Source organism: Solea solea, chromosome 5, assembly GCF_958295425.1.
Source record: "Solea solea chromosome 5, fSolSol10.1, whole genome shotgun sequence".
In the NCBI taxonomy this organism is placed as follows: Eukaryota; Metazoa; Chordata; class Actinopteri; order Pleuronectiformes; family Soleidae; genus Solea; species Solea solea.
In genome coordinates this window covers 716,773-859,261 of record NC_081138.1, presented here as the reverse complement: position 1 = coordinate 859,261, position 142,489 = coordinate 716,773, and the positions used below count along the sequence as shown (strand labels likewise).

Below are 142,489 nucleotides of genomic sequence, written 5' to 3'. Positions count from 1 at the left end.
AACAAGCTTTTTTCTGACTGCTCGTCTGAACCTGATTTTAAATATAACTGCACTTGTAAATACATCCGCCCACTATCATAATGAGTGACTACAAAGCTAAGAATGGAAAGAAGAAACACTTCTCGTCTGTGTTTCATACCAGGATAACATGGACTGTCCAAACCAGAACCAGTGTCACTCAAATCAAGTCCAGATTCACTTTGAGAAACATTCCTTCAGAGTGAAAATCCTGCATAATGACAGACAAAAGCAAACACCACACACATTCATCACAGCAAGTCACTGTCAGCTGTAAATGAGGACACCGACAGTTAAATGACTCGACAACGTTCCACATGTTCACAACTTCTGGAGTCACAATTTATGTCCAAACGGATCAAATGTGGGAATCGTTAAAGAAATAGTTCATAAAAGTAAGTGAAGGGTCTTTGCAGCTCCCGGCATTCACAGGGAAAAGGTCATCAACAAGTGTAGAAAACCACTTCTGTCTGGGAACCAAACCTTTTCCCAGAGCTCGCACCGAACCACAGCACAAAAGGCCGAGAGCAAGAGGTTTTCAGTGTAGTAGAGTCTAGTAAAACAAACCCATGACCCAGAGCTGGGACCAAAGCGGGACGCCCCGGCTGACATTTGTCTTGGCATGAACAGCGAGTGCTGACGTTAAGTGCAGATCGACCACTGACATCAGGAGAGTGGGAACAGAGTGGCCTCTGGGTATTTGTCGAGATTCTGACTCATGAGAAGAACATTCACTGCATCATCACAGTCTGTGATTTTCTGTGGTGCTGAACGAGTTAATGATGATACTTATTCTGTTTACGTCAGCAAATATTGTGATTTATATAATGATATACTGCTATTGTGCTTTTGTTGTTCACTTAATCCTTTAATTACATGAACTCTTAGAACACAGACAACTTCGGCTGCTTCTTTCCATCACTATGTTAAAACATACAGAGGTTATAAGAATGTGAAATACAGAGGGAATTATATCTTATAATATCTCTTTATAGACACACCTGAGCAAAAACTACTCAAAATGTTTAAAATCTGATTGAATTTGTGAAATGTATAAATATGTCACAGTTCAAAATTCACTTTTCATTTTTATGAACAAAAAGAAAAGAAAAACAATCTATTTTGTGACTTCTGCACAATTATTGCCACTTTATATCCCGACTTAAAATGTGATATAAAATGAATCATAACCTTGACTCAACAACACATAAGACATTTTTAAAGCCTGAATATGTGACCTATAAACACACACCCACCCAGGACGTCCATATAAGGAGTTGTGTATTATTCTGCGGCACAGATTATAGTATATTATTGTCTTATTTACAGTGATCACTTCTATTAGTAAACTGTGCTTTATATGAGACAAAGAGAAACTACAAATACAAATCAGACGCAGGAGCAGAATAAAGCCGACACACAAAGAGTCGAATGTAAAAACTAAGTGATGTTAAATTTAGACTCATCCTGATCCATTAGCTTTGAAGAGCACTTATTCATCACTGCAGAGCTCACTCATGTATCATGTAACGTGATAATGTCACTCAAACTTTTTTATTACACAAAGTATTGTTCTTTTTATGTTTGATTTTGTTTTATGTATGATTTTATAACTTGCAGAGCTCGTGAGAGGTTAATTAAGTTTAAAGACTAAGATTTCTGAGACAACACTCGGAGTAAAGTCTTACCAACACTGCAGGCGTCGCAGTGGGATGAACTAAGGCTTTGCTGCTGCAGTCAGCTGATAATGAATCTCAGGTGCACAGGTGAGGTGGTTCAAATTAGGAGTCTGAAAGTCACAGACAGAGAGAGAGAGAGAGAGAGTCACAGTTCCATGATTTTCTTCATGACCACAGATCCACACTGTCCATTATTTTTGTCCCCCTGCAAAAACACAGTGGAGTGATCGAGGTTTAACTGGATCATTCAGTCCATATCTGGAGTGGAAACTTCAGAGTTTATCATCACATTTTAAATAATAACATGGACCTCCGTGTGCCCTCTGCACAACATTAGATCTCAACACTGTCTGTTTTGGTAAAGCAACCTGGGTCACAATTCAAAATTTAGCCTGCTTCAGCAAGTGTGATGAATGCATTCCATCTGTGCGCTGCACTGCGCTGTGACCCGTCATTAATGGCCAAGGCATTCAATTGAGATTAGTAGTTACAGGTAGATAATCTGCTTTTCTCAGAACTGGGAAAGGTCAAATGGTTTCCATACCTGGTGGAGCCAGATCTACTGTAGCTCCTCATTTTTATCTTTGTCATCTACTCTTGAAAATAGACAAAAGATGTTAGAGGGAGATTTACGACGTCTAGTCTGCGACGTGTGACTCTCAGAGTGGGAGGTGGAGGTGGTGGAGGAGGAGGAGGTTACATAACATGAAGGAAAACAGTATAACTCATTAGGTTTAGTGACAAGATACTGTAGCAACACCTGGAAACAATGACGTTTTATACATGACACACTGTTACTTTATACACTTATGTCTTCATTTATCAACAACGCCGTTCTAAACCATCATTTTACACTCACTGCTCGCTTTAGTGTTTCTGCTGCTCTCTCTCTCTCTCTCTGTCAGCTGGAATTAGGAAGAAAAAGGACACATGGTAGGAAAAATATCATCTTCCTCTAAATTAAATTAAAATAGAATAAATAAAGCACTTACTTTCCTCTCTCTGCCACAGCGTTTCACCTCACTGTGCAGGTTTTTCTTGCATTAGCTCCTGACATCAGTCTTATAGGATTTATTTTCTGATTAATGTTCAGGATATCAGGGACTTTTTCTATGTTTCCAACATTTATTCAGCACCAAAATGCCACCACTGCTAAATTATTGAGCATCACAGTCCTGCTTGACCCCGCCTTTCACCCTATGTGAGCTGGGATTGGCACCAGCGCCCGCCTCAACCCTCATGTGGAGGATAAAGTGGTAGAAGATGAATGAGTGAGAAGCTTCACTATGGGTTTTTGTGCAGTTATATCAGCAGTTTGTGGCAAAGCTGCCAAGAAATTCACATAATCATTGGTATCAATGTGCCTCATGATTATCTTGTAAAACTTGTAAAGGACAAAAAGCTGCAAAGAAAAAGAAAATAATAATTAAATGATTATTATTTGGCCATTAAATTTGAGAGGATTTTGTTTTAAAGACTAGTGTCCACACCGTCGTGGCATCAGTGTGAACTCTGACACAACAACAGCACTGCTGAAAAAGAATTCTAGCAGAAACTAAATTGTTTCACATTCAAATCATGCAGCGCTGCTGCTGCTGCTTCTGCTGCTGCTGCTGCTGCTGCACCCTGCTGCTGCTGCTGCTGCTGCTGCTGCTGCACCCTGCCTCGCTTCTATACTCAGTGTAAATGTTTATGCATTACTGTTGTGATCATGGCTGTCAGGACGTTAGACTGATTGGATAAACTTGGAGCCCATAGAAGGCCGGGGCCACTTCCTTCTAAACTCTCAGAGTTGTGGAGTGAAGGTAGTTTATTCCACGTGTTCAGCAGCAGGCGCCACAAACACTGATGACTTCTCAGACCTGATGGGATCACTCAGGAGGGATGTAAGGGTGTGGTCGGACGTTGACGGGGTTAGGGTCAGATTAATGTTTTTATTGTTGTTTGTTAAAACAAACATTTTGTGTCACAAATACTGTTATGGCAATATCATGATGGAATATTGTTACATAAAAATTCAGATTTTTGAACTGAAACACGATTAACTCGGTGGTGACATCATCCCCGGTCACAACGACCGACCTCTGATGTAAATGGAACGCACCATTAATAGCAGGTCTGAAAGGGGTGATTTTTCCCGTCCGAGCAAAGTGCTGACAAACTCTTCTGCTGCTCTGGGTTCTTATGATCAGCCGGTGGAACAATCACTGGTGGAGGACGCACAGAAGAAGCAGCCAACCATTAACATGTGATTAAGTGTTTGATGCTAAGAGAACAAACGCCGCCGTGAGCTGCTCTTTGTCTTAACGTCTGCCACAAGGTTCCCTATATTTAGCCCATTTTCCTTATGCAACAATGTTTCACTGTTTCATGAACTCATCATTTGCTTAATACCGGACTAATGGGAAGAAGATGGAAGAGGAGTGAGGGACATGAATCATTCAGTTGTTGTGAAAAGCAAGAGAGGGAAAAACGGGAGTTTCCCTACTTCTTCTTCTGCTGACAGAGGGATGGAGTGATCGTGTTCTTACATAAATACAGTTTTATGCATTTAAAGTCTTCAGTACTTCAAATACTGTAGTATTACACAAGTTTACATTTAGAAGTAAAGTATGTAAAATATGCAATTATGAACAGATATGCTATCAGTAGACGTTATTTAACTGTGCATTGGCTCAGATATCAGATGGAACTGTGGTCATTTGTGATCTTCAGGGATTTTGAAACCGTTGTTTTCCTGACTTTCATCATCGTGCCACTGCAAAGTTCACACTTGTGGTTTGTTGTGAAATCTTGTTGTGAAACAGTTGATTCCGACATCTATGAGATGCCACAAGTTTCTATCACTGGTGATAAGACTTTTGTCCAGGACAGTTTTTCTGCAGTAGTTAGTTATAGTTGTATAATTTATATTATAACACACGATGGTCACCAACAGTAACCTGACAAAGCCCAGCACGCTTTCTTCTCTTCTTATCACTGGATATCTTATCTTTTCTCTCTATTCATAGTCCTACTCTTTGATAAAACACTTACGTTTATTCCTTTTAGCGTGAGCTGCAGTTTATTTTGGTGCCAATTAGAAAACGGCAGTTTACTAACACACAGGACAAACTTCTGTCATTGTGAGTTTGTTAATGTAATTAAATCTGTAGCCACTCACAGGACTCTTAAACTTTAAAACTCTTCAACTTTAAAACTCTTCAACTTTAAAACTCTTCAACTTTAAACCAATAGTGAACAATGTCAATAGCACAGAGTCCAACATCAATGATCTGATTATAAAAACCTGCAGTAAACAACATCTGTCCAAATATGAGCGAGGGAGAGAAGTTTCTATTGGAAGTGAGTTTGAATTTGAAAGTCAGAGTTGATCCAGAACAGCAGTCACCTCACAGAAACACTTAAGACTGACTTTCCCTTAACCATCATCCATATAAATATTTCATCCGTGAATAGAGTGAGAAAAAGCCAGCATCTTTAAAACAACATGGATTCTTGTTTAAACCACAGAACCATGTGCCTGCTGAGAGAAGCATGTGTGCATATGTTTGATCACCGCGCTCTGGAACTCGACCCAGAACACACATGCGTCACAATGGAGAAGGAAAAAACGGTCAGATCACTCTGGTCTTATCTTATTGTGGTCCAATATGTGGCGCCTGTAGAGCAATCTGGGCATCGGAGCTTGAACTGTTCCCGTTCACGGTGGTTCCTCGTCATCTCTGTGACAAACAGCCTTTGTTCTCTCGCTCGGGGTTAGTCGTCTTCTGAGGGAAGTCAGTCAGTGATTCATGAAGACAAAAACAAACAGAGGGACCATGAACAACAATGGAAAAATCCCCACAGACAGAACAATTACAAGTGCAGGTTAATCCACTGTGATCATCATCATCATGTGAGAGAATCTGTCCCGACAGAAGACGACGGCTCTAAGTATCTCACTTCTTGCTCTCAATGCCAAACACATTCCAAACGCTGCCGTATAAACGACGACGACGACTTTGGTCAAGGCCAAAAACTCTTGTGATGGACAAGCAGGTTTGACACAACCTGTCATAACAATTCCAACACCCGTTCATCTCTTTTGGAGGATGCTCTCTAAAATGTACAAATCCCACTGCCAGACACAAACTGGCTTCACACCATGAGCTGCTCTGTGAGGCCTCTCAGCTCACTGACCAAGATTCTGCCTGGAGGTCTTTTCTGGAGGATATGACCTCTGTCAAGAAGAAGCTCGCATGCTACCGTCCAAACCCCCCATTAATAAAATTCCCAATATTAAATTGTGGTAATAATCCAGTTCACAGAGCCACACACACACACACGGCTCTCACTTTACAACCACCCACCACTGCACACGAGCACAGCGCAGGCCTCAGAGAGGGTTCACGCTGGAACAACGTCTCCATGACTTCATTCACTTTTTCACAAATCCACTTCAGCACATTCAGTTCAGTCTCAGTCAGAAACTACAGAGTCACACACTCAGGATACAGGAACAGCTCTGTGATGAAACCACTATTTACAGTGTACTTCTCGTCACATGATTATGATTGTGATGATTAAAGCTGTAAAACCTGATGAAACCTGAAGCGCTGATAGAGAAATCACCAGCCACTATTTTAGAATCAGATATTTTTGCACTATGCACATTTTCATCATTGCTAACTGGTTTATTTTGTCACATTCTGGTATTTGTATATTTATTTTAACATTAAATTCCTCTTCTCTTGCTGTATTTATCAGCAGCACTAGGTATTTACAACATGTACAGTAGTTCAGTGACAAAAGTCCATCAAACAAATGCCTGCTAACGTGTTAGTTAATAAATCACTGAAGATCAGACAAATGTCACAACATTAATTAACATCATCTTTACATCTTATAGCTGGTCCCATCAGTATTTTTAAGTGTCGACAGTTTGCCATGATATTCCGTCTTTGTCTCCTTCAGGATGAATTCTGATCGTTATTTGACCGTTTGATCGTTATGTGTCAGGCTGAACAAACACTGCACTGGAAATCCCGACTCAGACTCAGTTTAAAGAGAAAAACACCTTCTAAACAACAGTTTTGTAACAAAACAAAAAGACAACAGCGGTCAAAGGTCTGCGATAACTGAACTGAAACAAGGACGAGGACACTTACACGTCTGCAGGAAACATGCACAGGTGAAGGGATGAACAGGTGGAACACATCAGGGCGGGGCAGCTAATCACAGAGGAAGCAGTCACTGAAACAAGTTATTATTTCAAAATAAAACAGGAAACAGAACATAAGCCTACTCTGGATGCTACAGTGTGTTCTTATGTTCATATTTTATTTGTGTCCGTTATTCTTATATTTACATGTATATACATGTAAATACTGTTTCTTTTTTTAGCGCGCTGCCGCCTGCTGTGACCTTTCTGTCTTTGGTTTCATTGAACAGTGAAAACTCTCTGCAAGCACATCTGAGGACAAGGAAACTAAGTGAGTGTTTTTCTTCCAACAGTCGGAGGATTTACGGTGCGAGTACAAAGTTTGAGTAAAATAGTCATCACACACGTCTGCTGCAGCTGTTTATCAGCACAATGGTCCAAACTCAACATCTGCCTCTGATAAACCCACTGGATCCATGTCTCTGCTCGTCCTTTCACCACGAGGTTAAAGGACATTTTGAATCTGTCAAGTGACAAATGACAACTTCGCTCACGAGTGTGAAACGTTTAATTACGAGGAGATGACGTTTTAGTTTCTTAGCTTCTTGTAAAGCCTTTAAGGATTGGCACTTTATGTCCAGTATGTGGTCAGTGAATGAACGCGATTGCTTCAGTTTATTGTTCCACTTCACTTGGCATGAGTTTGACCACAAGACGCAGAGCCAGTTCATATTCTTCCAAAGATAATGGGCCGATCCTGGGTGGCCTGGGTCTGACTTTCATTCATAATGCATGACACAAAGCTTTCAGTCTGATAAAGCTCTGGTCAAAGTGCATTTAATGAAGGAGCAGTTCTTTTCATACATGCTCAGTCGAGAACTCCAATTCTCTACCACGTTATCCTCCACATGAGGGCTGCATGGCGGCCGGAGGCGATCCCAGCTGACGTAGCGTGGGAGGCGGAGTCACACCGTGGACAGAGAGAAGCCATGCATACGCGAGGAGATGAGAACATGCAAGCTGCTCACATACCCACAGTCCACAATAACCCGGGGTTAAAGCAGCCTATGCTAGATTACAGTAGAAATGAGTGTAAGAATGGGGTTTCAGCTGTAAATGAAGTGACTTCATTCTTGAAATAACACAAAGACTTTTATTACTTCAACCATGAAATGTCAAACCATGGATCAATGTATGAAACTTACTAAAGTAGTTGATTGACTTGAAGCTCATTTCAAGAACATTCCAGGTTAAACACATGTTCCTGTTCCTGTTTATAAATATATCAGTGAGTGAATATGCTGTGTAAATACGGGCTATAGTCTGGCCTAGTCTGGCCTAGGACAGGTTATTCCCCAGGTTTATTCTGGTCTGTTACACCAGGATCTGAACTGGTGACCTTCTTTCTGTGAGGCAACAATGCTAGTCACTGCATCACCATCTCACCCGACCCTCCATTTACATGTTGTTATTGTTAAATGATTTTCCATGAAATCCCAGCCTCACGTAGGTAAGATTAAAGATTAAAGATTAAAAAACGTCTTTTCCTGGTCAGTTAAACTGTATTAACTGTATTAACTGTATTAACCTCTGGTTTATCTAAACAGAGCATTGTGCAAACCTGACGAGTAAATGAATCATCATCATTGTCTCCCATTTGTAAAGTTCCGTGCACTTTATTTACATGAAAAACATCATTTAAATTTGAATGAAGCAAAAACAATGTTCTGTTTTACATATAAAACATACTTTATTTTCAAATTGTGCCAAATACATAGACCCCACCCCCGCACCTGTATAAAAACAATACAAACCAACGAGACAACTGAAATAAATTCACACATTTGAGTTAATATCTTACTGCTTAGTGGAAAACTAAATATCAGACTATTTACATTTCCCTTAAAAACCGTTCCCTTATAGAAAAGACTGTAGCGCAGCAAAAGGACTGAGGTAGAATAAAGAGATAAAGTCAATTCAAATTGTCATGGAAACCTAGAGTCACATGGTTTAATGTGTCTGGCCTTTAAATTGATATCCTTCATTTCTGTGAGGGATGATAACGATGCTAAAATACAATATAATAAATCATATCAAATCCTGCTGAATGCTCTGCACATGTAACTGCTGCAGTAGCTGATGCTTTCATACACATGTATGTGTGTTTCACGTGTCCTGATCTGTGTCCTGAACTCACAATTCAGACTAAGATTTACTCTCATGGTCCAAATGTTCGGGAGCATGAAAGCAAACGTCGTGCAGGTGACAAAGAACTGAAAATATCTGAATTCATCTCACTTTAGACGACGAGAATCCATTCTTTGCCATTTTAGTTGGAATTCCTAAATGAATTGAATTTATTGTTTGTACTCTTGGAAAAGAGATTTAAATCTGAATTTACCTGCTTAAATAAAGGTTAAATAAAGAGAGGGAAAAAAGAGGAAGGCAATAAAATAAAAAATAAATCAGAACGTAGCATTTAAGTGTTAATATATGGTACTCCATTTTTAAAACAAACAAAATATCATATATTCTGTACACGATGATTAAATACAGTGTGACCAGTATACATTCCTGTGTACGAAAACCAACGTATATTTGTAATAAGAATGAATGTAAACATAGTACTTTACTCTACACGTCCAGCACCAGCTGTTCAATCCTAACATATACAATATTCTGTATTCACACATTAAGCCTAAGAAATATCCATATCTGGAGTTAATGACTTTTACTACTGTTTGATAACTAAGAGAAAATGTGCTGCTTGATGTGTTGGGACGTTGTGTTTCCACTGAACAACAGACAGAGATGAACAGCCTTCATTTCCAACCTGTGGACACTTCCTGCTCTTCAGGAGCAGCAGAGGTGACCGAGGTGAGACGTCTCACTCTCTCACTCTCTCTCTCACTCCCTCACTGCAAACACTCGGAAGGAGCCGCCCTCCGTGTTCCCCTTACTGCAAACAGACGATAAAGAAAACAATAATCAATAATCAATAATCAATAATCAATCATCACAGGAGCGGCGTTTTAAAGGAGAGATGATGGGTTATCTTGATTTTTAATCCACAGTCTGATTCATCCAAGAAAGAATTTCTGATCACGATTGTCCTGAAATTATAATTATAATTATAATTATTTTATAATCAAAAATCATTACAATCATGACTTTATTGTGATGTTAACGTTTTTATAGCCTGAATATGTTGTTGTTATGTTTATGTTGCACAATATTGTCCCGTCTTTACTTTTCTGTCAAACTGCACAGCTCCGTCATGCTCACATCTGCCTCCAGAGCCACACACGACGATCATGTGACGTGATATCATGTCACATGATGTCATGTGACGTGATATGATGTCACATGATATGATGTCACATGATATGATGTCACATGATATCATGTCACATGATGTCAGAGGCAGCGATGACCAAAGTCAACTTTAATTGTAAAAACTGCTCGCGCTCAAATAAAAACATCTTTGTAAAATATTGAAACTATTGTCTGAGCTTCAGAAAAAAAGAAAAAGCAGAAATAAAGTCAGTGACTCACTGTGGAAGAATGAATGGATTACTCTGTAATGAGTTCATTCATTCATTCATTCATGGACAGACCTTGAAGCTCTGCCATGATCAATAACGGTGATAGGCCGCAGTTTGATTGGTATCAGATCACAGATAATTGCACTGACGGCGTTTCCACCCTCGGGTAAGTGGATAGTCTGTGATTACTCGGCCGCCCTGCCATGATGCTGGCACACTCAGCACTCAGCACTCTGACCTCTGAGTGGGGCCTTCACGGCTCTGCATTACAAGTCACAGAATCCCACTCGCAGTGTTTCTGTCCACTCAGCACTCTGCACGCTCAGTTGAAATGCCTGCGTTAAGAAAGCACTGATCCCACGTGTGGCCCGTCCACACATCAGACCACACCATTACTCTCACAGCCTCACATGACAGCAGCGCTCGCCACAAACACATGCACGGAGGTTACAGCAGGAATCACTCCAGCTGAGGCGTGTGAATGAAACGCACCTTTCTCTGCTATTTTCACACACACTTTGTTTTATTCTTAGTCCGTATTTATTAAGAAAGTCCTGATCGTATGATACAGAGTCTCGCTCTGGTGTTTGTCTGATAAAAGAGCGACAACACGATTTTACTAAGTGATCACTGTCTATAAAATAAACACAACACACTCTTATTGTGTGTGAACACAGAGAGAATCACACAAATAAAGTCACAGCTGAGTTAAGATCAGAGACAGACCATCGTCAGTCTGTCAGATTGTCTCTGATGTTACTGGTGACTTACAGCAGCACACACACACACACACACACACACACACACACTCTGTGTAAACATGGTTGTTCTCTTTCCTTTCTGTGATAAGTAAGTGCACCTTTCAGACTGGATGCCATTTTTCAGGACGCCGACGTAGTTCTTTCTCTTGTCCAAAGGCAGAACGTCCACTAAACCACCGTCTGGGCCGATGACCCCCGCATGGATGGCTGCTTTACAGATGCTGGAGCTCTGTGACGAGGCGGCGACACAAGACAACCAAGAATTACAACGAGACTTTGTCATCTTTACACACACAAGCTTTCTTTCCTCTTGGCAAATGGAAATATTAATATATCATAACAGAAATACGTCCATTATTACTCACAGTCACAGTCTGATCATAAACTCTTATCAACAGTCTGGAGTGAACTGACTCATCTGTGGTCTGAACACAAATCACACACTGACGGTTTACGGCTTATCAGAGTGTGACGTCACATGTGAGTAAACGTGGGAAAGGTCACGAGCCACGTTCAGACACCGAGGGACACGGAGACTTCACAGACACACAGAGTCTGAAGAGCTCATGGATGTAAAGATCAGCACAGAAGCAGCGTGAGGTCACATCCTGTGTGAACGTCATTACTCACATCTGTGTAGATGTTGTTCCCAACGACAGGCGACCAGTAAGACGGCTGAGACTTACAGTTGGTGGGACAGAACATTCTGAGGATGAAACGACAGCATTTAGTCACTTTAACAGTCGTTCAGACGTTTTACTGTCAAACTATGAATGGACTCAATGACCGACGTCAGACGGCACCTCGGACAGTGTGAGTTTGGCTTTTTGAAGGCGCAGATTTCAGCCACTGTGGTGTAACAGTCAGCCGTCACTTCTGTTCAGAGACAGAGGAAAAGAAAACCTGTTCATGATGACGGATCTTCACACAATCACCATTCAGAGGTTTATCCACAGAGAGCACGTCACTCACCCTCCACTCTGGTCATCACAAAGGCATTTCCAGGTTTGTATTTACTGTAAAAGACGTCAGAGCAGTGAACGTGTGAATGACTGATGAATGAATGACTGAGTGACTCCGTCAGTGAGATGATCTCATGAAATCACTGCGTACCTGAGCGACTCGACGCCGTTCTTTGTGCCTCTGACAAAAAAGGGCAACTTGTCCACTCGCGTGACGTCGACCAGGCCGCCGCTGTTGTCAGTCACTCCTAAATGAATCGCCGCTCGGCAAATGCTCGATTGCTGAAACAACAACAATTGCAGTGAATTGGTGTAAATATTCATTTAGAATTGAAAGAATTTAAAAAGTCAGACTCACCACATCATAAAAGAGACTTCCCCACACTCTTCCTTTCTTATTCAGACAGTTGGCTGGACAGTGATACCTGCAGTCAGAGGACACGAGTGAGAGGAAAGCACATTATCATAATCCTGACGTTCATGGCTATAATCTGACCTGCTGCACGTCGCTCCTCTGCACGTGTCTCGCAGTCTGGTCTCACACTTTATGCTTTGAGCTGCAAGAGAAAGTGAAAATCAGAGATTGACACAAAGGAAGCGTGAGGTTATTCTCAATCTCTCCTGTCGGCACCTAAGTAGTTGTTGCTTGGAGACTTTGAAGACGGAGTCTTTGGTGTGGACGGCTTGGACGCTGGTTTCTTTGGAGCCGAGGGTTTGGGTTTAGGAGGCGGTTTGGTGGTGGTGCGGGGCGGGAGTGGAACCTGCGGCTTCTCCACCTCGTTCATGTCCTCGGTCTCTGAGCGCGGAGACTCTGCAGCTGCACACAGATCAGAGAGTCATATATATATATATCATATGTCACATATTTGAATAAAGAACACGCGTGTTCTCACCTTTGTAACACAGATTATTCTGACATCCTCCTCCATAGCTGGGAGGGCACTGAGAACAAGGGCGCCCATGTTGGTACGGGGCCTCTCCGATCCAGTTTCCCCTGCAGAGTAGAGCACAATGAGACACCTTGACTCTGCTGGAAATGCTGCATCATCATCATCATCATCATCATCGTCGTCGTCAGGCATCACTGTAATGACTTCAGCAGCACTCTCTGCTCATAGTCACTCTCCTAAAGAGTCATTAGGCGAAACACTCCTCGCTCTGCTCTTGTTTTTCTTTCCCTGAGCTTCTTTATTATTGTTCTATTCTGACTTCTGGAAGGAAGTTAAAGGCCCAGTGTTACAGAAAACCTCTGGAACTTCGTATACATCTGTATACGACAGGCGTCTGTCTCCAGAGAGCAAACGTGGAACACACAGGAACACACAGGAACACACAGGAACACACAGGAACACTGATCTTACTTTGGAGAGTAGTTGCACACGAGGTAAACGGAGTTCTCCCAGATTTCCCCCCACACGCTCATCCTTGGACACACGTGCACGGCACAGCCCACTCGGTTAGTGGTCGCCCAGACCAGCTGTAAATGCAGGAGAAGAGAACATAACCAGTGTTAGCAGTTCATCAGCTTCAGTCACTTATGTCTGTTATTATGCCCCAGTCACATGCACTTCATTTGTAAAGATAGTTTGTCCTCTGTGATGCAATCCTGATCATTTTAAACATCCAAGTGGAAAATCTTTTCACAGAGGTCAGTGGAAAGCTGCGACTGCTGCGGTGTTACAGATGAATGATGAGCCATTAGACGGCGAATACAACACAACATGTTCCATAAATCCTCCTGACTTTCCTCCCAAACTCTCCCTCCTCAGGAATGTCCATCTTTTTCCTGCTGCAGCTTTGGAAGCAGTGAGTCAGCACTTTGACTTTGTGCTGAGTGTCATGTTTCTGTGAGGAGGCCGTCAGAGGGAGTGACCGTCAGATCACAGATATGATGATGACGCTCATATCTGGCACTGTCCGCTCGCTGCACAATCCAGGTCAAGCAGGGAGGGATGTCTGGAAATGACGACCAGACGGCAGAAGGCAGTGGGAGGAGTCACAGTGTTTCTGTAAACTCAGCGCAGCAGCGACAAAGTAAAGTCTAGAGGAGATTGTTGCCATCTCACCCACTGAGATATTTGCTTTCCATTGATTTGACTTTTTTCATCTTGTCTTTCTGCCGTCATACTTTCTTCTTTTCCATCACTTACACATAATGTTCTGTACGTGTGTGTGTGTGTGTGTGTGTGTGTCATGTGACGCCTCAGCTTTTTAAAACACTGCCCGTAAATACTGTGAAAGATCATCCGAGGAAGTACAGCACGTGTAACTCTGGGTGTTATTTTTATTATATATATATATATATATATATATATATACACACATATATATATATATACATATATTATATTTAGCACAGATGTGTCTAAACACCAGTGCAGTGATTTAAATTTGATTACCCACAATGCAACCTGACTACTAAAACCTCCATGGAAGAGTCTCATCAGTTCCTCATAACCGCTTTCACCTGATCCTGGTTCTGGTCTTACCTGGGTGTAATGTGTGCACATGGGTCCAGAGCAGCGTTCTGGACACCAGGGGTTGCACTCGTGGGGGTAAGGGTAAGTGTAGTCTTTCACCTCGTCATACCAGGCCTGCACGTGATAGGCGGGGGAGCGGTATCTGTGGGGGCCACGGACAGACAGACAGACGGTCAGACAGACAGACGGTCAGACAGACAGACACTAGGCTCAGTCACAGATCACATCAACAATGTTGTTTTAAATGTGCTTTATAAATAAATTGGATCAGAGTGTGAAACTGAGCTGGCACACATCACACCATCAGTCTGTTACGCTCCATAACAGAGGGAATCAAATCAGGTTTAACCCAAAAATAAGAATCAAAGCAAATCCAAACACAGTCCCACAGCCTCACACATCAGCTGTAGCTTCTACTATAAACATCTCTTTTTATGGTATTGTAAAGTGCTGAGTTTGTTGGCACAGGAAGAAAAGAAGGGGATGGAGGGATGGAGGAGAGAGGAGAGGAGAGAGGAGAGAGGACGAGAATTGTGTTTAATACAACATTTATACCTTTAGTTTCTTTTATCACAACACGTCACAATTGTTGTAACACACTGATTAATATATGAACAAATGACTCACTAATGCTTAACATTAGTTATAATAACCTTTCTAAGGTTTGGTCAAATAATGATCAGACAAAATGTCAAATATCATTTTAGACAGTTGATGATGAGCAGCTGTAAGAATCCTCTCTGGTCATCACGGCTGAACAGACGCCAGGATTTATGAACTCACACGTTTGATGGACCTTTGTCATTTACAACTGTATTAATATCAAATAAAGAGGAAGAAAACCAACTAAAGGGACTGTATAATATACTATAATATATAATAACAGAGAAAGCAGCAACAAATGAAGAGTGAGAGAGTTATTTGAAAGGATGCTGTAGTTTACATGATGCACCTCATTCCTTTATTATGGTGGATTCATACCCACGTGTGAAGGTCCAGAGTGTCTGTGTGTGTGTGTGTGTGTGTGTGTGAGTGCAGCTCACCTGCCCCAGTGAACCCCCAGGTTTTGTCCAATAGACATGAGCAGGTCCTGTGGTCCATGGTCCCACTGACACTGCTCTCCCCAGTGAGTGGCTGAGCGCTCCAGCTCATCATCCCACACCTGCACACATGAAGCACAAACACAAGAATAACTGACTGACTTTAATCCACTCACCTGCTGAGTCCACAACAACATAATCCTGTCATCATCTACATCATGTTCTCACTCAGTAGATCACAAACCACAACCTGCTCGAGGCCTCGGCCACTTCCTTCCTTCCTTCCTTCCTTGCTTGCTTGCTTCCTTGTACGACATTAACCTGAGACAGTGTCACTGCAGTGGAGCAGCTGGCGTTTGGCCTTGATCCACTACAAACCTCCAGCAATCACAGCTGAATTATCCACATTTCCTGAGTAGGTTTCTTCACAGTGGTGAAGAAGAGGAGACTGGAAAGAGGAGGAGACACCTGACTCCGTCCACGGAGAGGACGCTGTGAGTGGAAGCAGGACTGTGCACAGCGCGGCCCCTTCAAGCACTTTCCCTCAGTAAATTTCCAGCCTTTTGGTGGTCGCTAAAACATGTGCACACAGACACCACTGTAACCCAAACACACACACACACACACACACACACACACACACACACACACACACGCTGCCTGCTCCATGGAATTTCAGAGAGTAAATGTACAGAGACTTTCCTCCCGGGCTAGAACGTGACTTCAGAGACTCACTGGTCACCATTGCTTCTCTTTGTGGACTTTGAGGTTTTCAGTAACGTTGTGTGTCTCAACAATAATCCCTCTCCATAAGTTTCCCTCTGCGGCCTCCTCTGACCCAGGCATCCCTCACTCTCCTGTGTGTTTGCAGGTAGAACAGACTCAGCATTATTATTACCACAGCACAGCAGACTGGCAGCCGCTCGCCACCATGACTGCATGTTTCCAGCTGAGAGAAAAGGTACTTTTTATTAGAGCAATTCCAATTTTCTAGGAACAATAAAACCTTAAAAGCTAATTGCCAGCCTCATGTCACAGCTCAGTGTTGCTGACACGTTCAAACTCAGTTCTTTGGAAGGTAAAGCGAAACAAATGAGGTCAGAAACTAAGAATAACAACAAAACAACAACAACAACAACAGGTGAGTGTCTCACCATGTACTCCATGTTTGAGGCAGTGGGGTAGACGCCCCCTCTCAACTTGTTGTGCAGCTGCAGGATCTCGTCGCGGTCTGACCAGCGAATGGCTCGTCGGGTCCTGTTGCCAGGTGACCTGCTGCTGCTGCTGCTGCTGCTGCTGCTGCTGCTGCTGATGCTGCTGATGCTGCTGCTGCTTTCTGCTTCCTCCTCGTAGCGGCTCAGCAGCTGCCTCAGCTCTTTGGAGTCAGGCAGGAAGAGGGACGTCGAGTCCCTGATGCACAACAGCAAGAGGGAGACGACGTGGAGCCAGGTCATGGCAGTGAGGCTCATTCTGTGTCTGCTGTCTGCTCGGACTGTGGAGTGTGTGTGTGTGTGTGTGTGTGTGTGTGTGTGTGTGTGCGTGCTGCTCCTCAAAGCTGGAGACACAACCTGCTGAGAGGAAATATTTCATGAGTGTTTCTCCACAGTGCAGAACAGTGACAGAGTTCACTCACTGAAGAGAAAACTCACACACAACGTTATCAGATGAATACATGAGTGAAAACATGCAGGTGTGTGTGTGTGTGTGTGTGTGTGTTTACTCCTGAACCAGTAGAACAGGGGACTTGGGCGTCGTTAAACACACACACAAAGAGGGGACTCCCCGTTGAACAGGGTACATTTTCAGGTCCCCACTTTGTCATGCTTTAAATCAACCTGAAATCATGTCTATTTTTTAATATTAAGCAAAGTGGGGACTTGGAAGTGTGTGAGTGTTAAAGCCCATGCTCAGCAGCACTCCTGCTGGCTGGAGCAGGGATTTTAACACCTCATTCACACTCGTCGTTTCTTAACTGTCCCCTCTTTGCAAGTTGTTCAAAAAAACTTAAAAAGCCCATTTGAAGTAATAATATGGTAAAAGACCCTTAAAGAAAATGTTCTATGCTGTTGTTTTTGTTTAAAAATGACCAGAAACCCAAGTCCCCTGTAAGTGAGTAAAGAATGACAGTCCCCTGTTAGCCTGCTAAACGTGTATGTGTGTGTGTGTGTGTGGAGGTTTAATGAAAACACTTGGCTCCACATCAGCTGATGTCCCTGAGAAATGACTCTGTGATGTAAAGACGTGGTACTAACATTATTCTGTGACATCAGAATATTATCATCCTCTGATCATCCACAGCTTTTTCTATACTGCAATGTTTTTTTGTGTCATAAAGATGAATTGTGACTCAATGACGTTCAGCTTTCAGGGAAACTTGAATCATCAGTCACAGCCTGACTGCAATGACTGACTTACTTTGAACTTGTTGCATCACAATAATGTCAAATATTCTAAGAATTACATCGTCTGTCTCTTTATTCTCATCTGCTGATTATTTTTGTAACCAAACCGTGGTGCGGGGGAACACGGAGGACGGAGACCAACTTTCTCTGTAAACACAACACTGCAGTTCTGACATATGATCCAAGCACTATTCTGTGACTGAGCTCCCGCTGCACAGAAACATGCAGGAGCAAGAACACCAACTGTGATAAAGACAGAGGAAGAAGAAGAAGAAAACCTAACCAAAGGCTGCTTGTGAACCTTGAATCCCTTCACCCCTTTCACTCTGGCTGAGAACACAGCTTGAGGTCTGGCACTGGTTCTGTGTCAACATGCTGATCCAGCTCTGCACTGGCACTGAGAGCCAGCGGGCAGCACATGCACCACACCCTGCTCCTCCTTTTTCACACTCAACCTCCACCAGCTCCATGTGTCTGGGCCCTTCTCATGCCGCTCATGAATGTTAGACCCGAGTGACAGACAGAGTACAAGTGTTGGACACACGTCCACATGAGTCCTCCTCTGCTCTGACCTCCTCTCCACCCCAACATCAGTATATATACATCATCATCATAATAACATTATTATTATTAAAGAATAAAAAATACAAATAAAAACATCTGACCTCAGAGACTCACAGTGAATGACAGTGTTTAATAAGTGGCATAAAGTGAAACATCACTGTTGTGTTTAGAGTCTAAAGTAAACTCTCATAAACTCATCAAAGTGTAATTGTTGCTCACCTGTCTCGTGTGCTGCTGTTGTGTGGGATGTGTCGTGTTCTTGCTCTGGATCACAGTGGATTATTCCCAGTCTTCTGCTGCTGCTACTGCTGCGTGTTGGCGCTGTTCCTGGAGCACAGAGGAACTGTGGAGCTCCTGTGCGGCTCACAGTGCCTTATATAGAGAAGGAGACCCCTCACGAGCAGGGGAAAAAATGACTGTCTCCCTCCTCACTCCCACACTCGCCAGCCTTCCTCAAGAAGGATATGTTCTTGGCAAAGCGCGCGCAGTGTGCGCGCAACGACGCGCAACGACGCGCAGCGCGGTGTCAGAGGGAAGAGTGCGTAAATCAGCGCGCGTGCACTGCAGCCAGCAACATCAGCATCTGTGAATCACTGCTGTCCACGTATATCCCAGACATGTGTCGTCACACGGTCAGACACCGTCACACACACACACACACACACACACACACACACACCGCACGGACTAAATCATTGTAGACAGCAGAAACAGAACCTGAACCAGGTGTTGTCTGACCCTAATCTTAACCTCACTAACCCTAACCACAGACACACGAGGACCAGGAAAAATACAAATAAACACAAATACACAAACCTGTGCTCAGCTTTTCTTCTCAGGACTCATTTAAAGTGTTATCCTGAACCATAACCATAACTAGTTCAAGCCTAACCCTAACTTAACCAAACCACAACTCAGATCTGTTGGTTTTGGTTTCCATTAGAACTACAAGGTCAGAAATGACACAAATGAAACATCAATGGTTTTGTGTTTTTGCTTTAATGTCTTGATCTTCAGTGTGTGACTGTGTCGTGTTTCCCTGCATGTGTGTGTCCACTGTGTGTCCACTGTGTGTCCACTGTGTGTCCATGTCTCAGTTCACATGAGAACACAGAACAAGTAAGCGGTGCTCTTTCAGAGTCCGGTGCCCTGACTGTGCCGTGACCCACATAGTTCACATTTCATTCAGCTTGATTTCAGATATTTCCAAGAGCGTGGTCACTCAGGGAGGAATGCCTCAGACAGAAGACTCTGCCACTTTGTGCCTTGCACTCAGTCAAAATACATGTTTAACAGGAAGTCTGGCCCATCATGCATCTGCATCCCACAGAGATGCTCGCGACACTGGCTGCGGTCGAGATCTCAACATTTCTGAGACAGAGGAGAAGCTCGGCGTGACTTCAGGACTCTATGTGAACATCTATGAAGGAATATGAAAAAGTAGGAAAAGTCCTGAGTCCTGAGCACAGCTGACAGGGAAACACATACATCAGCAGCTGTTTACTGACCATGAGTCAGTGATGTGTGTAAATCAGAAGCACCAGGACACCTGAACCACGTTGTTTCTTTTGAAATGACCCAGAATGGTCCTGAATGGGAATGAGAGGATTTTTCCAATTCCCATTTTTGGTGCCGATCCCATTTGTAATCACGTATCTCAGACGAGGGTTCTCTTCCCTCGCTCGGCTGCACTGACCCACAACTCACGCCAGGACAAGTGGAAACTTTGCATTAGCTTCAGCTGAAGACAACAAACTCAACGTTTCTGACATTATATAATCTCCAACAGGTGGAACACGAGGCCTCGTAAAGATTTGAGGGGGAATCACTCTCTCACACACTCACACACACACACACACACAGAGTGAGGCCTGGTTCATTTAGACAGGGGCTCGTGGAGGTTCCCTGAAGCTCTGGTTGCCATGTTTACTTTCCTTAGAAACTGCCGGTGAATCTGAACAACACAAACGAACGAACACAGCAGATGGTGCTCGGGGCTAATTACTGAGACAAACCTGACCACGACGTGATGGAAGGTCACAGGTCACAGGTCACAGGTCAGCCGAGTGTTAATGACCTGAAACATCATGAGCGACGTGTCGTTATTCATGAAAACCATTTACTGACGTCCTCCAATGCTACATTTGCTTCTTCATTCACTGATGCGGTTTTCTTTGTCACCAAATTCTGTCAAGTAAAAATCTTTAAAATAATAACAATAATAATGTAATAAATAATAATATCATTTCAGAAGTGGCAGCTGTGTCTGTGTCAGATGACTCTCACTAACGATGTCTTCTCACTCCTTAAATTAAATCTGATGGTTTGAGCATCAAAGCGTTGCAGTGATAAAATAGTTAATAATAAAGTTTAGACTTTTTTGTAATTCAAAATCACACAGAACATCTTTGACTGTGACGATTACACGTTTTCTCAAGTGTTGAGTATTTATTTTAGCTTTTCACGTTTCAGACTCGACAAGTTTTATTTAAGATAAATACTTTTTAGATTTTGGATCAAGGCAGAGAGAGTTTCCCAGTGTCAGTGTGAGTTCACTCCTCATCTCACAGATTTAAAAACTGATCCGTCATGAATCATCATGAAATCATGAATCGTGATTCAGATTTATACCAAAATCTATCCATTTCTTCCCGGGGCCATTAATCCAAATCCCTCTTTTTTGAGTTGTGCTGCTCACAGACAGACAGACAGACAGACAGGTTCATGGATGTAATCTGTAAACCAGATGAAATAATCCCATGTTACATTGTTGAATCTTGTAAATTGAAATACGATGATCGTGGTTTGAAGGATTGTAAGAACTGAACCTGGCACTGGTTTGATATCGAGTTGTGTTGTTTGTGGTCAGTTCCATGTTCGTCTTGTGCTCTTTAAAACAAAATGACTCTGTGCAGAGGTCAGAGGTCGAGCTGTGGGTGGAGCAGACGCACACACGTGAGAGGACTCAGTTTCACTGCAGCAGCAGCAGCAGCAGCAGCAGCAGCAGCGGCAGCGGCGGCGGCGGCGGCGGCGGCGGCGGCAGCAGCAGCATGTGGATCCAATTTGTTGCCCCGAGCAACACTCAAACACAGGTTTGTCCTTAATGTTAATTTGGTCCTAAACGCTTTGTTTAAATTACAAACACGTCCTAATCTCAGTGTGAGTGCAGCAGCTGTTATTTCAGACGCAGCTACATCATAATAATACGTCATAAAAATGACGTATTATTATGAAAAACAGTGTAAAGCTTTAAAGTGGCCCGTGAGGAAGCACGTGAGCAGCGTTCATTCTCCAAGTCTCTGAACTCCACCAGGTTCTCCCTCAGGTCTCTGGATTTGTCTGTGGACGCAGACCCGGGGTTTATTATGGTCTGTCGACAGCGACGACCAAAAGCACCCGATACACAAACTTAAAACTATTCAGTGACACCTCACACCTCCTCCAATTCATTTGAGTTGTTCTTTAATTCATCATTAGTCTATACATACACCAACCAGCCACGACAGTACAACCAGCTCTGTGTTTTAATGTTTGTGACTGATCAGTGAACACGTGACAGAAGCCTCTCATCGACTTTGTGAACATCTGTTTGTGTCCGAGGACTTGGAGCAAAGAAATGTCTTAAATATGAAAAATGATTCTTCTTGGTGTCATTCTGACGTTTTTACTTACAAACACTGATCAGTGACAACATTAAAACAGGTCACTGGTGATAATGCTATAACTGATCAATTTACATCACCAACTAAATGATGGAATAAGACACGAGTGCAGGCAAGTGAGTATAGTTGGTTTGTAAGCGAGTGTTTAAGTGTTTTTTCTTCTGCTGTAAAATAATAATAATAAAAAAACTTTAAACACAACGACAAGGAAAACACCATCATTATAAGTTTGTGAGTGAAGCTGCATTTCAGTGGACGGTGAAAACTGCAGCAAAGGAATAAATAAGGAAAACTAAAGGGCACAAAAACCTTCGTTGGCAGATTTGTCAGCGATGAGTCTGTTTCTCATTAAAACAAACCACCGCCGCCCTCAGACCACAGGAGAGGGAGATGACACACACACTACACATCGTATACGTCCACATACACAAACAAGAGAGCAATTAAGAGCGTGTGGTTCACCAACACTCTGCGGATTGTTGTGCACATTGTTCTGCAGACAGTCCACGGGCGAGAGAGACTCTGCGGATCAGGAGAAAGCCAAGCAGTCTTTTGACTTCATGAGCAAACTGCTTTTTGCACAATCCTTTATTTGAACAATAAACAAAATATAACGCTGGAAGATTCAAATGAAGAGACAGAGTAGACTGTTTTTAAGGTTCCCAGCAGACAATGACACTGAAGCATTTCACCAGCAGCACATCTCCTGACCAGCCACCACAGAGCTGCAGGCGTCTCCACATTCTTCAGGACACGAAAGAAAAACAAACGCAGCAATGACACAGTTTGTGCAGAGATGACGACAAAGCCAGCAGCACACATGTACGGTCACTTAACGTCGAAGATGAACGACGCGTGTGAAGTGAGAGGTGACAGAACATGGAAAAGGCAAAATAAAGAGACGGTGAAGTGAAGGGAAGGCAGAAGAGCCTCGAATGTTCGGCTTTGGTTTATCTGGGACAGGATTCGGAGTTTGAAACCACAGGAAAAGTCAATTACATCACATACAGGTTATATCACACAAGAATTGAATTTAGAAAAAGCAGAGACTGAAACAGTCTGGAACTAAAACTTAAATCCACTTGAGTGTTGGACGATCACGGTCTCACCTGCGCATGTTAATGAACAGGTGAGAGTGACCGAGTCTGCGTCGAACCAAATTCACTTTTGGGTCAAAATCCAGAAATACTTTTCAGCTTAGTGTTAACACTGAGGTCGTGGCACTGGTGGTTGTAATGAAATGAGTCTAAAGCAACAAAAAAAAACTAACAAACAAAACCAGTGAAAAGAGAAAATGACAAAATGGAAAATATCAAGCAAAGAACTGTATCAATTTTATTCATTGTTGTGCTTTAGCCTGTGTAATTTCTTTTCAAACACCAATTCAAATGCAAGCGTATTCTTCTGAAAGGAGCAAGAGCAAGGAGACATCCAATAAATGATCAATGACAAAAAGAAAAGAGACAACTTTTAGTAACTCAAACAAAAAAAAAAGAAAAGAAATCATTGTCATCAATGAAAGATCCAAAAATCAATATCTTCAACAAAAGCAAACACCATCTCTTTGTGTGCACGTGTCCAGGGTTTTTCTGCCGAGCAGAGCAGCACAGATGTCGTCCCCTCGTTTCCCCTCGACCAGGAAACGCTTTGCAACAAAAGAGTCAAAGACGAAGGTGTCGGGAACGCTCTCCTCGCTCTTCACACACACACACACACACACACACAAACCATTAGCTGCTGCTGTCTGATTAGGGTTAGACTCGAACACCGAGTGGGAAAAACACATGCTGAACCTAAGGCCGGCCCTGCTTCCTGCTGAGTCGGAGGTTAGAGGGGTGAAGTGGCTCAGAACTACACTGATAAGCCACCTTTACACAGGTGGAACCTTCAGACGAGAACAAAAACAACAGAAACCACAGAGAAGGAAATGTACAGAGTAAACGAGGGCAGGTTTTGCAGTGGAATCTGATTGGTTGCCATCTCTCCAGTGCAGGAACTGAGTCTAAAAACTAGTGCAGTCTTTCAGGATTCAAACAAGTTCTCAGTCAGCTAGATTTTAGATTTTTAGTTTTTGTTTTTTTGTGTTTTTTTTCCCAACATTTTAATCTAAATATTTGCAAAATATGCATTTGCCTGTCATTTCATCATCAATCAGTTTAAACTTTGTGCACAGAAGCTTATTTATTAAACCCTAAAGAGCATTAATAGATATATTTTTTGTAAGTCTTTCTAAACCTAAACCCAGATAACCATAACAAGGAACTCTCAGAGGAAGCTTTTCATTTCCCATCGTGTGAACCACCTTCCTTTTCCCCGTGTTTATGATGGCTCAAGTACCTCGATTTAAAAGCGTCGTAAAAGTGAGGAAATGGAGGAGGAGGAGGAGGACGAGGAGGAGGAGGAGGACTTGTTGGTGTTGGTGGCAGCGAAGAAGACAATCTGGCCTTGGAGAGAGAGGCTCATGATAATGCTGGTGCCGGAGCCTTTTTCAATGCACTCGGGCAAATTAAAATAGGCTTTTAAACTGCGGCAAATTCTTCAGGCCAACAGTTCTCCTTTATTTAAAGGCAAACACTGATTTTTTTCTAGGTCATTTCCTTAAAAAAGGTAATTCAAACAAGAAGAATTACCCAGCAGTCCACTTGCAGCCTCGAGTGAGTCCACTGTTTGCTATCTGAGCCAAGTTTCTGGGCCCAGTCAGGCGAGTCTCAGGTCCTAACGTGTAACTGAAGCTCAAGTTCAGTCTTTTCATCAGTCCTCCCTTTGCTGCTTTAGAAGAAAAACAAAAACGGAAAAGGAACAAAAAACCAAACAGCAGTGGTGCACGGAGAAGAGCGCAGTCACAGGGAAATCTCTGTGAACGCAGCTCGTTTCTCTTCCTCCAAAAAGAAAAAGAAGGCGAGGAAAGGGGGAGCTGGAAAAGCTGGTTCTCAGGAAAGCAGGGACAGAAGGAAGAAGAGGAAAATCTTGCATGAGGACAAGTTGGGCAGTGTTCCTGTTCGTTAGTTTGGTGTAAGTGTACTGTGTGTGTGTGTGTGTGTGTGTGTGTTTGTCAATATACTGGGGTACTGAGTGTGTGTGTGTGTGTTGTGTGTGTTGTGTGTCTACAGCAGGTCGATGCGGCGGTAGTACAGCAGGTAGGCAGTGCGCTCTGCAGTCTGCTTCACCACCTGGTACTGGTTGATGATCTTGACCGTCTGGTCGTCAATGCGCAGCCAGCCGTTCAGACCAATATGGAAGACATCCGTGGTGTAATGACCGCCTGTCGCACTGTTTCCATGGTGATAGACAACTAGGTGAGTTGAGAGACGGGGGAAAAAAACGGACATTAGAGAACTGTGGAATATTTGACTGTATTTCAATTATTACTCATCCATTACTTCAAAGATGGAAAACTAGTGTTTGGACTGATGAGTTTCACCCGCAACTAAAACGTCAATGCTACTACAACCACTCTACAAGTTCAGTTTAATCCAACAATCATGTTGTCTTTGAAACATTGTGCAGACATTGAAACACAACAACAAACACACCTGCAAAGAGCCTGTAAGTTCTTTGGCCTTTCAAAACTTTGCTCCGCACTCCAGAGGACAAGAGATCTGAAAGGAAAAATCCCAAATTATAATTAAACACAGAAATATGTTGTAACATGTTTTTGCTGCTGAGACGATGTTGTGTCTGTTATGAGTTCTGCAGAGTATTCAGTTTCAACAATAGAGCAGACGAGAATTTACAAGCTGGGAACGAAAATAAAGAGACATTTGACGACGACCTGCAAACTTAAACTTCATATAAACATCATAAGCATATGGAAAACACTATAACTATCACTATAACACTGTAATCTTTACTCTTCACAGACTGGAATTCTTCTATAGATGTTTCTATGATACGATACATTGATAATGATTATGTAACCTCAGTAATTCAGTGTGTAAAATGCTGACTACCATCTTCTCCACAGGACTCTGGAGATCATGGACCTTCTGCAGGTACGAGTCACACTAACAGCTTCCTACGTCCAGACTGATGGATTTATTTATCTACAGCTTAACTCAGAGACTCTGATCATGCACGTTTAATAATGTTGTCTCTAATCAAAGCCGGGGTCCATGTGACTGTACGACAATCTGGTGCACATGTGTTAAGTGAATAGTTCTGTCACGTTTGGTGACAACACAATAAAGACAGTTTTAATCAAAATGAGTTCTTGCTGCATGATTTACACACAGAGGAAATGAGGGCACTTGATGATGATGATGAAGGTACCAGTCAGAGTTTGGGGTTCATACCTTTGCTGATTTCCAGGTCAACGGGGTAATCGATGTTCTTGGTGAGTTTCTGGCAGCCTCCAGTCTTTTCAAACACAAATCTCTTCAGGTGAAGGACGAGCACGGGAGGCAGCTCTTCCAGAGTCACTCTCCGACTGATCTCAATCTGAAAAACAAACACAAAGTTTATTTCTAACTGTAAACTTGGGACAAAACCCAATAAAAGTTGTGTGGAGACAGGAAAGACCAGAACAAGAGGAATCACTTTGTTGGAAACTCAAACGCTTGCTGAATTATTTAAAGCAGCCACTTGTGAATCACTAACTTCTCTCCAGTGACAAAATAGGACCAAATAAACGGTCCCTAAAGGGATGAAGACGAGAACGGTACAGTCATAATAAAGAACACACTTCAAACATGCCCACTTAACAGCTGGAGAGCAGATGTTCCTGCACTGGTCGTTCTAAGTGTTTCCAGACGGACTTTTGAACTCAGATCCAAAGCAATAACATTTTTGAAAATAATAAATACTGACACAGAGAAATTAACACTTTAATTAACAAGACAAATAAACACTTTCATTTTGTAACGCAACTGTTTCTTAACTAAAGTGTCATAAGTGTGAAAGTGAACTTCTCGCTCACCTCCTGCTTAGTTTTAGAGGTGTAACCCTGGACCGACTCCCGTGCCACCAAAGTTTCCAGAGCCTCCTGCACAGTGCGGATCTTCTCTGACTGGATGTCGAGCTGCAGGGTGAAGAAAGGCTGCAGAGTGGCCGACTCTTTAGAGTTTTGTTGATAAACCACAGATCTGATGATAAAGGGATAAAAACACACAAACCCAGTTAGAAATCCCAAAGAATCAAGAAATACAAGTAAGGCATTGGGGACACGAGGACATCGATTACTGAGGCACACTGAATAAAACATTACAATATCTATGCAAATACCACGTATTTTATAATTCCGTCTGTAGATGCCACAGATTGAATGCATGACTCTGGAATTCTGAAATGATTCAACCTGTATATGTTTGAAAAAGACTTTTTTTTCTGGCTTTTTTGGAGAAAAATAATGTTCAAACTGTTAAGAAAGAAATAATTACTCTGACTAATACTCTAAGTATTACTGCCAGGAAGAGTGGGTACACAAAGACTGCTGGATTTCATTTCTCTCTGGTCACAAGCATCACTAGAAAAATAATCCTGTAAGACACTGTGTGACCAGTGCAGACCAGAGCTTCAGCAGCACAGGTTCTTAACTTTCATGTTTTTGTGAAACCTAAGATCTTTGCTTGTGGACGGGTGCCCCACATTTAGCTGTTGAGAATTCTGACCCCCACAGACCCACAGTGGTTGTTAGTCAGATGGACTCTGGGGTTTGGTAGAGAAGAGCTAAAGACGGCTGGTGGCAAACTGATTTTAATGACCACAAAGAGGGGATAAAATTAAACAGTGGAAACTACATAACCATCTCTCTCCATCATCTATCACATGTCAAGCATTTGAAGAAACTGAGCAGATATCTGCATATGTTTAATATCAACGCTGTCCAATATTAATAAAACAAAGTGGCAGGAACTTGAAGCTTCTCATAGAAAAGAAAGGCACAACCTTTTACAGAAATAGAAACCAAGTTTCAGCCTTGACTTGCAGTTTAAATGTGAGTGATAGCGAATAAAAGAGGACCAAACACACAGAACTGTGGTCGAAACAAAGATGAACACAGAATGAGAACTTCTAACAGAGACCCATTATTAAGATCATTTGACAGTGAATCCATTGCTTGCTCCAAGAGTCGTGTTTCAGTTTTAAGCTTGTGTGGTTTTCTGTGTCAAAAGACTTGAACTGATTAATAAAAAGATGCAGAATCTTGATTCTTGTCGAATGCACCCAGTAGTCCTTTCAAATGGATTACAACATTTCAGTGAATGGAAAGTTCAGGAAGATTTCCACAACTTCCAAATTTAGTCAAGTTAGAAAGATGCAACAAGCCAAGACATCAGGTCAGAAGAAACTGAACTATCCTTTGTGATAAAAGGAAAAGGGAAGGGAAAAGGGATTGCCATGCGACATTGGGATTAACCAATGTCGCATGGCAATTTGGAATAAAACCCATGACCATCGAGTAGATAAAATAACAGTCAGTCATCAAAACTCTAAAATAACAAATGATGGAGCCCAGAACACGACTTTCACTTTTTGGTAGTTCTCATTCTTTTCAATGGAAATGCAAAAATATTTCTGAGACGCATTTTAATCCTCCGTCAAAATACCTGATGTGACCACCAAAGATATCAGTGATGGGCGTGCGGACAAAGTCAGCTTGGCGCGTGATGGAAGTCTTGTTTCGGGGACCCACTTGCTCCCACTCATCCTCACTGCCCTCTTCGTCCTTATCAGCAACATCCTCCTCCACCGCTGCATGAGACTCAGGCCCATTGGGTGTTGAAGCTTCTGTTGAGCAAAAACAATACACCACTAAAGATAAGCACTTTAGAGATTGATTGATTAATTGATTTTGTTGTTTAACTTTAAAACTGTGGAAATATTTACTAAGAAAAGTGAATCTCCGACTTCAACACGAAAAACATTTGTTCTGATATCAGAAGTGATTCAAATGCTTACTCTCTTCCTGAGGTGAGATAAGTTTTTTCAATGCCAGCATCTCTTCGTGCAGTCCGTTGAGAGTGAAGCCAAGATACTCCTCTGCATCTTCCTGTCGGCCCTGAAAGCACAGCATCTGCACGTCAGTGCCAATTAAAAAACTTTCCAAAGAATGCCCACTGTCAACTTAAAACACTTGTGTGGACACATGAGTGTGGACACATGAGTGTGGACACACTGTCTTCCAGTGAGGTAAACACAGACAAGGAAGCATGTTTTCAAAGGGAGTGAATCTCATTAGAAGCAGTGAAGCGTTATCATTCATTCAAAGCATTAAAGCTGAATCAGAACACACTCAGCATGAGTCACACATGAAATGCCTGTTTCCCTGACAGGTGAGTTCAATTCCTAACATAAAGAACACTTTCTTCAAGCACCGTTTGTCCAAGAGGAAATGCATTCATGATGAGTGATCATGAGATGAATCAAAAGGAGGCAGAAACGCTTACCTTCTCAGAAAGACTTGACTTGATGAGAGTGAGGAGTTTGTAAATGTAAGTCGGTTCAAAGGGAACACCAGGCCGAATGTCTTTCACAACCTTATCACCGACAACTGTGGACACAGTTACACAGGTCACAACATGGGAGACGCTGACAGAACATTTATTTAGACACAAGCAATAGTAATAACCAAGAGTCAAATCACTTCATCATAATAAAATGCATTTTTTTATTTAAATAAATAAAAACTATGGCAGCTTACCTTGCTGTTTGGCCTTCGATGGCACTGGCATGTTGTTAAACTCATTCACCAGCCTCACACTGTTAGAAACACACACAAAAAATATGTCTAAGTACAAACACTTTAGATCTCACAATGTAATGCATTTTCCCCCAAGTTTGCAGAAATGCTACTTACAAGTTGTCGATCATGGGAGTGGAGGTGCATGATCTCTGCGTTTCATCGTGCAGAGGAATGGACTTCATCAGGTGATACATGGGAGGGCATGCGATCAGGGCCTGTAGGGTCTGAGTGTTTGTAGTCAGGGAGGAAAACACTGCACCACACTAAAAGCACATATTCTGTGTATGTGTGCAACTTCTGTTTTTATTTTCTCCTCTAAAAAATTGAAAAAAAACACACGTTCTAAGATGATGGAACTCCTGGACTAATGTGTGGCTTAAAACGATTAACTTATTAAATTCAATAACAGAAAGGAAAGATGTCATTTTTCAGTTAGGGGCTGTAACATGTAATATTATTACTCCAGGGATGCTTTTCTTAATTAATCACTGAAACGACAGTTTTGGAAAACTGGACCTGGACTATTCCTTCCTGCGGTCCAGGGTGCCGACTGAGGGCTGCAGCCATAACCACAAAAATGAAACATTTGCAATAGTAACAAGTCAACCATGGTGGACAGCAAGCAACTGTAACAACTGCATGTGATGGGAGGCTTCTTGTATTCAGACCTGTTCAAACAAAAGCTGGTGATCAGGGATAAAAGTTCACCGTTGTGAGCCGTTACCACACACTGCACTATCACACACTTAATCTCTAAAAATCCCATTTACAGCTTTAGTGCTACTCGGCTCGACTCTGCTTAGTTTGGGTATCAGGCATGTTGTTTTCCATGACTTCATCGTACCTCCTCAACATGGGCGGGGTCATCATAGCACGGCTGCACGAAACTGCAGTCACGCCATTTTACATGTGACACAAACGCACTGGGTCCTCTCATCAGCCACCAAACGCAGAAACACCTGCACCTCATCGATAGACCAGGGTGCATATCTGCAGACAGCAGCCATGTAAGCTCGCTGTAACGCTCTCACGCCTCTCCCAGTGACACAATACTTGATATCAGCTCAACTTGCTTGGAAAAAAAAGCAGCTATACCTAATGGAAAAGAAAAAAACTAAGTCGAGTAGCGCTAGAACTGCATAAATTAACATAGGAAATCACTGCAGCTTAAAGCAGAGAATTTGTTATTCTCATCATTCTCCGACATCAGACAAAGATAAAACACTATATTTCATAATACTCATGTCCGTCTTGAACTTCACTTGTGCGATTGGGACACGTGCACACATGGTGACAGAGTGAAAGGATACAGCATTGATATAGCACCAGTTTCCCTTGTTGATCAGTCCTCTCGGCTGCAAAGACACTGGTTTATGTATCAACTTCACATTCTCAATAAGTTCTGGGGATTCAAACAAACACAACATTATTTAACAAGTACAACAGTGAAACGTCAATACAGTGCAATTCTGCAGATTTTCAGTAAATTTGAACAGAAAACAAATGTTCCTCGTTCATTTCCTGCCTCTAATGACAACAGCACATGAGGTTGACGGAGTGAACGAGACTTTGCTGTACCACGCCTAGGAAGGGAGTCTGTCATTCAAAAACACAGCTCCCATGGTAACGTGGATATTTGTACATATGACAAGGGGAAAAAAAACACGTCAACAGCATCTTTTCTGCGGTTACCACAAGAACAATGACATGTATATATTAGACAAAAAATAGATACAATATAGCCTTTGGTACATAGCATATAAATAATTTGCAGAAGTAATTTACTTTGCCAGTTACTGACAAATGATAAATCCCCTCAGTTTAGACTGAAGCGACCAGTAATCCTATCCAGTAAACAGATCACATCCATAAATCTAGGTTTGTTGATAAACATGAATGCATTATTCTTTCTTGTAAAGCTAAATCTGAACCTATGTCTCACAAAAAACTGTTTTTAGTGACAATCTGACCTAATGGTACTTTTCAGCTGTCAAACTCATTGAATCATGCTCGTCAGATAAAAGTACAGCTTTCAGGTTCATAAGAAAGCTTAAGTGAAATGTTCCCTCTCAAATGGGAACAAATTGTATCAGTCAAATTAAAACTAGATGGAATGTGCTGGACATGTGCACATGTGACTGGAAGGCATTGAGTTTCAAATGGAAAGCAAACCAAAGTATTTGTGTAGAGAAATGAGACTTCTGGTCAGATCCCAAATGTGTACATATGCAGCATAAATTGGTTTGTCTAAATAAACAAATCTCAAATACTATAGACTACTTTTAAAAGTCAGAATGGAAACATGGTTCAGTGTGTCTCAGTACAGTAACCTTGTAATCTTGCATCTGTTTGCAAGTTCTTAAATAAATGAACCCCAAAGTGCTCTCACATTAAACTAAACGATTCTTGTAACTGATCCCTCGACATGTGTTGCCAATCCACAGTGGTTTGGCCTCAGTTTATTTTCTAAGCCAACCTGATCAATAAGATGTTTCTAGTATTCCCTTTCTCTTCTTTTACCCGAAATATTAGTTTCACTTAAGTCAACACTGAACACTGTCTTTTTCTTGGAGCTAAATTCCAGAATAGCCGCATTCAAGTAAAACTGCAGCAATAACACAGGTTAACCATCACATGTAAAAGTATCCAACCACAACATGAAATATGACTTATACATTTACATACTACACACGTCTTTAGAACAATCCCAGGACACACACGAGCGGATGATGTTTCTACAAGTTAATATGGATTTTTTTACCGAGTGAAAAAGAAACAAATCTATCTGCTGCAGCTTTGAGGAGAACGAGTATATAAAGTATTATCTGTCTACTTAGAATAGTGTTAGGTAATGAGAAAAAGGGAATTGCACAAATGTAACTTACTTACAGCTATTCTATATATGTAGCAGCACCATCTAGTGTCCATTGGTTGAATTTCAGGATCAAAAACATGTCTAAAATCATCCATGTGGCACAGTGCCATCGATTAACTTAAATACATACAGATGCATAAGATTGAGTGGGAAATTATTAAGTTACATCACTTATGACTTAGGAATAATTCACTCTATGGATACAAGAGGGAAAGATGCAACTGATCCACTGCCGCCAAGGCACGTAAGGTACGTAAATACAGCAGTGTAGCACATTCCTCAGGCAGCAAGTAACAGCATAAAACCAGTGTGATGGCTTCTGTTTTAACAACATATTCAATTAGCATATTAGCATTTAAATAATACCTGCAAGTTTAGGGGCCATGGGATCCTCTGATACATGGACAGGGCCCTCTCTGACCTCCCCGACTTTCTCGGGCTGCTCTGGTGTGGCAGGGACAGGAGCCACAACTTCTACAACATTTTTTACTTCCACAAAGGCCTGGGGGCCCCCGGGAAGAGGCTTAGAGTTGTGGAAGAGGCTGGCCCAGGACTTGGGGAGGTTGGCAGGAGGAGCAGCTGGAACCACAGGCGAATGGGCCTGGTCTCCAACTACTGGCTGGGCAGCAGAGTCTGGGGAGACCAGCTGAAGCTGCTCCCTGCTCTCACAGTCTTCTTTGTGTCCATCTGCACTAAGGAGAGTTTCAGGCTCTGCTAGCCCGTTGGCCACCCCACTGTCTGCTACCTCCCCTCCCTCCAGTTCAGTAGTCGTAATGGAAGTGGCAACAGGGGGGGTGGCCACAGCTGTTGAAGGAGGAAGAGGTGACTTTGAGCGGGGGCTGTGTGGAGTATCTGAAAGTTTGGGGCTTTGCGTAGCTAAGTGATCTGGCTGCTGATCTCCAGTCCGGGCTCCTTCCGTCATCCCTCTGCTTTGAGAGGAGGATGAACAGGAGGAATTTGTATTGTTGCCATCCGATAAAGAGGCAGCTCCACTTGTAAAGTCCAAAGAAGAATCATCAGGGCTATCACAAGTCCTCTGATTGGCAGTGGATGGGGGGGGAAACTTGGCTGCAATCACAGCAGCTGTTGATGATGCTGTGGAGACAGGTCCAGGGGTGGAAAGTTCAGCCCCTGTCAATCCCTTACTGTCCATATCCTCAGCACTGTTATGTGGGCCACCGAGTGCATGTCCGTTCACCAGTGCCGTTACAGCCGTCCCATCCATTGCACTGCTGCTGTTGCCAGTTGACGGGTCCAGGTAGTTATAATACCCCGGCGGTCGCTTTTTCTTTTTCTTCTTCTCACGTTGTCCCAGGCTACCAGGTCCGTCCATGTCCTGGCATGACTGGTGATTGTCCAGGGCCGAGGCCTCGGAGTCAGGGCCATCCAATGAGTTGAAGTGGGTGTCGTCTGGGTCATCAGATGCTGAAGGAAGTGTCTGTTGGGCTTTCTGGGCCGACTGGCAGCCCAGGATGAACTCTGGAGCCTGGGGATTGAGGGTGCTCGAAACCTTGTACAAAGGATCATTCACCCCAATAGGCTTGGAATCCATCACCTCATCAACACCAAACTCAATGCGTTGATAGTCTTCTGCTGCAGATAATAGGTCACAATTAGAAACAAGGTTATGTCTTTAAAAACAGCCTAAATTATACATAAGACAGTTTGTTTACTTTAATACAAGATCATTATTTCTCAACAAATATGCCACCATTCAATGGGAATCATGGGAACATGCAGACATAATAAAATAGTAATAATCTGGTCACATTGTGGGATTTTGCAGCTAGTTTTGGGTCTATACTGGGCTAACCCACATTCCTTCTGGGCTTATAAGTGCCCTCTGTGGGGTGATCATAAAAATGTAATATTTCCAGTGGGACAGAGGGGACAAGTTTGTCTTTGACATGCTTTTATGATAGTTTTTTATTTGCCAGACAAATAGCAGACAGCCATCAAATGACTAGACTTGAGAGCTGTGCCAGTCATGTTGGCTGTCCTGGATTTTTAAATCAGGATTCAAAATCATAAAACGATGGACTGATAATTGCACATTTATTCAAAGCATAAGAAAGAGGAATTTTAGTCTTAATGATATGCTATGCAGTGCACTATCTACAGAGTAACTGTATCGAGATTAGGGCTGTAAATAATAACTTACATAATCAACTATTCCGTCGATTATTTTCTTCATTAATGGAGTTATATATATATATGTTATATGTTATAGTTGTGTGTTTACGAAACCTGGAAATGATGACGTTCTCAAATGTCTTGTCTACAAACCAAAATGATTGAGGTTTAATGATTTCTTTGTTACATGGAGCAAAGAAACCAGAAAACATTCACATTTAAGCTGAAAAAACATTCAAACTGAATAATCAATTATCAAAATAGCTGACGATTAATTTAGCAATCCATTATTTCTATCTTAAATAAAGCAAATTGTATTTGTGCTTTTCTATATATTTGAATCTCTTCAATGTCAAATCAACATCTTGATTTTAGGAGAATGTAACTTCATTTGGGAAGAATGCTGAAAGGGACCCGTCTGGATACTTGCATAATCCACAGTGTATCAGGGACGCAATGTGCATCTGTATTTCAACACTACATCGTCATTCAATGTAGATCATCATCATCACATGACAAAGTTGTATAGCCATTTAAATTGTTAGGTACTGTGAAGCGAGAGTCGTAAAGTGAAAATAGTGAAAACACAAAACATTAGTGAGTAAGAGTAAATCAGAACAATCACCAAAGTCTTTGATTATGACACAGCAATCTGACCACGCAAACAGTAAACCCTGATGTTCTGAAAGGGTTAAAAAGGGCGTATGAAAACAGCAGTTACTTCCTCTACTGAGATTAGAAGATCATCTGTTAGTGTTACTGAAATCAAACTTCATGACTGTAAAATGCATTCTGCAGTAAACCCATAACAATAAAAGTCTCAATATGTATAGGTTAGCAATCACATGAAACAACACTATTGTGACTGTTATACGGAAATCAAATCAGATTTTAATTCAACTCAGAGCCCTGCAGTAGTGAAAATGCATTATATGCAAGAGAAGATAAGATACTTCGCAGTATCTTGAGCATGCAAAGCTCTAAAGATTATACCAACAGGCAAGAGAAAGAATATAGGCGCAAGGTTAAGAGAGCCACCAGTTCTTGATACCTGGATTTGAGTTTTACAGCAAACGTACAACAGCTAGTCAAGCCACAGGGTGTTCAGACACCTCAACTCACCGCAAACCTGCAGTCCCATAGACTCCATAATATAAGGTACAGCAGGAGTGCAGTAACTTCCTAAATAATCAATACAAATCAAGGTAAGGCAAATATCATTCTCAAATGAGTACAATTTCAATTAAAAGGTGGCTACTAAAACATGTTTCATTTGGTGGCTGAAAGGGGGTGAAAATAAAAATGATTGATTATCAAGTTGTAGTCAATATTTGCTGACATTTGTAGTATATGTAAAACAAACTGTAACTTCATCTATAAATGTATGAAAACACAATCACATAAAAAAATCTGCCTGCCAGGCAAGCTGGGTCAGCTCAGCCTGGACCCTAAGCAACCTGCTCTGAATAAGTACAAATACAATGTAAATTTAAAAGCAAGGTAACCAAAGGATCCTGACAGAACGTAGTGAATTTTGATGCTAATATGGTGGCATTTGGTGTTTATGAAATATACATACCAGAAGACTGACTGACGCATGGGACTTTGTCATTGAATGGAGGAAGCTGGGGGGGGGGAAAGGCAACATTAAAACTTACACATTATGGAATTACATTTTCATATTAGTCACTTACAAGCCATTACTTGGACAACAGTGGCAGCAAACAATTACATAAACTCATGTTAGTCACAGATAACAAATTACCTACTACAGTTTTTGAGAGTAGTAGTAGTAGTAGTAGTAGTAACACCTTGATAGCAATAATAAACCAATACAACCAAAAACCTAAAACATTACTGGTAACTGTATATTGGGGTGGGTCAAAATATCAATTTGGTGATATATCGTTTCCTGTCGTTTCCTGTTTCCCCAACTTGGGCAGAAGTTACCTGGACATAGAGTTGCATAGACTTTGTTCTCCATGTAGTGAATAAATAAAGAAATCCTGCATTTTTCATGGACATTTTTTTTCATTTAGTCAGACAGATATTGTTAAGTAAGTATTTCTATGTCATTGGCTTGGATTATACAGATTATCACAGATCCAAATCGTAATATTATTGGCATTATGTACCATGTATTGGATATCGTGTCTTGACGTACCCTGTGATTCCCAACCCTGATGTATATTGTGTAACACTCCACCCACATCATGTAAACACAGCTGGTACTGCTACATATAAACCTCCTTACCTCAACATAACATCGTGGAGTCACAAAAAACTGGTTGATCTCATCAGGGGTGAATTCCCCGAAGATGTACTGTAGGAAGAAAAAACAGAAAGGTTAAAAAAGGGACAAAATTGTATCATGACATCATGCATAAATCAAATAGGGCTGCAACTAATGATTAATGACCGATTAATGCATGATTTTTGTTTGGTACATAAAATGTTGAGACACACCAAAATGTATTAGTTTTAACATTTGTAATATGGAGCAAAAAAACACTCAAAACTGAGTCGATTATTAAAATATTTGATAATGAATTTACTACACTGTAGCCCGATTAAATAAACAAATAAGCATAGGTCCTCTTCAAACCTCTGCCTTGAATTATGCTTTCAGACAAATAGACAGTTGTGAATCCATCAACACACCGACCATTTTGACTTCATGCAGAGGTGATCTAGTAATAAAGTCATGGTATCAAAACCACTGTTGAACCGACATGTGTGGGACGTTTTAAATGACTCATCATAATCATCGCGCAGGATTCTGTATCGTTTATTGGCCCAAACACACTTGATATCTCATATCGGCAAAAAGTCCAATGTCGTGCATCCCTATTTAATAGCCATTATACAGCTATACCTCGGTTATGATTTTTATTGTCATATATTATATTAGCTGTAGTTGGGCTACACCTGACAGATGACCCTTTGAGCTTCAGATGGAACACTGCAATGTGAAACCCAAGTGTCCAAATGGACGTGAAAAACACAAAGCCACTGAGAAAAGGTGAACCAAGCTCACTAGCTCGACGTTAATCCTCTTAGTGTGATAAACAGTGGAACGTCAAAGGGGAGGGGCACAGAAAAAAGAAAGTGCAACTCAAGCATATGTAACTCTTTGCAAACAAGGCCCCACATTGCTGAAATGGCACCACAAGCAACAAACAGCCAGCCATAATCCAATGGCCTCAGGATCACTAATACAATCACAACAGAGAGAATGTCCCTTAGCTTCTTTCTGCAGGCATGCCATGCGTACCACACTAAGCTTCGTTTGGACTGAGGATTACAACAAATTAGCCATCTGTATGATTTCAACACACTTTATAGAGACTATGTTGGGCTGGAAAATGCGGCCAAAAAACTTATTACAAATAAAAAAAAAATCAAATCAATCAATAAAGACTAAAAGGTTGAAGAAGCCAGTTAATTGTTAACTATTATCTACTGAAACTCAAATGTCAGCAAGAAAGGTTTGTGTTACTTTATGAGCAGGTCAATTTGGCCCCACATGCAACCAAAAGTCTTATAATTTCATTGTGATATTTCACTGTATCGATTTTTCCCCCCAAAAACACATCTACTACACCTGAGCTTTCAGTGAATCTTTAGAGCTTTACTTAATACTTAATGTAATAACAGGTTAAATCTTTAACTATGGAGAAGTATGACAATGCAAGAAAGGAATTGCTGTCATTCAGGCTAGCCACTGGTGAAAGATGTTAACTTTACATTCCAATAGTGCCTGGGCAAATATTTCCTCACAAGCTGAACAGTTAAAATGGTGCAATTTCTGAAAGAATGCCAGTTATTTTCTGTCTATACAGTGGAAAGTTTGGTTATTAATTGATAGTTTAAACAAATAATATAATATTTCCCTGCAAAACATCCACACAATCCCTGTTAAGCATAAATATAACTTGATCTTTTAAATGGTTTTTAATTGTTTGACTGGTGGATCTACATACTGTAAGTGTTACGACAACTGAATGGGAAGTTCAGCTCATTTCATACATTAAACACTTGGATATTAAGATATCACAAATACAGTAAAATGGTGCAAATGCACATTAAATCAACACAATTTATAACAGGTATTGAATGTAATGAACACAGCCAATGTTAATGGTTAATTCTCAAACTTCTGGTTGACTGCATTCAAGGGGCGTAAATCCATTTTTGGCTGTAATACGCGTTCAAACTCTGCAAGGAAGTTCCCCTTTGCACTGCTTTATTAGTTTGAGTCCAGAGGAAAATACTACGGTTGCCATGTTCTAAATAGTAAGTTTCTTTATGCATTTTGAAAGTTTTCTAAAAAGGCATAAGCTTCAACATGTTCCCAATATGAGCAAAAAATGCTGCAGCAAATAATCAATAACCTAAATGCTGCTGAGGGCACTTCAGCATGAATGCAAATTAAACAAAGTCAGACAGCTACATGGTCAATCATTCACAACACGTTACTGTGTCATAATTTACTTTTAAAATTAAACCAAGGATAATGTCATTTATTTTGTTGTTTTTTAAAGCTCCTGCAATGACCTTGAATGTAAGGAAACGCCCCAACTATCATCTCAATTCATCATAATTACAACCACGTAGGTACAACTCAAATGTACTCTAACCAATACAGGATATCTTAGTAATACTTTCAGTGTTGTTTATAATTTTTTAAAGATACTATAATAAGGGAAAATGGTTGCAAAGCGGAAAGATTATATTAAAATATAAGATGAATGTTGCTGTCTGCAGTTGTATTTTGCCAATTGTTGGAATTAAATGACCATTCTGTATCAGCAGCTACTGATACAGACCAGTCCAGTATGACCCGTTTCACTAAATGCACACTTAAGAGAGTGAGTAGGACAGTGTATTGGCACCAGGGGGACTGATTGGCCTTGGTTCAGGTTCTATGTCTTTTTTTTTTAAAAACATGCTTTTGTGCAGAATTTGTTTAGCAAGAAAAGCAGTCGCCAACACCAAATGAAATACTTGATAGGAGTCCAAATCTGGTTGCCACAGGATATAAGGAAACTGTTACTTGGGAGTTCTGTCACTTGCTAAGTTTGGCAATTTACAAACCCTCGTGCCATGCCATTCATTCTGTCGCATTTAAACAGATTCTCACCGAAACCATGGCATTGTGGAAAGGACGAACAATTAAATATAGGTATGAACATGGGACATCATTGATAAGGAAAGAGCGGGGAAGAAGAGGAAGTGTGAAAGCATGCAGAATTCTGTCTTTGGTTTGCGTTTCTACGGCAATGTCCTCTGTCATTCACAATTTGAAGCCGATGAAGCATGTAAACGTCCATTTAACATGTTCCCTGTGTAGATGGAAGTCATAGGTTTAAATTCAAGTCATCCATAAACTAGAGACCTGACATGCCTCTCCATGCACAGTGAGACTTCACAACGGGCCTTCGCACATGACAGTTAACTCCCTCAGATATGGCGCTGAACTCGCTCCTTCACAAGCGGCTGTGTCACTCCGATAGCAACGATATAACCGCTCAGCTGCCCTGTAGCGTGTGAGCTCAACGCTGTTTCTAACAGAGACCATGTCGTGAAAAAAGCTTCGCTCTTAGCGAAGGCCTCCTGTCGCATTTCCATGTAGCTAAGTAGCTAGCGGGCTGACTGCAGTTGATCAGCACACCACCTGTGCACAGCACTGGTGCTAACAGCTAAACGAGCACCAACAAACGTCTCATCCAAGCAAACAATACACAAATGGTGTCACACAAACACACCGACGCGTCATCATCTCTCCCGAATGTACAGATTTCTTTTAAAAAACGACTAAATTGTTGTAAGTTGTGAAGATCTGCGCTGGTAGGAGAAGGCCTGTGTGAGCAGGTGGGCCACACACACACACACACACACACACACACGCAGCAGTTTTCATGCTTTCTTTCCTCTAAGAAATTGCACGAGACACGTGTGACATTTCACACCAAAGCGTGACTGCCTTGCGCTCCGTGTCATTTTCATGTGGTTTGTCTGAATCCGCGTGCCGTGTTCAGAGAAACTGTGGTAAATATTAGCACCGACTCATTTGAATGGAGAGACCTGGGCCCTGTTAGCTGCCGCCGCCGAGCCGCCGCGGTGGTGGTGGTGTTTCAATGGGGCTTAGGGGGGCATTAGCAAGCACTTTTCACTAGTTCCATTTTCAATGACACGACTGGAGTTACGCGCAACAACACGTGGCTGCTAACAATGCTACGCGAGCGAGACACGCGTGTAGGCCTGAACATGAGGAAACGTGGTGCGATCGTGACTCTGCGAATAAGAGCACGGCGCGTGCGGCTGGAGTTGTTTTGCAGGCTAACGTTAGCCAGCTAGCTACCTGGTTACTGTGAGCAGCCATGCTCCCGGTGAGGTGCTCTCTCTCCTCCGCTGGCAACACGAAAACTCTCCCGGGGAGGTGTTGTAGCTGTGAAATGACCGTTACAAACGGTGTCCTACTTCGACGCCATTGTCATTTTCCCAACGTTGTGGTGTCAGTCGTGCGTTTCGATCCATGTAATGCATCAGCACTTCATGCTGCTCGCGCCGCCGTCACCGCCATTTCTGTCTACTATCTTTCTCGCTTGCTAGCCGAGCCAGCGCGCGGTCGGTTGTAGAGGCAGCGTGAGCCCGAGGAATAACCAGCAACACTTCCGGCGCTTTGCTCTCCTCCCGGATTTCACAATAAAAGCCGGCCCTCTTTATGGACGGACGGACCTCTTTCATCTTTGCTCCAACAATCGAGCAAACGTCGAGTTGGACATTTATTTTGAAACGCGTACGCCTCACCGGAAAAGTTTAAATACATCTTTGCCGCGCGCTTCATGAGCGTGACCGCGTGAGCTGCGTACGTTCACGTCCGGGTTGAATCATAAATCACAGGTTTTTGATTTTGGAAGTCGAGCAATGACTGAGGCGAATGTTGTTTTTAATAAACGTGACGCTTCCGCAGTTCTTTAACAAACGGAAACGAGTGAATTTCATGTTGTGTGTTTGTATTATTTCATTAATATAAACTTCATGTGTATGTTGTCATAATTTGGTGGAAGTCAACGGTTACGGCACAGAGGCGAGTGGGCGTGGCACATCACAGGTGTGCGACGGGAGAAGGAAATAGGAAACAGGAAATAAAGAAGGTGGGCTGTTGTTGCTGCTTCCTCGACGTAAACGAAAACACGAACTCTCCGCTGACAGCGTCTAAAAGTAGGAACCCGTGTTGTATGTGTCGTATTCACGAGCTACTATTTACTACTATTTAAGTTTAATGCGTAAAAGCATTTGTGAAGATCGTGAATTGTGTGTAAAACGAACTGGAACAAAAATAATCAGTGCATCGGATCTCAGAAAAAGTAAAAAAAAATATATATATATCCAATATAGTCTCTAACAGACAGCATGCTGACTTGTTTTATTGCAGTTATGGGATGTTTTCAAATGTCTGGTTCCATCTCAGTGAAGCACAATTATCTTAAGTTGTTTAAAAGTCTGAAAGACTACACTGTAGTCAGTAGAAATTCAAGATTATGGTATTGTTATCCCAGTTATCAGTGTGTGAAGGTAGTGTATCTATGTGTTAGGTGTGTGAGTGTGTGTGTGTGTGTGTGGCTTTTGATTTTTCAAGTTTCAGAAACAATGTTAGATGTACAATATGAACTATTTTACATATGTACAAAAACTGTGTCATTCCTGGGCTGTTAGTTTTCAGGTTACTGTCTGTTTCTTCTTTTTGGAGGACATGTCCCACTGCCCTGCATGTTCTAGATGTTTCCCTGCTCTAAAACACCTGATTCAAATAAACAGGTCATTTCCAGGCTTTTTGGAGCTCTTATTTGGAGCAAAGTAAATCTCCACTGTAAAGAAACTGTCTTTGGACCTTTAGCAGCCATTACTCTTAAATCATGTACCATGCTGTTTGCTGTCCACAGTTGCAGAGAGATATAAGAATCTACTCTATTTATTAAGTCTGTAACTGGATTCATGTCCACAATGTTCTGTTGGCAGAAGATGCCAGAGAGGGGAAGACACCACCACAGGAGCGATGTGTACACGGAGAACAAGAGCAGAGATAGAGACAGAGACAGAGACAGAGACTATTCACCTCATGGAGGAGGCCGCGCTTCATATGACAGCGGAGGACGCGACCAGAGGCCGAGAGACATGGACACAAGAGGCTCTGCTGGTGACAGGAGGGACGTGACGAGTGCCTCTCACAGGGAGCCAGCTGCTTACAGAGACCACAGACATGAACATGAAGGACCCTCCAAACTGTAAGGAACTTTATAGTCTCTGTAAACGAGGCCCGGTGCTCACTGACCTCACGTCACAGAGCTTTGTGTCGTGTTTATTTGTTTTCTTTTGATGTAAAATGTTGAATTCTGTCTCTGTGTTGTTGTTCTAGGTCCAGAGAGACACCGGTGCACCACGCTGAGCAGGAGGACGAGTATTATGTGCAACAACACAGACAGGCTCTCTACAACCTGAGGTACATCTTAACAAGTAGAGGCAAGTATATTCAATTGTTAGCGTAAGATTGTCAGTGAACTTCTCGAAAGATCTAAATCATTTGAAAACATTGCTTGTTGGTATCACTTGTTATTGTCCTGGTGTCATAATGTAATGTTACCACATCACTATGGTATTTTCAAATGGGTTCATTTGGAGCAGACACGAGGCTTTAAATGATTATTTCCTCAATAAACTGATTAATAATTGAGTTCTGTATCACGGTGAAGTGATCCCATCAGACTTTTCCAGGTTCTTAAAACTTAAACTTAAATAGCTGTTACATTTAAACAATGCTGATTATCATCTAATAATCAGCTCCACACGACTCTCTCTGTGTGTGTGTGTGTGTGTTTACACCTGACATTCCCGTGCTGCACACAGGAAATGATTTGTTTCATGTCAAGAGAGCGAATACAGCAACTTATTGTTAGTAAAGTGAGACATCTGCAAAAGTCCACAACCCAAAGGCATCGGCAACATTTATGCAAAAGAACAGCACAAGTTTCTGCTGAATGATTGCGGCTCTACATCTCATGTCAGTGTTGTGTCGCAGGTCTGTGTCAGCTCATGGAGGTATTTGTGAACCTGCTGATCATCATCTGTGCCGGAGTGCCTTACAGCAACAACGGGGGTTACCGTGACCTGGCCAGCCTCGGCGGAATCTACTATTATCACTTTGGCGGAGCCAACGCGTTCACTGGAGCCGACGCAGACCGAGTGAAGGAGCTGGACCGGCTGTTCCATCAGCTCAAACGCCCACCGTACGTCTTCGCCATGGCCTGCGGGGGGGTTTTAATGATCTACGCCTTTGTCATGCTCGGCCTGGGGATTTTCCGCGTCCCTTACCGCTGCCCTCCCGTGCTGCTGGGTGAGGCTCTGCTGAACTTCCTGATCGGCCTGGGTTACATCCCCGCTCTGGCCTTCTACTTCATTAAGCTGCAGGAAACCTACAATAATCCCATCTGCACAGAGAGAGAGGAGATGTACAAGAGCAAAGGGCACAAGGGCTTCGAGTGTCGGGTGCACGGGGCGGACATCGCAGGAGGCCTCTTTGGGGCGACCGGGGTGTTTGTTTTCATCTTTGGTGCAGTGTTAGCCGTCAGAGCTTTCAGGTCAGTGCGCGACAGGAAGCAGCAAAGAACAAACGAGGACAATCATTTTTAGACTTTCTATGTCTATTGTTATTTTGTATTAACTCTTGTTTACTCTGATGAAAGAATTAACGTAGCATCTTGTTAAGTATATTTAAAGGGGCTATATGTAAGTTTAAAACAGGCACTTCAATCTACAGTAAATTGATCAAATATTAGTTTTCCTCTTCCCCCTCCTCCCTGGAGACTCGAGGTCACCGTGTAGTTTGGTAGTTTGAGGATTCAGTCCTGTACGAACCATGATGGATCTGTGAGGAGCTGCACCACAGAAACAGAACTGGTGCAGCACCTGGACCCGTCACCTGTCAGGTCTGAAGCCTGTCACATGACAGATAAGTGATTAACATACGGCCCCTTTAACCTTTATCCAAAGCTGCTTTTATACTCTTTTTATGCTTCAGTGCATTTTTTACATTAAATTTTGTTACATTTTTCCTCGTTGCCTCTCGTCTAGTTTACAGAACTGTTGACAGCGTCTTGCCTTGTGTAAATGTGTAGTGATACTAAACTACTCAATGTGGCATGTTATTATTCACACGACATACAGTATATTTGGAAATGTTATTGTTTTGTGCAATTGTTTTACGTTTCCTTTTAGAAAAGTTAAATCAGTTATTAGAAAAGTGACCTTGTCTGCGTTTCCCACACCAAAATGATGATGAATTCCATAGATCTTCATACAGTTTCTGCTGTTTTTAAAGGAAAAGTGTCACATTACCAGGGTGAAATGTATATTTGTTACGATGAGGATGATTTTTGGATTTGATGTTTTGTATTCAAAATTCTTATAGCCGTAAATATTAAAGTATTCTTCAAGTATAAATATCATTTGTTTTTCACATTATAATACAGATGTAATTCAAAATCCTACCAATAGATGGCATATACACTGTGCTCAAGAATGATCTCAGCATTGTGAAGTTTCCTCTGATTCACTCTCAGATTCAGAAACCAAGGAAAAAATACTTAGCTTTTTTTAAATTTAAGATTATTGACGAAACAAATGGTCAACATCATGTCATATACTGACCAGTGTCATTTTAATGATGTTTATTAGTATGAAATCATCATGAAATAGTGAGCAAAATGGACACTGGACAAAAAGAAAACTCACAGTAAAAAGTTTTATTGCTACTTGGCTAAAAATTAATTTGAAAACAGCTCGTCTGCTTAAAACTAACAATAGCAGCATTTTAAAATAAAAACGACCACTTTCCACTCTCAAAGGTCATGAGAGTGCAGGGCTCATGTTTAGTCCTGTTCCTAAATCATAATTCTTGTAAATAAAACCAAAACCTTAGCAGGAATCTGCATGCTAGAATAAGAATAGAATCAAATGATTAGATATGCTCCATTTTGTACAAATCAATCACATTTTGTGTGTTTTTATGCTGACTTACATTTAGGGCATGCGTTCAACAGTGAATACATTTATCATTTTTAAATAAAGGGACACTTTTCTTCAGAAACTCTGCAGTGGAGACGGAAATGAACACAATGAGGTACAAAAATAAAGCGCTTCAGCTTCTTCTTGGCATTGAGAAAGAAAAATATTCAAGCATTTCTAGAAAATAATGTACAGGGAAAAAAACGGTGAAATTAAACAATGGCTACTTTGGTCACATGATTAACAACCGTCAGTTTCATTCAGCGCACGCACACACGCACACTAACACACAAACACAGTCATGCATACGCTGACAACATGTGTGCACGTCGTTTTACATTCACACAAAGACATTTTTGCGACACTGTTGTCGTACACGGAGCTGAAGTTGTTGTGCAGAGAGGAAATGATGCTTTTACACTTCATCAATAATCAGCAGCTTATAAATGAAACACTGCAGCTGTCGCCTGTTCACACACACACACACACACTAACTGTCACAGCGCAGTGACACTGTGGGCCTGTGAAGAATTAAAGGGGATATTTCTGTGTGTGTGTGTGTGTGTGTGTCGCTCTGTATCTGTTGGCATATGTACATGCACACTGATTAGTACACGATTGGTCCAGGACAATAGAGTGAATGTCTACATCAGGGGTGTCAAACTCAAATGACCTGGGGGCCAATGAGCATCTAGTCTGGTCAAGCGGGGCCGACATAGATAATATGATGGATAATTGTGATTAAAATATGTCATTTCATGTTGAGTGTAATACATTTAATAAAGCAATGTCTTATTACTATTATAAAAATATTGCCGGCAAATACATTTAGTCTTATATTCTGTCTCTATTCCATCACCTCGCACAGTGGTGGGCGGGCCGCATGTAATCGATTGGAGGGCCACATGTGGCCCCCGGGCCACCAGTTTGACACATGTGGTCTAGAGCATAGCATCAGAAAATGACCAAAAACAAACAAAGTGTGCACGGCAGTAAATGCCTGAAATGACAAAACCACACTGAAAATGAGGATTAGAAAGACTCACACAGGAATAAAAAAGCAACACACACACACACACACACACACGATGCCACACATGAAGACACATCAGTGTGGATGTTCACACATATTCACACACGTGGGAAAACAGTTTGTGTTTCTGTGTTTACAGTTTGCATATTGGTTTATCTCCCAAACGTCTCAAACTTCTCCGCTCCACAAACTCATGTTATTATTCACAATCATTTGTCTTACAGCTCCTCTAGCTCCCCCTGTGGCCGCCTCATGCGCCTGCAGTGGTCAACAGTTTTTAAAGTGTTAAACATTAAAAAATAGCTGATCAATAAAGTGACTGAAAATCATTTACTTTTCTCATGATATGATAATTTGACTTTAAAAAAGCATAAAAAGGAAAATAAAATGATGCGATGTGATTTTGTTTTTCTCACATGTTCATTCATTCATTTATGCCTGAAAGTTATAATTCAGTTTAGAGCTGAAACAATTACTCGATTAATCGGTCTGAAGCTTTTTTCATGATTGTTTCAGCTTCTTAAATGTGAATATTTTCTTCCTTTCTTTGCTCCATAAAACAAAGAAATCATTAAAACTCAAAAGAAGACATTTGAAAACCTCGTTATTTCCAGGTTTGACAAACACTGATCAACATATTTTAACGTTTTATTGACCAAACGATGACTCGATTAATCATGAAAACCAGAGTTTAAAAACAAACAAACAAAAAACTGCTTTTTGTGACGCTGATGTTCAAAGACGTATTTATTAAAATGGGAAACATGAACAGAAAGTGACTGTGGCGTCACTTGATATTATCTTCATTTTAATGGCTATGTATTCTCAGACAGGAGGTGATCCATAACTCAAATATAGATAACTCTGAAAAGAACTATTTAGAAGTACAAAGTGCTTTTTTAACAGTGTTTGCTCCCTTCAAGAAAACAAGATCAACAAAAGCTCCAGACTCACACATCAGTTAAGGCTTCATCAGCGACGTCTCACTCACTCACTCACTCACTCACTCACTCACCCACTCACTCACTCACTCACGCCTGTGGAACAAAAATCAAAGACAGAGAGGTTTTTAACCTCAGTCCCAAACTGAGCACGAGGGGATGGAACATTTAAAAACACTGACGTTTTAAGGCTTAAAGGGAACACTGACGTGTGGAGCTGTTTGCATCAGCTGTGTGTGGAGCAAAAATAAACTGAAAGAATGACTTTTCTCTTTTGGCACAAGGTGGAGAAGTTCAGGGACGGACACGCCGAGTTCTCCGAGGCTGCTTCATGTTTAACTCAACACGTTATAACAAACTATTACTCATAGTTCTGCTGTGTGTGTGTAACCCAAGTTCTACACGGAGGATATAATATCAAATTTTACAAAGGCCTAATAATATCATTTGGGCTTGGAATCTGTTGATAATAAGAGAAAAATAACACACGTTAAATATCACAGGGTTGTGTGAGCAGTGCAGACTAAAACTAAGGTCAACAGGTCACTGCGTCTGCAGAGAGATGGACGTTTAAAATGGTAGCATGTTCAGATATTAACTCTGTAGTATACTGGCCTGTTTCTGCCGACTCAACTCCGCACGGCACGGCACAGTTGTCTCTACATACTCTTGTACCTGGTACCTGATCCTTTTTTTAGTACCTGCTCTGGTGAGGTTCCAAGTGAGCTGAGGCGATACTATCTACATCACTGGAAGAGTCGTCTGACACAAGAATCAAGCTGAACGATCTCCAACTGCAGATGAGTTAAAAAGACTTCACAATCCTAAAAACGTGGGTTCATCTCCAACAATTACCAGAGAAATGTCTTAAATCTCAATATTTAACAGAGGAGTCTGGCACTGACCGTGCCGTGCCGTGCCGTGCCATGCCGGGACCACAGTGGAAAAAGACCATAAGGACCAGTGATATGTCTGACCTCACCTCACCATGTTAGTACATTCATTTCATTGATTTTCCCTTTAGTTTCTTTGATATTGTCGTTCAATTTTATATATTTTATTTATATATATATGTATATATGTATATATATATATATATGTGTATATATATATATATAGGGTTTCTCTTTTTGAATGGTTGGTGTTTGGTTTGCCACAATATTGCGTTTTGTGCGGTTGAATATATTTTATAAGTCTTAAAAAATAAATAAAACTTTTATGATGTAGTATTTGTTTCGATGACTCGATGATCAGTAAAGCACAGATATGCTGTTATATTATATTATATCTGTCTTTGCTCTAAACGACAGCAGCTACGGCTGAATTCAATTATTATAGATGAAGATTCAAAAAAAATAAAGTATAACCACAATGTTTCTGCTTCACATGTAAATATAAATGTTTTAGTCTTATTTATGGGAAGAGGAGCTAAAGCTGTGTCAGTGCAAATACAACTAACAAGCTCACATCGCTAAATAAGTGTGTGTGTGTGTGTGTGTGTGTGTGTGTGTGTGTGTGTGTGTGTGTGTGTGAGGGGGGCGGGGCTCCAGGCTGGATCATAGGCACTTTTTCATGTTTCAGTCACAGGGCTTTTCTCCAGGACCTGAGAGACCACAGAGTTTTGACCTAACTGACCATCGTCACACACACACACACACACACATGCACACGCACACTCACACACACACACAGACAGACACACACACACACACACAGACACACTGCTCGACTTTCCAAGTAAAGGGAAATGTTGCTGACGCGTTTAAACTCATGAGGTTTCCTCGTTCAGGCCGGGTTGACTTTGCTCGATGATTTCCAGCCAATGGTCTTCACAGCATCGTGTCCCGAGTGGATCCTCAGACCACGCACACACACGGTTACTGTCGCGTGTCACGTCACTGACGTCACACGCGATTCCTCGTCCTCACAAAAACGTCTGAATGGCAACTTGAATTCCACACGTATGAGAAAAGAACGCTCTCTTCTTTCCTGGAATGGCACAACCACAGAAACACAGCTGCGTGCCACGCCCCCCCCTCTGCTGTGCCACGCCCCCTCTACAGCGCAGTGTCATACACTTCCTGCTGCAGAATGGGAGTCGGGCCCGGACCTGGAACCAGGTTTGAGGTGAACACAGGAGGGTGAGGATGATCCCACACAGGTGCTGATGAAGGTGCAGGACTCTGACCTCGGAGCTGCTCCCTCACCTCCTGCTCCAGACTTGGCGGAACAATCAGCTGATCTTCAGGGTCCTGCTGCGCTGGGGCCGTGAAGTAGCCGGACTTCTTCTTGGGAGCCTCCAGGGCCACTTCAATGAGGTTATGACTGTCTTCAGGAGCCACCACAGAACCGTTAGACAGCTTCTTTACAAACAGGCTGGACGTGGACGGAGACTTCTTCAGGTCAGCAATTTCCCTGCCACACACAGCCAGCAGGCAACCGTTAGTGGCCGAGACCACGACACTGTTCTGTCTGCGCATTCTACCGCTGCTGAAGTCCGAGCTTTGCTTCTCGCTGTCAAAGTCTCTGGAGCTCTCAGACGACGCCGAGCGCAGCTGGAAAGCACAGCAGTGAATGTCCACCTCCACCTCTAACCTGCTGCCATTGGAGATGACTCCCTCCAGTGGCGCTTCGTCGTCACTGTCCAAGCCGTTGTCAGACTGGTTACTGGAGAACGTGGCACAGGAGGGCTGACGCTGGAACAGACCCGGGTGAGTTCCTGCTCCAGCCGGGCCGGGAACCATGATCCCGCACAGTGTAGTAGCCGGGTGCAGACTGCAGCGTCTCTCTGGGCGAGGGGCGAGGCCGGACGACTGCTGCTCGTCTGACGCCGTGGACCCCGCCTCACTGCCCACCTCAGAGGCCGACGCCTCACTGTTGAACTCAGAGACGACGCCGCTGCTGGACGAGAGCGCGGCTGCGTCGCCGGGGCCTGGAGTCACGGTCACCGGCGCTGGGGCGGGAGGAGGAGCCCGCGGCTCGGGGGCGGAGACCACTGTGGGCTCACAGGTGCAGCTGTCCTCACCGACGTGCAGGGACACCACCACGGCGCCGATGTTGTCCTTGCAGCCGTAACTCTGGGCGAGCGTGCACAGCTTCTTGGCCGCGGCGCGTGGATCTCCCACGGCCTGCACGGTGCACACGGCCTCCTGGTAAGAGACCCATTCAAACAGCGCTCGGTTCCCCAGGATCAGAAACTCGTCCTGGAAACACAGAGGCTCCGTTTGCACCCAGGGCTTTGGAAGCACCCAGGGAGACAAGTAAGAGCAGCCCAGCAGGCGAGAGCAGCACGTCACTCCACTCACTTTGTTATCCTGCAGAGCACAAGTGACAACGGCAGATTAACAGTGGAGTTCACCTCTGAATATGTTACGACACCAAACACAGACGCTGTGTACGACCTCTGTGATGATGGCTTTACTCAGCTTCACTCTCTCCATCTCCTCGGTGCAGTTCTCCAGGCTGTAAACCTTGGACAGAGGAACCGGTCGGCCGTCCCGGCAAAGCACGGCCTGACACGTGCCCACGTTGGCCACGGTGAGGCTGAGGGATCCTCCGGGGTCCGACAGGTTACGATGGATGTAACACAGTAAGGCAGAAGCACCCAACTTCTGACCCGCCATGCCCAGTTTCCTGTTTCATTCAGAGATCAAGAAAAAAAGCTGCTGATCAACTCCTGAAAACACACACACACACACACATGCACACACACACACGCACACACACACGCGCACACACAGACACACACACAGACACAGACACACACACACACACAGACACAGACACACACACACACACACACACACACACACACAGACACACGCAGACACAGACACACACACAGACACACGCAGACACAGACACACACACACACACACACACGCACACACACACACACACAGACACACGCAGACACAGACACACACAGACAGACACACACACACAGACACAGACACACACAGGCTTGTCACAGCGTGTTGTTACCTGTGCGAGGTGAGGAAAGTGTTGCACATGTAGACGCGGTCGACACTCGAGTGCTGCAGCTCCTCACTCAGCACGTCTCCCATGGTGCACTGCAGCAGCCGAGGCACTTCCTCGTTGCGGTCACCGTCGAAGATTCCGTAACACGCCTCCACGCCGTCTCCAAAGTGGTCGACGGTCAGCACAGACACGCACAACCTGACAACACAAGCACGTTTACACAACTCAGAGTCTTACACACTGATCACACAGATGACCACGGAGCAGCTTTCAGATCAGTGACTCAGTGGCAGCAGCAGATGTTCACCAACACTTTCAGTCATTGTTTATAACGATGGACACAAACACCTGCTGACCAAAGACATTCAATCATCAAATATGACGCTGAGATCATGCGACACTGTAACAGTTTAATAATCAATCACAAAAGAACTCCAGTATCTGGATTGTTCACAGCCTGTTTGATCGTAGACATGAACATGAACAACATTATTATATAACATTAAAAACCACTGGTGCTCACTTGTTCCTCTGGCCGCTCATCTCAGAGTAGCCATGGTTCCATGGAGTGGAGACGCTCAGTGAGTCTCCAGCTGTGCTGGCAGACTTCTGGTCTAACTTCAGAGTGGTGATGTGACTACAGAAGGAAACAGGAAATATGAGTCAAGACAACAACACAATCTCAGACCATACTTGATGTCAGAGAGTTGATGTGTGTGTGTGTGTGTCACCTGAAGAGGTTGAGGGTTGTGTGCTCCAGCATCAGGCTGCTGTTGCCCGTCAGGTCCAGCTCCTGCAGAGTCGGAGGCAGAGAGTCCGGCAACTGGATCTCAGTCAGCTCATTACAGCTCAGATCAACGAGCTGCAAATGTATAAAGATGAAAAGATAAAAGCGGCTGAACATGCGCTCGTCACAGAGACAGTCGCAGAACAGGTCTGACCTTGATCTCAGGCAGGTTGAGGATTTCAGGGAAGACAGTGACGTGGTTGGAGTGTGCGATGAGGGTGTGCAGCCTCTTACAGCTGGACACCGTGGAGGGGATCGTCTTTAGTTTGTTGCCACTTAGATTGAGCTCCTCCAGCAGCTCCAGTTTACTCAGCTTACTACAAACATATCAACACGACACTCAGAATACTCAGAACACTCAGAATACAACAATCATCTAGAGCCTCACAGACACAGAGACACAGCGCTGATGCAAACCAAGGAAGATTTCACTGAGATGAGCTGAAGGACCAAACCTGGCCGGGAAGGAGAGCATTTGGTTGTAGGCGATGTGAAGGACGCGCAGGTTGTGGTGTCCAGCCAGCAGAGCACCACAGTTCTCGTTCAGGTTGTTCCCGCTCAGGTAGAGTTCCTGGAGTGTGCTGAGGCTCTCCTCTGATTGGCTACTTGGAGGAATACTTTCCAGGGAATTGGCTGAGACGTTCAAGGATTTTAGGCTGTGAAAGAATATAAATAATAACATGGTTAAGAACATCTCTGGTTCCATTGTGACATGTCATCATATACTGCACAGCTCCCACACTACATAGTTCTTTATATTTATATTTAGTGTTATTGATTGTTTATCAGTCTATTACAGAATCTACACGCAGAGACAACTGAAGAAAAATGGTTATGAGGAATATTCTGAGTCTCAATTTGAGCTTTTTCACTCACACATGCAAAACGAGAACATACAAACACTAATGAAAGGAAATGTCATCTACAGTGTTTAGTGGAGTGGAGATCATTTTCATCAAACGTCTGAGGTTCTGTTTATGTTTAACTGTGTAAAATGTAAAACCTCTGCTGCTGTTTCTTTAATATATATACTGTATATGTAATAGTGTCTTTCATTTTATGTTACTGTGGTCATCAATAAAAATGTAGAGTTATGATTTACAGTAGATGATTTAAGAGGATTTTACCTCTTTTTAATTCTCACGACAACAAAAAAGGTTAAAAACACCATTAATCAGCATTAATCTTCAACACTGGTGAACCTGCACGTGTACGAGAGGCAGTAATTACAGCTTCAGTGACACGTCAGTGTTTGTGGAAGTGAAATAAAGGCCAGTGTGCAACAATGTCACCACTGAACAACAAAAAACATCTCACAGGACGAGTATGTGAAGCTTCTGCTGACTGATCTTCAGTCATCAGTGTTGAGGTGAAGTGCACACAGCGGTTACTGCCGCGATGTCTCAGCATTAGAGACGCTAAAGTACATCTGAGGATTTGAGCTGCTAATGTGTGTTAAGTGATTTACCACACAGGAAATGGGAGCGTGAGCTGAGCTCCAGTTACGGTCTAGAACGCTCCATGATCGTGACCACAGTCCAAACACATGTACATGACATCGTTACTGCAGCGTCAACAACAACAACAACAACAACAACGACACAACATAACACAGAAGAAAGCAAACATAGAGAGGACGGTGTGTGAGGGACTCACTTTAAGGCTTTGTAGAAGAGACTCTCGGGGAGTTGGGTGAGTTTGTTGTGCTGGAGGTCCAGAGCTTCCAGAGGGACATGGTCCAGTAGGTCAGGCACTCTCTGCAAACAGTTGTTTCCTGCCAGCAGCTTTCTCAAACTCAAGCTGTTGAACAGCCTGTCAGAGGCCACATGAGATATTACAGCAAGGAAGAAAAGAACAGTGAAAGTGTCAGAGTTCACCTGACGACACTGATGCTGCACAAACACACCACAACAACAACAACAGCAGCAGCAGCAGATTCTGTTTCTTTCCTAAACCATGACTCAAGCACTAAATCATGTGTTACTGTAACCACAGAAGACAGGTAACACTTACACTATCAGCTGTTTTTCATCATCATCACACAAACTGCAGTAAAACAACATGACCATGTGTAACGTGACACCTCATCCTGGAAGCAGCTGTTCATAACATCATCATAATAATATATATATATATATATATATATATATATGTATATATATATATACATATAAATCATAATTACATAACAATAATAATAATATATACATCATAATTACATAATAATATATATATAAATCATAATTACATAACAATAATAATAATATATACATCATAATTACATAATAATATATATATATATAAATCATAATTACATAACAATAATAATAATACATACATCATAATTACATAATAATATATATAAATCACAATTACATAACAATAATAATAATATATAAATCATAATTACATAATAATAATAATAATAATGTATATAAATCATAATTACATAATAATAATATATATAAATCACAATTACATAATAATAATAATATATGTATAAATCATAATTACATAACAATAATATTAATGATATATAAATCATAATTGCATAACAATAACATGTAAATAAAGTCAGAAAAGGGCAATAACCTGGAGGGCAGCTCAGACAGGAGGTTGTGAGTTATGTCCAACATCTCAATTTTCCTGCAGTCACACACCCAGTCAGGAAGATACTCCAAAAGATTCCTGTCTCAACACACAGACGTGCACAGTCACACAAACTGTGTCCTTTTATCATTTCAACATGCTTTAACTTTAAAATCACACTAAAATAATAAAATAAAAGGCTAAACCGACATACTTCAAACGCTATCATCAAACATTTGTTCAAAAACAGGACAAATATGAGCCTTTAATTCTGTGTGAGACAAAGGTCAATAACAAGTAAATCCGGTCTGGATCAGGAAGTCAGAACGTTCCGTGACGTTCAGTCGACACTGAAAACTCTGCAGCTTCACAAACAAACAAACAAACAAACAAACAAACAACGGCTGCTTGTTATTTGCAGGCAGAACTCACTGGGACAGCTCCATGTGTGTCAGCTGGTTCGGGACCGGATAGACGTTGACTGTTGTCAGACCTGCGGGTGAATGAAAGGAGCAGTCAGTATGTGTGAGTGTGTGTGTGTGTGTGTGTGTGTGTGTGTGTGTGTGTGTGTGTGATCATGAGGGAGAACACACTGGTGATCACAGCATCTACAGCCGATGCTCTGACTGACTCACGGTTGCTACTGGCATGCAGCATGCGCAGAGTGAACCCGCTGAGCGTGAGCGCCCCCAGCTGGTTGCGCTGGCAGTGCAGAGTCTCCAGGTTACAGATGGAGCTCAGGTCCAGCGAGTGCAGGCAGTTGTCCCGTAAGTCCAGCTGCGTCAGCTGAGTCACCGCCTCCAGACTCTCACTCTTCACCCAGCGCAGTCCATTCAGTCTGGATGTGTCACAGAGCAGAGAGGGTTCATGAGGTTCTGGACTGGAGAGTCACAGATATTCTAAACACAAATCTCTTTCATTGTTTTTAACACGTTTGGACTTTAGTCTACGTCTTAAAACGGCTCGTCCACCATTAACGACGAGTAGAAAAGTCTGACAGTGAGTTTGTGACGGTGACTCTATGAGATCCAGACTCTCCTGGACCTCATTTCATCCTGTTAATAAACAACAACATGTGCTTTATGAGCGCTGCCAGCACACTAATTCACCACAGATGCACCTTGCCCTTACAAATCTATTCTACCACGGCCAAACCACAACCTCAGGCCACAGGTTCAATGATTAGCTGGCTAAGTTCCTTCCTTTGTGCCACAGCTGCTCCTCTGGAACACAAGGTTCAGTGAGAGTGTAGATGTGAGTGTGTATGAAAGCTTGGTTCTATAAATAAATGCTCAGTAAAAAGTAAAAAGGTAGAGCGTACACGAGCGGAGGAACAGCTGAGGTTCACGGACAACGATGTGGGACAAGATTTAAAAAACTCCAGCCAAACTTTAACATCCGTATGTCCTCAGTCAATCAGTCACAGTCCTAACGTGTCCTCAGATGCAATCACAGAAACCACATTCAGAGATGCTTTGAGACATTGTTGAGCTGCATGAACACAATCTGTCCTCAGGACGGATTAGAGAGCGGATCCTTCACACGACAAAGTGTTCATGTGTTCATTTATTAGCAGCCACAGTTTGTTTTATTTCTTGTTTTCAGAGTGAGGAGAGCTTTGATTCACATCTGTACAATCACTGGGCGGAGACTCGCAGATCTGATCACACACAGACACAGGAGACACATCAGGACACGTATGATCCGGTCATGAGGGCAGGTGTTATTATCAGCTCTGAATGAAGCTTCATACTGAACATGAGACACAGACGTTTGTTCCTCTCACCGCAGATCGATGTTCTTCACGTGGCTCATCCTGGCCAGAGAACACAGCTCCAGAGTCTCCACTCTGTTCCCAGCCATCGCCAGTTTGTCCACAGCACTCAGTCTCTCCAGCACCACAGGGACGTGAGAGAAGCTGTTGAAGGAGAGACCCAAACTGCTGAGCTGCGAGAGGACGCCCAGCTCCTCAGGCAGAGAGCTCAGGTGGTTTCCATCCAAACACAGAGTCTGCAGGCTGCAAGAGACAGTGTCAGTACACACAGTATATACACAGTATACACACAGTACACACAGTCAGTACGTGTGTGTGTGTGTGAGTGACACCTGTGAAGGTTGCCGGTCTGCAGTGGGACAGCGTGGATGTTGTTGCAGGAGAGGTTGAGCTCCGTCAGTGTGACGATCTCACACACACACTCAGGGAACACACCCAGACGGTTGTGAGACAGGTTGAGACTCTTCAGCTGAGAAAACCTGAACACAGAGAGGAGCATGATGACAGTGAACACACTCTCATCTCACTTTATTATTATAACACTAATAATAATAATCATCATCACTAGAGCTGAAACAATTCATCGATTATTAATCCATTCCTGATTGTTTCAGCTTCTTAAATGTGAATATTCTCTTCATTTCTTTGCTCTAAATAACAAAGAAATCATTAAAAGTGAATTATTTTGGTTTGTGGACAAAACAAAACAAGACATAATTTCCAGGTTTAATGAACGCTGATCAACATATTTATGGACCAAACGATTAATCGATTATGAAAATAATTGTTAGTTGCAGCTCTAATAATCACATGTTCCTGTCGTACAGAACAAGCTTCAGACAATAATGCAAATCAAATACTTCTGCTTTCACTGAGAGAATTCTACGCTGTTCTTTATGAAGACGTTCTAAAGTAAGTGAAAACAGGCAGCAGCAGCAGGAGCAGCAGCAGCAACAGCAGCAGCAGCAGCAGCAGCAGCAGAAGACAGAAGACAGCGTTCACATCAGGTGATCAGATGTGATGCATATGAACCTAAAGCTGCAGGACAAACTACAGACTGGTGAGTTTCATGTGTAGGTTGTTAAAACGTTAACATGTTCCATGTCACAAACATCCACCAAAGATGTAATTACTGATCAACTCTAGAGAAACAGTCACAGAGAACAAACCTCTGTCAGAGTCACTGCCCTGTCAGGCAAAGTTAACGTTAAATCATAAATCTAAAACCTTCATCTACAGCTCCATAAATGTTCATCACACTCTGTTCTTCACCTGTTCACACACACACACGCATGCACGCACGCACGCACGCACGCACGCACGCACACACACGCACACACACACACAGAGCGTGCACATGTGCACATGCCATATTCACTCTGTTCATATTGTGACTGTAAGGACTGAGTGAAGTGAATCACAAGCACAGACCGCTGCCTTTAATCCATCTTTGCTCTGAATGCACAGAGAGAGTAAATCTTCTTACTGAGCAGCACAACACGTTCTTACATCACAAATACCACACAACGCTAACCGCTAATGCTGCATGGATACAAGTGACTTGAGACGACATTCATGTGTGTGTGTGTGTGTGTGTGAAACCTGCTGTTTACACACCTTTAGCTGAAATGAGAGCGGATCAGAAGCAGAGTGACGGTTACATAAGAAACCTTTGAAAGAATCACGTCTCACTACGACACTGAGACGCTGGAGAGTTGATGATTATAAACTGTGTAAAGCTTCAAGTGAGAAAAATAGCTTTTCTGTGCCTGTACAAAGTTTATGTTATTTGTGAAATGCATTCATAAATACGACTTTGTGTCAGTTCAACCTGAATGTGTATCACACAGACGGACACACATGTTCTGTGCTCAGACAACACTTTGTCTCGTTGCTGTTAAACAACAACAACAACAACTGGATCAGCGTCTGTGTTACAGCTGATGTGCACATGTGCAGGACCCTGAGCCTTCAGTGACCACCTGAGAGTCTAAGAATAGATTTGAACATTTTACTCATTGATTTTAAAGCTTTAAAAGGTATATTTGTCGTCTTTTATTAACCATGAGCTGGGTCTACTTAAAACTCTTCACCGTGTGGTGTATGATTCAGTTTTATAGATTTGAACCATTTTAACATCTGCAGTGTTTGATCACTGCAAAGTGACAAAGTAACTGACACAAAAATAAAGTTATTATTATAGAACAGAAGAAAATACGTCTTTACTGTCCACCAAACTGTCTTTGTCTCACCACTTCATCACCAATATTATACTTATTTCAACTTATTGGTGCGTGCGTGCATGTGTGTGTTCATGTGTGTGTGCATGTGTGTGTGCGTGTATCCTCGGTTCTGGTTCTGGTTTAAAACTGTGTGGACATGTTGTTTGTAAGTGTCAGCAGACTCCTCTCATTCCTAAGACGAACAGCTGGATCACAACATCTTACTGACACTCGAGCCGTGGCAGTGTTGCGTGTGTGCCGCTCACAGACGACGTGTGCTCACCTGGGCAGGTTGAGCAGACCTCCAGGTCCCTGCACACTCATGAAGTTGTGTCGCAGGTTGAGGTGAGTGATGTCCTGGCAGTAGAACAGATACTCAGGAACGGCCTCCAGACTGTAGCAGGACAGATCCACCATGCTGACCGTCTGAGACACCACCTGCACACACACACACACACACACAGTAAAGTCTGACTCAGCATTTTCTATCCAACATCATCACATTTCCCACACACACGTTTACACAACAGTGGTATTTGTCTTTGCTCTTTCTGGAGTCACATGACAAACACTGATCTGTGTGTTTATATAAAACCTCATTCTTACTTCCTGTGAATGCTATTCTCCTTCTTCATCTTCTTCTTCATCACTGCATTAACAGCCTAAACAAATATAACCCACATCCCAAACAGTAACTGGAACCAGTTGATGCTAAACTTAAACTAGTTCCTCACAAATGAGGTTCTGCATTTTATAAGGACCAGGTTTTGGTCTCCATGAGGACTCCTGGTCTCACACACACACACTTAATGCGGTGTAGCATAAACAGTGAAATCCCAAATCCAGCAGAAACCTTCATCCGTCATGGTCCCCGGTCGCCATAGAAACCGTTTTGGTTGCCTCAGCTCCAGCTCAGTAATCCTGGTCCTGGTCTTAGCATAAATCTGCAAATGATTGAATTTTCTTTTTCATGTTTGCTTTTCCTTCCACATCTGACTGTACGCTGGCTCCGCCTCAGGGGGCGGGGACAAAGAAAGCCAAGCAGAAGAGAAACAATGATGATGATATTTCACTTTCATCATATTGTAATTTTGATATCAGTGCATTATTGTCCTACGCTGTTTAATCAGCACCAGATATTACAGCGTGTGTCTCTGTGGAGCCAATCACACCAACAGGTTCATTCTGTCTCACCCTCTCATCTCTGATGAAGACGAGCGACACACACACACACACACACACACACAGGCTCACCTTCGATGCCTGCCGGTGCCAGCGCTGGAAGTCTGTGAGCGTGTCAAAGTTGACAAAGTACGTCTGGGCCTGTGACCCGGCCGAGCTGAACATCAGACAGTGTTGTCTCCGCTTCACCTCCTCCACCTCGACACAGACACAGAGAGGGGATTATTATTATTATAATTATTATTATCATTATTATCATTATTATTATTATGATTACTATGATTATTATGATTATTATGATTATTATGATTATTATTATCATTACTACAGTGATCATGTAAGAAAGTAGTGAGATAATAAAACTGTTGACAGCAGCAGAGTCAAAGACAGTTGAACCAGAACAGAATCAGTTTAATTTTCCTCGTCGACACCTACGATGACCCACAATGCAACATGAGCAGTGGCTAACAGGAGGAGGAATAAAGTGCATATACTGTATGAGCGTACATCAGAGGTGTTTGCTGGTCTTTGAAACAAAGGAAGCTCATTCCAGGTCCAGTTAGTCATGAATTCTTCCCGGGTTTTGTGCTCCAGCAGAATTTCTCCACATGTATGAACAATATCATGCTTCAGTAGCAGCTAGAATCCAGAAAGACTTGTATTTATGATGAGAAGCATCTATGACGAGTATCTACTGACATGAAAACCCTCCATGGGCTCAGGGAAACAGCCTGTGTCCACGTTTATGTGGAGATGTTGTATCTACTGACATTTCCTAAAAATCTCAGCCCTGCCCGACAACAGCACGCAGATTATTTCAGATGAAATGTTATAGTTTACAGCCACAGATGCTTCCATTTTTGCCCTTTCTAACTCTATCCAGCTGTTGACCACATGTGTGTTGCTGCAGTTGAGTCTCATGGAGACAAACACTGAAGCCTCACCTTTCCCCCCACCAGGGGTAAGATGTGCAGCTTCCCCGTCAGGCTGTCTTTGACCGAGGCTACGATGAGACAAGTGCCGCACAGGATGACCTTACGCTCCGCCCACTTGTGCAGCTGCGTCTTTCCCTTCCTGACGCTGAACACGCCTTTCAGCAGCGTGCGCTCCTGCTGGTCGGGATTAACGGGATGCTCTGGAAGAGGAAGATGAAGATTACAGACATTGATCCAGTGCAGGAGAGCCACGCCCCCTCCTGTGATAAACACATTTATGTTCTTCACATATGCATCAGCATGATATCACATATCAGACAGAGCTGTTGACTCATTAGCATTAGCAGGAATTCTAGGAACTGGTGTGACATCAGCGCTCAGGACGGACACAGTCACATGACACAGTCACATGATCTCATCTTCTGTTCCCTGCACAGGAGACGTGACGGTGTGATAAGGAAGACGCTGTGTCCATCAAACGTCCTCTGAGACTTTGTCACTCATGTGTTTGTAAACAAAAATAAATCTTCATTCTCTGATCTGAGACAACGGGGACAAGGACTCTCTGTCCTCCATCCTAACCTGGTCCTAACCTGGTCCAAGTAGCAGAACCAGTCTTAACAGCAGGTCAAATAAACACAGAGGAGTTAGTGCCTCCACTTCCTGTTCTCACATGAAAAGAAGCCTCCACATGTTTTTCTTCACCAGGGAAACTGACAGTGAACAACAATCCGAGTGCTTCTCGCAACAAAGTGGCCAATCGATGTCAGAGCCTGATCCTTGTGAGTCTCCTCACTCACAAACACATTATTACACAGTCTCCTTATAAAGTGAAACTCCTGGAGACTGTGGAGGTTCAGTCCTTCACCAGCATCTCTGATACATGTCTACAAGAACTGTGTTATTAGAGAGTCTGTTTTAGTATGAATCACTCAGGCTGTGTGCAGGTCAGTGAGGTCAGTGCTAATGTCTCGTCCTCACCCAAGTCTGAACTTTAAGTCTGAACACGGCTCTTTAATGTGGCGAGGATCAGCTGAAATGTGCCCTGTCAGCTATAGACCCCACACACCCACACCCACACACACACACACACACACACGCACACACACGCACACACACGCACACACACACACACACACGCGTGCATGCATATGCAGCAACTGTGCAGGTGCAAGAGCGCTGAGTGTGAGAAAGACACAACATGAAAATGCAGGCAACCTGGAGTTCATGCATCAATTTAACTTGAAACCCTTTAAACATAAAAACAACTTGTAAAACAAACACCAAACCCTCAAGGTCTGTCGGGCTGTTACCAGTTACCATGGAAACAGGTTACACACTAACTCAAAGTCCAGTGTGAATAAGTAGACTTCCATAATGTCACCGGAAACCTCGAGCTACAAACAACCACATCTGTCCCATGGATGAGATAGAGTGTTGACCATCCTCAGGAGCTCCACGCTTCAGTGAAACGGCGTAAATGTTCTGAGAAGCGTTGTGGGAGGAGCTCAGAGAAGAACTTAGATCTCCAAAAATAACCACAGACTTTGACTGAGATGTTTTCTCTGTCTTTGAAAATCTCTGTGAGTAAAGAAACATTTCAAAATGCTTCGTTCACGGAAGAAAGGATGAGGAAAATCACATTTACCCCAAAATCTGGCAAACGTGCATCATTCAAAACGACTGCAGGGTGTTTTTTAAAATCTGTTCTCAGTCACAGATCAGATTATAATAAACACGTTATTCCCCGTGTCCCATAACTCCTGTTTACTGCTCAAGATTGCAGAGTGTTGTGTTAGCATGCAGGAAGGGGGTGTGGTCAGTGGAGGAGGAACCACAGTCGTGCACCCAGATGCCTCTCTCTGGTCTGCATTGACCTCTATTTTATTATTATAATAATAAGACCATTCTTAATTCTTAATTCTGAGATCAAATGTGACAACAACACAGATGAGGACACAAAACAATTCTGAATACAGACGACGATAAAAAAGAAGAAGAAGAAAATAGAGAATATCTTTCAGCGTGTGACTTGAAAACTGTCCACAAGTCTAGAGACGACACAGTCGGCAGAGACGAGGAAATCCTCACTAATATCTGCAGATTCTGTGGGAACTCAGATTAGAATATATATATATATATATATATATATATATATAATAATAATATATAATATATTTCACTCTTCTGATGACGTCTGCACCGTTTACCCTGTGAATCACTTATTTTACCCTTCAGCTAAGAAATGAAGATGTGCTCAGGGTGACTGGGATTTCAGATTCTGTTCTTTCAGGACATTGTTATGATTATAATTGTTATTATTATTATTATTATTATCATTATTATTGTTATTATTATTATAATTATACAAGTTCACCATCCATGAACGGCACAGGAAATCATTCCTGCCTGTGGCCATCAGACTTTACAACTCCCATCTATAGATGTATCTGGTTCATTTATTAATTATCACATTGATAATGTTTATCCTGTACACGTTGTACTTTTTGTCATTTGTTATTCTTGTTTAATTAAGGGCTTTGTGCTATTTTTTTTATTTCATTTTAATTCTTTTTTTTTTTATTATTTCATTTCTTAAACTTGTGTGCTCTTTTTTTTCCTGGTACTTACTGAGTCTGATATGAGGCAACTGTAACAAAACAATTTCCTTGGGGATAATAAAAGGATTCTGATTCTGATGTGCTGACATCTTTAAACATCCATCTCCTGGTTAATGACTGTTTGACGGTGACTTGTCTCAGACCGTCGGCCTCCTGTGATCTGCAGCAGGTTCAGGTCTAAGACCGAGGTGGACCAGAGCCCGGTGGACCAGAGCCCGGTGGACCAGAGCCCGGTGGACGACAGCCAGCGCTTCGTCGCGTCAGCTGCAGCTGAACGGGTCGACACTCACAAACACGGCCCGATTCTTTTTCTTTTTACAAAGTCAGCATTTACAAATGTTTATTTTCATCTCATCTGTGCAGCACAGTGGGAGCGTGGAGCGGATTCAAGCTGAACGTCCTGCTCCTCTGCACTGAGAGCAAACAATCCAGTTTAAACTTAAATGACATGGGAATCAACGGCTTCATATATGAAAGAAAAGCATGTTCTTTTTGACTTTTTTATAATTAATAGACGTCTGCTTACACTCCTGCACCAAAGCCTCACTATCTGTACAACCTGATACCTTTGAGCTTATTAAACGCAGAGATGCATCATTCAGACCTGTCAACTACACGAGCAGTTTACTCCATCACAGTTCAGAGCGTCACCACGCCTGCTTCCTGCTCCTCTCCACTGAGACACGACATCTGATGGAAGCCAAGAATACAACAGTTCCACTGCTCACACAAAGACGAGTGTGAGCAGTTGTTCTCTGTTGTTGTTGTTGTTGTTCTCTGTCGTTGTTCTCTGTTGTTGTTCTCTGTCGTTCTCTGTCGTTCTCTGTTGTTGTTCTCTGCACGTGAACCTTCACACACTGTGCTTCAGTCTTCCATCATCAGCAGCAGCAGCATGTGCAGCAGCTTCAGTTCCAGTGAGTCAGCAGCGGCGTCAGAAACATGTCACAGAACATGATTCTGTGACACTGTGTGAGAATCAATGAGGTAGAGACGTGTGTTTCAATGTGTCTGTGGTTTCCTGCTCCTGCGTTTAAACGAGGACATTTAATCATCCTGGTGTCAGGGTCACTGTGGGAGGATGCTGACGGTGGTGAGTGAGTGAGAGGCAGCCCACACAGGGACACAGGAACACCACGGGATAATGGATGGTCACTCATTCACTGTTGGGCCACAATGGGAGTGTGTTTGAGGCTAAACAGGATATTAGAGACAGCTTAAGAAAGGCTTCACTCTCAGGGAGTCTCACATTACAACTGCCTTCATTTTACCACGAGGAAAGCACACACACACATGCACACATGCACACACACTCACACACACATGCACACACACACGCGCACTCACACACACACGCACACGCACACTTCAGCTCGGTGTGATAAACACTACTGTGGAACTTTTGACCTGTTGCAACACAGACCTGGAATAACCCGTCACATGACAGACGAGCCTTAACTTTGACCACTTTTATTGTAAGATAATAAAATAAAAGCCTTTAATAAGCGACTCTGACTCAACGCTGCGCTGACTGCAAACACCATGTTAGAACCATCGTGTTTTTAAAAGACGTTCCTCTGGAGGACGAGACGTCGTGCGACACAAACAAAGCTGCCTTGCCTTTGGGTCTAATGTCAGAGTAAGACACCAGATCCCTCTGAGCAGCAGCAGCAGCATCAGCAGCAGCATCAGCAGCAGCATCAGCAGCAGCAGCAGCATCAGCAGCAGCATCAGCAGCACTCACCACTGTAGAAGCGGATCAAACAGCTCAGGTCAGAGTTGGCCGCTTCTTGTTGAACCCGCACGGCGTCTGCGTAACCCATCGACGCCAGGTAGTCGTAGAGAATCTGGAGCGGACGCTCAGAAGAATCCAGCCTCCTGAGGGACAGAGACACAGACAGAGACACAGAGACACAGACAGAGACACAGAGAGACACAGAGACACAGACATTTCATTTGAGAGTTTGTTTGTTTGTTATTAAAAATCACACTTGAAGGGTTTACTGCACACACATCTAACATCTAACATCTAAGATGAATAGAAACAGAACTGAGCAATAATTCAATAACAACATTTACATGGTAAATATAATTCTCTGTTTTCTGATTTGAAACTTTTTATCTTGATAAAGTGTTTGGCCTTTAATATAAATAATATAGACTACAGACACCTGTGCTGTCACCTGTAAATGAGCAGAAAGCTCCCGTAAGGAGGTTAAAACCACAGGTGAGCAGTTTGTTTATCAATGAAAATTAATCTGCACTTATGTGAAATTCCAATGGTTATATTTGAAGGAACGAGCTGCGAGAAAAGCTCCTTCAGACATTTCAGATGTTTCAGTCTGTCCATCAGAGATGATAACTTGGCTTTAACACACAAACTCTTCTCTAACTCCCTCATGGAAACATCTGCAGAGCATCAGGACTCGCACCAGCACCCACAGACCATCACACTGCTAAACCTGTTTCCTACTGAATTAATTTATCGATTATTTACTGAATTTTACTTTATTGACTTTTTTATACTTTGTGATTAGAGGGAGGAGAAAGTGTCTGTCTGACTAAATGCATTTCATTGCATTGACTGTAAACTGTATTTTTAACTCAACTATAGTCTGTCCCGCCTCTTCCTGTCTGCTGTCAAAATGCCACTCCCCCAGCAGACCCCAGCTGATGCCCCCACAGAGTCATAGACCATCTTCACAGATGCAGCATAAATGTGTGTGAACGCGAGGATTTGATATAAAACACTGAGATCTTCAGAGGAGTGACACAGGAAACGTGTCATTCAGCAGAAAAGATCACTCCACAGGAGGTTTCATGCTTCAGAAATCACGGATCATTCAGGAAGAACGCAGAAGAAACAGAACAACTCACAAAATCATGTTAGAACACAGAGAACAATAATAAAACTGCATGTTATTTCTTCCAGTTCTAGAATATTCCAAAGGCCACAGTTACCCCGAGCATGTCAGAGCAGAGGGATTACACATCACATCCCTCCTGCAGGCAGTCAGGGATCATCGTGGATGAAATGGTCTCTGGGTGAAAGAATAATGGAGTCTCATTTCATCAGTTCAGACTGTGGAAGAATCTGATGATTGTTCTGCATCGACTCCATCGCCTGTCGTCTGTGACTCTCTCTCTCTCTCTCTCTCTCTCAGACACGTGGAAAGTGCAGGAAAGAACCGTGGAACACTTCACACGTGATGTGGAATCTTTTTCATTTGGTTTCATTTCAATTCAAAACAACCTGGTCTTTCCTGAACGTGTCATCAGACGCTCCTCGTCGTTACGATGCCGCGTCCACAGCTTTTAATGAGCGTGGATGTGACGATCACACCGTTGTCTCTCACTCTGTCCTCAGGTTCACACTCTTCACACATGTAGGAAGGTTTTACTGTGTCAACATCTTACATTAGACACAGGATAAACACCAGACTCTGCAGTTACTTCAGACATGTTCACACGACAGTTCACGTTCCCTGGTCGTAAATCTGTGAAGCAGCTTTATATCCTGTCACATACAACGAGTCAGGTGTGTGGACTCCTAAAGTCTCCTCAATGAAACCCTGAGGGTCTATGGGACGTTATGCTCGTGTTATGAAGCACTGAGATTTCAAATCTTAAATCATGTGAACATGTAACACTGATGCAGGACTGAAGCTGAACGATGTCGGATGTGAGTGAAGTCACTTTAAATACGTGATGCAGGTTTAATCTACATCTGCCGTCTGTCACTAAGAGACTTTTGTCACAAATACCAACCTTCTTCCACACGGGATGCAAACACAGCTGTGACGTCAGGGACGTCAGGGATGCAGATTTACTGTCCATCCATTTTCTACCGCTCCACAGGAGGTGCTGTGCCAATGTCAGCTGACATAGGGCGATAGGCGTGGTCACACCCTGGACAGTCCACCAGTCCATCGCAAGAACATGCAAACTCAACGCACAAAGAGTTCTAACCGGGGTTTGAACCCGGGTCTGCAAGGCAAGAGTGCAAACCACTACACCAACTGTGAGACATCACAGACAAAAACAACACTGAGCATCACCACATCCATCACACTCCAGGGTTTGTAGCTCCGCCCTCTTCTGTGCACCGAGTCATTGAACTCACAACTGCATTATTGAAATGTGTGTTAGTCTGACTGAAGGAAGTTCTATTATAATGCAATAATTCAGTGTTTGAGTGCCATGTGATGACTGTGCAGTGAGAGAGCTTCATCTCCTCCACCACAGCATCATGGTCGGTCGTCAGTCGACCATCAGGGCTCTGAGTCCTGTTCCTGTGAACCTCTGAGCTCCAGCAACGCCTTCAGAGATGATACTGAACACAGAGGACATGACTTACCTGAGCAGGTCTCCGTGTAGCTGGACGTAGAGTCCGCGTCCGTCCCTCTGAGCACACAGCTCCTCCACAGTGGTGCTGGTGGAGCAGAGCACCAGCCGCAGGTCGGTCTGAGGGGTGGACGCCGAGGGCTGAGGGTCCACCGTCCCTCCGTACAGACACAGACAGCCGCGCTTGGTGTCCCCCTTTAACCAGTCCCGCTCTCGCGATCCAAACCTGGTCTTTCTTGTGACACAGCCGCGGCTCCCGTTCCTCTTCATGTTCCGCTGCTGAGACACAGAGAGACGTTAACACACAGACTCCAAAACAAGGTTCTGATGCAGACTGACAACAGGGATCAGGTCTTCACTTATTTTGCTGTTAGGAATAAATTAGTTAGATTGTTTATATTCATGAACTGTCTCAGGTGACATCAGCTGATAACCAGCTGATGTCAAGCCTCTCCACCCTGAAGTCATTTCTGGTGACACCGATGCTGCATCACACCGCCACACAGTTATTCAGGGTGTCACTCACTTGTGCTGGACTTTCATGAATTGTTATATATATACATACATTATAACATCAGCATCAGAGTGTGGAAACATCAGCGTCAACACGTCTAATGGTCTCTTCTGTTCTAATGAAGGGACGATCATGCAGTGTCCTCACAGGGTTAGCTGCTCAGGACTGTCTCTGTCTGTCTGTGTGTGTCCACATGTCTTTATTATGGTGAGGACCACGTCACATCCTCACCTTCTGAGGGTTCAGACTTGGTTTTAAGGGTTGGTCTGGGGTTAAGGTAAGAGATTTAGCTGCAGTGATTGAGGTCAGGGATCCATGTGTGCCTGTCAGTGCCCTTACAACTGTCAAGTGACCTCATGGAGACCAAAACCTGGTTCTGATGAGGCACAACCTCATTTCAGAGGAAGGACAGGTGAACTTCGATGTGACTCACTGTCAGGTTAATGTTAGAGAATAACCCTGTGTGTGTGTTTGTGTGTTAATTGGCTCTCGTGCACTGCTCTGTGAATGGCCGTCATCGCCTGTGCTCAGATTAATCATCAACCACAGATTAGCAACCACCTGATATCACTGCTCTTACGTAACAGGCTACTTTTGCCTGGATGCGTTTTAATCTGTCATTTCTGACAAAAGCTTGACCTGCAACACACTCTGTCTGTCTGTCGTTCTGTCTGTCTGTCTGTCTGTCTGTGTGTGTGTCTGTCTGTCACACTTGCCTTCAACACCCGGATCCCGGTTGCAGCAGGAGCTCCAGGACGAATGCGGCTGCCCCGACCCGCAGTCTGATTCAGCCCCGCGGGCTGGACCACCGTGTCCGGCTGCCTGTCGATACAAGCGCCGCTCTCCCCGACATCCCCTCCCTTGTTGGAGGCAGTGGTGTCGGTCGTGACCACCGCCGTGTGTCGCTCCTCGTCCTCCATCGCCATGTCTCATCCCCGTGAACAGCGGCTACGTGACTGGCAAATTCCCACGGAGAAGTGAAAATTCCTCCCGTGACGGTGCAGCGACGCCATATCCACACTGAGTGTGTGAGTGCTGTCAGATCATAGGCCCGACTGTCCGCGAGCTCATCAATAAACATGACGGGGGCGGGGCTACGCGGCCAGCCACTTATTACCATTTAACAGCCGGTCACACTGATGTATACTGATCATACTGATCGATCAATGTGATCAATACATACTGTCAGTGTCGTCGACCAGCTGAGGAGAAAAATCACGACACTCCCCTCATGGGTGTGTCTTTGTATAGACAAAGTCATAATATAGATTATCTATTTTTATATCAATATATATATATACACACATATGTGTATATATATATAGATATATATACATATGTATATAATATATATACATATGTATATATATATTACCTATACATATGTATATACATATACATATATATTATCTATACATACACACATGTGTATATGTATATCTAATCGGTAACCTAGAGTATACAGTACTGTATATATGTATATCTACGTATAAATGTATATATATATATACACACATATATACACACATACCCTTGGTGCTCAAACTGTGGTATGTGTACCACCACTGGTACGTGAGCGTCCTCTGGTGGTACTTGAGGAAAATAAAAAATAGATGTGATGAGAGTAGAGCTGAGGAATTAACACTGTGAGCAGTGAGTGACGTACATGAGAGAATAAATGTGCCTCCTGTGAACAGTCCAGAGCTGACTTTGCTCGGTTTATTGTAGCGTGTAATTGTATTTTAATGTTATATATATAATGTTACTTTGAGAGCTCAGTATTTTCTCAGGTGATACTTGGTGTAAAAACCACTGATGTAAACAAATAAATGATCACTTTATCAGAAACAGTCCTGCATTACTTCACCACATATGCATCCTCATTAAAGCCGAGCACTCATTCTGACTATTGTGTATATATGTGTATATATGTGTGTGTATAAGTATATATATATATATGTGTGTATATATATACACATATATGTGTATATATATATATATATATATATATATATATATATATATATATATATATACACATATAGAACTATATGAAGTCCACCCCTCCAACCCCAAAACAAAAACCAAACAATAATCCAACTAGATTCTTTATTTGATGTTTTATTCGCTTGATCATTTCTCCAACCCAAAGACAAGAATACACAGCATAAATTGAAAATATCCCATTTAATAGTTTACAACTTCATCTTTAATCATCTTTTCATACTTTCAGTCTGACATTCACACTCACCTTGAAGCCACGTGGAACTAGGGTTCAGTTCAACATGTCAAACCTGACTGGAAAAAGTGAACCTTATGCTTAAATCCTCCCCCCTCCCCCCCAACAAACCAGAAACGACACTGTTTTACAGTCAGGACAGACCTGGGGGGTCACAGACATTTTGTTTTCCAAACACAATGGTTGCATTGCTGGATTGAACAGGGAAACTGAACATGGTCATAATTTAAATGCTCTTCCAAGCCCGTTACACGCAGAACTCAAACCCAACAAATCAAAATAAAAAAACACAAGAGAAATCAGAATAATCTGAAGGATGTGCACTTTCAGCTCCCTGTGAAAACATGGACAGCACTGTGAGCGTGACGTGGACAGCTGTACATGTTCGTCCTGACCCGTGAAAGTGGCGTGAACCGTTTTATACTTTTTAACGTCTTGCATTTCAAAAAAGAATCTCAGATCAAGAGTAGAAATGACATTATTTACACTGGTTTCCACATGCAGCTCACAAGCTGAAAGTTGAAATTGCAGCCAAAAAATGTCCTATTTAGATAAAAGACAAGTCACACTTCACCTCAAAGCAGAGTTTTTCCCTCTCTCTCATATACAAGTAGGAGAACTTCAAATATGTACTCGTTTCCATTTCTTTCTTTTTTAAATCAAAACTGTCCAAAGCACTTGTGTCGGCTCATTTGTACATTTATCACTGAAAGAACTCAGATCACATGGAACTAAACGAGTTTGACGTGATATGAAACTTTCGTTTCGCTCGACTCCCCCTTGTGGTCATTATCTCACAGCACAGGTTTGTCTGAGGATGAAGCAACGCCTCATTCAAAGAAAAGAAAAACATGATCTATTGCCTTCCTCTCTGTCTCTCTCTCTCTCTAATATCCTCACCAAACCCTTTCATATCAGCGCAGATGAAAAGAAGCTGCGCGTGTGCCATGCAGAGGCAAACATCGGTGACGATGGGATGGAAGTGAAGACACGGAGCCCTAAACTGCTCCAACAGGAACCGCCAAAACTATCAGCCCCTGACGAGACCAACTCAAACCTACTTGGCCTCGTTTGGTGAAGACACGAGACTTAGAAAGTGTGAGTGATGGAAAGAAAAGGCGGCAATCGAGGAGCACACACACACACACACACACAAGACGCCAGAGGGAAGAGGAGGGCGTGGACACACGAGGAAGCAGATGAGGAAGGTGCCACGGCTGTGCTCGGGGTTCTCAGTAGTACAGTGCATCACTCACACAGTGTCTGTGGAGACAGACCTAAGCCTTCACTCAGCGACTGTGTTTGTGAAGAGGAGTTAAGGTGACACAATAATCAAAGAAGATGCAGCTCAGTTGCATCCTGTTAAGATTCTGTTTTGTAAATATATGCATATAATTAATTATACTTTCTAGCTAATCCTTTTAATTCTTCACGTGGGTTTTATTTATTTCATGTGATCAGCTTTTGTTTGTTTTACAACTATATACAATGTACAGGCAGCAGATCATATATCTTTTACAGTTAGTTACTGACGATACAGGGACGTCTCATTAGACCAACGATGACGGGATCCATTTAGACAATATACATTATGAAGAGGTTTGTTTTTTTTAGAAAATGGCATCTAAAAAAAGGATGAAAGATAGTACAAGAGACACAAAGTGTAAAAGCCCTCAATATGTACAGAAAAAAACAGAAAAAGGAAATTATTTTCACCATATACACATCAGAAATATCTCCAACGCTAATAGTCTCTCTGATTTGGTCACAGGAGTAAGAAGAAAGTGAAGCAAAGAGGAAAAATAATAAAGAATACAGCCTGACTGAACACCGGAGGGTTTAAGTTAAGCTTGTTAATGAATGAACATTAGTTCCTCTCATGCAGATGCTCCTCCCCCTTGATTGCAATCCATAACTAAAGCTGTGGATCTACGGTCAGAGAACATGGTGAGGTATTAGCACGGTCAGAATCTGACTCACCACAGAACCACCCGTCCCAGACTGACCCACAATCTCAACCTCGATCCAAACACACGCCCACGTCTGTCGATGGAGGGAAATCAAGACTTTTTTAAAAAAAAAAAAACACACCAATGAACTCAGTTCAGGAGACGTTTACATCGATTAGCTGCCATAGTCTTCAACATCTGCGTCGTTATTAGTTATTACATCCAACACGTGTTTTTAATGGACAGTCGGGGGGAAATGATTCAAATCGACTTTTTCTTTTTCTCTCAAAACAAAGACAATCATCACATTGCTGTGGACATCTGGGAACACGTGGGTGACTATTATTATCATTATTATTATTGTCCGCTCATTAAGAGACTCCTATAGAACTCTATGTAATGAAGTGACACCAATTCAAAACGTCAGAGTGAAAAAAGAAACAATCGTCGCAGCTCATACACAACTCCATCGTTCAGGGGCTTTTTTCTCTAGCTAAGTCAGAAAGGCACATCACTTTGATATCAGGCATAAATAGTCAAGTCAAATTACTGCAGAAATCAAACAGTTTCACAAAAATAGTGCTGATGAGATGAGCGTCCTCATCACAGAAACAAGACTTGAGAAAGGAGGGAAAAGCATTCAGTGCATGTAACTACATTCATAACCAGCTTCATCTTCATGTATGTGCGTGGTGACCAGGATTTCATTTAATCAGGTTAAATAAATCTGAAATGTATCTACACTGCGAGGACACGGAAGTTTCAACGTCGATCCCCGGATCAACTCGTCATCAGATCAACTTCAGACTTTTTCCATTTTAAAGAACGAACGAACGAACGAACATCCTGAAACTAAGTAAAGCAATGAACCGGTGAGTTTAATATACACATGGAAACTCAAGCTACAGAGCAGGTCTGAGTGTTTTCTCTTCATCTATACACAGGTGATCTAACCGCGCGTCTGCCATCCACTTAACAATCTTTTCCATCGTGACAAAACAAAGTGAAAGCAGGACAAAGTCGTCGACTTGATCACACACTGAGCTTCAGTCAGTGTGTGATCGTGATCCTAACAATGCTCAAATATGCTTTAAGCAAATTAATGTAATTCAAAGATGTATACAACTCAAACAAGTTATATCACTCGTGGTACGGAGGGTCAAGAAGGAGACGATGCACTAAACTGACCTTTGTTTCGTCCGCTTCTGTGACAGAGACGAGGGATCGTATAAAAAGTCTGACCCTGAATGTGTTCGTTTCAAATTAACACGAGAACATGACGACTGCACTGCTCGTAGTGAGCAACACAGAGTCTCAGTGATGTGTGTGGTAAAGTGTACCACAGTGTGTGTGTGTGTGTGTGTGTGTGTGTGTGTGTGTGTGTGTGTGTGTGTGTGTGTGAGGGAGGTGACGGTGCCGTGGAGAAAGTGTTAGTGGACAAAATAGTACTCGGAGGCAAAGAGATCATGAAAACCAATTAGGAAAGAAAAGATAAAGTTTGCCGATTGATATGTTTTCCCCAATTTTTCTTTGTGATGTCGAGAGTCAACAGGGTTTTTCGTAACATCTGCATTTTTCTCCTGTGTCGGACGCTCTGCTGCTTCCCATGCAACTCCAGGGCAGCAGCGTGCACTGATGTCACAGGGGGGTCCAGTGGAAGAGAGGAGGGAAGTGAAAGGAGATCGTTCTCATAGTTCCCTTGGTGGGGCGTTTAAGAGCAACAGGCGCAGCTCATCACTGCCAGGACTGAGGGGGGAAATTATTCACCTCAGACAGGTCCTGCACAGGCGAGCCTTTGTGGGTGTACGTCAGCTTGATCCTCATTCGTAACTGTTGCTGTGAATGTGTGAGGACGATGGTGTTTATATACAGAGAGGAGACATTCAGGTCAATCACATGAGGTTGCACATGTTCACATGACAAACTGACCTTCTGTGGGTTGAGGACTCTGATGACCTGCGTGACAGAACCCTGGTTGAGTGCGGGGACAACGTTACTGCTCGGTGAGAGGAGCTGCAGCTGGAATGTCTGAAAAAAGCACACCATTTAAATACAAACGCTGAAATTACACAGTTCTTTAAATCAATACATTTTGCTTTCAAATGTATTAAGACGACTAAAATAAATAAAAGGTCAATAGCTGGGTTTCCATTAGAATCTTGAAAGTGTTTACTTTACCACCTCTCAATGTCTACCTGCAGTACCTTACTGGCCCACCAGGAGGCCAAGACAATCAGCGAACCTGTGACCACTGCACAGAAGCCTGTGAGCGCCTGCGTCTGCTTACCTTTGGTACTGCAGCCTGAAAAACAAACTCTGTCATCTCTGACTCTGTGGAGTTGGTAGCATGGATGGTGATGACTGCCACGTTGGGATTGGGATTAGCACGCTCAAATGTGAAGTCTATTTTTAGACCATTCTTGTTGTACGCTATCATAGGAGGGATTCCTTTGAAGACACAGAGAGGAAAAGATGCATCGTTTAAATCCATTCACTGAAACTTCCTTTAGAAAACAGGATATATATATAGATGTATATATATATCTCTATATATAGATAGAGAGAGAGAGAGAGAGAGAGAGAGAGAGAGAGAGAGAGAGAGAGAGAGAGAGAGAGAGAGAGAGAGAGAGAGAGAGAGAGAGAGAGAGAGAGAGAGAGAGAGAGAGAGAGAGAGAGAGAGAGAGAGAGAGAGAGAGAGAGAGAGAGAGAGAGAGAGAGAGAGAGAGAGAGAGAGAGAGAGAGAGACTCTCACCTGCAGGGGCAATGTCATTAAACAGGGGCTGTGAGGAGAGGCCGTCCAAGAGGAAAGGGGGTTGGGAGGAGGGCACAGAGGAAGCAGGGGCTGGACCTCCTGGGAGGGGGAGGGGAGAGCAACATAACAGGGTTTGAGATTACACAAACATCATCATCATCATCATCATCATCATCATCATCATCATCATCATCATCATCATCATCATCATCATCGGCCTGCGTCAAGTTCACGCCGTCGTCACCGTGCGTGGTTAGAAAAAGGAGGACCCTACCACTTAGCGAAAGGTCGCCCAGCAGATCGAGCAGCTCTCCTCCAGCTGAGGCGGGCTTGGTGGGCATCGAGGTCTGAATCACGGGCACCACATCATTACCCCCCAGCAAGTCTAATAAATCATTAGCCTGGAAGACGAGGACAGCACACAATCATGATAAAGCACCTGCAGTCAGAACTCACAGCGATACCGAAGCAAAAACATCATTAAAACATTGTTTTAAGGCTTCCACGTTTACTTTCCTCACAATGAAACCCCCACATGTCCTCACCTGATTGGCAGGCTGGGTGACAGGTGGTAGATGTTTGGCTTCCACAGCAGAGGGCTCCGTCTCCCCGTTTGTCTGCACGATCTCTGAGGGGCCGTTGGTGGCAGTTTTCTCCATGATGGGCATTCGTTCAAGAAGAGCTGGCCTGTGTTCAATAAACAGGTCAGGTATGAGGAGCACGCCAAAAACACGGACCAGAATGAAATGTGTCTCTGCTGATGGGGAGCAGTTTCACCTCATGTGGTCGTATTTCTTGAAAAGAGCGTTGTACTCCACAGCTCTCTGCTGAAGCTCCACGTCGATGCTGCTGCCGTACACTGAAACCACCTTCTTGATTCGGCTAAACGTTCCAAACACACGACAGATGAGAGACGCACTTATTAGTTATTGTTAACAACAAACGGTCGAACGCTTCAAAACTAAGGGTCTGAAGTGTGAAGGCTGGGACTTACTTTACACTACTGAAGCGAGTGGACAGCTTCATGATGGCAGTGAGAGAATAACCCCGGGTCACAGGTGTGGACAGGTTAGACGCCAGGAGTCCTTCCAACACGTCCAGGACTTCATCTTCAGTCACCTTCATTTAAGAGGAAAGAAGAAAATAATGTTTCTCTTAAAACTGTGCAGTGACTGTCACTGATCTGTCGATGATGGTCACGTGGCTAAGAGCCTTGGATGAAGTCTTTGAAACTCATGTCTCAGCAAATAAAGCGCACCAGTTTGTCTGTAATAGTATTCTGACGAGCAGCTGTGAACCCCGCGACACTGAGGGAGGCAAAAACGACCCAATTCTTGTCTGCTCGGACTTAAACTCCGCTAGCCCTGGTGTGTTTGTATGTTTTGGGATTGGTCCACGTGTACCTGGATTGGCTCCTCCTCCTCACACTGTCCAGACAGTAGCAGGTCCCCGTACTCTCCTATACACCAGGAAGCCACCTGCACGAGAGGTTGCTACAGAACACAGAGAAAAACAACTCAAACTCTGACATCGTGCAAAAACAAACACTGTATTCATTCATCAAACGTATGATTTTATGCTTCGTCCCTAATCTGAACAGCTCTGACCTGTGAGATGTCATCCAGCAGGGCTTTGTAGAGTCTCTGCACTGTGTAGGCATGCATCTCCACGCTGTTGGTGATGAGCTGGATGAGATTAGGAACAGAATCGTCTCGCACGTAGCTCCCCGCCTGTGGAAATGAAGCATATGCATGTATTTGTAGATTTGCATCTAAACAGAAACACAGAAGACACAGAAGGATTTGTACGTACTGTCGTCAGGACTCTCATCACAGTGTCTATGTGCCATCTTTTCGAAGGTGCATACCTGGAACATGAAGAACGCGTTCATAAAAAGACTAAAGACAAATCGTCGGGATGTCAGTTTAAAAAGAAAAAGAGAAGAAACGCTGTCAGAAAACAAATGGTATCAACATGGTCTGTCAGACGATGGATCACTCATTTTATCATCATACAGCATTTCAATGCTTTAGTGCTTAAAGGGGGAATATTATAACATAACTGACATTTAACCTGCATGTGTTTGATTAATAATGCAGATTCAGTTACATTTCCCATGTAGTCGTGACTGTGCTGGATGTACTGATGATTAAATCATCAAAGTTCAGTATAACGTGTAGTGAAGTCAGAGCCATACTTCTCTGCAGCTAGAAAGACTCCTGATGCACAGTCTGCTTTGAACTCTGGGTCACAGGAGTCCAGGAAGTAGAGCAGCTCCTTCATCATGCCTCGGACATTGTTGCCGTTCACCAGAGCAAAACTCAGTTCCATCGCACGTCTACACGTGAAAATCACAGAGAGACCGAGGTCAGACAAGAAAAGGCATAAAAATACTAAGAGAATATGTCACATGAAAATAAGGAGAATCACCGTTTGATGGACACGTCCAGGTCTTTCAAACAATCCACGATGGTGCTTCGATGCCTCTGCACTGCGTTGTGGTCAGTTTGCACCGTCTTTAGTAGAGAGGTCAAAGCCACGTATCTGGAGAAGAAAGTTCATTTTAAATCAATCAACAGAAATTCAGAGCAACAGCATTTCTACAAACTCAGTGGGTGAAATAATTACCTAATATTTTTGTCATTGTTAAGAAGGAAGCGACCTAATATGTTGATGGCCAAGACCTAAAAGAGGAAAAACACGAGTTATTAAAAATGTTCACACCACACGTCGTCACACAACGTAAATCAACTCACCCTCAATCCACTTTCTGACTTGATGTCCATTATTGTCAGTACAGTCTCGTACAGGATTGCATTGCCTACATTTTTACTCGTCTCTGTGTTGGTTGCCACCTGCAGGTGAGCACACAGGTACACGGTGCATTGGTCACAAAAATGCTTCATCATTTCATTCACTGTAAAGATAAAAGGATAAAGTCCAACCTGTGCAAGAATGTCATTCATTGCTTCACTGGAGTCGTCATCGCTCTTGCCTAAAATTCTCAGTAGTCTCAATATCCGCACCTGAAAGAGGAGACACACAGGTCCTGTTATTTCAACAATACAATGGACTTCATTGATATTAACACAATCATTCTGGTTTGCTGCCACTACCGTTTTTATTTAACACCTCAAACTAACCAACAAAGTCATGTGATCATCATGGGGTGTGAATAAGCACAGACGAGCGTTACCTGCAGGAAAGGGTCGCTGATGCCCGACACATCATGCTCAGGAGAGTATCCAGACATGATGAGGTTCTTCAGGATTCTCACCAACTGTGGAACCAGCTACAAAAAAGATGGACAACAGAAAACAAGAGAGGCGTCACAACATCTGTACGTTCCATGATCTCCTCATCAGCATTTACCAACATTAACCATCTTCAAGAACTTATTTCTTATTTTTGACTCATGTGAAGAGTGCATGGGTTGAAATTCTTGCTTAGTGAATTATAATATTATGGTTAATAATTAAACATTCGATTGCATAAAAATATTAGGTTAGTACATTTGGAGAATTCTGCTTCTACATTTCTGTTATAAAGGGTTAAATTAAATTAACACTGATTTGCATTTGAGCCTAGAATTTAATTTAGTATGAACAAAAACATTCATTCTTATCTTGCCCTAACATTTCCAACACAGGTTATTACCACATAAACTGAACAGCCTGTAGTCTTATCCAGCATTAAAGCACAAGGCTGAGCACTCTTTGGAAATGCTCATACGTAATGTTGACTGTGTTGAATATGTCTATTATTAACAACTACAGGATACGCTGAATATTCCAGAGCAGGTTCCTTTATAGAACATGCAAAGATTGAACAAATATCAATCTTCTAGTCTACAGTTGGAGGGAGAACAAACAGTGTTGCGGCAGTGTTGTTTTTGGACTTTAAAGAGACAAGGACATTTACACTAAGTCACTAAGCCATTATAGTTTCCTCTGGACAACAACTACACACCCCGTGGACCTCTTTACAATTAAACCGAGCTAAATAAGTGACACAAGTGAATCGCTAACAAACAAACAAACAGGCAGAGTGAAGAAAAACATCTGCTCTGGGTTAAAACACCTGTGATAACAAACCCACCCACCTGCTTTTAAATAGACAGTGACCATATTCATTGTGTTTTAGGCAAATGACACTGAAAACCATAGTGAAAATGTATCTGACAAATGGGCCAAAAACAATCATTTGTACTTTTCAAAAACACTGAAAAATTAATGATCACTGTGCAAGTTAAAGGAATCAAAATGATAAATTAAACACAAGATGACATTACTCAACACAAATTTGGTAACTTCTGAGGTGACTGTGAGGAGTGATTACTATTTACAGCATGCACCAGCTATGAGATCAGAATGTACTCTTACCTTCTCATTCTAACACAATGCAGGAATTGTAACAAAGACAAATGACAGAAAAAATATGAGGTAGATGTTAGGGAGGGGAAACTGGAAATCATTCACTTTCAGAGAGCTCAAAATAATATTCAGATCGTAATCATGAGAGGAGTGGTGCGTCTGGCACCTGGAGAAGTAGAGGTACAGCAGCAGTTGAAATACAAGAGAAAAACACAGAGGTAGAGGAGAGAAATGATTGACACATACTTTAAAAGTAGAGGAAAACCTGCAGCGCAATCCAAACCTCGAGAAGCTTAACATGTTCAACTCGCTCAGTTACAGCAAAAAGAAATGTGCAAAGGGAGAATGAAATGTGACGTGAGATTAAGACAAACGCTTTCATCGCCGTTTGGAAAGATGTGTCCATCTGTACCTTTCTGAAGTGAGCCAGCATGTCGGGACTTCTTTCACACATTTCAGTGAGGAGGACGACTGATGTGTGGAGAACACCTGAGAGGACAGAAGAGTGAAGGTCAGACTGAGATCATTAAAAAGAGAACGTGTTCTTCTTGTACAATCTGAAAGATACTCGAGTTATCATGGTAATATTTGTTTCAACATCTCAATGTTACAAGTTTCTTGTCAGATTATTAAGGAGGGCAGGAATGTGCACTGGTCTGATGATGATGATGATGATGATGCTACATTGTTTCAAACTTTCTGCTCATGGAGCATTTTTAGTAACACTCCTGAATGGACCTGTTCATCTGACATGGTAATAACAATATTTGGCAGGTCATCATTTTGGAGTTTGGAGTTGTTTGTACTCGTGTTACACAGTTAGACAGACGTCAACAAATGCATGCATGTATGATTAACCATAGAGGAGCTCAGGTGACAGCACCATAAATCTATACGGCTAATCATCTCCTCGTGACCTGAACTTCACATAGCATTGTTGAAAATGCAGCTGTGGGACAGAAGAGAAAACTGTGAAACTGTGAATACCCAATATTTACAAGTTTTATAACTGACTGACTAAGTTGGTTGTTTATCTTAATGCACTATATGACGGTCAATAATGACAGGTCAATAAATAGTGCTACTTATTATTCCAGTGGTGCTATTTTTAAAAACAATCACCCTCTGTTAGGAACAAACGAGCCCCATACTTTATGACAGACTCATTAATTTTGCTGTCCTCTGCAAAGGACACAAGCTGTCCAGCTGTTACGAGCAAAACACTGCGAATCGCAGGAAACGTGACAAAGACTTTAACGAGTGAAGAACAAACTTTGAAAACTCACCATGATTCTTCTCACTCAGCAGGTTTTTTGTGGCTGGAAGGAACATTTCCATGAGTTCTGGAACCTTCCTGATGACATGAACAGCACACAATGCTGCCTGTCAAATATTTACACACAGGGAAAAAGCAATGAAAAAAGGTTTAAACCACAAAACAGTAGGGAAGAGAAACAGCATTCATGCCTTTCATTACAGGACAACACCTGGTTTTAGAGCCATCATATAAAAACAAGACAAAAGTCAGTCTTACTTTTTTCCTTAAGTAGGAGTTAGACGTTTTGAGGAGCTTCTCCACTTCTCCTGCCAGGTCACGACACATTTCTGAGGAACCCATGCAGCCCAAAGTGCACAAGGCCAGGCCTTGGACATATTGTGTGCTGTGATTTAAGTCACTGGTGTGGGGAGAGACAGGTGAGTAAGTCACACGGACAGCAGTCAACTAATATATGAAGTAAAGTCATGAATTCAACAAAGAAATGAAGCCATCGAGTGTACAAAAAATAATAAGAGCTGAACACTAAATCATTATTAACCTAGAACGTTGCCCCAACTTACTTCTTAATGCAATTTGTCATGAGTAGATGGACGTCCTGCCTCTCATCCAGCAGCAGCATAGCTCCCAAATAACCTATCCGTTTGTCAGTGAACTTCTGGGACGCAATCAGCTTCAGGCACTCCAGCTGGAAAACAAAGTGTCCTGTCACAACACTATCCAGGGTATGAGCATTCTTACAGTAATGTCACCGGGAATCTGGGGGGGGTAGAGACAGGTACCCTGTGTGCGAAAGACATCATGGTTGCAAGTTCGACTCCACCCCAATTCCATTGTAAGTGGCTTTGGATAAAAGCTTCATGTAATGTAATGTAATGTAACCCATAACCCTCCAAGCAAACAGACCTGGCCAAAGTGTGCCGGGTAGCCCAACATGTGCATATAAAGCAGCTTTGCCACATTTCTGCAACGGTATGTATTGTCTTCCTCTCTGAAGGACGAGCGGATAGCAGCACACTCTTTCTGGATCATCTCACGCTCCTCTGCCTGGGTCCGTGCTGTCCGGATAGTCCGGATCAGCTCCCGAAGTCTGATCGGAGCTGGCATTCTCTGGGAAAACAAGAAGAAGAGACACAGGTTGGCATCCATTGCCTCGAGGTGGGACAGAGATGAGATGACACAAGGACAAGAGTTAAACCTCTAATAAGGAAAAATATTACTCCTGCTGCAGCATCCAGCATCAATTATGAAATTAGATTCTTCTTTCATCCAAGAGATGGTGCATTTAATGGCTCTTTGGATTTAAAACAAAAACTTTTAAGAACTTTAAAGAGTATCAACATCTTTACAAATCAGTTTATATGGTTACCAGGTCAAAGAAATGATGGGAGCGAGCAGAGTCTTTGAAAAATGATGTTCCAAGTTTCATTTCACTTCATTTAAGAAAGAGACTTTAACAAGAAAGGCTGTGGACATTTGTCTCTTATCTAACGTTTATCTGTCAACATGCAGCTCCAGCAACTGCAACATGACTTACTTGTCAGGCAATTTCTCCATCTAAGTATCCAACGCCCTGAAGTGATGATGCAATTTTATTTAATGTGAGACAGCACTCGTTAGGTGCTTGATAAAAAGGGCGTGGCCTTAAACTGTCTGTTAAACTGTTAAAGTTAGTCAGTGCAGGGTTTTATCATCAAAGTAAGGGAGAGGATGACAATCACAGCACTTGTTAGTGAGGTTAGCATTTATCTCTTACTGGATTGCTGCCATGCTCAGCATCACAGGGATATGTGTTCCATGGTAATAACATGTGATGTTAAATGCAGTTGAACACAAAAACAGCTTTGTTTGGCTCCGTTTAACTTAAACTGTGTTACAAGTATTTTTCTTATCTCACAACTTTGCTGCCAATGTTCTCACTAAACATGATCGATAAAACTGTTCATACACATCATCATTTCTGCTCTGAATACAAATACCGTCCACACTAGCCCAGCGTTTCAGAGTCTTGAAAATGCTGCTGGCTACTTCACTGTTAGGAAACTCTGGAGCAGCGTTTTAGTCAGAATGGGCAGAAATAGAGAGCTTTGAAAACAACGACACAGTTACCCCATATTCACTTCCTGATTGGTTCTTATAAACCACAACTTGAGTATCAGCTGTTAACAAAAAGCTGTTAAAACTTATTTTCAGCTCAATGTTCACCTTATTGTCGGATGCAGAATTCCTTATTCTTGCTTTGCACCGTTGTCATTTCTTCTTACTCATACTTTTCTAGGTCCCTTTACACCTGGCATGACTGTGATCGGATAGCAATCAGATCTTGATGTGGACACTGGAGACACATTCTAATACCAGGTGTAAATGCATGTGGTGAAGCACTATCCAATCACTATCTGATCCCAGAAAACACATTCTAATACCAGGTGTAAAGGGGGGGAATCGAGAATAAACTTCCTGTTTGCACTGCCACACACATGCCCAGTGTAACATCAATCTTTCTCCTACATTTCCTCAGCAGTGGTGGCCACTAATGTTAGATTACTGAGCACCGCTGCTAAGATTTCACTTAATCATTGATATCATTGTGCAACAAGTGAGCAACAAAAGCTACAAATTAAATACACAAAATCTAATCTACAATGATTATATTAGGCCATTCTATTTAAAACTATTTGGCCTTGATATGGGCCACACTATCAGCAACTCTGGCGCAAAATATCAAAAGATTTGATTGTTTTTAATCAGAAAATGACATTACACAATGTTGCTGAACTGAATAACAAGCTTTTCTCAGCCAACATCCACTTTGCATGGACTTCTAGGTTGCCTCTGATTCCATTTCTTAAACCTGTACACTGTGTAGGTTGCAGTATTTATATCTGAATGCCCAGGGGAAAAGCTGCCTACCACATTATCATTAACTATCCATAACAAGAGTTAATTAAATTACTTGAAAGTATGCCAGTCCAGGGAGGGAATGATACAGATATAAAAAGAATGAGAACATCCTTTATTGAATAAAATAGTGGTTTCTAAAGAATCAAAGAATTCACTGTAATTCACAAAGGAATAGCTGCTCAGCACGGCCCGGGTGCTCAGCCAAGGCCAAAATGTAATAAAGCCAGAGATCTACTGTCTGTCGTAACACCATTTAAATTACCTGAGCTGAATGGCCCTAGTGTTGGGCTCCATGAATCATGGCCCGCCGTCTCTTGCTGTGTCTCTAATCAAATGTGTATACATTGAAGAAAGTAAATCCAGCCTCTGCTGTGAGCTTATTAAACCAAAGTTCCTCATTCTTTCAGCTGCAGTAAAATGACTCGTTCATTTTTCATCAAGATCCGTTGGGCTCATTTTCAGTTTATAGACGGCATTTTCAAAGTTTGCACATCATAGGTCCCTGACACGAGGGGATAGGTCTGCAATCAGTCAACAACAACATGCCAGGAATACAGTTATTTTATCTGAAATAAATGAAGTGCTGTCGACTTCATTCATTACTGTCACAACAGCAGACTCAACAGGTTTCTCTCAATTGGCGGTCACCTTGATCAATTGCAAAAATGCTTCGGAGGTACTTTTCCCTCCGTTACTGTATTAACTGTGATCACATTTTGACAGGACCTGTCCTAGGATAAATTGTCTGAACAGTAGGTGGGCGGGGGCAGACTAGCGCTGCCACTTTTTCTCCATTTTTTTCCAAATATTATGTGACATGTTATTCCCTCCAAGATATGTGAACAGTAAATAAATGTAAAGTTACATATTTAGGGAATTGGTATTGGTATTTTCCAGTATTATGTTCACATTTGCCCTAAAAATGAAAGCACTTTTCTTAAATATTGTTTACATTTGTGTTGTACAAAAAAAATGTACAAAGTAAAAAGTACTAGTTTTGGCGCCGTTCATGCACGGGCACTATTTTGAAAGTATCCATTTAGCACCTGTATCTAAAAAAAAAAAAAAAAAAAAGCATGCAAAATATGCTTATTACAGAGTAAGGTGGTGACCACATAGATGATTAACTACAGTATTTGCACACTATGTCAAACAAAAACAGAATGTCTGACCCATGACAAAACTGTGCAGGTTTCCACCCAAAGCCAAAAGGTTGACGAACAAAAACAAGTCAGTAAAAGCATCAGTCAGAATCAAATTCTGCTTAGCTGGCAATGTAAACTTATCAGCAACAATTTTCTGTCCCACAGAAGCTATGAAACTTGCAAGTATGTCAGACGCTTTTTGAAGAATTATGTAATTAAGTGTCAATATGTATATTTACTTTAAAGGTGTACTATGCATGAATTCTGAATTGTTCAAAGCAAGCTTTTCCTCTCAGGAGATTTGGAGAACCAGTGTCGATAAGCTCTCAAAGCCTGGCAACCAGCAACAAGCAAAAGGCATGCCACTCCTCCCTTTTACTACAGGGAGTATTCAATGTGCTCAGAGTCAAGAGGTTGAACATACTCAAAATTGTTTTACAAAAAAAACTGTATAAGGAGGAGATTGGAGCAGAAATATTCTACCATCTTTGTCTTTGCACACTTAAATAAGGTCATCAGTTGGCTACAAGATGAAAAATATGCAGACCAACACTGGGGACAAGCATTTTCCATACGCACTTTGACAGGCTGCTGTAGCCTGCACTGCGTCTCTACATTTTTCCGATTGTTGAGCTACAGTTTATACAAAAACTAGCAAGTAGCAACACAGAATACTCAATTCCATCTTATTTCACCGAGTCAGAAAAGCTCTTTATATAAAAAACAATTGATACCACTTAAACACACAACACTAAGAGTAATATCAACAAATATATAAAAAATGGATTGTCAGCTTTTACATTTGCTTTCTTCATGCATATTTAAATATTGAATTCTGCACCTTGAGCCAAGTTAAGACAATATACATTTAAATCTTATCCAATTCTGACATCAAGTTGTATCACACACACACGAGAAGTAAGTTCTTGACCCTAAAACTTGGGGGAAAAAAGGTGAATCACCAACTAACTACAGGAAATGATTAAGATAATTGTGTTGGAGTGAGCATTCAGGGAGAAATGCACACAACCTGAAGTAATCTCAAAGGACTGGACCTCATGGGAAAGTAGAGGCAAACAACATACATCGTCTTTCAACAACTTCCTGTAGTGTAAGGAAAGCTGAGAGAAAAAAAAAGAAAAGCACTAGGGCACAAAGGCTAATTTAAAAAAATGATAGACACAGTCGGCACAGGGTATCAGTGCTACTATGCTACTTTAAAGTAATATAATGTAGGATTTGCTCTCAAGTTCCCCCACAGTTGGTAAATGGTACCGTTTGTTAAATGTATGTTGCAGTAACATGCATTTGTTGGCAAGCCAACGATCCTGGTGAACTCTGAAGCAGACTGACTTATGCCTTAAAGAACAATGTTGTTTTGGTGGCACTGACCCGAAACCAGACGTCACATAGTGTGAATGCAGGCGATGCAGATCTGCCCAGGCTTTGACAGGCATGCCAGTCATTCCTGTTGTACATTATTTGAAGGTTGAAACCATCATTGTGCTTTGAGTTCACTAAAAGGACTAGAATGTACACCACTGCTTGGCAACATGATCAGGTTCGAGACCGACTCGTTAGACCCCGTCTTTACCATACCACATAATCTAGACCGAACTTTGGTGCCGACAAACGTCACAGACCAGATTCCTCTATCAAATGTGATGAGAGGTGGATCCTGCCCACAGATCCTCAGCCCAGAGGACGTTAATATATATTTGATGGTGAAGATGTTGAAAGTAACTCACATGTGTCCACTTCATGATTTTTCAAAGATGAATTTTAATTGATTAATTATTCTTTGAAAGCATCTACACAGGTGCATTTAAAATACTTGTGTGCAAACTTTAGTTACCTCATAAATGCAACACTATTTGCCATTAGCCCACATTCTCTTCCTACCACGGTCCACAATCACATTAATGCTCAATCTGCTGAACACATTCATTTACTTATATTCCTAGCAGCAGCAGAGAAGTCATTGTACTGAGCTTAAGTTGAACTATTTGTCAGTTGAACAAATAGCTAAAGCAGCAGAAGCTCTCCAGTTGCACAGAAAGAATCCATTGAAAAAACTAATAGCAGCATGATGGAGGTCTAATAATGCTATAGGTGTGCAAACAAGAGATTATATCTGAAGCTTCAACCGTGAACATTTTCTACCACATTGTTGATTCAGTTAACCAATACAAATAATTATTTATTTGGGTTGGTTGGTTGTAAAATAGCCAGCAGGCAAAGCTAACAAAAAGCAACAATTCTGTTCCGATTGCTAACTCATTATTTACACCACTAACATTGCGGGGCTCTTCTTACCGTGATGAATGATGCATGTTAAACGTGTTAGAAGCTGTGCTCATAATTTATTACGGCTTGCTGCTTTAAAAAAAAGGTGAGAATATTGTAGTAAATAGTGCTGACACTCAATGTTTAAGTTCCACTTGATGCACCTTCATAAAAAAAGCATGATGTCAGAGTTTGTCACAATATTAATGCCAGCAGAGATAAAGGTTAAGTGCCTTTAATTAAGGTCACAGTTGCCTTGTTTAAGCCATTAAGTCATTACATTATCAATTTCTGCAGGTGGGAGGACATGTTAGGCTTCTGCTGAATGCTAAACATCTCCACATATCCGGGTCATTGGGAGGTAGAAGGTGAAGGTGATTCACATTTAGCAATAAAGAGAAAACACATAATACAGGTGTCACCAACACCTCACGTCACGCGCATTTGCTCACTTCCTACTTACAGCTGACTTCCTTAGCGTCACCCGACTGACTTGTTCCATGAAAATGGTGTCACTCAATAAAATAAAGCCATTAATAACAGAAATGTATCACCAAGCCGCATATTTAATCACCATGATTAAGGCAAACTCCGACAATATAAGTCAACTTCCTTAAGACTCAAATAAACGCTGTGGACAGGGAGACATCTATAAGACAACTTTGTCCAACTACGAACATTGTTACTCGTTATCAAATGTTCGTAATGTCCGATTTCCGGATTCGATCCTGACATTAAACGCTTGATGACACTTGACGAACTCACAGTGCACCTTGCACGTCAGCTAACAGCGAGCTAACAGCGAGCTAACACTTGCATATACTCGCACTAACAGAGAGAAGCACTAGCTTCACCTTGGCTGACATTTCCTGACAAGTGAACCGTTAAATGAACAGCGTTTCCCCGCACGACAGTCCCGTGTAACGTTGGTGGGACCGTCACAGGGTGGGATTGTGACGGCAGATTGATGAGGACATGGTGCAGTTTTAAGGCCTCTTCAAACATTTCAATGACCAAGCTAGCGAGTCCCCATCTGGCGTGAGCTAGCTACCTGACCACTCACTTGTTTCTGGACTTTTTGATTCAGATTTCTACCTGAATAAAAGACACCAGTGACACACATGTGATGGTTCTACAAACATACAGAGCATAAAATACACGAAACACGCTGCCACGGTGACAGTGACCCGGGAGAGCAACACAATATAAATGGATGTGGGGCTTTGCATATCCCTAGCACAGCAGGTAGTTAGCCGGGCTAGTTAGCCGGCTAGTTAGCCGCTGACAGGCACAACCCCGGTGCACTGAGGGCTGCGACTTCCTATGCAGCGCTACACTCACTTGTCAACGGAGATACGAGCGAACGACACGCCATCACACACATGTTAAGATAGAGTCGTACATTTGTGTCGACATATTATCCCCGGAACATACTTACTCGCCGCGGTGATGCCAGAAAATAACTGGATCCGTCTCTATTAGCAATGGAGGGAGGAACACACTAAGCATGCAAAATGGTGGCTACTCGAGCCTCAGCACATCTACCGCAGGCGGAGGGGTACACTGACATGTCCCAGAGGTTGGTGAAAGAAGCGCCGCGGAGTGGCTGTGTCACGGAGCTCAGCCTCTTCACCGCCAACCCGCTCTCACCACCACTCAGCCGGGGACTCCAGCCTGATATGCCAGTGTAGACTGGACACCATGGGTAATGACTGAATTATGTCTTCGTGCTCGTGATAGTTGTAGCTGTGTGTCGCTGCTGCGTGGTTGTTAAGCTTCTCCTCCAACGTTCTTGCACTGACAATAATGGGCCAACGTTAGCCAGCTTTGCTAACATTAACCTAATCTTATTGATGTCATTTGCTGCTCGATCATAATGATCCGCGCGTAGGGCGCGTGTACGTGTGCGAGCCGGTTTGTGTCTCGTGTCAGATATCAGGAAAGCATCGTACATTTCTTCACACGCCGTGATTGTTTATTTGTTGAAATGGCACATTTTTGTGTTAACCTCGCGGAGGAATACACCTCTACCCCTGCTAATGTCGTGCTGCGGTCCGTTTACTCGTGGCAGTCAGTGATGACGACTGTATGTAATGTTATGACATTGGCAGTCCAGTGGTTTTGAGCGCCCTCTAGTGTTGATAGTGTGCAGCTGAGGGCAGAGCTCGATCAATGACCGTATAAATATTGAATTGAATGACTTTATTCCTCCACACACATTCACAACAGCTCAGTTAAGAAATGAGAATAGAATAAAAATAAAATAAACATAAAAATGATATAAACTCTATATTCTGATGGAAATAACCATGTATAAATAAATATGTGACCAGAAAATGACTTTGGTAGAAGTCATAGTCACTTATTTTGTAATTTTACTTAAGTACAAGTCTTAAGTCTCTATACTTTAAGTATCAACAATAATTTTCTGCTAGTCTATATGTGCCCATCAAGACTAGAAAAGCTCTATATAAATACAGACCATAATACCAACACTTCTTTTGATTTTATTTGGTTGTAACGAGTGACAAAGATGGTTAGAGGAAATGTAGTGGAGTAAAAGTTGCTAAAAATCTAAATAAAGTACAGATATGTGAATTTTGTACTTGCATAGTAACAAAGTATTTAGACTCTGTTACATTACAACACTGAAAATAAGATAATATTACAGTTTACTCTAATGAATGATTAACTCACAAGCACAACCCCATATATTGTATTTAATCTTTATTTAACTTGGCATACAAAATAAAAAAAAACTTTTTATAGGCGAGGTATATATACATGTAACAAAAGGAGTATAAAAATGTTTTTGAAAGCATCATTTTTTGTCACATTTGGGGATTAATGCACTGATTATTGTGTGATGTTATGTGAAAACGTGACGCTCATGTGTGCGTGGAGACTGACTGTGTTCAAATGAACAATCATAACAGGAAATCCACTGTGTCAGTGATGAAAACACTCACATTCTGCTCTACTGTTTGTACGTACTGTATTCTGAAGTAAGGACGAGATCCTGCTTTCTAATGTGTTTTATGTCTGAATAGTGGAAACGTTCTCCATAAAAAACCTTAAATGTAAGTTAGTTAGAACGGTGTTTTCTTACTGGTTAATGGGATTGAATTGAATGATAGTTTATTGTGGCTCCACAGATGAAGTTGCAGAATTTTTAAGCCTTTTACTTAAAAGAAATAAATGATGTTGTCAAATGGTTGTTTTACCGATTCAAAATAATATGAGGTATGACAGTTAACAGTCTGTGAGTTCACCATATAAACTGTTGAAGCTATTTATTAGTTTTTGTTCTTAGTGGTCATTTTGGTAGTTCATAGAATATTTTTTTTATTATTATTAATATTATAATAGCTTATTTGTTTACATTATTGTTAGGATTTGATAATATAGCTTTGCTTACCAGCATGGACATTCACTTTTCATTTGCCTGAGTACATAACTACTACCTGCCCAGGGTGCGATAATAGTGGTTTGATTTAATAATAGTTCAGTTTAAGTTTATTAAGATTAATTTTGAACATATTTTTGACAAACGGCCTCGACATAAACGTTTATGAAACACTGGCTTCACGCGTCGTCGTTATCTTTTCTCCGACACGACGTGAACGCAGCACTGCTTCTTCCCTCTGCGTATCCCACAATCCTGTTCGGCGCGGCTGCGTCAGTTTTCACGCTGTACGTCAAAGATCAGCTGAGCTCGTGCGTCGCCGCAGTGAGCGCGCGGGTGTCAGCGGCTCGCGATCGGAGCACCTCGGTGCTGTTCGGTGCTGCTCGGTGTGTGTGTGTGTATGTGTGGGTGTGTGTGTACCCGGGTTTTTTTTAAGCAGCTGTAAGAATGTGACGCGTTCACGTGCCCCGTTTTTCTGGACGCTTTCATCCGTGTTTTTTTTGCCATCACTGTTCCGTCCATCATCTGTCACTCCCCCGTCAGTGCGGATTCACCTGGAGCGCTCTCTGCGGAACCGTCCGGGCTGAGGAGGACATTCCGTTTGTCTTTAAGCAGGAGTGGACAATAATATGTCCAGACGGAAACAGACCAACCCCTTCAAAGTTAACTGTAGGTATTTCAGCCACAGCGTCCGTGGTGCGTTTGTGTGACGGGATTGTGCTGAATACAATTAGGATTATTTAACGTCTCAGCTGTTTTCTCTCTGTTAGTCTGACTGTGTGATTGTGAGCGACGTCACTGGAAAACTCAATTGTTTTATTCAGTGACATTTTCTCGGCTTGTTGTTTATGGCCCAAGGAAGAAATGATTCCATTTTGTTGTCTGTGTGTTTGCTCTCGTTTTTCTCACAAACTCTTTCTGCAGTGATGATATAATCCCACATCTTGAAAGGTCAACAATAGTTTTAAAACCCTGGATCTGGATCTGGATCACTGTCAGTGTTTCCTTTAGTCACATGTTTCAGTTGTGCTCCTCACAGACAGACAAACAGACTAAACTTGGCCAAAAATAATCTCTTAGGTGCAGGAATACACACAAGTCTGTAAGCACTTGGTTAAGAGCAGCTGTTACCATGGTAACACACTCTGCAACGTTCATATGTGTGGACTGTAGAATAGTGCAGTCGCATTATAAAACACAGAGACAGCTTTGCAACGTCTGTGTATTTCTCTGTTTGTTCCAGGAAAGTCTGTCGTGTTCTTCAAAGGCATCAAAGTTTTCAAAGGCAACGACTCGAAGTTTAAATCTTTACATGTAACGTCACAGATGATGAAAGGAGCGTGAAACCGTTCACTGGACAGGTGACTTACTCAGGGTGTGTGTGTATGTGTGTGTGTGTTCACGACCGGTGTGTAACGAGGATGGGTTGAAATTCACCATCACTAATGTGTGTGCGTGTGCGTGTGTGTGTGTGTGTGTGTGTGTGTGTGTGTGTGTGTGTGTGTGTGTGCACCAACTTTCAAGAGAGGAAGAAATGCAAGATACAAGATACTTAACAGACCACGCGTGCCCCGTCTCAGGTGGAGAAATGAAAGGAGACAGAGGCTGTTACCACGGCAACCATGGTAGTAAACTACTCACGTGATTGTTGTTTGATGAAACAGTGATGACTTTGACTTTGTTTGGATAAGAAATGCAGGGTCTGTCTGTCTGTCTGTTACTCTGGTACTGTTACTGGTACTGGTACTGTTACTGGTACAGGTACAGGTACTGGTACTGCACTAATAGAGAACACAGATAGAACAGCAGTTCATATTGCTAGTTGTGTAAGAATCTCAGTGCCTTCCTCAGGTTTTTGTTCTAAGGTTTCACTTTAAAGAAGAAGCAGCCTCTGACTGAGAGTCACATTATTAATGTCATGATGTTAAATCATGACATAGGGGGGGGGGCGTGTGCAGAACATGACAGTTTACAGGGTTACACAAAAGCAGAAGCAGATATTTGAAATATTTAGTTTTTCCTTGGACAGTTGTTCTTGTTGTGTTTACACTTGTTTGAATCCAGTCGTTCTATCGCTCTCTTTAGCTCAAGGAATGTCTGTGTGTCTGTGTGTGTCTGTGTGTGTCTGTGTGTGTCCGTGTGTGTCTGTGTGTGTCGCTGTGATGTCACGGCAGTTACTGTCACTTTGATGTGACTCTGGTCCAAACGTGTGATGCTGAGTCAGTGAAACTCAGAGATGAAAGCGACGCAGCAAATGAATAACGTGATGTCACCGTCCATCATTCAGGGAACATCTGTCTGTTAATCACATAACTGTTCAACGGTTCACTAAATGAGACACTGGGATAATTATTATTCATTACTCAGATACAGAAAAACAGTATTTCTGAATGTCCTCAAAGTATCACCAGCTCAAACAGAACATTCACATTTAAGAAGCTGAAAAATCACAGAAACTTGTTTGAATTCTTTAAAAAAAACACGTCAAAATAGTTTATAATTAGTTTAGTAATTGATTAATAACAGAGTAATGAGAAATGCTGCGTGAGACTCGACATAATTAAATAAATATATATTCACACCAACTGTCTGTCACTGGGATGATTCCACAGTTTGGATCCAACTTGGAAAATGTTATTTCCAAATCTGTTTAAGTTTAAGGATCAGTTTTAATGCACGGGGAAATGCAGTTAAATACAAAAATGTAGATGTAACTATTCTAACTTTTGTACATTGTTCTGACCTGTAATTAAATTAGAAATGACAGAGATAATAGGCCCAGGATGATTAATAACATTGTTAAAGAATTGTTTTCAGCCTCAGATTAAACCAAAATGATAGAGAAATGTTGACCCCTGGATTAAGGCCTTGTCGTGTTCAGTAACACACACACACACACACACGCAGTAACTGTAGAAGAGTCCTGAGTGGGAACACGATGTTAGTGAACTCACTCCATGCTGTGGTTTCTCTGCAGTGACTTTGCTTGATTGTCTTGTCTTTTGTGAGGTATGACCCCCCCCCCTCTCACCCCCCACCCTCAGACAGGGTCAGACTGACAGACCAGACAGGCAGAGAGACAGTCTGACAGGCAGACGGACTCTCACACACACACACACACACACACAGACTGAGGGAATTCCAGACAATAATACAACAATCCCGTCTGTCTCTGTGTTTGTTTTCCTCCATGAGTCTGATGATAGTTATGATGTTTTCAGCTGCACAAACTCTGAAAGAAGAAGAAATCCTTTGAAATCTGTCAGATAGATGCTCAGACGTGGTCAGAGAGGTGTAAAAACTGCACCTGTTACAGCTTTTCTAGGTTTTCAGAGAATAGTAAAACAAATGGTTCAGTCCAGACTCACAGATTCTCTCACTCCAAACTAACTTACTGAAGAAAAGTGTGATCACTTCATCTTCCTTTACATAATACTGGTTCAGCAGCATTGATCAGGTCTGCTCCCTGATCATGGACCTGCTCTGTGAGACGGGGGGGCCCTCACTGCTCGTGTGTGTGTGAAGGCTCTTTGAATTCATCAGGACCCCCATCGCTTAGTGTTTGAGCAGAGTTTTGGCATTCTATCTTTTGTCTGTTTTGTTTTGTGCAACCGCCCCCCCCCCCCCACACACACACACACACACACACACACACACACACACACACCCCCCTCTGTTGGCTGATGAGTTTGTCTCTTTGTCTGGATTCAGTCAGACACTGCGTCACCTCCTGCTTACAGACACACAGACTCACTGAGATAACATCACAGTGGCAGAGACTGACAGAGGAGGGAGACAGATGTACAGACAGACAGAGGGGGGAGGAGGGTGAGAGGAGAGAGACAGACAGACAGAGGGGGGATGGTATCGCTCACACATCAATCTTTGACTGTGCTGTTTAGCAGCTTGTAGTCATATAGTTTCAGAACTGCTGCTGCTTCCTCTCATGTGTTCACACAGCAGCTTTACAGAGACAGAGAGGAAACATAATAACTCAGGATTCCTCACGTTTGCCACTAATTACCTGCACTAATGCGCCCGTGATTCTGTCTTTGTTTTCTGTTTGTGAGGCACAACTCAAACAGTAATCAAAATGTTCTCAGGACGTAGATTATGGTCCAAGAAAGAAAGCATTAGAGTTCAGTAAAGGGCTTTTCTTCCCTGAACTCTTTCTCTTACTCACAGCTCACACATACAAACACATGTCAGGAGTGAATTCACTGACACTGAGGACTCCAATCTCCTCATTAATCCACACGTTCCCTCTCTTGCCCACAGAATCTGCCGTTACTGCAAAACTAAACAGAAATTCAACTTTTTGCAATTGTCTGTGTTTCACTGCGGTGTTTTTGTGAGTAAATAAAAACATGTGCATTAAATAGGCGGATGGTAACCGTGGAAACGACGGATTTCCCGATTGAGAATAAAGAAATGGATGAATTAAACTGGGCATGTTTGCACTCTCACTGCACAGGTAACTGCAGTCAGCATCTCTCTGTGTCACACGTCACACGTCACACACTTTATATGGAACGTGTTGTGTAATATCGGTCACACTCAAGCGTGATGGTGCGAGGCTGCGTCCTCCCCTGAGAGCTGATGCTATACATATAGATATAGATATAGATATAGATATGTCAGAGCTGCATATGAGCAGGGAGGACAGAGGGCGAGCCAGGCTGTTCATTGTGTGGGTGGTTCTGAAAGAGAGAGAGAGAGAGAGCAGCAGTGAAAACAGTGCAGGCTGCTTCCCCTGGGACTGAGGAGCAGAGCTCGCATGTATGTGTGAGTGTATATGTGTGTGAAGACGTGGGGGTGGGGATGCAAATGAACTTAATGTGTGTGTGTGTGTGTGTGTAAGTATGTCAGCGAGCTCGCCGCCGCCGCCGCGCTGCAGCGTTCAGTCGAGTTTCACACTAATGTTCTCGTTACTAGAAACAACAAGAACCTTCAGCTGGACGTGAACGTGTTAAAACATGAATCCCTTCCTGTGGTTTGTTATTACAGTAAATGCTGTATGTTTGTTGCCATGGAGATAACACTCTGTGTGAACATACAATCGATTATTAATCGATTAATAAATGAATCCACAACTATTTTGAGAATCGATTCATCGTTTGAAGCTTTTTTCACGACTAAAACAAGATTCTTAAATGTGAATATTCTCTGATAACAAAGAAATCATTCAAAGTTCATCATTTTGGTTTGTGGACAAAAGACATTTTTAAGATTTTCTGATATTTATGAACCAAACGATTCATTGAGAAAATAATGATCAGATGAATCGATAATGAAAATAGTCGTTGGTTGCAGCTCTAATTATATTTGTGTGTCCATCAGAGTCTCAGTCCACCGTTGTCTTACATCACACACTCTGTCTCTCTGTCTCAGGGCCATTTCACACTCTGGGCATCACAGGACTTCAGCACACGATCAACATGGACGGCAGGGACGAGTTCACCGAAGACAGCGAATGCTGCAGCAACAACTCGCGGGAACTCCACGGGCAGGACAGCGTCTCAGGTACAGGCCGCAGGGACGAGACGAGCGGGACGTGGACGTGAGAGTAAGCCCTGCTGTCGTCTGTCTGTATTGATAGGGCTGTGTTTGCCTCCATAGAAGACAGCGACAGTGACCTCGACAACCACGGCGAGGACTTGTCCTCCAACACGTCCGCTGACGACCACATGACCACCAAGAGGACGCAGTGTCGTCTTCAAGGAGCGGGAGTCAAAGAGGTGAGCGGGACGTCACATCGTCCTCAGTCTCATGTGATGATCTCACGTCCTATCACACACCTGTGATGTCAGACAGCAGGGGGCGGAGTCTGACAAACCTGCATCTAATGACTCAGTGATGGAATTAAGAACCACACGCGCTTCACTGGGCTCCTGAAAGACTTCAGCACCTTCAGCTGCAGTGAATATGTTTCCTGCTCAGACCTTCTGTGTGTGTGTGTGTGCGTGTGTGTCTGTCTGTCTGTGTGTGTGCGGGTGCCTGTGTGAGTCACATCTATGACGCTGCATCATGTCACTGTCTGCTCACCGTGCTTCACATCACAGGATGTAAACAGTAGAATCTTCACAAAGAAAACGAGGCAGAAAGTGCGGCAGTGTTTTAAAGTGTTTGTTTGTTTGGGTCAGGAGAGCGAGGACGGAGGAGACCACCTCCACAGCTTTGTGTGTCCTCTGTGCACGCTGGACTTCAGCAGCCCCGAGAAACTCATCGCCCACATCTACCAGGTCAGAACTACGCTTTATTCTTATTCTTAGTCCTAGATTCTAGGCTTTCAGAGAGTCCTCGTGTGGGTCTTTAAAGTTTGAAAAAGTCTGGAATTTGAAACACTGTTTTCCAAGTTTAGTTCAGAGCAGAATTTTACAGTCTGCACATTAGTAAAATGAACTTTAACAGCAAACACAACAAGGATGCAAGTTTAAAACTACATGAAGTCAAGTTCTAGAAAAATGTGTGTTTTGGTTTGAAAAGGATTTTTAGTGTCGTCTTCTAGTGTTTGTTACATGTCACCTGAAAAGCATTTACAGAACTCACATCACTGCTGGTTCTGCTGGTTCTGAAAGGATGAATGTGTGTTCTGTGAAACACCAGAGGCCGAGCAGTTTAACCTGTGACACTGTGGTGAATGAATGAACAGTTCTTAGTACAGAGTCGTGCACATTATTCCTGCTCAATGTTTCACAGAGTTTGAAATTCTTCTGTTTTTATTCTTCTGTTTAGTTTAAAGGTAAAGTAAGTGTTTCCCTTGTTGGTGTGGTTTCATCGTGGCCTCTCCCTCTCTCCCTCCCTCCCTCCCCCCCCCGTCTCCCCCCCCCCCGTCTCTAACAGCACACGAGTATGATGAGCAACACTAAGAGCTTCGTGTGCCCGGTGTGTGGGCGAGCGCTGAGTTCGCCTGGCTCACTCGGGCGCCATCTTCTCATCCATTCCGAGGACCGCCTCTCCAACTGCGCCGTCTGTGGAGCGCGCTTCACCGACACCAGCAGCTTCAACAGGTTTGACTCCGCCCCTCGTTTCTCTCAGGTCAATCATGCACGTGGCTTTAAGAAGAGCGGTGTCTTCACTGCGTCAAACTGGACGTGTGTCCACTTCTTTGTCCACTTGTCCTCCTCTGCCAGCGTAAACCGTCGTATGATTTCAAACATAATGGATGTTAAATTAAGCTGAATTGTGCTTCATCGTTTTGCAGAGAGAAGCTGAAAGACGTCCTCGACACGTCCAGGATGGACGTCGCTGATGGACGGAACACATGTTCCTTGTCTCAGTCTGTGTCCAGCAGCCCCATGAACAGCCCCGGTCCCGGCAGCCACGCCTGCCATGGTCCTGGTCCCAGTCTGTGTCAGGGTCCACATCCATGTCAAGGCCCTGACCCCAGCACCAACTTATGTCAGTCCAGTCTTACCTGTCAGGGGCTCGGCCCCAGACCGTGTCACGGTCCAGGCCCGGGATCTGGACCATGCTCAGGACCAGGACCCTCCTACCCCTCACTACCTGACGGTCTGCTGTCCGACGGGCCGTCGCTCGCGTCTATCCCTGATGCTCTGAACTCCTCTTCCTCAGGCCTTCCTCCCATCCCTGACATCTTGAGCCCGATGCCGGTGTATCCCGCCGGCGTGCTGCTGGTGTGCAACAGCTGCGTGGCCTATCAGCAGCTGGTGGAGGCTCAGTCGCCGCTGAGGAAGTGGGCTCTGCGCAGAAAGAACGAACCTTTAGAAGTGCGTCTGCATCGTCTGGAGCGCGAGCGCACGGCCAAGAAGAACAAGAGGGCGTGTGAGACGGACGAGGAGCGGGAAATGAGGAGGCTGAGGGACCGCGAGGCCAAGCGCATGCAGAGGATGCAGGAATCAGACGAGCAGAGGGCGCGCAGGCTGCAGAGAGACCGGGAGGCCATGCGCATGAAGAGGGCCAACGAGGCGCCCGACAAGAGGCAGGCCAGGCTGATCCGCGAGAGAGAGGCCAAGAGGATCAAGAGGCGGCTGGAGAAGATCGACCCGGCTCTGAGGACACAGATCGAGAACGATCCTGCGGCCATGGCTGCGCTCACGGCCGACATGAGTCTCTTTCAGTTTCCCTGCCCCATGCCCGTCCCTTCCATTGACAACGGTCTGTTCATGAAGCTGCCCTAACTGGACCGGACCACTCTGGGGACGGTTCTGAACAGCAACGTTAACCTCTGCACTCCACCGTAAATGCTGTCACAGCAGAACCGTCTGTGTCCGACAGCTTCACACAAACTTCAGATGATTCCAGTGTGAACAGAGTGGACAGTGTTTCGTGTTGTTTGGATAAAGACTTAAACGCATGCTGTAAAGAGATTTGATCTTTTTCCAGCGGACGCTCAGATTTAACACAGAGCAGTTGTAACTTTTGCACATGGACCTTCAGTAAAGGGGGCGGGTTCTGTAGCCACAGCTCCTCCTCCTCCTCCTCCTCCTCCTCCTCTCTGGTCAGCTCTGCCAGTCCAGTGACCCGGGTTTACTGGTAGCCACACCTCTGTCTTCAAGCTGCCATCGCGGGTCTGCGAAGTTCAAATTCAGTCCAAATACTACCTCAGTGCGGCGACGCCCCCTCTGTCTCCAAGCTTCCAAAGCTCTTTATCTACTGTACACTATACTCCAGAGGATGCAGGTCGTGTGTGTGTGTGTGTGTTTATCACTGAGGCACTTTTAAAGGAACAGTTCAGGTGTTTTGTGAAGTATGAGCTGTCGCTTTGTTTAAAAGCTTTGTTTAAAAGTCTTTTACATGACCTGAGTTTCCTTTGACGCTTTAGTCCTGGTTCACACAGGACGTGTGTGTGTGCGTGTGTGTGCACGTGTGTGTGTGTGTGTGTGTGCGTGTGCGTGTCTTCATGTGTGTCCAGTATGATGACAGCTGCTGACTGAAGTGTGAAAACGCAGCGGCGACACGTCCAGTGTGAAGCAGGCCTTCGTGTGTGGATGTTTCGCTCACTCGTGTTTAGTCACTCACAGCGCCCTCTGCTGAATTACGCAGGAATGACTTCAGACTTATTTTCTAGGTTTGAGTTTAAACTTCCTGCTCTGACTAACTGAAGATAGTAAATTCTTATTATCTGTTCTACTCTAAATGTTTTTCAGATATTATTTTCCATCATGAACAGAAGCTGTTACAGTGATTAGATCAGCTGTGTTGGTTAAACTTAAGAATTTTATTCCATTTTCAACAGCAGCAGCTTTTCTTTGCTCTTTTTTCACTAAAAAAGAATAAATTATAAATCATGAGTTTTTCTCTCCAGCTCTAAACAGACGTCACTCACTGACTCTGCATCAGTGCCTGAAACACCTTCACGTCAAAGAACCTGAACTGTTCCTTTAATGGGACTCAAACATTCAACATCATGTGTTCATCACGTGACTCCCAGGTTTGTCCTGTTAGTGTCGAGCAACATTCCCGTCATCTTCATGCATTTGCCTCTCGACACTCTCTTCACGTTCTCTTCACGTTCTGTCCACATCGTTCTCTTCATGTTCCCCTTATGTTCTCGTCATGTTCTCTTCATGTTCTCTTCCCTCAATCGCTCCTCGTTCTCTTTGCCACTTTGAATCTGTTTTCTCTCCGTGGTCACACACACACACAGACACAGGTGTTGAATACTTTGCCGGTTTGTTTTGTTGATTTGTTGATTTGTCGTTTTGTTGCAGAGCGTTTTTCTGCCTGTTAGAATCTCAGTTGTTGGCTGCTGTTCTCGTACTGTACGACACATTAGTTACCTCTTTATAGTTTGGGCTCATCAGTTCAGTTCAGTGGTTACTGACGACAGAAATAATCACATTACTTGAATTCTGCCCACTCAGACGTATTTCTCTCATCATTTTTATCATTATTATTATTATTGTACTGAGGCTGTCTCTCTCACACACACACTCACACACAGATGATGCAGATTGTGTAGCATTGTGAGGCTGCACAACTTTACCACTTGTTTATCTCTATAAATAGATCTATTTCTCTTCTGTCAGCAGGAACCATGGTTTGAACCTCATGTCCCTGTTTTTGAGGCTAATTGAATGAAAGTTACGGCCCATACTGGGAGACAGATTTTATTCATTAACCTCATTCCTGCACATATTTATGCAATATCATGTGAATATTGTTGTTTTGTTTTTTTGTGAAGATATCTGGGTTACATTGTATCTGTTGATGATATAAAGTTGTTCACACTTTCTTAAATAAGACGCCATGTTTGGATGTCCCTGGTTTAAAGGTCATGGTTCAGTGCCGTTAACTCGTCCAGATGCAAACATACAGTGATCAGAGGTGGGGACGGTTTGAGTCTGTTACACAAAATTGAATTATTAACCGTGTGGATTTCTGGGAGATTTCAAACCTCTATGCAACAGATTTTATTCCATTTATTTCCACTGAAACTGAAACTATGCAGAATGCAACTTTAAGTTAAACAGACGTCAAAGCTTCTCAGGCAACGCGACTCAGCGAGAGGTCCACCGCTCTGATCCTGAACAATGGTCACGTGATGTGATGGAGACAGTCGGGACGCGTCATGTGACTTCAGCAGAGACACTTTAGTCTTTGAAGACGTGAAAGAAGCAGCAGCAGCAGCAGCAGCAGCAGCAGCAGCAGCAGCAGCAGCAGCAGCAGCAGCAGCAGCAGCAGCAGCAGCAGCAGCAGCGTCTCACTGCCATCAAACCCATGACTTCAGGTGTCTCCTCTCCTCTCCCCTCGTCTCCTCTCCTGTCTCCTCTCTCAGACTGAATGCTGAGCGCTGGCTCTCGTCAGATGTTGCTCCTGTTTTTTTTGGAACTGCTGTGATCTCTTTGAGAACTTCAGTGTGTGATGTTTGGATGCAGAGGAAGTCCTGGTTCCTGCTGGTGTTGACGAGCAGTTTCCCCTGAGTCCAGATTACGTTAAGCACTGCATGTGGTGAAAATGCACTTGTCCTAGAATGGTTCTATATGAGCTCGTGTTCTCTGGTTTCTTTATGCCTGCCTGTTTTTGTTTTTGTTTTTGTTGTTTTTTACCGTGAAAAAGAAAAATGTTAATTAAAAATTGTTGGCCTTTCTATATGAACAAGTCTTTCAGGATTTCTTCTCTTAATGTCCATGTTTACAAAGTAGATCCCTCTGAACAAGGCCAAATGAATGAGCTCGCTCCTGCAGGGGGCGCCACCCTGTTATCACAGTTGTACAGACCACAGTTAAACCTGGTGATGAATGTGGAAATAAACATTGACTTTATGATAATAGAAGATTCCAGTGTTGTCTCCTCTCTTTGTTAGTGTGTGTGAGTGTGTGCATCCAGGGTTAATCCCTTAACCTAAAGTACCTCTTTGAACATTTGTTTCAAAGAACCTGGAAGAATCAGCCAATCACAAGTCGTGTTTCCATCACAGCTTAGTGCTGGCAGGTGTTTGTAAAATCTCGTCTCGCGAGACTCCACTTTGAAAGCATTTAACGTTTCCATGGTGAGTGAACACTTGGCTGAAGTGAACCTTGATACACACGTGTGATATTTGATATTTGATATTGAGCGTTTGGATCATAAAAACCCAACGACTGATGAAGTCTTGTGAACCTGAGACTAAATCAGCTAATTTGACATAATGGACATAAGTTTAGATTTAACCCTTTTAACCCCACTCGTGTTAAAGCGTCTGTAACCTGTGCACGTCAAAGACAACAAGTGTTTATGACGGTGTTTTCACTCACGCTGCTGCAGGACACCGGTGTCGCCGGTGTCGCCGGACGTCGCTCTTTGGGTCGGAGAAACGCAGAGTTTCCATTTCTTGGCCTGTTTTTGGACATTGAGACAAAAACTCAAACAAATGTGGTTATAAATGTTTTACACTGTTCACATTTCAAATTTAACACAAAAAACGAGTGTTTTTCTTCATTTTAAATGATTAATACATTATTTTAAAGTGCAGACCAAATAGACAAACGCACATCCGGTTCTTTTATGGTTAAAATAAGCAACAAAAGACATTTTGAGGCTTAGGTGTTAAATACTTTAAAGTTACACAGTACAGCATATTTACTAAAAACAACACAAGAGTTGGACTTTTAACTTTTACACTAAGGAACTTTTTTTTTATTAATTACGTCTTGAACGCAGCTTAAGAAACACAGCACACCAGTTGGGTAATAGTTTATATTTATATTTGTATATATATATATTTATATATATATATATATTATATTGTGTTTACTTAACAAACATGATAAATGCAATGTCTCCAAGTTAGCTGTAACAATAAAAATACAATATCTTTGTGTCCTTACATAGAATTAAAACAGCAAAAACAAAAAAACAAAAGAAACAGGCCACCCTAAGTCGTTCACAGAGAGATACAAATATACAGTACAAATCTATTTTATTCAAAAGGGTACAAATAAAAATGCAACAAAATAGAGATATTAATGCTTTAGTTAAAGTCAGGTAGGTGTGGGGGTTTCTAAGGGAGCACTTTGGGTCGACAACTCTAAGGCTTCTGATAAAGATCAATACATGTTGGTACTGCCATACAATATTAAAACTCACTATACAAAGTTCATACAACCTGGATTATACTTGAGGATTGAATGTTACATAAACATCATTGCATATATTTTGCAGATTTAGGCATTAAAAAAAAAAAATGCTGTTTTTGTGGGGTTTTTTTTTTTTACAATAGTTACACGTCACATAAAAAGCAGTGTCACCTTGTGCTGAAACAAGTACAATGTCCAAAATGTGAAAACACAGACTTTAAAACTTTTTAACCGTTTGATTTCTCCTGATTTTAAATTCCTTCGCAGACTGTGTCTGTGTCTGTGTCTGTGTCCGGCGACGACGACGGGACGACACACGACACCAAACACCGGCCACTAAACAGACGACACAGCCTGTGCAGCAGTGTGTGTGTGTGTGTGTGTGTATTTAATGGACCGCTCTCCACTGCTGATGCTTTTTACATCGTCTTGTAAAAATGACACGAGAGCTTCCGCTGACTTCACTTTCACACACTTTAAAAAAGTGGAAATGAAAAGTTAAAATGATGTAAAATTAAAAGCAAAGGTTGTAGATTTCCTGTGTGAACTTTCACACGTTAAACACCGCAGACGTTTAAGGCATTATTGACAAGCATCATCAAAACTAACTAAATCTATCTACACAAACACAAAAGCTGTGATTTCGTGTGCTTTTACATTTTTGAAACGCTTCAATTTTTGCAAACAGTTTTCATTTTTAAAAACACTGTAAAGGAGCGGATTTAGTGCAATTATTTCTCTGCAACATCAGACGACAGAAGAAGTCGAGCTCTTCTAAAAAGGCTCACGGTTGCACAGGATGGTATTATGGTCTGTGAGCAGTAACGTGAGGTAACGTCACAGGAGGAGGACGAGGCACTGCTGCACCATTAAAATGCATCTTGACCTAATGATAATAATGATGATAATGATAATAATAACAGTAATAATACGCTGTGACACAGGAAAATCTGAGACGACTCTTTGACTCAAGTCATCAGACGTTCACTGATGATCAACGACAAACACACAAAACCACTGACTGGCTTGTTTTCCAAGGAAAGCTCGTTAATGAAGAGCTGAACTATAAAGCAGACAGACCTGTGTCTGTCCACCTGTGTCTCAGTGTCCGTCCACCTGTGTCTCAGTGTCCGTCCACCTGTGTCTCAGTGTCCGTCCACCTGTGTCTCTGCGTCTGTCCGTTATCTGCATAGAAAAAGCCACGACTTCTCAGATGAATGAATGAGGATGATGTTGCGACAGAATGTTAAATAAACGGTGAGTTTGAATTATTGTCTTTGAATGAACAGCTTTTAAAAGAACACGTCCACATTTTTACGTCAGTTTAAACGTACGATAAACTACGGCTTTAACATCGTCTTTGTTTTTAAATGACGACTTTAGCTCATTTCTGTTCCTTCTTATAAACATTTAACATGTGACAAATAAATGATTCTAAACAAGTTTAAATCTTTTCTCCAACTATAAAACTTTAACATTTTGGGGTTAAAGTGCAACCAAACACAAACCTAGAGCTGCAGCTGACCATTATTTTCTCCATGGATAGAATCATTGTTGCAGCCCAACACAAACCTGCCTGCTGTTATTAAATGTTACTGTTTTTTAAACAGTGGTGGAAGTTAGAGAAACTGTTTTTCATTCAAAACTTCCTAAATCTTCCTAAACCACCAATTAAAACTAATTGATTAAATCAATGTATTACCCAGGCCTGCATCGAGTGATTTAACTCTTCCACCTCTTCAGGAAGAAATCTTTACTCTGAGCAAACTGAGCTGGAAAAAATGTGGACTGTGTTTTAAAGCTGCTCGTAATAACAGAGCGTGAACGAGGGGTTAAAGGTGGAGGTGACGTGCGCGACAGTGTTCGTCAGTGAGACACAAACACAGGAGTCTTTGTGACGGGAATGTGAGGGACATGATTGTAAACCTCGGGATGATTTCTTGTGTGGTCTAATTGCACTTATCTTCAGTTTCATCTCTTAAGGTTTCTTGAGTGATGAGGATAAGACAGAACTGCAGCATTCACCTCAGATCCTTTGTAAACAGAGCAACAACACTTCAAACATGTTCCCTTCATTAAAAACAAACACCTAATGTACTGCAATTCCTATGAACAAGGTCAGTGTGACATCAACAAGTGACATTTGACATGTGCAACAGGAGACGATCGTCCCGAAACCACCAGAAGAATCCTGGTACAAAAGCTAAAGACCGCGTATGTTACAACAGAGAGAGCGCGAGCACGGTTCAGCCTCGAGTCGATCCATGCAAATATAAAGCAACCGGGGAGAAAAGATTTAAAATACCCACGTGTGTGTGTGTGTGTGTGTGTGTGTGTGTATCTGCTCTCACAACAACAACAACAACAACAACAACGACGACGACGACACGTGAGCTCATAAAAGAACTATTGCTTGAATTTGGTGACTGAGCCGGAGAAAGTGAAGTTAAGAATGAAGAGACTTAACTGGTTTCACTTCTCCAGGGGTTTGGGTTAAAGTGGGCTGCAGCCAGGACCACGTGTTTCTGGTTCCTTATGTGAAGAGCAGCCGTCGCTGCTTCCTGCATCAGTGACAGTGTTCAGAGGAGCGTTCAACGTCACCATGCTGCTCACGGACATGATGGACACGATAATCTCACTCATCATGAGACTGGAATGCTGATATTTGTGTAACCTCAGAGTTCCAATCTGTGGTGTTTATGAACACACACACACACACACTCACACACTCACACACTCACACACACTCACACACTCACAGCATGTAATGAAAACTTGTGTTTGGAGTGGAAAGTGATTGCAGTTGAGAAAGAAACTCTGGATTATTGATTGATTGATTGATTGATTTATCACTATTCTGATTGTAAGACGAGCGCGTCACGTTTGAATCTCATTCCTGGAGAAGCAAAGTGTAACAAAGGTTACACTGAGGTCGGCAACTCGCTCTTTATTTTTATTTTTGGGTAAATGCTTTTCAGAGGAATGAGATCGTAGAGATGCAGATCAATGATGGCTGCCTTTGTTATTCTTCAAATAGGAAGCGAGAGTGTTAAGAACACGATAGTAACCTCCAAGCTCGGTTGTGAGGAAGTGGCAACAAAGGAGGGAAGAAGAGAAATGCAGTGTGTGAGGACTATGGTCGGCATTTCATCAGCTACATACGTCTACTCGACGTTCTCGTGTCGCCGTCAGACCTCGGCTGGCGTGAACAGCACTGGCTCCAATCCTTTGGCTGCGAGACAAAAAAAACCAAACCAGAACCAGAACTTCTCAGTAGTTTGAGAACGATCTTGTATTTTTTCGGTGTGCAAAATCTCAAACATTCTGAGGCTACATTCACACTCTGATTCTCCTCGTTCTCTCCTCGTCAGACTCATTCTTACCTATGGCAGTCTCTTTTATAGTTGCTACCAAACGTGATGCTACTTCCCTGCGTTAGAGCGCCCCTCGATGGACAGTTTGACCTCCTGGGGGATGAAGGAGGGCCCTATGTGGGTGGAGGTGCTTATCTGAGGGCGCGGACCTTCGTCTCCCTTCATATTGAATCTTTGGAGGCCAGGTGAGGACCAGCGCCTCTGAGAAGCACCGAGAGCAGCATGCATTGCTCCCATCCCTGCCCCAGCAAACACAGAGCCCTCTGTGTGTAAGTGGAAACTGCTCTGGCTCCGAGGATGCTCTGCTGAGGTCCTGCTTGGTCTGACGGGCGACTCAGTGTGGCTAACTACCCCTAAGTGTGTGGCTTCCTCCCTGTCGGCCACGTCTTTCTCCCCGTCCCTCTGTCTCTCTCTGTGGACGCGGTCTATCCTGAAGTGAGACTGAGGCCGTGACTGCTGAGGGGCAGGAGGTCCCATCAGCTGGTGACCAGGTCCTGATGTAGCGTTGGTTTTGCTCAAAGTCCTCGACAGATTCTGCTGCTGCTGCTGCTGTGAGTGATTGTGCTGCTGCTGTTGCGGCGGCTGCTGCTGCTGCTGCTGCTGCTGCTGCTGCTGCAGGGTGATGGACACACACACATCTCCCACTTGCAGGTGATGACAGGACAATCCGTAGAGCTGGGCCGTGCGCTCGGGGCTGCAGGATGACCAGCCCTGTCCGAACACAAAGAAGGGGTGTTCCGGGGGAACGTCGATGGCCACTTTGCTCTGCTGCTCGCCCACGGTAAAGTGAAGCGACACCAGACCTGGTCTCTGCTGACAGGCACGGATATCCACGACCATGCTGGAGTCGATCTTCAGCCCGCCGCTCACCTCTGCGCTGCGCACAAAGTCCTGAGTCTGCAGGTCTTCCACGCGCTTCAGTTCCCCTGTAGCCAGCTGAATAATGGCCCCCTTCATGAAATGTGATGAGTTGCAGGAGGTTGACGCAGGTGTAAGGCTCGACGCTAAGGCCTGAGTCACCTCTGCTGTGGGCTGGACAGGAGGATGCTGGGAAAGCTGCTGATGAGCGGCGGGCGGCTCCGGCCTTTCAGCGAGGCACAGTCTGGCTGAAGAGTCAGAGGGTTTAAAGCTTGGGTTGACGGAGGCCATGGTGGTGGAGGCGTGGCTGGCTGAGGCATCGTTAGCCAGTTCTGCGTAGTGTTGCTGCGGCGCTTGGGGCTGATGCTGCGGGTGATACTCCAGGGGAATAAGCACCGGTTGCCCATTGGCAAGCACGACTGCATGTTGCCCCGTTTGCTGCTGCAGCGCGGTCACTCTGGGGTCGATGTAACTCGCTGGCTGCACCGCGTACGCAGCGCGGCTGGAACTCATGGCTGCGCTCTCTGCGTCGACATCTCTGCATCGCTGGGCTCCCTGAGAGAGGTTCAACGGAGCAAAGGAGACCTCCTTACGCACGCCACTACCACCCTGGCTGGAGGAAGCCATGCGACTCACCACCTGCTGCACCTGGAAGGTGATTCAAGGATTTAAGTCGATTGTTTTACTTCTTCAGAAACACACAGAACATTTCAATCATGGTAAACGACAATTCCAACATGTATGTTCTGTAAATAAAGTCATCAGTCATCAGTCGTGCTTTAAAGTTGTCAGCACAAACCAACAGAAATGATTTAACTGTAAGAGAATCAACACCATCACAGAATAAGCTCTGAAGAACTGACTGAGCATACGAGGCAGCTGAGTGGGTTCTGTCTTTACCTCCAGACCCACAGCAAACGTCTAAAAATAACTGTTTCTTTGCATAAATACAGCAGTGAGTATGTGTACAACTGACTGCATTTGGATGAGATTATTTTAATACTCATTACATTTGCTGTTTAAGCAATGAATCCACTGCGCTGCAGTGAAAAAGTCCAGGTTTCTTCCAGAGCATTACATCCATGTGTTTGAATGAGTTCAACTGTAAAAACCAACACAGCTGGTGGCAGCCTAAGACCTTTGCACAGTGCTGTATTACAGTCTGTTTGCTTGTATTTCATTATCAGTCGTTTTGTTCCATCATCACATAAAAACCGTTTCATGTTGCACAAGAAAATCTGCCTTTGAATAAAGTAAATAACACGTCTTCTTCCTCTGTGAGGCAAAACAGCACGTGGTTAAATAAAGACGCTATCTGTGTGAAGATGTCACTCTTTATCTTATCTTTTCAGATATTAAAAGAAGAGAAAGGATGATTGTAGGAGGGGCACGGCTCTTACCTCCAGGTCGCTGTCTGGAGTGCTGCGCTGACCGGGCGAGTTCCTCTCCTCCAGCCTCCGGTTCTGCAGGCCTCGGTCTTGGTTGTGTTCCTGTACTACCTGCAGTAGACGAGCATTTCTGGCAGCGTAGACCGAGTCAGGAAAGACTTCCCTCACTCCCTGCTCTTTATCCCTTCCATTCATCTCTGGTTCACTCTCCTGCCGAGCATTGTGTAAATCGTGAGTGGCAATGGCCGCCCTGGCGCCCTGAGGGTGGTAGAAGACCGGCAACCCCCGAGAGCTGAGCTCGGCTGCGGGTAGGACTCCTACAGTGCCGAGGTGCTGCGGGGCAGCCTGCTCTGGAGGCAGCATCATCGGCACACCACTAGATGCTGCAACTTTGGCAAAGGTATGAGCAGCTACCTGAGCCTGAGGAGGCGGAGAAACGACACCTTCCTGTATAACTGATGGATAAGGAACCAGATGGGATACAGAGTGGGGCTGGGGGATCGTGCCTGAAGGAGAGATCAATGATCCTGGGACGAAACCTTGGGTTAGAGCATATGGTACGGCTGCATAAGGGGAACTAACAAACTGTAGAGAGGAATGAGGGATCTGGGCGTAACCAAGAGGAGGATAGGCAAGGCCTGGATGCTGCAGGAGAGAAGAATGAACCGTGTAGGCTGGAGAGATGTGGCTCAACACCGGGTGAAGACTGGTTGGTGAGTAGGAGGCAGATGGAAGAGCCACTTTGTAGAGCATACTGTACTGGTCAACGGGCACTGCTGGTATACCATCAGAATTTTCCACTCCATAATGAAGCCCTGACTGAGCTCGCAGCCACTCTCCAGATGGGTTCCCTCCCTGAGTTTCACTGTTGGCTGCAGAGTTCTGGATGGAAACCACCTCCTCTTCTCCAACACCACCAACAGCACTACCTCCACCTCCACCTCCACTTCCACTGGCACCGCTTCCACCTGCAGCCCCGCCTCCTCCAGTCCCTCCAGCTCCACTGCTGTTGCTGTGTGGGAGGTCCCTCTTCTTGGGAGGCAGACACTCCTGGTTGCGCTCATGAGCTGGTTTCATTGCAATCTGCGTGACCAAGTGAGTGGTTTTACTGTACTGCACAGGAGGTGACACCTGCAAGCCGATCAGCCCACACACAAAGCAGTTCTGAAATCACGGGGCTGACCTCCTCTGCCAATTCACCTACGGAAAACAAAGAGAGAGAAATACTGCCTCATCATTATTATACTTTAAACTATGAGACACACCAAGGACATTTATTCAATTATTAATTTGATATCAGTTCATGTAACTATTGATAATTATATTACAAAGATATAAACCTGAAAAACGTTTCCATTGATAAAAACAATTATTAAATGACTACCTCATTTGTGGTCCATCTATTATTATCATCATAGGTTTGCAACTGCGAGCATTTACTTAGTTACTTGATTTCAGATGCTTCTCAGCCCATAAAACAATCATTGGAAACTTTGAGATCTGGATCTGAAATCAACATCATGTGTTTTTTAGGAATTCATCTCCTTGGCACAGCGTCTTCCATGTGTTGTGCATAAGACTAAAACTAAGCCAAAAGATCAAGTTCTGCATGACGCAGCTGCAGTACAATCGCACTGAAATTTTATTAAAAGAAATTTCCACAAACCCCATTTTATAAAAAGATAAGATGGACTTTCATTCTGCATAAATGGACACAGCTGCACAAAGAGTTGCAGAAAATACAAGAGATAAAAGCAACTTTATTAGGCACCCTGGTTCAACTGCTTGTTATGGGAAATATCTTATTAACCATTCACACGGCAGCAACTCAAATCATGTAGACATGCAGACATGTAGACCAAGATGACCTGCTGCATTTTAAACCGAGCATCAGAATGGGAGAGAAAGGATGAGGACAACCACCTCCACTTACAGAGAATGATAAGGCAACAGGAACTCAAAGGCTTACGTTACCCCTCGACTGGTCCGTTCATCATCAAAGTTCATAAAATCCGTTCATCTGGCGATGCCAACACCCTTCACAAGATAATCCAGACTCTTTTCCCATGTCGACCTACCGAGCGCTACAAGCACAGGGGTGTCCCCGTCCATCTTACTTTATCTCCTTCTGCACTCTGATCCACTTCTGCACTCTCACCCTCAGTCCACTGTTCCTATCTAGTGGATTTCTTAAGACTTCTTCTTTGTGGCTTATTCCTCTTTTGTATGTCGTTTTGGAGAAAAGCGTCTGCCAAAGGCTGAAATGTAAAGGTCAAATAACCACTTGTTACACTCCTGACACTTTATGAGGTGTTGTGTTTATTGAATGAAGTGTCTGTTGAGTGTCAGTAATAATCAGTGAGTGAACAACATAATGACTGACACAGAATGACCTGCTGGTTGTCTTGAAGCACTCTTGTCACATGATCTTACAAACATGTTCCTGAACATCTGATCAGTCTGATTTAGATGCAGACAGCAGAACAGCTGATCAGTCACGTGTGAATCAGATTAACTCACAGATCATACACTCAACTGTGAAGAGATTATTAGTTTCTTTATATTATTGGTTCACAAATCAGACTGGATTGGATTTATGGTTTCAGTCCTGAATCTAACCCACGACCAGCAACACACCACAAACCTCTGCTTTATACCGTTAATGCAGGAAAGCTCATTGAACTGGTTAATGTGTTAAAAAGAAGCTAAACTCATTTTCGGATTAACTGTATGTGCCGTCTGCTACAGGCTGACTTAGCTTAAGTTAGCTAGCCACTTAAAGTCACCATTTCCCCGCAAACACAACCGAGTGACAGCGTGACACTCCACGCGTGAACACGGACCACGGACGGTGAGTTCTCCCGCTCGCCGGCGTCGTCTGAGCAGCTTTATTTGTCACATTTGTCCGTCGCTGGGCAGCTTGTGGCTGTTTAGCTCCGCGGCTAACACAGCTGCACCGAGCTACACGGAGTCGCCTCACATCTGCTCCCCGCGAACATGACTCACCCGTCACCCGTCACCCGTGTCTCTGTGTGTGTGTGTGTGTGTGTCCACGTACCTCCACATGTCATCGCGAACACACTTTTCTTCACGTACGTGACGAAAAAAGTTGCGATAATTCTGTGGACAATTTGAAGAAATCAAGGCTTAGCAGTCGAGTCCATTTCGAAGGCCAGCGGAGGCGCTCACCAATGACGTCACCAGGTTTATTCAATTTCCTGTTTTTTTTCCCTCACACAAAAACGACCTCACCTCGAACAGCGAGGCATCTTTTACTCTCACTGACGTCATTTATGTTATTTAGTTATTTATTTTACCCACATTTAAAATACTCTCTACCTTCTTTATTAACAGCAAACGATAGCACATTATTTATGTATTTATTATTTTACTGGCATCATGCACATGTAGAGCATTGTTTAGAAAATAAATAAATAAACTATACATAAAATAAAACAAAATCAAACAAAAAATAAGGCAAAAGCAATAAGTGAAGTTTGCATGAACGCACAGTAGGGGGAGCCTTCAACTGCTGTAAACCTCTCATTTATATCTTTTTAATTATAAAAAATAGGTCAGAAATGATTGTAGAAATAAACCCAGATACAATGGAAGTATGTTCACACATCACCAGTAGTCTAGTGCAGCTGTCAGATGAAGCTGTAACTAGCGATTATTTTATAGTCGATGAATCGCTTGGTCCATTAAATGTCAGAAAATGTTAAAAAAAAAAACGTTGATCAGTGTTTGTCAAAGCTGGGAAATGATGATGTTCTCAAATGTCTTGTTTTTGTCCACAAACCAAAATGATTTCTTTGTTTTATTGAGATAATATTCACATTTAAGAAGCTGAAACAATCAGAAATCTTGTTTTAATCATAAAAAAAGCTTCTAACCCACTAATAGATCATCAAAATAGTTGATTAATTTAGTAATCGATTAATAATTGAGTAATTGTTTCAGCTCTACTGTCAGACCTGCAATTTCTTACACTGTAGCTTTAGTGTAAATGAAAAGGAAGATCCATGAATTAAATTCACAGATGCCCAAAGTTGTTTCAGTGTATTTTCCTGTGAGAACAACAAAACCTTCCCTGTGCTCGACCCACGTCATTCATACTTCTCCCCTCTCCTTTACTCCATTTTTTTTCTGAGCATCAATGGGCTTTAATATTTTCTTTAAGAGAAAATGCTTTGACTTCCATCTTCTATAGTATGTATGCATTTTCATGTCAATGAAATAAAAGACAGACCACATTGTCCTTTGAAAAATAATGTATTGATTGGTTAGAGGTACACATGTGAGCCTTGTTATCATGAAGCGTCAGTGCAGTACCGCTGAATTTAACTACACTTGATAAAAAAAATCAACAGCTTTGGGGAAAAAAATCCATCTAAGTTTAGCATATAATTGCAGAAATTGTAAATCTTCCCAAAAAAGGCACAGGAGGTGTACAGTAGCAACCGCTTTCCTCTTAGAGAACATTTGCATATTTGAATAAATACATCTGCTGCTAGTTCACGTCAGACCACTGAAACACGGTCGTCATACATTTACAGCAGAGTGCAACACGGTGAGTGAATTAGTGGAAACACATCGTATATAAATATCTCTCCATAAAATTAAAGACTTAATCAAGGATAAAAGTTATTTAGTACCATTAATCAAAAATATTAATTGGAAGATTTCAAGCATATACAATATTTATAATATTTGCCAAAATGATATTCATAAACCACCTTAAAACAAAACTATCCTATATATATATTGAGTAAAATGTGCAATGAATAGCATTTAGGAGAACAGGTTTGCACTCACATTACACACATTTATGCTAAAAAACTAAAAACAAAACCTGAAACAGTTATTGCCAAAGAATCATGAGAATCACTGGACGCTGGTCTGTGTGACAGCAGCACAGATGTTCCATCTGTCCAGTGGTCTTTTATGTACAAAGTTAAAGAGCTTCAAATCATTCAAAGTTGTTAGACATCGAACATTACACAGTGCTAGTTTCTAACCAGTTATTCAACAGGCATTCTGGAGGATAACTGATCAACTTCCCCACACGCGTCTCAAACCAGTCCCGAGTGAAGCAGCGAGTGAATGTCCACAGACAGTTTTCAGACTTTAACAAAAGTCTTTAAAGACTTCAATAATAGCAGGAGCAGCCGTGTGAACTAACTGTCCAGATGATTTGATGCGGATGTCGTTGCTTTCAGAGAAGCACTCTACAGAGATACAGATAATGTGCTGTTGTGTTGGATCCATAATGGCGGACATTCGATTCACTCGATACCAAACTAGGCACTGGTTTGAGTCCAAGCCCTTCTCTTTATCCTCAGGGCCTTACCAGAAGGCCTCTAGTTAAGTTTAATAAAATCCCCTTCAAAAGAGAAAAGGAAACATCTACCACAGATCCAAGTCCCCCCCCCCCCCCAGCATCACCCACATTAGGATATTAAAATATAGCCCCTCATCTCTGCTTGAAAAATAAAGTACATCTACAAAGTTAGACCCTGAAATCACACAGCAAACAAAAACCCAATAAAACCATTAAAATATGGGCACTTGGAGCAAATAGCATTAAGTCTGTGCAAGAAAGAAAAAAGAAAAATGCCCCATTACATTCAACCAGACCAGGTTCTCTTTGTTTTTACCATATAGCAGAATCATTTTTAGCAGTAACATTTTCTGTTCCTCTTTCTGACCAAAAACAAACAATTTACATCTCTGTCACAAACAGTTTCCGGGAAGGCACAACCTAAGGTAGGAAATGCATCATTGCTGCTGCTGCTGCTGCAATAAAAAGGAGCTTTCTTTCATTTGACGGATTCATGAAGGATCTACTTTAGCATGGATGTTGTACACGAGTCAGATAAAAGTCTAAGCAAAGTTAATTCTTAGCCTTGTCTTCAAGTAGAAATGTCACAAAGCTCTTTTGTGTGGGTCATGAATATGCCGGGCAGAGTGAGAGCAGCATCTCTCACAGTCAGAGGACAGCGTGCTTCAGTGAGTCTGAACTCCTCAGAGATGACACCAACGTTTACAAAAAGCATCAAAAGTGTCAATTCTAGCTTAATATAGTAAAAAAACAAAAGTCAGAAGTCTTAAATTTCTAATTCTCATTTTCCTACTCTGTATTTACGAATCAGGTCAAAGAAAAAAGAGATGGTTAGTTGTTAAACAGGAGCTCATGCTCAGACAGCGTCATTAGCAAGAGTCTCTGTAGAGAGCCAGGTCCTGGCACCATTCAGGAACTTGCTGATGGGAGTCCCGTAGACGCTGCGGCGGCACAGATTTCCCACTGGGGTGAAAGGAAAGGACGAGGAAAGGTAGTCTGGTGGTGTCGGGGAAGTAGCCTTGAAATACATCCTCCTCTGGGTTAGCGGGGGTTCTCTCTGGCTGGGGAGCGGCGTGTTGCCCGGACTTGGTCCTTTATATCGCCTCAGCTGACTCTGCAGGATCTCAATTTCATCCACCAGTTGGGAAATCTTGTGATAGGCAGTGATGGGGCCTCCTTTGGGAATGCAGGCTTCAGGAACCCAGCGAAGAAAGAAGAGCTTCCAAAGAGCCACATGTGAGGGCATGAGCAACGGGATGAGGAGGCCCTGCTGGTCTGCGGGCTGAGAGAACCAGTCCCTGAAGAACCGCTCCGACGGGCTCTCGTCTTTCACCGGAGAGAAATCCGGCTTCAGCTCGGACACCAGAGAGCTCCGCCGGACCAGGGCCTCCTCTCCCCTCTCCTTCACTCCGTTACGCATGGAGGAGGCCGTTCCTCGCATTGTGGAGCTGTAGCTTTTCTGCTGGAGGAAGGAGGCGGAGTTACAGAGCGGCACGTCCAACAGTCGAAGCTCACTCATGACACATTCTCAACTTTATCTGTGCAACACGATGAAAATGTTCCGTGACGGCTTCTGTACACTTGTAAAACTCACCTTTGTGCGCGTGAAGGTTTTCACTTCCCCATTCTGGACACAGGCAGCTCCTTTTCCAATGTACGTGGGGTTGTTGAAGAGGGTTTGGTCTTTGGTGGAGAACTGCTGTGACCAGTCCCACACAGGAGGGAAAAACACAACCTGGTCTTCTCCTGGAGGGATGGCTTTATTCTTGGCAAAGTCCTGTCGGGGAAACACACATTATAAATGTTATTCTATCTTTGGAAATGAAGTTACGCCGTTTCCTGTCAATTATCTGAAAGCCACAGAAGGAAATGACAGTGTCCAGTCAAAGATGATGCTGCTTTGTGACAGACACATCAACTAGAGCTAGAGCGAGAACTCTTTTACTCTCTCCACATTGTGAGCGATCGAATGTTTTAAGCATTTAATGACCAACATCCAACTGTTCACGTGTTTATTTAACAACCTAAAAAGCAAGCACATGATTATTTTATGGAGCTCTCACCATTAAGTGCTGAGTGCGTTGTTTAGGAGAATTGAAGAGGAAAGTACTGAAGAGTGGAATCCACATGCTGTCGCTCAGCACCGTCAGATACGCGTCTGTGAACTCAAACGCTGCCGGGTACTGGTTCATCATCTGCCACACGCAGTCCAAGAACAGTATGAACAGTGGGGACTTGACACAGAGAAGAAAAGAGACAAAGAACAGAGAGAAACAAATCAATCAGGAAACCCTTCAGTCGCCTCTTCTACAGCTGGATTCATTTCACTTCAGCGTAGGATACCTCTTCTTTCTCGTTCTTCTTCAAGTGGTTGCATCTGTCCAGGAAGCGATGGCCGGCCATCACCCACTCCTTCTGCACCAAACTCTGAAAGCCAGCGAGGCTGCGGTACTGAGGGTCCAGCATGAGCTGCACCAGCGAGGACACGACACAGTTCAGGTCTCGGTCTTCTTCCTCTGTGCAAAGGAAGACATCGACAGGTCAAACGAGGACATGCGAGTAATGGCGGCAATGCAAGAAGAGTTTAAAATAAGATCTCGAAACATGATGAGAAGTATGGATGTTTTTATGTTTACCTTGGAGAATGACAGAAACATTCTTTCCATCCAGGCAGTAAACGATCTCAGCTGACTGTTTCAAAAAAGCCCTCGAGTCACAGACACAACAAACACGTTAACTCAGGGCAAAATAACACCAGTAATTCACAACGTTACATAGACCATCTTTATTTCTGACTTTTAAATCAGTTCATATTTATTAACTATTATAAATCAAGTGATTTGTGCATTTCCCCAAAGACAAATATAGTACAGTGTAGTTTCACAGACACATTAATACATGTCGTCACAAACTCCATTAACACTAATATCTAATGTTTTACCTGACGTGCTCAAGCCATCGTGAGTTTTCAACAGAAGTGAGCCACCTCTCCTCTGACTCCTCAAAAGGATCTGCACATAAAACACATCATGTCAAGAACTCTGCCACCGCAGCACAGACACGTGCTTTGACTTAGTGTGTGTGTGGTTTCCTGTTAAACACCGCGCGTCTCACCGATGACGCTGATGTGTCGGACTTTAACAAAGGCAGTCTGGATGTCCTGGATGTTGGGGAGACTCTTGTCCAGCTCAAACTTGTGGACCTCACTTCGCTGTGGGTGGCTCTTTGTAATTGCAGTAAAGACCCTACGACAAAACAACAAGGCAACACTTTAATACACACATTTAAATAATAACATCAATCACTGTGTGAATACTAAATACACAACCTCTGTTCAATCTTCCTCTGCTGTAATGGATCGTTTATGCTGGCCATGCGGACGAGAGCGCTGCCGTTGGAGTGATTCCAGCACCACAGCTGTTAATTAGTCAGACGTGGATCAGTTAGAAAAGTGATGAATCACCACAGCACATATTTAAGGGATATATCAGAGTCTGAATCAGAGACTCACAGGGATGCGATGACCGGTGAAGTACACGGAGTATCGCTTCAGATCCTGATCAGCCAGGGGAACTGGGACCACAATGAACTCTGGAAGACTGTTTTACAAGAGAGTAGGAGACGACTTTTCAGCTGCAGACACCGTACAGTAAGCAGCTTCTTCACATGAATACGCTGACATAATAAAACATTGTGCTGAAATCACATGTTTGCATTGGACTCGTTTTGCTGCGTCTGTCCCAAATAGTTCAGGTGGCAAGTTTGTTTTTCTGTGAATCTAAGAATGAATCCAGCTCCATGTTTTGTGTACAGTGGCAAACTGTTAAACCATGAACCATCATGAACTCCAGCACAGGCTTTACTCTGAAACACTGTGAAGTCACAGCTGAAGTCAGATGAATGAACAGCACATTATTGTCTCATAGAGCGACACTGAGAAATTTACTTAAAGACATTTAAAAAAGAAGCAAATGGGTGAAAAGTGTAAAAAACACCAATACACCGACAGAGGGTGGAACTCTGAGTGTCCACAACTGCTGGAGCGAACAATGATGGATGGAACACCTGGATGAGATGGCGTAACTCTCATTGATGGAGCAAACTCTCCACTCTGACGCCCCCGTCCGCTTGATCTCCCGATCCCAGTCAGAGGGACGGTCAAAAATAGGCGTCTGAAAACCTCCTCGAGAGGCCGAACCGTTGACTCGCTCCTCTGGAAAAAACACACAAACCCCAGGATTAGTTCTTGTATATTATGCAGATATAAACAAAACGAGTTTCATCTATATTTATATATAACAATATAGCGTGGTACACATCGGGGACCTTTAGATTCATGGTATCGCCGTCCTTGATACTCAAAGCCAAAGAGAAGATGGAGATCAGCTGGATGGGAATAGTGAGCGATAGCAAGGCAAACCTAGGATGAATAAAAGAAAATAAAAAGAAATGATAAAAGACATGCACGACAGTTTAATGACAAATGCCTCAACTGTGGTTCACAGTGGAAGTTAAAAATGAACTCTGAGGTATGTTCTTCACAATACAAACACAAAACAAGGGAAAGTTGGCAGTGTAAATGTTTGACAGCCTGCTGCTGCTGCTGCTCAGCACTGCATCTCTCACTGGCTCCACGACAGACACACAAAGCGTTCCATTCAGGAGGAAAGCTGTGAATAACATGAGCGAACACACTGTGTGTGTGTGTGTGTGTGTGTGTGTGTGTGTGTGTGTGTGTGTGTGTGTGTGTGTGGACGAGGCTGCCCAACTCTGTAATTTCCTTTGGCAAAAGAGACGATTATAGACTGGCTTAATTCCACATGTCACAAAAAAAGAGACCTGAGCCCTGTTTTAGGTTCACACTGTAATTACATACATGTGTCCATAAATAAACTGACAGACACATTTCTATTTTCATGCTACACACATAATGAACCTCCCATATTGCGTTGTATGCACTGGAGAACTCTATATTACTGTAAATACACAACTTCATACTTCAGTACAGTGATGTTCCTCTCAAACATACACACTAATTGTTCCCAGATGATACGACGACGACATCGGACATGCAACAACGTGCACTCACAATGATGTACTTCTCTCTGAGACGCAGTGAACACCTTCTGAACTGTGTTTGACACTAAACAATGACAGATACAGACATTCATGCTGCAATTTCTGTTTATAGGTCACATGTTCAGGCTTCACAAAATTCTCTGTTCTCTCTTTCTTTCTTTCTGTCTCCTTATGTGTTGTTGAGTCAAAGTTATGATTCATTTTATATCACATTTTTAGTCGTGATATAAAAGTCACAAAATGAGAGGGTTTATCTTAAAACGAGTCAAGTGAACTTTGAACTGTGACACATTTCCAGTCATAATTGTAAACACAAAATGTAGAAAATGTTGCAAACTTGCGACTATAAAACTCGCATCAATCACAACGGCCTCCGTGAACTCCAGCGTCTCCGAGCAGGAGATGAGTCAGAGTCACACTCTGTTTCCTTTGCTCTGAATGGCATTGTTCTCAGTGTCACCAACCCATTGTTGGACTAATGGACACACAGACATGCTTTTAGAGAAGTTACTCACTTCTATTCACACACAGACCGAGTGAGCGGCACATAAAGGTTTGCATGATAGAAATATCCGCGTCACTGAGGAAGTGGCCATAGCACTGTGTGTGTGTGTGTGTGTGTCGTGAGTTCATGTATTCAGGAAAGGAAAAGTTTAGTCAGCAACAGCAGAGACAGTGAAATATTCAGAGGAAAGTCAAGAGTCAGATATCAAAATAAATTAAAAAAAAAACTTGGCTTTAATATTCCAATACTGTTAACTCTTATAGTAACTTTAACAACGTATAGTAACTTTAGCTCTACTTTAACATCAGGCACATTTATGAAACACTCATGTCCAACAAAAAGAGAAGTTTCTCTATCACTCACCTTTTTTGCACTCTCAGGCCCGGCCTCACCAAAGCAGAACCTGATGATGCGCAAGTCTTTGCAGTACAGGATGAGCTCGGTGGGGTTAAACTTCAGCTTCTGGTTTGACCCCAAGACTTTCTTCTTGCCCTTTGTATCATTCACTGAGAGGAACCAACACAACACAATATGATTATCACTTTCAATCAATGCACATAAACAGATATTAATGTCAACCTCTGTATTATTTTAAGAATAAAATACACAGGATTCAAACTCACTAAGAAAACTCATTAAAAGGCTCAACAAAAACAAAACAATATTATATGTTGCTTCGATAGATCAGATTTGGTTGTGATGCAGAACATTATCTCATGATCTTGATCTAAACCAAGACCATGTACGCATTCACATTCGTTTCAATTCTAGGTCTATAATTAAAGCTTTGCAAAGCAGACAGACGGATTATATTTATCATGTGACTATTTTTGTTGTTTCAAAGTGAAGTAAAGATATCATCAGGGGTCCTCACTCTTGTTTGGGCACTGAAACTACACCACGCCTCCGAGCCTGCATGAGCAATGTAATCTATACTAACCCAGTTCTAACAGGGTTAGAACCAAGCTGAGAAAACAGCATGAACAAACCGTGGTCTGGGCAGTTGCCCTTGCCCCGTCAGCAAATGACAGTAATCAGATATAAAAACAAGTCTAATCCGAGCCGGGCTGTGCTGCCACTAAACCCCGTCTAAGCTGTGACATCACTGCTGTCTGCTGACCACGAAGGAACAACAGGAGAGACACGAGCCGTCAAAGATTAATGAGGAGAAAAACACGCACCTGTGACTGTAAAATGACTGTGTGAGAGGACACAGTCACAGAAGCCAATATTAGCTTGCCTTTGTCTTTATTTTATGTATTCATTTAATAGAATTCATAATTAAAATGAAAATACAAAATATTAGTATAACAATAGTATTCTGGTTACTGATCAAATGTGAGAAAGCGTTTGGCCCGTGGCGAGCAGATTACTACATGTGAAAATGTGTGTGTGTGTGTGATCAGATGTTTTTTGATGTTTGACCTGCAGTACCTGTTACGACTTGTTCCAGACAGGTTAGCGGGATGTCGTGCTCTCCAAGCAGGAGGTGGGACATGGGAGGTTTCTGTGAGGGAAAAGAACACAACACATCTGTAATATTAGCTGCTAAATAGTCAAGAGTTCCATCAACCTGAGCAGTTTGTTATCACAACAACAATCTGCCACCGAGCTGGAAATGACGTGTGTTCTCTCACTTCTTGTGCGATATCTCTCACAATGAAGTGCAGGAAAGCACAAACGTTTTCCTTCCTCTCTGCCAGATGCAGTGCACACAAATACAACCTATTAAGCTGTGTGCTAGTGGCATTAACAGGTTTCACCGATATCAAGCTGCAGCCTGGTAATCATTTCAATAATTGTGTTACAAGCAGTCCAAAGAAATTCACACTTCTGGTATCAAGATGTCAAGATATCAAACACACTGCATTTAAACACTTTTACAGAGGTTCAACATCTGCACAAATACCTGTTTTGATGGCACATCCTGAAGGATGAAGGAGACTTTAAAGTTGGTGCATATCAACTTCCCCCAGAGGTCGTCCTGGCTGCTTTCACTGCTGATGCATTTCCTCACAAAGTTTGCCTCGTTAACAACGATCTCCCCTGATGACAAGCAAATGAGGAGAAATGCATGTGTAAAGCTGAAAATCCAACTAAAAACTAAAAGTAAGAATTACAAAGGCAAAGTAAACAGCCTCGCTCCTTCCTTCATCCTTATTAATGCATCAAATATAGACCAAACAATTGCTCCGAGACAAGACTACAAAATAAATTGGCAATAATTGTAATTGCAACAATCCAGAATGAAACTCCACATGGTTTAAATTATATTGGCAATAAAAAAAGGAAACGAGTTGAACTCGTTAACCTGTTGAGTGTGAACCTCGGAGGATTTTTTAAATGAATATTGTTTTTGGTTTTGTTAAGTCTAACAGGAAAACAATACACATTGTGCGTTTCCTGTGAACCTGTAAAAACAAAACAAAAGCACAGCAGAAACGATAACACAGTTTCCCTCTCAACAGGAAAACTGAAGTTACTTGAACATCAGTATCATGAAATCTGCAGAGACATGTGGGTCAGTCACAGATTTTATTTCAGCTTTAGGTCAAGACAGCGTCTCATATTCTGTCCTTTATGAGTTACATGACCCTTACCTTTTTTTACATGAGGACAAAACTTAATGGATAAACAAAAATGTGGTCATAAAAAATTCCCCTAGGAATCTTTAAAAGGATGACAACAGGGGCAGCGGGGTGGAGTCCTACATTCACAGCTCTGTGTGTGAGTAGTGTGCAGCAAAAGTGCAGCAAAAGTGTAGCGTGTTAACAAAAAGGAAACTGATATTACTTCATGTTATGTAATACCTTGTCGGTCAAACTCAAAAAACAAGGTGGGCAATGGAAGAGGGCAACACCGTGTTAGCAGTGAATGCTACCTGGGAGTGGATGACAAAAGCCGGTAGTCAATTAAAATCAACATGATGAATTTGGCCTTAATAAATAGATTGAAGTGAAGTTGGTCAACGAGTGTTAAAAATCAAGTCAACGAAAACTAATCTGTGCTTTTACTTTAAAAAAAAAAAAAAAACAACCTCTCTCTGCAAATAACACACAACATGACACAAAGCAAAGGGCGAGTCAAGCCACTCCCATGAGACTTCCAACATGTTAAATCATTTAAATAAAGGGCTCTGTTGATGCACCACTCGGTCAAATATCTGAAAAAACTACTGTAGGAAACAGACATATCTGCTGTTGACTGATGCTTCACAACCTCCAACTGCCTATTTCACTCATACAGACGTCAGACTGAGAATAATGAGGACACAAAGTCACTCAAGACTTAAGACAAGAATAACAACATCAACTTCCTCTCAAATTAGCCACAAAAGCACTCAGTTATGCAGACTTTTGTACAGTACTGTATATGAATAAAGGTTTGGGACTATGTGACTTTTTTCTTGGGATTGACATGTTTGCTGTAAGACCCGTTAGACCAGTTCCATTAATACACTGTCAGCTAAGAAATAGGATTACATATTATCCAAGTTCAAAAACTGAGCTTTGAGCCAAAGCAGATAAAGTAATGTCTGTAAACAAGCTGAAGACACTGTGCTTTTGTTGTGTAATACATGACAAGATACAGGCCTTTCCTTCTATAGCACGAGTCTCGCACCATGTTACTATTTAACACCATGTAAGGGTAATACTGCAGATTAATACAGCGTCTAAACTCAATGCCAAAGACTTCTCAAAACACTTACCTGGGAGTAACTTGGGCTCCAACTTTTTAATAGGTGGGTCAATAGTTTTCTTCACATCAGTCTGGAGGAAAAGCAAAAGCCACATGCGAGTTAGTTAAACACTAACTCGTGAAATTGTTAATGAATTACAGCAAAGCAATAAAGCTCATATATGTTGATGTTTGGGTTTGTTTTCTGTGAATTCATGCTGTATTTGTTTTAGTTGTTGTGTGCAGTGACAATAAGCTTGATGCAATTTCTCTTTCCAAAACTAGATGTGGTGAAAGACCGCAGCAGCAGCAGCAGCAGCAGCAGCAGCAGCAGCAGCCGCAGTCACCTGCTGCTGCTTTTACTACACTATCTCCAAATACTGCTCATAGTCACCTTACATTGGCCGGTCCTGTGATTGTCATTGTTTACTCTACATCAGCAAAGTGATGTAAAAGTGAATGAGTAACTGAAAACTGCTGTACTTCTGTATTAATTAAACATACACAGGACAAAGACACTCTTCCATTCTTATATTCACACAGATATCCCTTAATTATATTGTAGAAAAACTGCAGTGTGTGTTTAAGCCAGTGTCCAGGACGGGATAGATAATCCCAACTCTGAATGTCAAAGGAAATTATGACCAAGACACAAAGCCTGTCCTGACAGTAGTGTTGACTGTGCCGTGCCCACAGGAACACTGGGTTTGTTTGGACTGCAGCTCCACCGGGGACAAAACTTTTCACTTGCTGTCTGCAGAAGTGCATACTGAAAACACACCTGCACGGGCACCACCACCACCACCACCACCACCACCACCACAACAACAACAACAACAACAACATTTTGTAGAGCACCTTTCAGAACAGTGAAAAAGTGCTTTATGTTAAAACAATATATGAAAAATGACAATAATACAATAAATACAAATAAAATTAAATGTGGGGTTATTAATACAATTATAATATTTCTAATTGTATACAATTAAGTAATTTGCATACCGGTTTTTTTAGCAAAAATTACCCCCATTTGTATTTACTAGTTGAAGGTGTGTATGCTTTCCATTACACAGCAGGTGAACCCTAACATTTAAGTAACCTCAAACTTTCTAGCACTGTCATAAAGTGAAAGAGAACATGTATTGTCCTTTATCAAATGTTGTCACCCTCATAACACACAGGTTATAACCCTCCGCATTTACCAGGATTCACATTAAGTCTGCATTTAAACTTGTTTTCATTTGTAATCACACCAATAATCAGCAACTATTACTGAAGTGACAGTGAAGTGACAGTGAAGAGACAGTGAAGTGACAGTGAAGAGACAGTGAAGTGACAGTGAAGAGACAGTGAAGTGACAGTGAAGTGCTCACGCAGACACATACCTGCACAGGAGGAAGATAACACTTGAAGGTTGGTTTCATGGGTTTGACGGGGAACATTGTTTATGGCGAGCGGCTGCGGCTGCGGCTGCTGCGGCCAGTGGGAGAAAAAAGGCTCACAAACCGACGACAAAGCTCCAGGTAAACACTTGAGAGGAGTGACTCCGACACGCCGATGTGTCCAATGTTCATCCACACCGACGAAGCCACCGACGGCACTCCTCCATTACGCAGGGTTCTCGGATTATAATCGCGGCGAAAACAACTTGACAGAAGTTCACGTCGAGACGTCGGCGTTAGCTCCGTTAGCTCCGTTAGCTAGCATAAAGTACTACATGAAGTTTGTGAACGTCGCACTCACGCGGACATTAAACATGTCCAACACGGCTCTATGCGACATCACTTTCTCTCCACTCACTGCCGTGTTACTTTGGCTCACTTACTTCCTCAAAGTGGGACTACTTCCATTCCACGCAGCAGCAGCAATAAGCAGCAGCAGTGAGCCAGTACCTGACGCTGTGTGAACGATTTGACGGCCATGTTTATAAAGAGCTCAGGTCCCGCCCTGCTTCCGGGCTCCGCCACTCACTCACTCAGTCACTCAGTCACTAAAGTAAAGTTTCATCAAACTTCGTGAAAACCACGAAACACAAAACACAGTGAAAAGTGTTCACGTTCATCTACGACTGTGTGTGAGAGTCAACATCACATACACACGAGTGAGTGCATGAATAAAACAAGGATTAGTCCGTCAGTGTTCATTAAGAACAGCACTCGTGGACTACAACTCCCATCAGACCTTGCGAGAACTTGAACACAAGCCCGAGGGCGTGTCTCTATTTATCTATATTTGCGGCACATTTATTTAACTAGACTGAAAAACCTCATAAAAACCATTTAAAAATATATTTTGATGGGGTTTTTTTTGTCAGTAAATCTACAATTTGACCCCGTGGAAACCAGATGAATGTTATTCCTAATGTAGAATGTGAATATACTGGAGATTATATCAGAAAACTTTAAAAAATAAAACATTTTGAAAGAAAAATGTCTTTGTTATGTGGAGCAAAGAAACGAAGAATATGTTCACATTTAAGAAGCTGAAACAATCAGAAATGTTGTTTTAATAATGTAAAAAGCTTCAAACGAATAAAAAAGAATACTTGTTTTTCTCTCATCAAAATTTAAACTGAACACATTTTAAACTATAAAAATATAAACTCATTATTCAAGAATCTATATTTGCAGATATGGATTAACCTGAACCAGAATTCTGTGTATAACATCAGTAATGGGCACAGGCCTTGAATGACAACAGTGTAAAATACTCATTAGCATTAGTTGGTTCCCCATAGCACTTTTATAATGTTCTCCTTTCTTTTATCATTTAAATAGGTCAGTGTGTGTGTGTATCTATCGTCATCTGAGCCAGTAATGCACATAGATTTGTGACTAAAACGTTTCTATCTTAAATTACAACACACTTCACATAATAGTCCCTGAAAAACATAACAAATCTGTGCCATAAACTTGTGTTTTCCATTCATTTCATTCATAAAGTCAGTCTGAAAGGCAAGACAAAATCCAAAGTAAGATGATCTCTGTGTCTGCATAGTTACTCCAAATAACACATCACATGACACAATGCAGAGGGCGTGTCCAGCCTCTCCCATGAAACTAGCAGCACGTAAACCAAAATAAAACATTTAATTCAAGCATCGCCTGTTGTGTCAATTCATTTTGACACAACACACACTGTTTATGTGCATCTTATGTCTGTCACCCATACCAAGCTTCATTTTGTCATATTCTATGTCAGATCTTACATTAATGTTCCATTAAATGTTAAAAACACAGCAGAATATATGACGTACCACACAAAACTCTTTCTTTATTTTATTCTGTATGTATATAACGCTCTCAGCATGTCAGTGTGTTGATGATAATCAATAATGAATCAGAAACTATGTGTGGATTTCTAACTAAGACTTCATGACATAAAGGTTTTTTATCAAACCTGCTCTACCCTGCAGCGTCCACTAGATGGCAACAAAACACTGCACTGCACTAAAGCTCAACAGGTTATTTACAGTATGTTTTTATTCACACAGCTCTCTGTGTTGTAGCAGTTCACACACACACACACACACACACACACACACAGTACAGCTGTTCTTCACTGCATTGCCTTTCCATAAATGTAACCTTAATTATAACCAGTTAATGTTTAACCCCAGCAATTCAAATCTTAAGCAGTCCCTTAGAAACGAGGTTATGCCCCATGAGGACTACTAGTCCTGACACACACACACACACACACACACACACACACACACACACTCTCTCTGTGCATACAGAGGCAGCCTGTTAGGCAGGTTACACCCAGAGAGTGGCCTCCTCGCCTCCTCGCCTCCTCGCCTCCTCTCCTCACTGGCCGCCTCACTGGCTGTCATGATTTCAGGGCGAGCCTCAGTCTGGCAGCAGAGGAGTGAATTCCAGTGCCACCCATGCACTTCAAAGAAGAGAGCGATTCTGCAGGAACCTCCCTTTAAAAATAATGTTGATATAAACCCAGTTACTGAGTCACTGGGATCACCAAAAATGAGTGTTGTTCTTCTTATTATTATTAATATTTCATATGCATACAAGCCACTGATTAACTTAACTTAACTCATTGAACACAGATGATTCTATATCATTTTCACTTCTGTGAACACTGGACCCATAACAATGTGAATTTCCCCAATCAATAAAGTCTAATCTGATTGTCATGAGATAAAATCAGACTATATGAAGACTTACCAAACATCTATAATACAGTGTATATTAACAAAGTCAACAACTGAATGATTCATTTACAGTTTATTATTTAATGTTAATATTTATACAATGACACATAAAGATTGACTTGCTTGTTTATAAATGACATGAGAGATTTACATAAAGCCTAAAATAAGCTCTTTTATCAAGATGCATGTGTGTCAGCAGCTTCTATGGAATCAGGACAAGCGTACATTTGATTTAAACAACAACAACAATGGGTTCTTCTCTTACCTGCTTTAGTCACTTGTTTTTTCCTGCCTGTGGAAGGCAGCGTCGCACCTTCCTGCAGGAAGTTAGTATTATTATTTAGAAGAAGAAGAAGAAGAACTCAACTCAACTCACTATTAATATCCTCTTTATTATTTAAATTCAGGCATTATTATTTTCACTTTGTAAACATGTGCTTTCAAAGGTCCCATTATTATTATTATTATTATTATTATTATTATTATTATCAGATAACATGTCCAGGATATTGCAGCTCACTGGTTAACTAGTAAGACTGTATACATACATATATATATTTGATATTTACATGTATATGTATATATATATATATATATATATATATATGTATATATATATATATATATATATATATATATATATATATATAATAGTAATAATTGAGACTCACATTCATGGCGTGTACATGTTTAATTTCAGTAACTTTATAATGACTTTCATAATGAAGTCTGTTGCTGCTGGTGAAAGTCCAAGTCAGATGTGCGCATGCGCAGCTCTCTCTCCCAGTCCCTGATGAATATTTAAGCGCAGTGACGCAGAGCGGCCTGTGATTGGATCCCGTGGCTCAGTTTCCTGTGTTGTCCTGGTGCCACAGTTCTCTCTCTCCCTCTCTCCCTCTCTCTCTCCTCCTCTCTCTCTCTCTCTCTCTGTGAGTGAGTGAGTGAGTGAGCAGCTCTCAGTGTGATCCACACACACACACACACACAGTCTGAACACTGCTGCTGCTCCTGCTCCTCCTGCTGCTGCTGCTGCTGCTGCTCCTGCTGCTGATGTCAGTGTGAGCGCACCATGGACGGAGGACACCGCTGAGGAGGAACACACTCATCCATGACGCCAGCACTTTATCAGGAATATCTTGTGTAAACTTGGATTAAGGTTGAAGTTTGTCTGTGAACCAGTTTGAACTTCAGTGACGTTTCACTCGGAGTGTGGAGAGCAGACAGAGAAGACTGAGACTGCTCGACACTCAGGATGGTGAGTCCAATCCTATATTCTTATTATTTTACACAGCTTTGAGACACTTAAAGCTCAGTATAAGTTTTCAGACTTCATGTTTAATAATGGGCACACTTTTAATTTACTTTTATTTTATTTATTTATTTATTTATAAACTGCTTTGCAGTAAATTCAATCCCATAATTATCTTGATAAATATCAGATGATTAAAGTCTGAGTTTCTGCTCTTGAAAGCATTAAATAATAACGATACAAATATTCTTCTTCTATGTTGTGATTGAAGAAACCACGATAAATCGTTTTTTAAATGATCATGAATCCCATAATAAGCCACAGTGTTATGACCCACAGCTGCTGAAGTTGACTTCTGTCTGTGACGCTCATTCAGAAACATTAGGTTCATTTTTCTAAACCGGTTTGTCATAGAAGCAGAAGCAGCAGGGAGCATGTGTCAGGTGCACCGTGTCTGTGTGTGTGTGTGTGTGTGTGTGTGTGGAGACAGGTTTTTCCTGGTTACTGAATGCCATTCCTGACACGCCTAGAGCTAAGTTATGGACGTTTGTGTTTTCACATCATTTTCATCTCCTCTGTGACACCAACAATAAACAATCCTCCCGTTCCACTTCATTATGTGTCTTTGACGACAAACATCACTGGAAACACATCAGTAAATGAAGTTTAATTCCATTTCATGCACTTGGACGTAGTTTGACTCCATGCACAGCCTTTATATACTTTATCACAGATATAGTGTTGGCATGAAACAATAAAACACCACATAGACCTGATAAACCTCATAAACAGCCCATCAGTTAGTGTATTAACACAGTGTCGTCATCGTCGTCGTGTTGAAGCTGCAGTTTGGAGACAAACAGAGGAAAGGTCAGAGTTCAGCAGCACCACAGAGCTTCTGGACGTGAAACTGTTTCCTGTTACACTGGAGTTTAACTTGACTTGACTTCAGAGTCATGGATGTTGAAGATTATAGATTCTATAGATTATAGATTATAGAATAAAAACCTCAGCGTTTGTCTTTGCCAGTATTTCCGAGAAGTGTGTGATTGTGACGGCGAGCGTCTGGAGCAGCAGACATCGCTCGCTGCTTCCTTCTCTGCCAGATGCTGACTCGCATGTTGCTTTGACAGCAGATGGTTTGCATTAGTTTCTCCTCCAGGGAGGTGCGTACGGAGCAAACCCCCCTCTCCCTTCATCTGAAAACTGCCGCTCCATTTTCAAACCATCGCTGCTGTAGAGATTTGCTCAGGAATTCCAGCCGTCGCTCTGAAAACAGGACGAGTGCAGAGTGTGTGGACCTGGGAAACTCGTTAGTCTCGTCGCTCGCACACTCGTCTTTTCACTGCAGTTGGACAGTAAATCAACACCTTTCCTGCATCACTTGTATTATTCTAGTATCTTTACTCATGATAAAGTCGTACTATTCTTGACACAGTGAAACGGGATCTTGTGACCTTGCAGAGGTGAAGATCAGCCGTGCTTTTGTGTCCTCGTGGCCTCAGGGTTTGGGTTACCACACTCTGGCTCTTTGTCGACGCTTGCACACGTTTACACCACTCTGCAGTTTAGGGTCACAGCCTCCAGATCAGAGCATGATGATGAGGAGGAGGAGGAGAGAGGAGAGAGGATGAAGCTGCGTCAGCAAATCTCCAAAGATCTTGGTGAGAGAAAGGAAGCGTGTTCGTGTTTGGACACTGATTCTAAAGCTGTGAAATAGTTCAAGGATCGTATTTTGTCGCTCACTCTTCATTTTCAATGTTTTTCAAATGAAAACGAGAATAATTATGTAAAAATGACCATTCCTCAGTCAAAATAATTAGAATTAGAGATTTATTCAAAATCGTCCAGTGCTATTGTTGACATCTAGGCTTAAAATCAGCTTCTCTAACAATTCTAATAATAATATGTAACATTTCTGCAGCAGAATATCTATAAATGACAAGAAAGATGCTCTTACATTAGCCAAAGTGTTTCTAACACTCTTTAAATCTCTAGATTAATGTTGGTGTTTCCTGTTTCCATCTCTGCTGTAACTTCAGAGACGATGAAGAGAACATTCATGAGATTCATGTATGTTTGTCACTGACCCTGAAACACAAAAGTCACAAAAAGACAACAATTCCCATGATGCTACGCTGCTTCCTGACATCATCGTCAGATCACTAGATCATTTGTGATGAGTGACAGACGCCTCATCACCTCAGTGTTTAATCACATCACTGCTTTTATATTTTATATTATTTAAGTACCGATCATTTTTATGATCAATGAATGATGAGCCAAGAGACCAGGAAACACCAATTAAACTGAATTAGAGACGCAGATCGAGTGATCGTTTGGTCAATAATATGTCAATTTTTCGTATGAATTCTTTGTTTTATGTAAAATATTCACATTTAAGAAGCTGAAACAATGAGAAATCTTGTTTTAATCATGAAAGAACTCATGAATGGAGAGCATAATAAAGTCATGTTTTTATTTGTGCCAGCCGGCTGCTGTTGTGCCGCCTGCACAGATAGTGTTCAATGTTCTTAGATTATAAACCAAACCATTGTCCTGTCCTGTCCACATATTTGCATGTATGACTTCCCTCATCATAAAAAGAGACGCACATCTGTCCTCTGTCCTCTGTCCTCTTCTCATCTGCTCCCTGTGTTTCCTGTTTTAGCTTCTCACTCCAATAGAAAGAGCATTTGTCTTTTTTATTGTTATTATATATAACCCTAACCTTTGGTTTAAAATCCTCATTAAAGTAGACGTTTGTTTGAATATGTGACTTCATTAAAACATCACTGTAGAAAGCGTGTGACTTTGGCTCAGACTGTAAGATAAGAAGTGTGCAGCGTCACAGCTGAGTCACAGCTTTATAAAGAATTGTCAGCTGTTGGATTAAAATACATGAAACTAGTCAGAATGAGTTTTCTGCCTCATGTTTCCACGGCAACGCTGAATCACTGACTTTCTCAGGGAATTCTGATGAATACAGAGAGTTACACAGCATTTCACTGCTGCTACTGTCATTTCAACTCATCATCTACAGACGTGTGTCATCTCGCGTCTCTCTCTCGTCTCTCTCTTGTCTCTCTCGTCTCTCTCTCGTCTCTCTCTCGTCTCTCTCTTGTCTCTCTTGTCTCTCGTCTCTCTCTTGTCTCTCTTGTGTCTCTCTTGTCTCTCTTGTGTCTCTCTTGTCTCTCTTGTGTCTCTCGTGTCTCTCCATTTAACTGCTGCTACTGTCATTTGAACTCATCAGCTACATACGTGTGTCATCTTGTGTCTCTCTCGTGTCTCTCTTGTCTCTCGTGTCTCTCGTGTCTCTCTTGTCTCTCTCGTGTCTTTCTTGTCTCTCTCTCGTGTCTCTCTCGTCTCTCTCTCTCTCGTCTCTCGTGTCTCTCCATTTAACTGCTGCTACTGTCATTTGAACTCACCCTCTACATACGTGTCTCTCTCGTGTCTCTCTCGTGTCTCTCGTGTCTCTCGTGTCTTTCTTGTCTCTCTCTCTCGTGTCTCTCTTGTCTCTCTCATGTCTCTCTCTTTATCTGCTGCTACTGTGATTTGAACTCACCCTCTACATACGTCAGTATGATGAGGTCAGTTGGCTGATCGGGTCATGTGACCCGTGGACTTGTCTTTTTATGAATATAATAGAACAACCAGGCCAAAGCAAATATTGACTCGATATGACGAGCATTGGCGTTCGGCTGCTGCTGTTGGATTAAAAAAAGACGCGATGTGGGGATTAGGATTAGGTAAACTGGACTCTCAGTCTAAACGTAGTGTACGAGTGACACCAGCGCCCCCTGTGACCCTCATGTGGAGGATAAAGGGGTAAAAGATGGATGGACATGATGTGATTGTTAAAAAATATTCCCTTTCTGCACTTTAGACCTGAGACAGAAGCATCACTGACATGAACCTTGTTTTTCTGATGATTTACAGGAACATGCTGCGCTGTAAACAGCAGCAAATCAACCTGACGCACTTGTTGTGTGTGTGTGTGTGTGTGTGTGTTGTTTTAGTGTCACGGTGAACACCCACTCATGTACAGCAGTTCACTGTGGACCTGCAGCACAAGCACAACCCAGTGTAGTAGATTAACAACATCACCGTCCTGCTGCTTTAACACAGTTGTGTTTGATTGTTGTCGTTTTATTGGAACTCCTGCAGTTTTTGACCCAACTGAAAAATAATCAGTGTTCTTTAGTGAAAGCAGAGCTTCAGTGACACTTCAGTGTAACAGAGTTTTACTCATGAGCTGATGAACGGATGAACTGATGATCTCAGTACAACAACCACCGCTGCTGCTGCTGCTGCTGCTGCTGCTGCTGATGCTGCAGCTGATGCTGCAGCTGCTCTTTTTGGAAACAATGACTTAATGATTGCAGCAAACTCATGTCAGCGCTGATACTTCAGGCATTTCCTTCATGACTCACGATTATATGAACCAAACGTGGCCCAATATGATCACAATATGATCACAGTTGGAGGATTTCCTTCAGTTTATTTGTCACATTTCAGAGTCTTTGTTCCTCATGTACTCATGTACTCATTTACTCTGTGAGAGATGTGAAGATAATTCATGAACCAGAGGAAACACACAGACGTGAACATGATTCACTGTGTCCAGCGTCTCCTCCCTCTTCACTCTCAGATTAAAAGAGGCTCATTTTCATGGATCCACTTGCTGGGTTACATTTCCTTCATTGTGTGTGTGCGCGTGTGTGTGTGTGTGTGTGCGCCTGTGTGTGTGTGTGTGTGTGTGTGCATGTGTGTGTGTGTGTGTACATTTAACCACGACTCAGGCTGCAGCTTTAAAAAGAAAACGCAGCACTCAGGGACAAGAGACACACTCTCATGTCTGTCTCAGGTCTCTCTTGTCTCTCTCTCGTCTCTCTCTGGTGTCTCTCTGGTGTCTCTCTCTGGTGTGTCTCTCTGGTGTCTCTCTCTCGTGTCTCTCTCGTCTCTCTCTCATCTCTCTCTCGTGTCTCTCTCTCGTGTCTCTCTCTTGTGTCTCTCTCTGGTGTCTCTCTCTTGTGTCTCTCTCTGGTGTCTCTCTCTGGTGTCTCTCTCTGGTGTCTCTCTCTGGTGTCTCTCTCTTGTGTCTCTCTCTCGTGTCTCTCTCTCGTGTCTCTCTCTGGTGTCTCTCTCTGGTGTCTCTCTCTGGTGTCTCTCTCTCGTGTCTCTCTCTGGTGTCTCTCTCTGGTGTCTCTCTCTCTGGTGTCTCTCTCTGGTGTGTCTCTCTCTGGTGTCTCTCTCTGGTGTCTCTCTCGTGTCTCTCTCTTGTGTCTCTCTCTGGTGTCTCTCTCTGGTGTCTCTCTCTGGTGTCTCTCTCTCGTGTCTCTCTCTGGTGTCTCTCTGGTGTCTCTCTCTCGTGTCTCTCTCTCGTCTCTCTCGTGTCTCTCTCTCTCATCTCTCTCTCTTGTCTCTCTCTTGTGTCTCTCTCTGGTGTCTCTCTCTCTGGTGTCTCTCTCTCTGGTGTGTCTCTCTCTGGTGTGTCTCTCTCTGGTGTGTCTCTCTCGTGTCTCTCTCTGGTGTCTCTCTCTGGTGTCTCTCTCTCGTCTCTCTCGTGTCTCTCTCTCTCATCTCTCTCTGGTGTCTCTCTCTGGTGTCTCTCTCTGGTGTCTCTCTCTCTGGTGTCTCTCTCTGGTGTGTCTCTCTGGTGTCTCTCTCTGGTGTCTCTCTTGTGTCTCTCTCTGGTGTCTCTCTCTGGTGTCTCTCTCTGGTGTCTCTCTCTGGTGTCTCTCTCTCTGGTGTCTCTCTTGTGTCTCTCTCTGGTGTCTCTCTCTGGTGTCTCTCTCTGGTGTCTCTCTCTGGTGTCTCTCTGGTGTCTCTCTCTGGTGTCTCTCTCTCTGGTGTGTCTCTCTCTGGTGTCTCTCTCTGGTGTGTCTCTCTGGTGTCTCTCTCTCGTCTCTCTCTCGTGTCTCTCTGGTGTGTCTCTCTCTGGTGTGTCTCTCTGGTGTCTCTCTCTGGTGTCTCTCTTGTGTCTCTCTCTGGTGTCTCTCTCTGGTGTCTCTCTCTGGTGTCTCTCTCTGGTGTCTCTCTGGTGTCTCTCTCTGGTGTCTCTCTCTCTGGTGTGTCTCTCTCTGGTGTCTCTCTCTGGTGTGTCTCTCTGGTGTCTCTCTCTCGTCTCTCTCTCTGGTGTCTCTCTCTGGTGTCTCTCTCTGGTGTGTCTCTCTCTGGTGTCTCTCTCTGGTGTCTCTCTCTCGTGTCTCTCTCTGGTGTCTCTCTCTGGTGTGTCTCTCTCGTGTCTCTCTGGTGTCTCTCTCTCTGGTGTCTCTCTCTGGTGTCTCTCTCTGGTGTGTCTCTCTCTGGTGTCTCTCTCTGGTGTGTCTCTCTCTGGTGTGTCTCTCTCTCGTGTCCTGTATGTCTTCAGCTGCGCTCCAGCCGCACGACCACACGGCCTTTGATGTCGTTGTTCATTAACAGCCGCGTTGCTGTTGTCAGTGGTTTGAGAGAATGACTCAGTGTGGGAAGTTTCCACAGTTGTACTGTACTGTGCAGAAGTGGTCTTCAGTCTTCAGTGGGACGCCCCCTGTGGTCGCCCCCTGCCCTGCAGGCGCAGCATGATAACCTGACTTCTCATGTTACTCAGAACAGAAGAGAATAACTTTTCATGTCTTTATTCTCTGTCTTTATTTGTGACCTGGAGCAGAGTCGTGACATGGAAAAGCTGTGTCTGCTGTCTGCTGCATTATTAATGCTGCAGTGTCAGTGACATGCAAATCACCAAGTGAAAAGAAGAAAAACAAAGTCCCATTTTTACAAACGTTCTATGAAGGTACACAGCCTGTGTGTTTCAGTGCCTTAATCATGTGTTTGTTGCATTAAAAATGTGACATAAAGCTTCACAACATCATCAGAGCTGATTTTCCAGCGTCGTCAGAAACATCACTTTCAGCTTCACCTCAGTTAACACCACAGACGCAGGTGATGGTGGAGGAAATACAGTCAAGACAACACGTTTGACCAAGTTACAGAGGCAAATACTGATGTACTGAACTTTATTATTCTCTCATTTTATCACTCATTTAACTAAACAGTGAAACAATCTGCATCCACACGAGCGTTATTACTCTTTTAACAAGTCATTTGGTTTCGTGCATCAGTGTCACTGTAGTGCATGTGCGTGTGTGTGTGATCTTAATGAAAATCCCATCCCTCAGAAGTTCAGACTGTCTCACTTTATGGGGCACTGCTCCTCTCACACCTCCCTCCCTCACTCCCTCTCCCCCTCACACACACACACACACTGCTTCTCGTCTTTGTTTATCCTCCCATCCTCCCCCTCTGAAGACCAACAGTCTCATTCAGCAGTTTTCAGGATCTGGCCCTGAACGTGGTCCTGGACTCGGTTCAAACACAGACAGTAGAGTGAAGCTGTGACAGAACCTTATGCCTCTTTGAGTCTGGATCCTGTGATGGAGTCGGTCCCTGATGTCTTTGGTTGTCTGGACAGTGTGGTGTGATCGTGTGTGACCGTGGACTGTCTCCTCCAGTCCAACACCTTTGTTTGTGTGGGTTATAATTGTAGACGTATAATAATAAGTAAACCTGAAGTTTCCCATGAGTCTGAGAGGATCTGTTTTACAAACGCTTGCTGCCCACATACAGCACAAGAAAGCTGAGTCAGTGTTTATTTGTATCACCAGCACTTTTCCCTCCCTGGTTCTTTGCTTCAGTGTTAGCGGCTGAAACTCAAAACTCAAGCACAGAGCCGTATGAAAATGCTTCATCTGAGACTGTAAATCACATACATTAACATGTTTAGTAGAAGATGACACGTTAATATGTTAGTGTTTTTAAAGATGACACGTTAATATGTTTGTGTTTTTAAAGATTACACGTTAATATGTTTGTGTTTTTAAAGATGACACGTTAATATGTTTGTGTTTTTAAAGATGACACGTTAATATGTTTGTGTTTTTAAAGATTACACGTTAATATGTTTGTGTTTTTAAAGATTACAGACTCACACAATAATCCGTGTAAACCTGGTGATCAAGTTAGAAACAACCACATTATTTCCATTCTGCTGTTTTTAAATGTGATGCTGAGCCAAACATTTTATCTTTATTTGAACCACAAACTAAAACACAAAAACACAGAATATACTCACAGTATTAACTCATAAAGTCTTAGTTTATGTCAATAAAATAAATGTTTTTCTGAGATCTGTTGTTGTTGTTGTTGTTGTTGTTGTTGTTGTTGGTTCTCTCTCGTTGATTGGCGTTGACAATGATCTATAAATCGCGGTCACATTAGAATCACGGCTGTTGTTGTTGCTGTTGTTGTTGTTTCTGTTGCTGCTGTTGTTGTTGTTGATGTTGTTGTCGTCGTTGTTGTTGTTGGTTCTCTCTCATCGATTGGCGTTGACAGTGATGTGTGAATCGCGGTCACATTAGAATCACGGCTGTTGTAGTTGTTGTTGTTTCTGTTGTTGTTGTTGTTTCTGTTGTTGTTGTTGTCGTCGTCGTTGTCGTTGTTGCTGTTGTTGGTTCTCTCTCGTCGATTGGCGTTGACAGTGATGTGTAAATCACGGTCACATTAGAATCCCGGCTGCCGGCCCATGAGCGATAACTGTGATCCACTCCCACTCTTTACTTTATGTGAAGGGAAAAACTTGATGTTGATTGTTTGTTTTTGCTGCGTGTGAGAAATAGATCAGCTGTGTTTGGTTATTGAACTCACAGTCAACACAACCATGAAAACACTGCGTCTGTGATGACAGCGCTGAGGGGTTCTCATACCTGGGATTTCTCGTGTCGTCGGCCTTCAGGACAAAGTCAAAGTCACAACTGCTGACGTGCTCGCTGAGACACTTCCCTGGAGTTTGTCTTTTAGTTTAGTTTAGTTTAGTTTAACCCTAACACTTGTAGCTGTTAATAAACTAAACTACGTCCAGCAGTTTGAACTGTACTTCATTAAAATGCACTTCCACATCCACAGAAAGGATTTCCCTCAGTCACTCGCTCTTGTAGTGATTAATGAGTAGAGTTGTTTATTATTTGACATAAAAAGGATTTCTGGTCCAGACCAACGACACACACTCGTCCTCACACGTGTGTGTGTGTGTGTGGACGAGTGTGTGTGGAAAAGGAGAACGGCACAGAAGGCAGAAACGCTTATGACACTGAATCAAACCCAGCCATTTCCTCGACCTCGAGCCAGAGCTGCACAGCACTCTCCATATATGGTGATGGTATTTGCATGAAGGGAAAGCCTCGGCTTATGGATCACGACTGCTGCTGAAATTCCTCTGTATGAACGTCTGGTGCTGCAGTTTGATTCACGTGTGTTTGAATCTGCAGTTTCTCTGCGATATCACACGTGTCTCCATGTTTCACTGATGTCAGACGCTTCTGTGTCTGTGTGCTGCTCCACTCTGGAGCAGCAAGTCTGCAGTTCCATGGTGATCGTGTTGTTATGAGCACCACAGACACCAAGTGTGTGCCACATTTCCCCTGTGTGTGTGTGTGTGTGTGTAAAGACTTACAGTTACAGTGCGTCAGACTTCCTTCAAGGCATTTCTAGTCATAAAATCCAGTCCAACTTTATTCATAAAGCACTTTAAAAGAGACTTTTTAAAGAGAAATAAACAAATCAAATATAAAAACATGTGACCTAATAACAATAAAACAATAAAATACTGTAGAAAATATAAAAACAAATAAACAAGTCATACAATAAAACTATAAAAAAACAACATTTTTAGATGTGTTTTAAAGGTGGACAGTGAAGTGGAGCTTTTATTTTATAAAACATATATTCAGTAAAATAGGACTTCATACATCTTGCATTGCCAAATAAATCTAGTATGTAGGATTTATTAATCAGCTGCTTTGAAAACCCAGAAACACACTTGTTTAATGACAGTTAAAGTAATTATGTCATGATAAAACATCTGTCGTGTGCTTTTACCTGTTTACTTGTTTTTTATTGGCATAAATTGAATATAATACTCTTATGTTATGTTTTCCTCGGCACGGCACGGCACGGCACGGTTAAGTTGTGTTTCCACTAGCATCGTTCATGGTACCAGGTACTTTTTCCAAGCGAGCTGAGGTGATACTATGTGTGACGTCGCCAGACTGTCGGCCACTGATTGGTCAGAGTGTCGTCAGGGAAATGTCTAAAGTCTCATCATTTAACAGAGGAGTCTGGTGTATTTAGTGACAGCAGTGTTGATCGTCGTCACTAACCCCGCCGCTGTGTGTCAGGCGGAGTCTGTGCTCCGGTTTTAAGGAGCTGATTCTAATGATTCAGTCACACTGAAAACAACTGCTTTACAAGTCACTGTCACTTGTGTAAAATGAAGGCGCAGCCGTGCCGTGCCGTGCCGTGCCGCGCCGTGCCGTGCCGGGACCATAGGTGGAAAAGGCACTTTATTGCTTGACGGAGGCTGCCGTCCGTCTTGTTCTGAATGGACAAACCAGTGAGGAGCATGTGTGTCGCTTCTTTATGCTTCTTTATGTTTCTTTATGTTTCTTTATGTTTCTTTCACATAAACTTTAAACAAATGACAGAGAGAGTGTAGAGTCATCATTAGCTGTCATTTAAACTTCATGCTTATTAGATGAGTCTTCAGGATTCTTCAGGCCCTGGTTTGCTCTGGTGCTTCTCGCTGAACGCCAGCTGCAGCAGCAGAGGAGTGCGGTTGTGTTCAGGCTCCTCCCACATGTCCAGTGTGTGTGTGTGTGTGTGTGCAGCTCCTCCCTCCCTCCGCTCTTCTTTATGTAAGAATATTTTCTTGCTCCTCTCACTTGATTAAACGAGGCCTGTAAGTCAGAGCAGATGATTCCGATGTTCACCTCCTCCGTCTCGCCTTCATTACCTCTCCCTCCTTCATGAATCTGAAAGTTCATTCCAGACATAGCAGAGAGGAGTTAAATATAGCGGCCTGCGCTCTCTTCATTTCTGACTTTATACGACTGCTACTTTTATTTAAATACGACGGTGGCAACAAAACAACAGAAAGAACATTTGTAGAGTTTGTTTTTCTCAGTGTTTTCAGTGATTTTTCGGGGTTGGAGGGTGAGGATGACGATGACAGAGGGGAGGAGAGGACATGGAGGGAGGGAAGACACCAAAAAGTGCTCTGCATCTTCTTTATGTCACTGTAATGCTTCCCTCATCTTTGTCACCTCTGAAACAGTTTCCTGCTCTGTTTCTTCTTGAGGTTTGTGTTGAGCTGTTTGTCTTCGTCCACCTGACACCTTCGCAGACATCATGCTGTCAGTGGACAGAGGGAAGGCGGCGTCTCACTGTGCCACACCTACAAAGCAGTAAAACTTGTTAATAGGTGTGATCTGGACCATAATTTCTCCTCATGAGGGAAAACATTCTTCACCGTGTTCCAAACTGTAAAGTGGGTTTTAATTCTGCTGCTCTGAAGAATAAAGTCATCCTGGAGGATATTAAAGGTTCACTGGCTCTCCTTGATTTAGTCATTGAAAGATAATTAGTGACTAAACCACTGCTTTAGTTTGTGTTGCTGTGTTTCTATTCACTACACTTTTCTCTGTGTGTTTCTGAAACATTCTTCTGTTCATGCAGAAGCAGATTATTGGATTATATTAAACTGAATACGCTGTATATTATTATGATGTCACAAGCCCTTAAACGTGATAGGAGAGAGGTTTACAGATTTATCTTAAAGTGAGTTCTTACAGCGACGTCATCATCAGATAAAGGCATTGTGTGTCGTCGCCACGGTCACCGTTTTAAATCATTGTCTAATTATCTATGAGAGTGTCGTTCAGCTCCTTCCTCTGCCCACACTTCCTCACCAGAGACCAGGATGTCAGGAGTTAACGCTCGCTGAGTAAACTGCGAGTGCTTCTGAGACTCACTCACTCACTCACTCACTCACTCACTCACTCACTCACTCACTCACTCCTCTCAGCAGTGTGTGACTTGTCCACAGTAGCCAGACAACAGTGAGTCACGGCGCTCATGAGCAGTGACCTCAGCTCTCCACAGACTCGTTCAGCTGCAACACAAACAACAATGAGGGGAGAAAGCAGGTTTTTAGGCTCAGAGCGTCTTTGACACCAAACACTTCTGAGAATCTGACCTTGCACTGTTTCAAAGTAAACACGGCTGCGTTCGCTGGGATCAGGAAAATAAAGAGAACATTTTCCCCTTGGCTTTCATTTTGTCTGATTATCTCAGCTGTCTTAAAACCACACGACCTCAGCCTCGTTCTCTGAAACTCTTGATTCATCCACACTTCGTTCTCTGAAACTCTTGATTCATCCACACTTCGTTCTCTGAAACACTCGATTCATCCACATTCATTCTCTCTCTCTGGATAACAATGGTCATTGTGTGTGTGTGTGTGTGTGTGTGTTGCAGGGGAGCCGGGGCCACTACCGGTACCACTGGCAGAGCCACAATGTCAAACACAGCGGCGTGGACGATATGGTGCTGCTCAGCAAGATCAACGAGGACGCCATCGTGGACAACCTCAAGAAGAGATACATGGACGACTACATCTTTGTATCCTTTGTCCTCGATCACACACACACACACACACACACACACACGTGTGTCCCTCCTCATGTGAGCTGAGCGCTCACACACAGCAGCGCTGAGTCATAGGTCAGTGTTGAGAGGTGACGCCTTCTTCCTGAGCAGGAGGCCAAAGAGTCGCTCTGATCCGGCGTCAAACTCCGGTTCCCTCACATTTACTCTGGTTATGTCTCACTGTGGTGCAACATTCACTCACCATGGTGTGAAGAAGAAGAGCAGACGGTCCTTCTTCACTGTGCTCGTCAGTGTCATTAATATATAACTGTAATATTATCACTTTAACAAGTAGTGTAAGGGATTACACTTCAATAATAATAATAATATTATATTTACTTAGCAGAGTGATGCTGAGTTACTGTGTCTCTAGATTGTGATCTGTTCTTTTATCGTTTCTGATGATCTGATATGTTTGTGTGGCAGGTCACGTCAGGTCAGGTCACGTCAGGTCACGGCAGGTCACGGCAGGTCACGTCAGGTCACGTCAGGTCAGGTCACGTCAGGTCACGTCAGGTCAAATGACATTATTAGGACT

At 42.7% G+C, this 142,489-nt stretch overlaps 9 protein-coding genes across 29 annotated transcripts in view; 3 read left to right on the top strand and 6 right to left on the bottom strand.

Moving 5' to 3' along the window:
* Window positions 1–8,565: 8,565 nt before the first annotated feature.
* Window positions 8,566–19,037, bottom strand: crispld2 (cysteine-rich secretory protein LCCL domain containing 2). Of its 2 annotated transcripts, none has more exons than XM_058630272.1 (15): window positions 18,814–19,037; window positions 16,783–17,199; window positions 15,632–15,750; window positions 14,598–14,730; window positions 13,470–13,585; window positions 13,002–13,102; window positions 12,740–12,925; window positions 12,605–12,665; window positions 12,467–12,533; window positions 12,260–12,390; window positions 12,119–12,162; window positions 11,950–12,022; window positions 11,777–11,852; window positions 11,245–11,375; window positions 8,566–9,799 (listed from the first exon to the last, which is right to left on the bottom strand). In XM_058630272.1, exons 2-15 carry the CDS (start codon window positions 17,095–17,097, stop codon window positions 9,748–9,750), a joined length of 1,605 nt encoding a protein of 534 aa, XP_058486255.1. In that variant the 5' UTR covers window positions 17,098–17,199; window positions 18,814–19,037; the 3' UTR covers window positions 8,566–9,747. The 2 variants fall into 2 exon arrangements, with proteins under 2 accessions (XP_058486255.1, XP_058486254.1); XM_058630271.1 differs by having other exon boundaries at window positions 16,783–17,196; window positions 18,814–19,036.
* Window positions 19,038–23,568: 4,531 nt separating this feature from the next.
* On the bottom strand, window positions 23,569–41,546 carry usp10 (ubiquitin specific peptidase 10). Of its 6 annotated transcripts, none has more exons than XM_058630062.1 (15): window positions 41,310–41,546; window positions 37,200–37,268; window positions 36,525–36,570; window positions 36,068–36,127; window positions 33,179–34,405; window positions 31,248–31,339; window positions 30,052–30,161; window positions 29,896–29,954; window positions 29,642–29,745; window positions 29,154–29,268; window positions 28,802–28,982; window positions 27,172–27,337; window positions 26,549–26,693; window positions 25,790–25,855; window positions 23,569–25,548 (listed from the first exon to the last, which is right to left on the bottom strand). In XM_058630062.1, the coding sequence occupies exons 1-15, from the start codon at window positions 41,328–41,330 to the stop codon at window positions 25,361–25,363; spliced, it is 2,649 nt and encodes an 882-aa protein (XP_058486045.1). In that variant the 5' UTR covers window positions 41,331–41,546; the 3' UTR covers window positions 23,569–25,360. The 6 variants fall into 6 exon arrangements, with proteins under 6 accessions (XP_058486045.1, XP_058486046.1, XP_058486047.1 ...); XM_058630063.1 differs by having other exon boundaries at window positions 33,179–34,402; XM_058630064.1 differs by having other exon boundaries at window positions 29,154–29,253; window positions 41,310–41,545.
* On the top strand, window positions 40,727–45,453 carry marveld3 (MARVEL domain containing 3). Of its 5 annotated transcripts, none has more exons than XM_058630073.1 (4): window positions 40,727–40,819; window positions 42,971–43,236; window positions 43,368–43,471; window positions 44,028–45,453. In XM_058630073.1, the coding sequence occupies exons 2-4, from the start codon at window positions 42,974–42,976 to the stop codon at window positions 44,636–44,638; spliced, it is 978 nt and encodes a 325-aa protein (XP_058486056.1). In that variant the 5' UTR covers window positions 40,727–40,819; window positions 42,971–42,973; the 3' UTR covers window positions 44,639–45,453. The 5 variants fall into 5 exon arrangements, with proteins under 5 accessions (XP_058486056.1, XP_058486054.1, XP_058486051.1 ...); XM_058630071.1 differs by lacking the exon at window positions 40,727–40,819 and adding an exon at window positions 41,676–42,105; XM_058630068.1 differs by lacking the exon at window positions 40,727–40,819 and adding an exon at window positions 42,068–42,172.
* Window positions 45,454–47,779: 2,326 nt separating this feature from the next.
* phlpp2 (PH domain and leucine rich repeat protein phosphatase 2) lies at window positions 47,780–70,006 on the bottom strand. Of its 2 annotated transcripts, none has more exons than XM_058630060.1 (19): window positions 69,649–70,006; window positions 68,432–68,697; window positions 65,819–65,952; window positions 61,466–61,656; window positions 60,594–60,719; window positions 59,623–59,777; window positions 57,450–57,596; window positions 57,130–57,360; window positions 55,979–56,181; window positions 55,776–55,836; window positions 55,347–55,442; window positions 54,411–54,566; window positions 53,210–53,410; window positions 52,909–53,071; window positions 52,699–52,829; window positions 52,491–52,604; window positions 51,971–52,165; window positions 51,388–51,619; window positions 47,780–51,300 (listed from the first exon to the last, which is right to left on the bottom strand). In XM_058630060.1, exons 1-19 carry the CDS (start codon window positions 69,856–69,858, stop codon window positions 50,044–50,046), a joined length of 4,269 nt encoding a protein of 1,422 aa, XP_058486043.1. In that variant the 5' UTR covers window positions 69,859–70,006; the 3' UTR covers window positions 47,780–50,043. The 2 variants fall into 2 exon arrangements, with proteins under 2 accessions (XP_058486043.1, XP_058486044.1); XM_058630061.1 differs by having other exon boundaries at window positions 68,432–68,694.
* Window positions 70,007–71,027: 1,021 nt separating this feature from the next.
* ap1g1 (adaptor related protein complex 1 subunit gamma 1) lies at window positions 71,028–89,432 on the bottom strand. The gene is made up of 23 exons (XM_058630178.1): window positions 89,292–89,432; window positions 82,428–82,631; window positions 82,085–82,209; window positions 81,780–81,921; window positions 81,532–81,628; window positions 80,658–80,734; window positions 79,069–79,164; window positions 78,818–78,898; window positions 78,629–78,727; window positions 78,501–78,556; window positions 78,303–78,416; window positions 78,070–78,210; window positions 77,685–77,739; window positions 77,480–77,602; window positions 77,276–77,365; window positions 76,867–76,991; window positions 76,650–76,754; window positions 76,418–76,559; window positions 76,147–76,273; window positions 75,873–75,971; window positions 75,408–75,568; window positions 75,050–75,148; window positions 71,028–74,956 (listed from the first exon to the last, which is right to left on the bottom strand). The coding sequence occupies exons 2-23, from the start codon at window positions 82,626–82,628 to the stop codon at window positions 74,855–74,857; spliced, it is 2,457 nt and encodes an 818-aa protein (XP_058486161.1). The 5' UTR covers window positions 82,629–82,631; window positions 89,292–89,432; the 3' UTR covers window positions 71,028–74,854.
* Window positions 89,424–102,498, top strand: znf821 (zinc finger protein 821). 7 transcript variants are annotated; one of them, XM_058630183.1, is made up of 6 exons: window positions 89,424–89,558; window positions 96,651–96,782; window positions 96,859–96,997; window positions 97,403–97,501; window positions 98,103–98,269; window positions 98,464–102,498. In XM_058630183.1, exons 2-6 carry the CDS (start codon window positions 96,733–96,735, stop codon window positions 99,398–99,400), a joined length of 1,392 nt encoding a protein of 463 aa, XP_058486166.1. In that variant the 5' UTR covers window positions 89,424–89,558; window positions 96,651–96,732; the 3' UTR covers window positions 99,401–102,498. The 7 variants fall into 7 exon arrangements, with proteins under 7 accessions (XP_058486166.1, XP_058486165.1, XP_058486164.1 ...); XM_058630182.1 differs by having other exon boundaries at window positions 89,425–89,558; window positions 96,879–96,997; XM_058630181.1 differs by lacking the exon at window positions 89,424–89,558 and adding an exon at window positions 91,571–91,928 and having other exon boundaries at window positions 96,882–96,997.
* Window positions 102,499–103,606: 1,108 nt separating this feature from the next.
* Window positions 103,607–112,583, bottom strand: atxn1l (ataxin 1-like). 2 transcript variants are annotated; one of them, XR_009240258.1, is made up of 4 exons: window positions 112,459–112,583; window positions 109,413–110,600; window positions 104,941–108,660; window positions 103,607–104,896 (listed from the first exon to the last, which is right to left on the bottom strand). XR_009240258.1 is itself a non-coding variant. In XM_058629624.1 (3 exons), the coding sequence occupies exons 2-3, from the start codon at window positions 110,475–110,477 to the stop codon at window positions 107,203–107,205; spliced, it is 2,523 nt and encodes an 840-aa protein (XP_058485607.1). In that variant the 5' UTR covers window positions 110,478–110,600; window positions 112,459–112,583; the 3' UTR covers window positions 103,607–107,202. The 2 variants fall into 2 exon arrangements, 1 of the variants encoding a protein (XP_058485607.1); XM_058629624.1 differs by having other exon boundaries at window positions 103,607–108,660.
* A 1,073-nt stretch (window positions 112,584–113,656) lies between these two features.
* mtmr10 (myotubularin related protein 10) lies at window positions 113,657–125,929 on the bottom strand. Of its 2 annotated transcripts, none has more exons than XM_058629761.1 (16): window positions 125,392–125,929; window positions 124,038–124,098; window positions 122,238–122,374; window positions 121,763–121,835; window positions 120,692–120,834; window positions 119,071–119,164; window positions 118,810–118,957; window positions 118,256–118,343; window positions 118,073–118,161; window positions 117,859–117,989; window positions 117,686–117,755; window positions 117,381–117,451; window positions 117,088–117,260; window positions 116,808–116,978; window positions 116,339–116,521; window positions 113,657–116,203 (listed from the first exon to the last, which is right to left on the bottom strand). In XM_058629761.1, the coding sequence occupies exons 1-16, from the start codon at window positions 125,446–125,448 to the stop codon at window positions 115,601–115,603; spliced, it is 2,292 nt and encodes a 763-aa protein (XP_058485744.1). In that variant the 5' UTR covers window positions 125,449–125,929; the 3' UTR covers window positions 113,657–115,600. The 2 variants fall into 2 exon arrangements, with proteins under 2 accessions (XP_058485744.1, XP_058485743.1); XM_058629760.1 differs by having other exon boundaries at window positions 113,657–116,206; window positions 125,392–125,928.
* Window positions 125,930–129,137: 3,208 nt separating this feature from the next.
* The window catches only part of myo1ea (myosin IEa), a 41,746-nt gene continuing 28,394 nt past the window's right edge, over window positions 129,138–142,489 (top strand). For both annotated transcript variants that reach the window (XM_058629559.1, XM_058629557.1), the window contains exons 1-2: window positions 129,138–129,432; window positions 141,781–141,924. In XM_058629559.1, coding sequence (XP_058485542.1) covers window positions 129,430–129,432; window positions 141,781–141,924 — 147 coding nt within the window. In that variant the 5' untranslated portion in view covers window positions 129,138–129,429. The remainder of the gene's footprint in view (window positions 129,433–141,780; window positions 141,925–142,489) is intronic.

Bases quoted from the DNA above. Each gene is read 5' to 3' on its own strand.
- crispld2 (XM_058630272.1), bottom strand. From the start codon at position 17,097: ATGAGCCTCACTGCCATGACCTGGCTCCACGTCGTCTCCCTCTTGCTG. The intron at 15,751-16,782 runs GTGAGACACTCA...TCATGTGTGCAG, and splicing joins CCTCAAACATGGAGTACATG to GTGTGGGATGATGAGCTGGA. The intron at 13,103-13,469 runs GTAAGATCAGTG...TCTACTCTGCAG, and splicing joins GTGTGCAACTACTCTCCAAA to GGGAAACTGGATCGGAGAGG.
- usp10 (XM_058630062.1), bottom strand. From the start codon at position 41,330: ATGGCTGCTCACAGTAACCAG. The intron at 37,269-41,309 runs GTAGCTAGCTGG...TTCTTCCTACAG, and splicing joins TGGCTGCTCACAGTAACCAG to TACATCTTCGGGGAATTCAC. The intron at 29,269-29,641 runs GTAAGCGTTTCT...ACTGACGTGCAG, and splicing joins AGTCAAGTCTTTCTGAGAAG to ATGCTGTGCTTTCAGGGCCG.
- marveld3 (XM_058630073.1), top strand. From the start codon at position 42,974: ATGCCAGAGAGGGGAAGACACCACCACAGGAGCGATGTGTACACGGAG. The intron at 43,237-43,367 runs GTAAGGAACTTT...TTGTTGTTCTAG, and splicing joins CATGAAGGACCCTCCAAACT to GTCCAGAGAGACACCGGTGC. The intron at 43,472-44,027 runs GCAAGTATATTC...GTTGTGTCGCAG, and splicing joins GTACATCTTAACAAGTAGAG to GTCTGTGTCAGCTCATGGAG.
- phlpp2 (XM_058630060.1), bottom strand. From the start codon at position 69,858: ATGGCGATGGAGGACGAGGAGCGACACACGGCGGTGGTCACGACCGAC. The intron at 55,837-55,978 runs GTGAGTCAGTCA...ATTCACCCGCAG, and splicing joins GCTGCATGCCAGTAGCAACC to GTCTGACAACAGTCAACGTC. The intron at 54,567-55,346 runs GTTATTGCCCTT...GGCCTCTGACAG, and splicing joins CTGTCTGAGCTGCCCTCCAG to GCTGTTCAACAGCTTGAGTT.
- ap1g1 (XM_058630178.1), bottom strand. From the start codon at position 82,628: ATGCCAGCTCCGATCAGACTTCGGGAGCTGATCCGGACTATCCGGACA. The intron at 77,740-78,069 runs GTATGGCTCTGA...TTCATGTTCCAG, and splicing joins GTCTTTCTAGCTGCAGAGAA to GTATGCACCTTCGAAAAGAT. The intron at 76,274-76,417 runs GTGAGGACATGT...CTCGTCTTCCAG, and splicing joins TCACCCAGCCTGCCAATCAG to GCTAATGATTTATTAGACTT.
- znf821 (XM_058630179.1), top strand. From the start codon at position 91,889: ATGTCCAGACGGAAACAGACCAACCCCTTCAAAGTTAACT. The intron at 97,502-98,102 runs GTCAGAACTACG...CGTCTCTAACAG, and splicing joins TCATCGCCCACATCTACCAG to CACACGAGTATGATGAGCAA. The intron at 98,270-98,463 runs GTTTGACTCCGC...ATCGTTTTGCAG, and splicing joins GACACCAGCAGCTTCAACAG to AGAGAAGCTGAAAGACGTCC.
- atxn1l (XM_058629624.1), bottom strand. From the start codon at position 110,477: ATGAAACCAGCTCATGAGCGCAACCAGGAGTGTCTGCCTCCCAAGAAG. The intron at 108,661-109,412 runs GTAAGAGCCGTG...ATCACCTTCCAG, and splicing joins CTCCAGACAGCGACCTGGAG to GTGCAGCAGGTGGTGAGTCG.
- mtmr10 (XM_058629760.1), bottom strand. From the start codon at position 125,448: ATGTTCCCCGTCAAACCCATGAAACCAACCTTCAAGTGTTATCTTCCT. The intron at 124,099-125,391 runs GTATGTGTCTGC...CTTTTCCTCCAG, and splicing joins GTTATCTTCCTCCTGTGCAG to ACTGATGTGAAGAAAACTAT. The intron at 116,522-116,807 runs GTGAGAGCTCCA...TTTCCCCGACAG, and splicing joins AACGCACTCAGCACTTAATG to GACTTTGCCAAGAATAAAGC.